This window comes from Arvicola amphibius, chromosome 1 (genome assembly GCF_903992535.2).
Source record: "Arvicola amphibius chromosome 1, mArvAmp1.2, whole genome shotgun sequence".
In the NCBI taxonomy this organism is placed as follows: Eukaryota; Metazoa; Chordata; class Mammalia; order Rodentia; family Cricetidae; genus Arvicola; species Arvicola amphibius.
In genome coordinates this window covers 93,679,596-93,815,908 of record NC_052047.1, presented here as the reverse complement: position 1 = coordinate 93,815,908, position 136,313 = coordinate 93,679,596, and the positions used below count along the sequence as shown (strand labels likewise).

Below are 136,313 nucleotides of genomic sequence, written 5' to 3'. Positions count from 1 at the left end.
GCCTACCAAGTGCTGGGATTTAAGGTGTGTGTCACCATGCAATGACGGGCTCTCTCCATCTTAGTTTTTGAGACAGGGTCTCTCACAAACCTGGAAGTCACTGATTTAGCTGGACTGGCTGCAGTGAGTTCTGTGTTCTGTCCAGTGTTGGGGTTACGGACAGGCACCAGGGTACCTGGGCTTTGCTGGGTGCTGAAGTTCCGACCTTAGGTCCTTCCCATGCTTGGGAGCAAGCCCTCTGCCCGTGGAGCCCTCCTGGTGCCCTCATAGTTTTCTTGGTTTTGTTTGTTTGTTTCAAGACAGGCTTTCTCTGAGCAGCCCTGGCTGTCCTGGAGCTCACTCTGTAGACCAGGCTGGCGTTGAACTCAGAAATCTGCCTGCTTCTGCCTCCCCAGTGCTGGGATTAAAGGCATGCACCACCACTGCTCGGCATCAGCTCATTTTTTTTAAAGATGCAAAACAAGAGATCTATGCTTGTGCCCATTGCTTGTGAAGTTTGAATTTTTACTGTTATGTGAGTTTACCATGTCTGAGGTCCACATACTTTCCGTGGCCCTTGGTGGTCTTGTTTTGTAAGTAAGGAAACTGAGGTTGAGAGAGGTGCTGCCCCCACCCAGAAGCACCTGGTTGCTGAGAGACACAGTCAGGCTTTGAACTCAGATGTGCAAGGGTAGAAGTCCTATAATGAATCTGTTTTCTCAAGATTTTACACATATGTCAGGGACTTTGGGGATAAAATAATAGAGGGTTTTAGGGCCTAAACTTTAGGCTTTCGTGGGAGGAATTCTGGTGGTATGACGTAACTGGGGGCTTAAAACTTAGAAAGTTAGTCATGTGTGGTAGCTTGCTCACATCACTCTGACACTCAGGAAACTGAGGCAGGAGGATCATGAGTTTGAACCCCACTTAGGCTATTTATTTATTTATTTTGGTGTTTTGAGACAGGTTTTGCTGTAGCTTTGGAGCCTTTCCTGGAACCAGCTCTTGTAGACTAGGCTGGCCTTGAACTCACAGAGATCTGCCTGCCTCAGCCTCGGGAGTGCTGAGATTAAAGGTGTGTGCCACCACTGCCCGGCTTCCCACTAATCAAGGACCTGTCTTTAAAAAAAAAAGGAAGGGAGGGAGGGAGGAAAGGAAAGAGAGAGAGAAAGTAAAAAGAAAAGAAAATTCAGCAGAGGGTTAGAGGCATCTACAGGCAAGTCTGACTACCTGAGTTCGATTCCTGGACTCACCTGAAGGTAGGCCTAACAGACTCCTTCACGTTGTCTCTGACCTCCACATGTACATTGTGATACACGTGCCCCCCTCCGTGATAAATAAATTTTAACATCAACAAAAAAGATCCCTCCTTTCCTTCCTCCACTCGCAGACTCAGGGGCCCTCACTTCTGGACCCTTGAACCTGATACACCCGCCCTCCCTGAAAGCTGAGAGGCCCACGGGCTCAGGGTGCGCAGGGCCGTGGCTTGACTCTCGAACATTTCTGTAGAGCCCCTTGGCTGTGTCAGCAGTGAGTCTTCGAAGCTGGAGGCCGAGCTCTGGAACCTTTCTCCATCTCCTAGTTCCCGGGCTGGCCGTTGGGGCGGGGTAAGGTTTGGTTTGCTCTGGGTTCCAGCCCTGTGCCCCGCAGAACACAGGCCCAGGGGCGGGGTCTCGGGAAGGGAGGAGGAAGGCGGGGGGAGGGACAACAGCGACGGGGCAAGGCTCCCCTTACATCGTGCCCATCCCTCACCCCACCCACCTGGACCAGAGCCAGGGAGGGGCTGACCAGACAATGAAAGCCTTTTAGACTCCCGGGCATCCCACTGTGCCCTCGCCCACAGGACCCACGTGCTTTTCTGGGTTCGAGGGGGTGCCTTTCTTCCTAATCTCACCTTCTGAATTTGAGGCTCCCCAGAGTGGATCCAAGACCCGGAGGCCCAGCTGGCATCCTTCTATTGCCTGTTCCCTCCATCTCCACCCGTGTCCCGTCCCACCTCTTCCCTATTTCTGTCTCCAAGCATCCCCATCCTCCCCTGCCTCCCCGACACTGTGCTGAATTTAGGGGATTCTTACTGCAAGTTGGGAGTGCAGCCAGCTCTCCCTGAGCCTGGCCCCCTGGGAGCCCCATGTAAGGCAGTCCCACAGCTCCCTACTGGGGCCTGGGATCAGAGAATGACCCGGGTCAACTTTTTACCCTCTTCAAGTCCCAGAGATGGAGGCTCAGACTGCCCCTTCTGTCTTCAGCAGTGCATGGTTGTGCCAAGGTCCAACTTGTGATCCTTCTGCCTCCACCTCTGAGTGCAGGAGCTGACCCCTGACCGAGGAGAACCTCCTCCCCCCTCCCCCCATTCCTCATTACACTTTCATTTGAAGTTCAGACTGAGGCTGGGGCTTGCTGTCAGTGCTGACCCAGCATGTACCAGGCCCTGTTCCCAGATCCACATAAAGGACGCATGGTGGTACACACCTGTCACCCCAGCATTGGGGAGGTGCAGGCAGATAGTCAAGATGAACTCTAGGCTAACCTGTACTACAGGAGACCCTGCTCCAAAATGAAGACGAGACTCCTAAAGCGTGTGTGAATGGGGAGGCACTACTGAGTCCTGGGACAGGAGCAGAGAGGAGCAGATGGCTCCAGCTGGGGAAGAGGAGGGAGAGTAGCTAGGCCCAGGCCATGTCCTGCAATTGTGTAACAAATGGTGTCTCTGGGGAGGGTTCCTGGAAAGGGAAGTGGCTTGCAACATCTTGTTCAAAATGTAACCCTCAGGATGTCCAGGCAACTAGTTAGCTATCCAGGAAGCTGAGTACGAATTACTTACGGAGGGACACAGCAACAATGGGGGATGCCCACGCACCAAACAATGGCTGTTTTTCCCAAGGAATCCAGTTACAACAGCTTCTGGGCAACGTGATTTTATACAAAAGCTCTTTAGGGACTGGAGGGAGTTCAGTTCCCAGCACCCACAGGGCTGTAACTCCAGGGGCTCCTTCACACTCTTCCGCCACAGGTGGCACAGACTCAGACAAAAAGTGAAACGGGGGTGTGGGGAGGTCTAGGTAGAGGCAGGAGGATCTCTGAGACTTCAAAGTCAGCCTGATGTATGTGAAGAGATTCAGTTCGGCCGGGGCTGGGTAGTGAGCTCCTATCTCAAAAATGAAGAGAAATAAGACAGAAATAAAAGCGTAAAGCTCAAAGCTGGGGATGCAGCTCAGGCAGAGTGCTTGCTTCCAGTGAGAGGCCTTGGGTTTCACACTCCACAGTTTGGAGCCCTGGGGATAAGCTACCCGTTGCTCCAAACTACAAAAGCCTTGGTGATATCTGTGATGGCATGTCCTTTGGAGTTATTTTGGAGCCAAGTCGATTAATTTTAGAATACTACTTTTAAGTAGGGCTTATTTTGACTACCTTTTGTGTTCATGTGGTAGCACCGGTGTGGAGGAGGTAGGAGTCTGTTCTTTCTTCCCATCATGGGGACCAACTAGGAGCTGAACAAAGGTAGTGAGGTTTAGGGGCAGTAGCTTTCATCACCTGAACCACCTTGCCCGTCCAAGCAAAATTAACCCAGTTTCCAACAGTCACAATTCTGGCTCCATACTTTTGTCCTCCTTCTCGTTTCTGTATTTTAGGGATTTTTATTTTAAGGGTCTTGTTTTTGAGACACGATCTCACTCCGCAGCTCAGTCTGGCCTGGAACTCCTGGCAGTCCTCCTGCTTCAGCTGCTTGAGCTAGCTTTGTGTAAGGTTTGTTTTGTTTAATGAAATTCTGAAAGTTGACGTTCAAGGAAACAAAAAAAGGTAAAGTTGAAAAGAAACGTCTTAACAGACGCGTTGGCCGGGTACCGGAAGAGGCCCAACTACTTGGCAGGCCGACGCCCGCCTCAGTTTCCCTTTCTCCTTCGGGGTCACGGCAGGGTCCGGGTGACCGACAGGAACCGGTTCCGCCCTGGGACGCCCCCCCCCCTCGAGCCTCGCGGATGTTGGTTCCTCCCTGACGTCTTCCAATCAGAAGCCGCCGCTCCTACAGCTCAACTTCCGGGTCAAAGGAGGCACAGCCGGCGGGTCCCCGGTGTCCGCCGCCTTCGCTGTCCCCCCGCGCCCTCCACTTCCGGGCCTTCGTCCGGGGCATGGAGCGTCGCGCGTGAGGCGCCGCCGGCCCCGGGGACCCCCTGCCCAGCTCGTCCTCCGCGCCGCGCCCCGGTGAGCAGCGCCTGGCCCCGGCTCGCCGCCTCCCGCCCCGGCCGGCGCTGTCCGCCAGCCTCGGCACCGCGCGCCCTGTCCTCGTCGTCCCCGCCGCCCCGATCGCCGCGCTTCGCCCGTTCCGGGCCGCGCCCAGGAGCTGCTGCCGCACCGCTGCTGAGACGCCGCCGCCAGCTTCATCGCAGCGCGCGGCTCAGCCCGGCGTCCGCGCAGCCTCCGCCAGCCTCTGCCAGCCTCGTCTCGCCAACCCCCCTCTCGGCCTCTTCTCCTCTCCCCCAGCCTGATCCCCTCAAGCCTCATCCTCTCGCATCTTGATCTCCCCAAGCCGGATACCCGCAAGCCTGATCCCTTTCAAACCTGATTCCCTTCTCAGCTTGATCTCTCCAGCCTGATCCCCAAAACTTGATCCCCGTAACTTGTTCCCTCAAGGCCTGATACTCCAGATTGACTCTCTTTTCAAGCCTGATTCCCCAAAGCTTGATATCCCCAGCATGAAGCTCTTCAAATGACCCTACCAGCCTGACTCCTCCAAGCCTGATAACCCCGCCCCTAGCTTGATTCTCCCCAAGCCTGATCCCTTACTCAGCCCTTATCTTCTGCCTCAGTTTCCACATTGTCCCATGCCGAGCTTGATACTCTCCCAGACTCAAGTTATATTCCCTGTCTCACCCCTTTCTCCCCCTGATTAGCTTGAACCCCCCAGTCCTCAGCTTCGGGTTTCAATCCCTGCATCTTCAGCTCCACCCTCAGGGTCCAGGCTTTAGGCCCGCCCCATCCCCTCCCCATCCACGCTATAGTCCAGCCTTCTATCCCAGTGGCCCTCTTGCTGCCTCCCATCCAGGCTCCCTTGGGAACCCCCTGGGCAGTCACCAACCTGCTTTCGAGGAGCTGGGACTGGTGCCCAGGAGGTGTGGACCACAGTCGCCAGTTCCCGGCTGGGTCCTGGGGAGACCAGGCACTGAGAGACACGTCTCTTCCAAGTGCAACCCAGGGCATGCTGGCAGCCCCGAGGGGCTGGGAGGCTCAGTTAGAGTCTAACCAGGTAGATAGGGTTAGACCGCACAGGCGGAGACTCCCTCCCGCATGGAAAGTGAGTGAGAAGCCAAGCACATCACTGGCCCCTCCATCCTCACTGGCCCCTCCATCCTCACCGGCCCCCCAATCCTCACTGGCCCTCCAATCCTCACCAACTGCTCCATCCTTGCCAGTCCCTCATCCTCACCAACCCCCATCTTCACCAATCCCTCCATCCTTGCCAGCCTTTCCCGTCTGCCCACCTTAACGCCACATTTGTTCTGTCAAGGTTCGTGCCCCGCGCCTGCAGCTGCCATGGAAGCTACTGGGACCCTTTAGAAGGTCAGTTACGTTGGGATTGGGCAGTGAGGCAGGCTCTGGGGTGGGCTGGGGCATTCAGGTCTGCTTGCTCTGGAATGCAGGGATTGAAAGGATGTGGCTTTGTGTCTGGCTCTGGGGTCAGTGGCCTGAGGCCATGGCTGCTGCTGCAGTGGTCCACACATCTGACTCTTCTCCGCATTCCTCTCTCCGGTTGCCCTCCAAGGGCTCCAGGGGGACAAAGGGAGGGTAGTGAGTAGGCTGGGTTTGGGAGAGGTGTGGCCACCCCTCCCCAGCTCATCTGACACAGTACCCAGCCCTTGCGCTTCAGTCACTCTGGTGGTTTTTTTTTTTTTTAAGTGGCTCATTCGTCTGACGGCTGTCATTATGAAAATGTCTTGTGTGTGCATTCCCATTAATCTTTACCATAGCCCCAGGTATAGGTATTATAGTTCCAGTTTATAACTTTAGGAGACTGAGACCCAGGGAGGTTTGTGGCTTCTTTAGGGTCACACGGCACAGATGTGGGTAGGCTAGGGTTTGAACCCTTTTTCCTCTGACATAGGACCCCTGCTTTTCAGCACTGGACAGGGAATACTGGCCAAACCTTCATTCTGTATCTAGGTGACTTCAAGCATCAGGAAGGCTGTCAGACTCTTCTGAGAAGAGTGGTGGCAGCTGGGTGGTGACTGGGACAGCAGTCCGGAGGGCAGCTGTCCGTCCCTTGAGGACACTAGCATGGGTTGCTCGCTGTAAGGCATCCTGTGCACTGCAATGGGCTGAACATTATTCAGCCCTCCATCCACTCCTGGGCAGTCACATGTGTCCCCAGACATCTGGGGTTGCCCACCTTCAGACTGTGATGTCCCTCCAAGTACGTTCTCCTAGGCAGCTGTCATACGGAACAAACAGCCGATAGGAGAGACCGTACCCACAGTTCCCTGGACTGGAAGCTGGGGGTTCCTGTCTTAGGGGAGTGGGTATAACAGAACCCACCTGTTCTGTGAGCTCAGCCCCCCCCCCCCAGAAGATGTGGAGACAAACAGGAAGAGGTGTATTTGGGCTTGGTTTGGGGTGAAGGTACAGAGTGCAGGTGATGGTGACCTTGGGTGCTGAAGTACCCCAGAGGCGGGAGCATTCTCGGACTTCTGAACTGCAGAAACCCAGCCCACAAAAGAGATAGGTTGCTGTTGCTCGGGACCCAGTGAGACACTTGGCATGGGGTGTCCCCGATACCCAGTGCTCTTCTGAAAGCAGAGGTGAACTCCTGACCTTGCAGTCCCCCACCATAGTCCCCACTGCCTGTCAGTGGGTCAGTGTCAAAGGTCAAGTTGCTTCAGGATTAGGAGGAAGGAGGAGAAGGTGGAAAAGGCCAGGGTGGGGTAGAGGTGGGGCCCTGACAGTTAGTTCAGCAACTCCCTGCACCTGCTCCCCCTCTGCTGGTACCCAAGGTGTCAGTAGGGATGGACCCTAGACTGGGTCATTCTGGGTTGTACATCCTCTCACTCTAAGGTTGTTGCACAATGACCGGGACTCGATTCTACTCGATTCTTCCTCTGCTTCCTTCATTTCCTCCATCTCTTCCTCCAGCTCCTCCATCCTGTCTGTCCTCTCCGTCCTTCATCTCCATCTCCTCCAGCTCTTCCTTCATTTCCTCCTTCCTCTCCTCTCTTGCTAACAGTATCTCCCACCCTAATTCATGCCAGTCACAGGTGTCCCCAGACCTGGGCACAAGTCTGCTGGGAGTCCCCAAAACGTGCCTTCCTTTCTGGGTGACGTGGCACAAACCATTTAGCTTCACTGCCTCGGTTTTCTCATCCCCATCATGAATGTGACCTTAGAAGTGGCTCTGAGTCACAGCACACATCAGATGTGTGCAGCAGGGACCTGGGTGGCAGGAGGAAGCAAGGAGGGGGTGTCTGGAGTGGGGCCTCCCAAGGTACAAGATCTGGGCATGGTGGTCCTTACATGTGTGGTTCCTGCACTTATGGTCCCCGTGGCTGGTTACTGAATATAAGCCCAGGCTCAAGATTGACCCTGTGAGCAACCTTGGATGCCAAAGCGCTGGGCGTCAGTTGGGACAGTTCAGGTGGGACACAGGTCCTGTATCTTTGGATTTCCTCCTCTCGTCTTCCACGGTGGAGCATCTGCAAGTCGCCCCCTTCTGTGTTGCTGTCTCCCCACCTAACTCCCCAGTACCACCAGCTTTGGTTTCTTCTGTGCCTTCTTCCCTCCCACAGGCTCTCTCTGAGGTCGAAAGGCAGAAAATCAGGCACGTAAGGGCTGCTGCTTCCTACCCCTGGGAAGTAAGCTATCAGAACCTCAGCCTCGACCATGGCCCCAAGCTTTAGACCTTGTTCTCTGGTGGCTTTACAGGCTGTGAAGGCAACATGCCGATGGGCAGGAAGAAAGCGTAGGTGTCTGGGTTAAGTGGCTTGGCATCGATTTGATCCCCAGCTGTGTAAACTGTTGAGCAGGAACTGTGGGCAGGCTGATGCAGGTGGAGGCCTTGCCTCCGTGTTTACTCCCCAGCCCCTCTCTGGGTCCCCATTTTGCATCTGGACAGCGCAGAAGGCAAGCAACACTGTCAGCCCCAGGCCTCAGCCCAGCTGGAGTGTACACTGAGAGGTTCTCGAGCACATCCGAAGCTCCTGGTGCCTCGTTTCATGTCACATCCCAGCAGGCAGATCTTTGCAGCCTGGGCCCTCTGCGGTGACTCAAGGCAAGAGGCCCTCCTAGGTCCTCTTCTGTACGGGTGTGACTGGTCTCTAATAGGGCCTGAAGGGTCCCCTTCTGGGAATCCAGAGATTTGCGTTTCCTGCTTGAACAAGGCTTGAACTGGGCTGGCCCAATCTAGAGGTACTTGAAGCAGTGAGTGGCATTCCCCTGGCTCAGGTTTCTGGCTTGCTGCCGGCAGCCTCTCGCTTGTCGCTGCCCTTGGCTCCCACTACCCTGGGGATGAACTCTGGGAATCCCTGGTTTTCTCTGGGATGCATGACCCAGGGCCTCGAGGACATCTGTGGTCACTGGTCTGCACTGTGAGAGTGTCTCATGAGCAGCTGCCACGGAGTGTCTTCGGGAGAGGGAGAGCACACGGTTCCTTGTGTCTCCCTGCCTAGAACACTAAGCCAGGTGGGGTGAGCCTCCTGCTTAGGAGGATCTGCCCCACCCCGAGACTTCCCACATCGTGGCAGAGGAGCCTGGGCTAGGGAGCCCCTGTCTCCTGGCTCTACCCTCTGTTCTCAGTTTCTCTACCTGTACAATGGGTTTCCATAGAGTGAAATGATGTTGGCAGGCTTGGCTCTCACAGTGATGTCTTTGCTTTCTTCTTGCACTTCTCAAAGCAGCCTGGGGCCTCACTCCTGTCCTCATGGGGGCCTTTTCGCTGGTTTGGTGTTTCAAGTTTTCTGCTGTCATTTATTATTGTCTGTGAATGGACGTGTGGGTTTGCATGTCCTGAGGAAGCTCTGGAGGTGGCTTTGTGAAGTCATTTCTCTCTCTCCACTTTTAAGTGGTTCTGGGGTAGAAGTCAGGTCGCAAATCCTCTCTGAGCCATCTTGCATGCTTTCTTCTGGTTTTGTTTTTGAGATATTGTCACCCTGTGACCTGGATGAACTTGCCATCTTCCTGCCTTGGCGTCCTGGGCACTGGGGTCACAGATGTGTGCCACCGCCACTGCACCAGGCTCTGTGGTGTTTTTGTTTGTTGGAGACAGGATCTCCCTGTGCAGCCTAGGCTGGCCTGCGACTCAGAGCTCTGCCTTCCTAGGCCCACCCAGCCACTGTGGTCTTGTGTTGATGAAGAGTTAGGAGACAGCTGTGAAGGTGCACCCCGACTGCGCATGGGCCCCTCCACCCTCCTATCCCACAGTCCTGACCCTTCAATTCCCGCTCCTGCTGGTGCTTGGAGGCTCCATTGCAGGAGCTTCTGGAGCCCACAGAGGGATCTCAGCCCCTGCAGCTTCCCCCAGCCACTCTGGCATGCCCAGAACTGGGTCACCGTGGCTGGCTGGGTGTTTAGATTTCTTTAAAGCAAATATTTGCCTGTTGGTCCAGGTTTGCTCAGACAGAGCTGAGCCCAGTGGCTGAGAGGAGGAGGGAGCTGCTGGGAGGTGGCCAGTCCCAGCATGGACCAGAGGGACAGCAGGGTGGTCTGGAGGATGCTCACTGGGATGATGTCAGTGTGACGGCCCCTGTGGGTGTCCCCTGTGCACAGTGACATCTGGAAGCCCCAAGTCTTTGTTATTGTCACTGATGTCCATAGGGTGCTGAGTTCCAGAGCCAAGGAGAGGTCCAAGTGGGACGGACACTCACCAAGTAACCATCGTGAGAAATGCCTAAGGGAAAGGACAGCCCTGTGGGAAGGGAAAACTGTTGCGACCATCTCAGGGTGGCGGCACGAGAAGCTTCCTAAAGACCTGTTTTATACTTAGTCAGTCTGCCGAGCGGTGGTGGCATACACCTTTAATCCCAGCACTCGGGCAGAGGCAGGCGGATCTCTGGGAGTTAGCTGTCAACCTGGGCTACAGAGCGAGTTCCAGGACAGCTGTGACTGTGACAGAGAAACCCTGTCTTGAAAAACAAAACAAAATAAGAGCTTAGTCAACATAAAAAAGAAAAAGAAGTGCATACCAGAAAGGATGACATGTACCCTGGGACAGATGCGAAAGAGTCGCCCTGTCTGAGTAAGGAATGGTTTCTCTAGGCAGGTTATGAAGAGGTGCTGCTCAAGAACCTGGAAGATATGGGTCCTTGCACCAGAAAATGCTGGATTTTTGTTGTGTGCTTAGAGTCCTGAGTTCCTGTTTTAGTCAAGCATCTACCACTGACCATGCTCCCAGCCCATCAAAGGGGGGGATTCTAGGCGGAGCTCCACCCTGAGCTACGCCTTACCTCTCATGGGGCGGGGTTCTAGGCGGGGCCCCCCCCCCGGGGGGGGGGGGGCGGGGGGAAGGGGGCGGTTCTAGCGCGGAGCTCTGCCCTCAGCCACACCCCCTCACTGGGGGATTCTAGGTGGGGTTCCATCCTGAGCCACACCCCCTCACTGGGGGATTCTAGGCGGAGCTCCACCCTGAGCCACACCCCCTCACTGGGGGATTCTAGGCGGGGCTCCACCCTGAGCCACACCCCCTCACTGGGGGATTCTAGGCGGGGCTCCACCCTGAGCCACGCCCAATTGAGCATGGAAGACCAGGAAGAGTTTCAGTTGAATGAGTGGTGTGGATCCAGGTGGAGTCCCGATTAACTCAGCAGAACCTTGGTTTTCCTGAGAATTGCTTGAAAAAGTTGTAATAACTTGATCTGGAAACATCCATGGTGAGGTCAGCTTGTCAGGAAGACACCCAATCTCACGCACGTGTCTCTCCACAGCTTCTCGCTGCCGTCACAGGAGTCCCCGAGGATGTCTGGCGGGGTCTCCCCAGCTGAGCAGGTGGGGGCAGGCGACATGGACGACGAGGCAGCGCGCTTCTGTGTGCAGAAGCACTCCTGGGACGGGCTGCGCAGCATCATCCACGGCAGCCGCAAGTCATCGGGCCTCATTATCAGCAAGGCCCCCCATGACTTCCAGTTCGTGCAGAAGCCTGATGAGTCCGGCCCCCACTCCCACCGCCTCTACTACCTGGGTAAGCTGACTGTCCTCTCGGCCCTTTGCCGGCAGGCCTGGGGTGCTAAGAGGTTTCAGAAGCAACCAGCCTGAGTCAGGCAGTGTTAGTCCACTTCCTGGGTCAGCCATGCAGGTGACAGTTCAGGGCTGGCCAGGTGGCCCTGAGTCTAGAAACTGCTCCTAGCTGGGCCACTTCCCAGGTGCTGGCTGGGCAGGGCTTTCTGGGTAAACAGGATGGAGCTCAGATCCCTGTGGGAAGGTCACATGCTGTTCCGTCCAGCAGGAGCTCACCCTGTGGTGCTGTGTTAGGACGAATTCTGAGGCTCAGAAATTGGCACTATCTCTGTGTAGTGTGCCATGGGCCAGCCGCGGAGCTTGGCTCACTGTCCTGCCACAGAACCCAGAGGCACCTACTCCCGGCCCAGCTGTTGGCAAGCTGTGCTCCCACTGGGCCAGCAGCGCCTGGGGTTTGACCCCTCAGACCCTTCAGACTTTCTGTAGCTTCTGTAGCCAAGCCTGCACCCAGCTCATAGACAGGAAGTGCCTGCACCCAGTCCCAGCTCACAGACAGGAAGTGTCCGTGAGACACAGACACTGCCCTACTAGGTAGGCCTAAAGGGCCTATAGTGCTAGAAGAAAGAACCCTCTGGAAATCAGCTGGACTTGTTTGCTTGCAAACAGCATGCCTCCTGGCTGTTGACCAGTGGCCAGCTGGACCACTAGTGGGCGTCCTAGGTTTCGCGCATGCCCACTCTGTGGTGGTCTCCCCCGTGTCACAGCCTCAGACATTGCCCAGCATTCCTGGGGGTTGGTGTCACCCCTAGTTGAGAAACACTTTTTAGGATAGGTGACTCTGGTCATCCTCCAGGCCGGTCCTGTTGCTGCTGGTCGTGGTTGCCTTGGTTCCCAAGACTGTGCCTGTATATGTCTGGGTCTCAGCATTTGAATGCACGAATGACTGGACATTGTCACCTGCCTACTGCCTACTGTACATGGATGACAGGAGCCAAGGTGGACCCAGGGTGGCCGTGCTCCTCCCACTGTCTCCATACTTCCCCTTCAGAGCCGTCCCAGGAGGGAGTCCCACGGACTCTCACAAATCACCACTGTCAGTGCAGTAATGGGAAACAAGCTGACTGAGGCTGCCAGACTGCCGAGTGACCCACAGCAGCCATGGCATGCGGCATGTTCCCATGGGGGAGAGAGTGTCTCCACCGCTGCTGGGCCGGGAGGACAGCAGGCAGGGCTTCCTCCTCTGAGGTCCCGCCCCTTTCAGTGCTGGCTCCTCCCACTTGTTGCGTAGCCTGTCTTTAGTGAGTTAGCTCCAGCCTGCATCTTCTGACGGGAAGATGGCAGCCAGACTGCTTTCCTACTGGAGCTCCAGGCAGGATCTTCCTGTCTCTTCCAGCTTGTGAAATATACAGCATCCATCAGCTTGTGGCCGCGTCTCTCCCACCGCTGCCTCCGTGATCACATGACTAACTTCTCTGCCTGAGGTTTCCCTTACCTCGGTCTTCTGCGGATGCAGTGCTGGAGAGTGTTACTGCAGCCAGCCGCAGGTGCAGAACCCTGGTTCAGTAAAGGCAGTGACTCGGGTTCAGGCCTAGAGCACAGCTCGCTCTCTCTCTGGGGATCTCTTGGCTTCCCAGGACCATGAGAAAGGACAGAACCCTCTGAGGTCTCAGCCACAAAGTGCACCTGGTACCAGGAGCCTGGGGATGGCCCAGAGAGCCAGTATACAAAGCCATCAGCCTCAGGATGGGGTGCTTGTACCCCAGAGCCTCAGGAGCCCATGACTATGGCTCCAGTCCACCTATGACAGGGCCCATGCTGGCACCTCGGGTCTCAGCAACAGAAATTGACCCTCTGGCTTCAGGGTCCTGGGAGAAGGACTCTGATTGGCTCAGCCCGGGTTCCATGAACCTTCACTGTGACTCCTGTGGTCTCTCCAGGAGGAGTTTGTGCCTTGTTGGCTTGGCTGGGTGGGCAGGGCCCAGAGCTTGTAGGGTGTCCGGAGAAGGAATCTGATTTGCTCAGCTAGCCTTCTCAGTCATCTTGTCTGGCCTGGGGGCGGGGCTCTGGGTTTCTGGGGAAAGGAATGGGATTGGCCCAGGTGGTGGTCATTCACGCATGGCCTCTTTGTGTGTGTGTCTGGACTGGGTGCAGTGTCCTCAGGGATCAGCTCAGGGTGCTGGGGGTCTTCATGGGGCTGGAAGGCCACAAATGAGTGCGTAGTGAAGGCAGAGCCCGGACACATGTAGAGGAGCCCAGAACTCTGTGAGCATAGCGGCTTCTCTCCAGCCAGCCCTGTCTCATCAGCTGCTACCTGACAGCGCTGGCCTCGGGTTACCTCCTGGTTCCTCTGAGTCCTTTATGCCATGTCTTTATGCTAGGTATCAGCCAGGATTAGATAGGTGCATGGTGGAGACCCTAGTTGAGGCTCCCCTGTTGCCCGAAGAATGTGGCCTGACCCAGCCATTCCCAAGCACCTCTGTCCTCATAGGCCCAGGTTTACTATGTGGGACATGACCTTTGTGCGGGATGGGCTGAACCCTGAGGGGATGCACTGGCCCTGGCTATCAGCCCATTCCGTTGCCAACAGCTCTTCTGTGTGGCAGTGAGGCCTCAGGGCCTAGAGCAACGTGGACTCTCGGCCTCTGTCTTGAGTTCAAGATGCACTGAGCACTCTAGTTCAGCTTGGTCCCTGCCAAGCTGGTCAAGGCCACACTCCTCGGTGACTAGAAACAGTGTGGGTGTGTGCCCAGGGTACCTGCCTGGGGCTAGGCAGGGTGTGTGTGTGTGTGTGTGTGTGTGTGTGTGTGTGAAGGCAGAGCCCATAGGTGAGGCAGCCACGGCAGAGCCAGGGTGTCCTTAGTCGGCCCTACCCTTGCTGTCAACGCTAGGCATCATGGGCTGTGGTGCCAGCACCGGAGGCCTGTCTAGGAATGTACTGGCTCGGGATGTTGGTGTAATTGCTTGTTAATCAGCTGTGGAAGGTGGCGGCTTTAATGTCCTTGGCACAGACTCGCCTTGGACTTCCTGTTGGGAAGCCTCAAGCACAGCAGACTACTTCTGGGGAGCAGCTGCCCGCAGGCAGGACTGAGGCACAGCTCACACCCCAGACGTCCCCCTCCCTACACTTCATCGTTGTTGGTGTGTGGAGGTCAGAGACACTGTGTGGGTTCCAGGGCTCAAACTTAGGTCGCCAGTCTTGGTGGCAAGTCCCGGAACTCACCAAGCCTCTCACTGGCCTGTGTCATATTCCCAATAGTGCACGCATTTAGTCCTAGCACTCAGGAGAGGCAGGTGCATCTCTGAGTTCAAGGCCAGTCTGAGCCACACAGCAAGTTCCAGAACAGCCGGGGCTGAACAGTGACCCTGTCTCAGGAAATCAGACAGTCTGGCAGCTGCAGAAGTGGAGCTAGGCAGAGGTCAAGTGTCCCACAAATCACCATAAGAGGCGCCATGTTCTGGGGCTACCAAGCACCCTGCATGCTGCTGGACTGCTCGGGACTCAGGAGCACCAGCCCTGGTCCCCAGGCTTCTTGACCAGAGAGGGGAAGTTGAAGCATTCTGAAACTGGTCACTCTGCTGACCGCGTACCTGATGCTGACAGTACTATTACTACTCGGCCAATCCCATGGGGTTGCCCTGCATTGTGACCTTAGCTTCCCCATCTCTGGAGGGCATACTGTCTCTCGTCATCGAAGTGGGGGGGCTGGAAGAACAAGAGGAATTCAGGGTTTATCCTTGGCTGCCTAGCAAGTCAAAGCCCAGCCTGGACAACCCAGACACACACACACACACACACACCACTTGGGCTCTGCTTGTTCTAGCCAGGGTTCACAGTCACACATTGCATCTTCCTAACCATTCTGCCAGGGGTCTCAGCTAACCCCATGTGATAGTGGTCAGTGGAGGCCAGTATGTCTAGCTTCCTGGAGAAACCATTGTCCTAAGTTCTCCCTTGATGCCATTACTCCAACTGAACCCATTCAACTGCTTTCAGGGATTCTCAGACTGTGACTGTCTTGCCCCAGAGCTCCTTTGGTGAGAGCACGCCCATGTGACTTCATGTGTCCACAGAGGGTCTGTGGTCACTTCAAGCCGGTAGATGTGAGCAGAGCACGTATGTAAGAGCCACTTGAGGTTCTACCCTCGAAGAACCCACAGGCCCAGGAGAGCTATCTGACACACGTTAGACCTTACCCAAGCTTGCAGGAAGTTGTCACTGTCTTTAGCCACTGAACCTGCTGAGGCGGGGGATTGATGGCCATGATGGCTGCCAGCCCCTTCTCCTCAGGCCTCTCTGTAGCCTACCTAGCTCATAGGGCCATCTAATGAGCTTCTCTGTTTCCAACCGGATCCCAGCAGTTTCTCCTCCACACAAATCTCCATGACCGCATGGCTGGGGAATCCGGCCCCTAGTTAGCGTTCTCAACACAGGGAGCTTTCTCCTCCCCTCCTTCATCCATTTGACCCTCAGACACCACATACGCCAGAACCACACAGCCTTTGCACTTTTTAGATAGCTGGAACGTTCTCTTCAATTACCACCTGCCTCTTCTTAAATCTGTCTTCCTCAGCGACACTTTCCCTGACCTGCCCATGTGGAACGGCACCTCTCCAAGCCTCTCGAGTCCTTCCCTCAAATTATTCCCCTTTTAGTACCAGTTATATCTGACAGCACCAGAGATGGTGGGTCTTTGCTTCTTGTCTCTCTTCTTATTTTAAAATTTAAGAGACTGCCAGACTGTGGAGGAAGAGGGGCTGGCGTGTGCTTAGGATGAAATACCCCTCCTGCTCCCCATGGTCCTCCGGATGTCGTGTGTTATCACAGCTGCAGAAACCCTAATTACAGCCCCTGACTTTAAACCTCCGTTCCCTATAAATTACCAGTCTCAGCTCTGTCACCCAGTGTTGTTTGCCAATGATATTTGAAATTATTACCGAAAGAAGTGTGTTAATTGTAGCCAAATTGTTGCTAATTTGGGGTGGTTTTTGTTGGTGTTCTCAGTGATATTTTATTTTGTATTCGTGCTATGTCTGCTAATCTTCATCCATTTTCAGCCTGAAATAATGATTCCTATATTTTATTTAGGTTTCGTTTGCTGAATATAATTTTTTAGACTCTTTAATCATGGAATTTCTTTCCTCCTTTAACTAAGGCAGGTATTTTTCTGGGTGTATTAGTCTAGGTTGGCTGTCATAGTCTTTTAATACTTGGGATGCACTGGGGAAATGGAAGGAATTCGTTGTGCGTTTCCCTTCAGCGATAAGTCATGTCTTTCAGTCAAGGCCCACATTCAGTTGTCCTGAGAGCTGATGCCAGGGCAGGGCCTGAGGAGGGTGCAGTTGGAGCTGTGGTCCAGGCTGGAGTGGGTGGAGCCATGGGTGCAGTAGGCAGGCACACTCCTCCCACCTCTCTCTAAGGCTTAGCCTTACTCTCCTCTGAGATTGGTTTAGGCCTTAGTCTTTGCCAACATCTCTCCATCAGAGGAACCTTCTAGAGCAGTGAGTTTCTAGAGCCTGTCCTGGAACTAGCTCTTGTAGACCAGGCTGGCCTCGAACTCAGAGATCCACCTGCCTCTGCCTCCCAAGTGCTGGGATTAAAGGCGTGCGCCACCACCGCCCAGCTAGAGCAGTGACTCTTAACTTGTGGGTAGTGACCCACTCAGGGGTCACATATGAGAGATCCTGCATACCAAATATTTATATTATTGCCAGGCAGTGGTGGCGCATACCTTTAGTCCCAGCACTCGGGAGGCAGAGGCAGGCGGATCTCTGTGAATCTGAAGACGGCCTGGTCTACAAAAGCTAGTTCCAGGACAGCTACGACTGTTACACAGAGAAACCCTGTCTTGAAACTGCTCACCCATTATGATTCATAGCAACAAAATTACAGTTATGAAGTTGGCAATGAAATAATTTGATGGTTGGGGGTCACTACAGCATGAGGAACTGTATTAAAGGGTTGCAGCATCAGAAAGGTTGAGAACCACTGTCCTAGAGCCACACATGACAGCAGGAGAGCTGAGCTCTCCTACTGCCCTCTCTGAGCTCCGCTGTGCTACAGCCACTGGGGCCCGAATCTCAGGGTGGGAAAAAGCCTGAAGAACCTGAACAGCAGGGGCCAGGCTAGCGGGTAAAGTGCTGGCTGCACAAGCTCGAGGAACCAAGTTCAAATCCCCAACACCCATGTCAGAGCACGTGTGCTGACTGCACCTGTCACCCTAGGGCTGGTGCCACAGAGTGGGACACGGGAGATCAGGGGTACGGTGACCAGTTAAGTTAGTTACAAGGGAGCCCATGTCTCCAAAAAGACAGGCCAGACATGGGGCTTATCCTGGCACTTGGGATGTGCAGGTGGATCTCTGTACGTCCAAGGCAGAGGGAGAGGGGAGACCTGATGTCCACTCTGGCTTTCACAGGCACATAGTGATGGACGTGGGGGCTCTTTCTACAAACAGAGGGAGCCATGACCTGATACGCTCTCAGGTGGGACCCCCACTCTTGAGGTTTGTGTGATCCTTCCCCAGGAATGCCGTATGGCAGCCGCGAGAACTCCCTCCTCTACTCCGAGATCCCCAAGAAGGTGCGGAAGGAGGCCCTCCTGCTGCTGTCTTGGAAGCAGATGCTGGACCACTTCCAGGTGAGCCATCCGTGCCACACCCGGTTTCCGGGAACAGAGTTCTGACTAGAGCACTTATCAGACCGTTTCTCCCTCCAGTCTGCATCTTCAAATGAGGGTTGACTCACAGGCCTGGCTAATGATTAATATCACTGCCCAGAGGTGCCCAGTGAAGGGGACACCCTGGCATGGCCGCGGTTTGTGCATGTTTGGAGGGAACAGTAGCACTATCACAGTGGCATGCCGGAGCCCCCCTTCCCACTCCCCATTTGGTCAGTCCTCTTAGTTCCCAGGTAGCCTTCTGCACGGCACAGTGCTGGGAACGGAACCCAGGCTTCCACACTTGCCCCGTCCATATCCCAGCTCTGAGCTGCACCCCCACCCAGTTCTGAGGCTCAATGCATAGAGCACTCAGCCAGCACACAGGAAGCCCCAGGTTCTCTCGTGTCACTATATAAACCAGGCGTGGTGGTGCACGCCTTTTGGGGTTATAGTCTACCAAGTAGCCCATCCCAGACTAGGCCAGGCCACAGGAGACCCTGGCTCAAACAGACTGACTCACTCTGTGTCCCTACATGTCTTTCCAGAAACCTTGGGTGTGTTCTGTAGGTAGAGCTGTGGGATTTATAGGGAATGTTCTCAGTAGGGAGGGCTGTGATAAGGTGGGGGAGGACCCCACAGGGACCACCAGAATTGAGGGTGTGAGCAAGGGCTGGGGCCAAATGTCATTATGGGACCATGGGCACTCAGGAGGGAGTTTCCAGTCAGCATGCCATGCTCTGTGTCCCCAGGCCACGCCCCACCATGGCGTCTACTCTCGAGAGGAGGAGCTGCTGCGGGAACGCAAGCGCCTGGGTGTCTTCGGCATCACCTCCTACGACTTCCACAGCGAGAGCGGCCTCTTCCTCTTCCAGGCCAGCAACAGCCTGTTCCACTGCAGGGACGGCGGCAAGAATGGCTTCATGGTGAGGCGCGTCCTGCATCCGGGGATGGGGACACGGTGCCAGCACGCTGACCCAACCTCCCTGTCCCCAGGTGTCCCCTATGAAGCCACTGGAGATCAAGACCCAGTGCTCCGGGCCGCGCATGGATCCCAAGATCTGTCCCGCCGACCCTGCCTTCTTCTCCTTCATCAACAACAATGACCTGTGGGTGGCTAACATCGAGACTGGAGAGGAACGGCGGCTCACCTTCTGCCACCAGGGTGAGGCTTGGGCGTGGGTGACGGTGGGTCCTCAGCCAGCCCCTTAACAGCCAGCCTCACAGTGCCTAGCCCGGGTGGCCTGTAGCTCTGAGGTCCTAACTCACAGTGGATGTCAGGAATCTGTGTATCACTCACAGTGTGCCCTCCCCCAGGCTCAGCCAATGTCCTGGATGACCCCAAGTCTGCAGGTGTGGCCACCTTCGTCATCCAGGAGGAGTTTGACCGCTTCACTGCATGCTGGTGGTGCCCCACGGCCTCTTGGGAAGGTAGGCAACCCACATCTTATGCCTCCACTGAATCAGCCCATGTGATCCCAGGACCTACACCTAGGGACCCGTTAAATACTTACGCCAGAGTCTGCACAGGACAGGGAGATGACAAAGGCCTTGCCTCACCTGGATGGGTCATTCCTATAAACCATGGGGGACCCTTAGATATCAGGGCCACGCCCCCAGCCCCTCACTGAGGGATTTTAGGCGGGGCTCCACCCTGACCACGCCCCCATCACCTCATTGGGGGATTCTAGGCGGGGCTCCACCGTGACCACGCCCCCAGCCCCTCACTGTGGTGTTTTGCCCTTCCAGGGCATGTGAGTGTGTGTTTAGGTTACATGACAAAATCGCCCTGACTGAGTGGCGTAGACAACAGAAATGTGTGGCCCCACATTGGGCTGTGTGGCTCCGGGTGCAGATGATAAGTTTGGCTTTTCCTAAGGCTCTGACGCACTCCCCTCATCCCCCATTGTCGTGGGTGTTTATAGCACGCCTGTCATACTGGTCCGGGTCCCCACCCCTTTCGCAGAAGCTGCACAAAGGTGAGGCCTTAGAGTAGAGCATGAGCCCATGATCTCAGGGCCCTGTTGACGCTACACCCCAAGCAGGCAGCTCTGTGCCACCTCCTGCTGGCTTCTGTCATTCCGCTAAGGCTCAGAGCCCCGTGTGGTGTGGGTGGGTGGTTGGGTGCCCTGAGTCCCTGCTCCTTGGCCCTGACCAGGCTCTGAAGGCCTCAAAACGCTGCGTATCCTGTATGAAGAGGTGGATGAGTCTGAGGTGGAGGTCATCCATGTGCCCTCCCCTGCCCTGGAGGAGAGGAAGACTGATTCCTACCGCTACCCCAGGACAGGTGAGTGCCAGCGTTCCATCCTCTGGGGTTCCTGCTGCCTGACTTTGTCGGGTCTCATGGTCACAGAAAGTGCGTGTGGCAGCGTCTTCCAAGTGCTCAGTGCCACATCTCAGGCCTCTCTACTCCTGGACGGCCACAGACAAGCAGACTGAGCCTCCTGGACAATGCTAACGCGTAGTGGCCTCTGAGACTGGAGGCAAGTTCAGGCCATCCTGGGCTACGTAGCGAACACCTGTCAAGAAAAATAACAAGACGGGCTCTCCTGGATGAGCTCCTATTCTCTACTATCTCAAGGTGTTAGAAACCTTAGCCAGCAGCAACCCTGGCCAGTCTCACATGTGGCTCCCATCTGTAACTCCAGTTCCAGGCAATGGCCTCCTGGGGCACTGCATCTTCAGGGTGCTCTTCCAGGCAGGCAACGTGATTTAAAAAAAAAAAAAAAAAAAGGAGGTGTCTGTCAATCATCATAGGAGGACAAAACAAGATATTACATGACAAATCTAGATTTCACCAATACCTAACTACAAACCCAGCCCTGTACAAAATACTAGAAGGAAAACTCCACCCCAAGGAAGATGGCTACACCAACAAAAACACAGCCTGGTTTAACCTCAGGCCTGCTGCCTGTGCCTCTGTGGGAGTCACTTGGACTGAGGCTCCATCCCCAGCACCACCGTGTGCGTGTGTGTGTGTGTGTGTGTGCCATTGGAGGCAGAAGGATCAGAAGCTCAAGGCCAGCCTCGCTTTATAGAAGATTCTGGGCTAGCCTGGACTTCATGAAGACCCTATCTCAAAAGTCAAATAAATAAAATATACTACCATTGCCGACACACAGTGAGCCCTCCTGGGTGCTGTGTGGGTGGGACCTAAACTTCCCGCAGGACATCTGTGCGGTGATGCACATTTATCCATGCTGGGCAGGTGTGGAAACTGAGGCGTTTGTCAGGTGTTCATGTTGCCCAGTACTGGGGCCTGAACCATCTTCCAGAAGAATCCCAAGATCTGTCCCCAGCACCCTAAGAAAACAGTCCCAGCCACATTCCACATCTCAGAAGTGTGGGTGACCAGCCGTGTTGTGTTCCCACTCCAGCTCCCAGAGGACAAAGGAATGCATCGTGCATCCCCTGTTTGTAATGCGGTTCAGGCCCTGGGTTAGGTCATCCCTGCCCTGGAGACTTTGTGTCATGCCTGGGAGGGGCCCTGCCACCTCCCCCCACAGGTGTGGTCACACAGTCCCTGGCCAGGGTGGCCACTGGCAGCCTGACAGCTGACCTTCCCCCTCCAGGCAGCAAGAATCCGAAGATCGCCCTGAAGCTGGCTGAGATCCAGACAGATGAGCAGGGCAAGGTAAGTGTTGGGCATGTTCTGGGGAGCTCCAGGGGAGGCTGGGGGCATGTGGACAGTCAGCCTGCTCTCTGAGATGTGTGGTCAGCTAAGTGGCCTCACCTGTACGCTGTGGTGACCACGGCCCAGAACACTGTGGGGCGGATTGCTGGGGTGCCCGTTCTCAGGTCTCATGCTGAGCATGGCCATATTCTGGGTCCTTCTCAGTCCCTTCCCCCTTGACATCGCTCACTTAGAGGTGCTGAGTAAGGCCTGGCAACCCGGAGTGTGTGACATGATCACTGGCATAGAGGCTGACAGGCCCATCTCTCCAGTCATTGTGCCGTGCCTTCTCCATCCAATGAGAGCTGCTGCTGGCTCTCCCGAAGTCCAAATCCCTCGGGTCACCAAGGGTGTGTGACATTGAAAGTTCCCCAGGCAACACCTGGGCCCGAGGGAAAGCAGGCAGGCAGGGCCTGTGCGGGTCCTTGCGTTGACTGTGTACAGAGCAGGAGAGGACAACTTGAGGGTCAGCTCTCTCCCTCCACCTCCACCGTGGGGGCTTCCACCAGTTTACCTCAGGTCATCAGCTTGGTCACAAAATGACCAAGTCCTTTTGCTGAGCTACCCTGCTGGCCCTCCAGCAAGCTTTCGCAAAAGCTTTCATAACATTCAGGGAACATGTAAGCTAGACTGCTGTCTTTGTTATTGTACGTCCTTTCTGCACATTAGATCCTCACCCACCAAGTCCCTTCCTGTGCAGTCTGTTCAGAACATTTCATCAGCATTACCTGCTGTCAGTCACACCCATCAGCCTTTTGTTTTTTGTTTTTGTTTTTTAAGTTTTGTTTTCTTTTTCTAACGTGTCGAGTACAGTGCCCATATAGGTCGGAAATGGGTGTCGGATCCTCTGGAGCTGGAGTTATAGGTGGATATGAGCTGCTCTTTGGGTCCTGGGAACCGAACTCAGACCTACAAGAGCAGTCAGGGCTCGGCCACAGCCAGGCCTCTGCCACAAACAGGCTCCCGAGCCCGGCGAGGACTGCAGCTGCTGAGCAGGCATGTCCTGGTGACCCCACCAGGGTTGCCACCTGCCTCCATTTCTCCCCTCATCCCCTTGCCCCCTTGCTCAGCTGGCCCAAGACCCCTCTAAGTCCAGGGATGACCCAGAGCAGTAGTAGGCGGTTCCAGAACCATCTGGACATGGCAGGGAGCACAATGTGCTGTTGTCATCCCATCTTCCTGTCAGTTGCCTGTCATCCCCTTCTCATCCCATACTCCCCCATCCCGCTTTGCCCCGTGGAAGATGTCACCACTGCAGAGAGACCTAAGTCTGTGGCTTTGGTGGCCGGGGTGCTCTCTCAGCAGCTGTATAGGCTGAGGATCCCAGGTTGGGCGTCCGTGGGTCAGAGGGAGCTCTGAGGGCTGGACTGGGTCTGTCCCTGCCTCTCTCCCTTGTATGATAGAACATGTTGGACTAGGGTCACACCCAGTGTGACTTCCACCTCACCTACATACCTCAGAGGTCTGTGCACCTGCCTGCTTGGCTGCCTGCCTGCCTTCCTTTCTTAAGATTTATTTTTATTTTTTTGAGATAAAGTCTCTCTTTGAAGTCCTGACTGTCCTGGAACTTGCTCTGTAGACCAGGCTGGCCTTGATCTCACAGAGATCTGCCTGCCTCTGCGTTGTGAGTGCTGGGACTAAAGGCGTGAAACACCATGCCTGACTTTATTTTTAGTGAGTGTTTGCCTGTATGGAGACCAGAGAGAGCCCCAGAGCTCCTGAAGCTGGGCTTAGCCTGTCAGTCACCATGCAGGTGCTGAGTGTCAAGCCACGAGGACTCTGGAAGTCAGGGGGCTCTGGCATTATTCATGACGTGCCCCTGTCTCCCCAGATCGTGTCGAACTGTGAGAAGGAGCTGGTGCAACCGTTCAGTTCCCTCTTCCCCAAGGTGGAGTACATCGCCCGGGCTGGCTGGACACGGGATGGCAGATAGTGAGTGTCCTGGGAATGGGCAGGTCCCTGGGGGCCACTTGGTGCCCTGCACCCATACCTTTTCCCTTGGGGTCTCTCTAAGCCTCATCTAGCAGGGGACTCTGGGCATCAGGTCAGTCTGACCAAAATCCCAAGGGTGGGACAATCCCAGGTGGTCCAGAGTAGAGGGAACACCAGATAGGACACAGTGCCCTCGAGTTCCATGGTTAGGACAGAATGCAGACGTACAGACTTGCTCGCCAGTTCCTCCTCATCTTCCTTTCCTCTTTCTGTGTAGCCCAGGCTGACCTAGAACTTTCTAGCCCAGGATAAGCCTGAACTCCTAATCCTTCTGCCCCTACCTCCTCACTGCTGGGATGGCAGGTGCATGGCCATGCCAGGCAAGACCATTTCAAAGACCTGGGTTGCAGCGTTGTCTGACGTGCACAAGGCCCCAGGTTGTACCCAACACCAGAGTAGAAAAATATCGGCCATTTAGTTAATGCTGGTCATGGTGCCACACACCTGCCATTCCAGCCCAGCTCTGACAGTGGAGGCAGGAGGAACAAGAGTTCAAGGTCATCCTCAGCCACTTGTCTGATTTGAGAATGCTATCCTCGGCCTCCGTTACGTGGAATCCGGAGATTGTATGCCAGGCTAGCCAGGGAATGGCCCTGCGTGACCCTGCCCCCTGCTGTCCCCTGCCAGCCACTGAGCCCTCCTGCTGCCTCCTCTCTCATCCTTCCAGTGCCTGGGCCATGTTCCTGGACCGTCCGCAGCAACGACTCCAGCTTGTCCTCCTACCGCCAGCCCTCTTCATCCCATCCCCTGAGACCGAGGCCCAGCGGAAGGCAGCTGCCAGAGCCATCCCCAAGAATGTGCAGCCCTTCGTCATTTATGAAGAAGTCACCAACGTCTGGATCAATGTAAGCAGAAGCGAGGGGCCCACTGTTCCCATGCCCTGGTCTCTAGTGGGGTGTGGGCTGGACTCGGGGTCTAACCGTCACAGAACCCTCTGACCTGGCTTCTCTCCCTGCAGGTCCATGACATCTTCCACCCGTTCCCGCAGGCCGAGGGCCAGCAGGATTTCTCCTTCCTCCGTGCCAACGAGTGTAAGACTGGCTTCTGCCACCTGTACAAGGTCACCGTGGACCTGAAAACCCGTGACTATGACTGGACAGAGCCCCTCAGCCCCACAGAAGGTGAGCAGAGGCAGGGGTGCGGATCAGAGTGGCCCCCTGCCCTACCCTGCCCTGCTGCAGTTGACAGCAGAGTGTTTATCGATTGACCAGGTGGGATTTCCTATGCACCTGTGCAGTGGGGCCTTGGATGCCACCAGGGCATTAGAGTGGCCAGTGTATCACTGTCAGCACTGTGTGACTGCATTTGTTTAATGCATCACTCCTGTGGGTGGTCACACCTCCTTGTTCCTCGTCACTCCTGCCGGTGGTCACACCTCCTTGTTCCTCGTCACTCCTGTGGGTGGTCACACCTCCTTGTTCCTAGTTTGCCTGCTGCTCTTGTTTGTGTCCCAGCTTCAGCCTTCAGATCCTCTGTGCCTGGACCAGAGTGGCTCCAGGGGCTCGGGGTGCCACTGTCTGAGAAGGGACATGGTATGTAGTGGGCACATCAGTGACCTCAGACCTGAGGCTGAGGCTGGAGGGGAAAGGCCTGTCTGAGCCAGCAAGCAAAGCATGTCCTCCCCAAAGACTCTAAGGGGCCATGCTGGAATGATTGGAGATGGAGTCTCTGCCTCAGGAGATGTAGAGAAGGTGGATTTGGCAGAGTCAGGAGGAGAATAAGGGACACTGTTGTACTGTGAGTTAGTGCCTGGGTGGCATGCTGCTGCAGGGATCTGACAGGGCCTGGGATGCATGTGGTGAGCTCGCAGTGAAGGCTTAAGGCAGAGAATGCAGCTGTGCAAAGGCCTGGCGCAGGGACGCGGCTGGAGAGAAAGGCTGTGTGTGCAGGACAGAGTTCGCAGTGTCGGAGACGCCTGGAGGAGGAGGTGGGGGCACCAGTGGGCTGTGACCCTAAGAGAGCAGGTAGCGGCTTTTTCTAACATCTAACATGACTGTGTTCCTGTGGGGCTCAGGGCCAGGGGTGAGGAGAGCAGCTTGAAAAAGGACGTATTCTTGACCGAGATGTGGTCCTTGGTGATGCTCTCTCCCAGTGGGATGGGCACATGGTGCCAAGCATGGCGTGGGGTCCAGTCAGGGCCAGAGAGACTCCAGGACCCATCAAGAGAGAGGAGCTCATGGTGTGCTTTGGAGCCAGTGACTTGAGGCACAAAGTCTGAATAGACAATGCTTCTAGAAGAAGCTCACGGCTCCTGGGGCAATGGCCGGTGAACCCCAGGGGCTGGGGGCACTTCCGGGCCATTATTGAGAGGGTGCCTTGGGCCATCAGGACAGGTCACAGTCTGTGCAGTGGAGCTGTGTCTTCTACCTCAGGGCCTTTGCACAGGCCATGGCCTCAGCTCAGGGCGCAGGCCCAGCCTCCACTGGCGACATTCAAGGGGTGGTATCCCCATTTTTACCTGCTCCGTGCCAGCAGCTCCCCCAGCTGTGACAGCTACATTCGTCTTCAGACGTCGCTCAAGTCTCCTGAAGACAGGTCATCTTCAGGGGTAGCGCCCGCAGCAGGCTGTGGCAGCCATGGCCTCAAGGGACAGAGAGCTAATGAGATGGCATCTCTGAGGGCCAGGAGCCACAGGGAGCCCAGGCCTCATGTCCCAGCTTCTGTCTGTGTCCCTCCTGGCAGTGACCTCTGTCACAGGAATGTCGTCAACTTGATCTGCCCCTGCTGGGACACCACCACTGCACTCAGGGGACTTCGCCTAGAAGGTTCCCTCCAGTTCATGGTTACCCAGCCCGAGATCCAGGTGCCAGAGTGCCGGGCCCCAGCGTGTACCTCTTGGCATTATGTGGTGGCTGCTGAGTGTCTGAGCAGGCGAGAGCTTCAGAAGGGCCAGCCTTCTGGTACAGTGTTGATACAGTGTCCACCTGACACACAGGAAGCCATGGGTTCCATCCCCAGCACCACAGAAACTGTGTGTGGTAGAATGTCAGGTGGAGGCAGAAGGATCAGGACTTCAGGGTCATCCTTGGCTACCTAGTGAGCTTGAAGCCAGCCTGGGCTGAGGCCCTGTCTAAAATGGGCGGGGAGCAGTGGCTCAGTGGTTAAAGCACTGGCTGCTCTTGCATAGGACCTGGGCTCGGTTCCTAGCACCCACACGGCTGAGAACTGCCTCTCTAGTTCCCCGGGTCCTGTGCCTTCACGGGCCTTCACGGGCTTTCACAGGCCGTCACGGGCCTTCACAGGTGGACACTGCACACACGTGGTGCTCAGGGGTAGACCTGCACACCTGGAGCAAAAGTCAAACATGAAGAAGGGCTGTGGAGGGGGAGGAGGCTGGCATGGGGAAGACGGTGGCTTTGGAGGACACCCCAGGAGGAGGGGATGTCTGAGTGACGTGGCCGATGAACCCTTTGGTGCTGAGATGTAGATGCACAGCCTCAAATCTGAGGCGCAGGCAGGGGTGGAACAGAGGGGCAGGGGTGGTGGCTCTGTGTATGGGCAGGGCATGTGAGGGCTAGCCTGGGCAATGGTAACTCTCCTGGAGGCCTTAGACTAGGAAGATAGAACAGGAAGCCAGCTGTCCCCCTGCAGCTGTCCCAGACCACATCTTCCTCTGAAGCGCTGGGATTAAAGGTGTGTGCCGCCATGCTTGGTTGCCCAATGGAAGCCTGGTTCTGGTTCTGGTTCTGGTTCTGGTGGTCCGGCATGATCTAGGAGGTCATGGCCACTGATCACATGCCACACATGCTGTAGATTAGGAAGGCTCCTTCCTGTTCTCTGGGATCACTGGTGCCTGGTCCTCTCTGACAGGTTCCCACACAGTTGCCCTTAGGCCATGCTGGGCACTGGCTGAGACTGTCCTTCCCTTGCAGAGCTGCCGGGTCCCATCCACGACCCTCGTCCCTTCACCTCTCTGCTCCCCTTCCCACAGATGAGTTCAAGTGCCCCATCAAGGACGAGGTCGCGCTGACCAGTGGCGAGTGGGAGGTTCTGTCAAGACATGGCTCCAAGGTACCTTTCTCCTGGCCCTCCTGTGGCTGGCTCTGCTCCTGCCCCATCCCCACCAGAGGCCCCAGGACACCAGTATTCTCAGCGGGAGTTCCGTGTAGGGAGACCTGGCCTATTGCAGGGCTGCCCAGGACAGCAGTTCTGGATCGGGTGCTAAGGGCCAGCCAGCCTCCTCCCACCCCTTACGGGGAGCTCCCTAGTTATGGTGGCTGCACATGTCCAGACAAGCTACCCAGGGTTCCCCAAGCACAGAACCAGATTTAAAGTTTTTAAATTTACTTCATGTATTTCTAATTTTTATTCATTCTTTAACTTGGCGGTGCTGTGCATAGCACCAGGGTCCTCATGAGTGTTAGGCAAGTTCCCATTGAGCTCTGCCTTAGCCACGTACACCTGGAAATACTCTGAGTGACCATCCTAGTGTGAACACGTCCCCACCTGTGTTGCCACAGACAGGACTTCTCCATGTGGCTTTGAACTTTTGACTCTGGAATTAAGGAAACCACAAGAGCAAAACATTTTCAGAGTACAAGCAAGAGTGTTATCGGTGGGCCTGTCATCCCGACACTCAGGACCCAAGGAGGGGAAAACCTTTATATTTTAGGCTAGCCTGGGCTATATAGCATTCCTCAGCCTCAAAATCAAACAAACACATCTTTTTATTTTTTGAGAAAAGGTCTCATGTAGCCCAGGCAGCAATTAACTCACTGTGTAGCTAAGGATGACCTTGAACTCCGATCCTCCCAAGTATTGGGTAGCGCCTGTTCCATCACATGCCCAGCTTACGTAGTGCAGCACGTGCAGTCGGGCAGTCGGGACCTGTGCGTTCTGGGGCGTTCTCAGCCCCACAGCAGCCTGTCTGTCCCTCACGCTCTGCCCTCAGTCGTGCCTGGCTGCTGCTGGCTGGGGCACCAGGGTGTCCCTGACTGTGGTCCCTGGCACTGAGTCTAGGGCAGGAAGTGTAGCCAGACACGGCTGCTCACAGAAGCCCCCATTGCCTGCAGATCTGGGTTAATGAACAGACGAAGTTGGTGTACTTCCAAGGCACCAAGGACACGCCCCTGGAGCACCACCTCTACGTGGTCAGCTACGAGTCCGCTGGTGAGATCGTGCGGCTCACCACGCCTGGCTTTTCCCACAGCTGTTCCATGAGTCAGGTAGGCACGCCACACCCCCTGCCCACCCGGGCCTCCCAGGGAAAAATGAGGAGGCTGCTCCCTCTAATCCAGCCCATAGCCCTTAGCCTCTCAGAACATTCTAGAAACCATCAAGGATGAGGCCTGAGTCCATGAACTGGGACAGTCCCTGACCGGCCGATTTCTCATCTGCAAAGGGTGGCGGCGGCGACCTGCGGGTGGGTGGGTGGGTGTGGGATTCTGGGGAAAGGAAAGGCCTGCTCCTGTGCACTGAGCAACACCCTGCCTCCAGCAGAACTTCGACATGTTTGTGAGTCACTATAGCAGCGTGAGCACGCCGCCCTGTGTGCATGTGTACAAGCTGAGCGGCCCTGACGACGACCCACTGCACAAGCAGCCGCGCTTCTGGGCCAGCATGATGGAGGCAGCCAGTGAGTAGTGCGGCCTCAGGGAATGGGTACAGAGATGGAGACAGTTCACTCTCATGGCAAGCGGGGTTCTCTGTGTCTCTGCCACCCTGGGGCAACCACTGTGACAGACGTTTGGAAGCTATAGCTTTGGCAGGGAGCTCAGGGTCAGCCAGCAGAGGGGCCTCAGAAAAAGATAATTCTGAGAGACCCGCCTTAGAGCCTGAGGTTCGCCATGACTCTGCCCACACGAGATTTGGAGTGCTTGTCAAGCCACTGTCCCAAGGTGTGCCTTGCAGAGACCTCCTGTAGTGGCTAGGGCTTGATTGCACCCCGGTTCCATCCCCAGAACCCAAGTGTGGTAGTGCACACTGTCATCCCAGCCCGCAGGAGGCAGAGGCAAGAGCACTGTGTCTGGGTCCAAGCCAGCCTGGGGCACATAGAGGTGGTGTCCCAGGAAAGCAAGGCCGACCCATGTGGCTGTATGCCAGTCCTCAGGAAACCCAGAGGTAGCCACGGTCAGGGGTGACTCTTTCCACAGTGGCTAGGCTGATGGAGGAACCCTGCGGGGTGGCCATGCCAAGGAGATTGCTTGTCCTCCATGGAGCTCCCCCCCCCCCGCTCCCCCAAGATCATCTTCCAGGCAGAAGCAGTGGGAGCAGATGAGGTCTACAGGCCTGGGCTTGGGGTGGGCACAGCCCTCCTGGCCACTGTCAGTACCTTTGTCACCGTAGACTGCCCCCCGGACTACGTACCCCCCGAAATCTTCCACTTCCACACCCGTGCCGATGTGCAGCTATATGGCATGATCTACAAGCCACACACCCTGCAGCCGGGAAGGAAGCACCCCACTGTGCTCTTCGTCTATGGGGGCCCACAGGTGGGTGCACCCTGGCCCAGGCCCCGCCCCCGCCCCCCCTGCAGCTCTCACCACCCACCTTCCCTGCAGGTGCAGCTGGTGAACAACTCCTTCAAGGGCATCAAGTACCTGCGGCTGAACACGCTGGCATCACTGGGCTACGCTGTGGTGGTGATCGATGGCCGGGGTTCCTGTCAACGGGGCCTGCGATTTGAGGGGGCCCTGAAAAACCAGATGGTGAGTCCTGCTCCTGCAGTGTGGCCCTTGGGAGCAACTGGGTCCCAGAAACACGCGTGCTCTCCACTCCTCTCAGGCCCAAGCATGCGGCTGGGAAGAGGATGGTGGCCCAGACACAGCTGGATGCTGTGGAGCTTCTTTGGTCCACAGGAACCCAAGAGTGGGTCTGATGGGCCTGGCAGAAGAAGGGAGCTTATAGGGTGGTGAGGACACTGAAGTTGAGGGCAGTGACTGTGGCAGTGACGGGGATGGTGCCGATGACGTTGGCAGTGACGGGGATGGTGCTGATGACGATGGCAGTGACGGGAATGGTGCTGATGGTGGTCATGATGATGGTGGGGGTGATGGGGATGGTGCTGCTGCTGCTGGTGGTGGTGATGGTGCCGTCCCTGCAAACATAAGAGAGCAGCTTCAGCAGGGCCTTCCTGGGCAGTAGTACTTCGAGTACTACTTTGAGTCTAAGAAGAGAGGCTTCTTGCTAGCAACAAGGTGACCAGGTGTGGGATCCTGGTCACGACCTGGTGGAAGTCACAGAGTGCTGGGTTTCCACAGGGCCAAGTGGAGATTGAGGACCAGGTGGAAGGCTTGCAGTATGTGGCCGAGAAGTACGGCTTCATAGACCTCAGTCGCGTCGCCATCCACGGCTGGTCCTACGGTGGCTTCCTCTCACTCATGGGGCTCATCCACAAACCACACGTGTTCAAGGTGGGTCTCACTCCTGTCTAGCCCCCTGTGGCCCAACGCCCATCTGCCCTTGATCCCATGTCCCCACTCAGGAGCCCCAGCCTGGAGCAAGCACTTTGGCAGGGGCCTTGCCACCTGGCTATCTCTCCCCGCAGCCACCCCACGAGGCCGAGTCCCCCTCCTCATTGCCTGCCACCACCGACCCCAGGATGGCATCCGCCAGCAGCTCTATGTGGGAGGCCAAGCCCGGGACCCCCGCCTCGGAGGGGCAGAGGTGGGGCATGCTGTGAGGAGCAGCAGGGGGGCATAGGCCCCGGGACTGGCAGGGCACTGCGGGGCGGCGGCCATGAGGAGGCGGAGGAGGCAGGAAGGTGGGACGGGCCCTCCCTCCACACCCTGCGTGGAGTGCAGCTCAAGGCCCATGGGAACACATCTGAGGGCCCCCTGCAAGCCACCACCCTCATGCATGAGCTGCCTACCCTCTGCTGAGGCCCGCAGCTCCGGCCAAGGCCAGGCCCCAGATCCGACACCTTTCTCCTTCTCTCTCCCTGCCCGATCCATCCCTTGTGTCTTCCAGGTAGCCATTGCGGGTGCTCCCGTCACTGTGTGGATGGCTTATGACACAGGGTACACGGAACGGTACATGGATGTCCCCGAGAACAACCAGCAAGGCTATGAGGCAGGGTCGGTGGCCCTGCATGTGGAGAAGCTGCCCAATGAGTAAGCCACCCACGCGCTTACCATCTGCTCCCCAGTACTATTCCCTGCAGCTTCCGGGCTCCCATCCTCACTGCCTGTGTCTCCTGGTACCTCCTTCCAGCTGGCCTGGAGGTGCTGGATGGTGGGGATGAGGGCCACACGGGCCGTGGCATCCTGCTTTCCTGAAGCGCTTGCCCACACAGTTCCAGTAGCCCTGTGAGCTCACGTCCAGCCTTGTACAGCCCATCTGGACCTGAGCTCCTCAGGCTGCATGGGCGTGGGTACTGTCCACACACAGTCACTTCGCAGGTGACAGTGGTCACAGCAAAGGGGCAGCCGCTGGTCACAGTGCAGTGTGGCGTTGGCATCTCCGCCTCGGGAATGCCCACCTTTGTCTGCACCACTGCAGGGCTCCTGCAGTCAGTTCCGCTCACTGCTCTGTGGAAGCCGAGACCTCACTGCTGCTGGGATGGCAGGACGGAATGTTCTAGAGCTAGAGGTCCGATGGGCGTACAACTTACAAAGCCACAACGACTCCAGACATTGCTCTGTCATTCATAGGAACCATTAGTGCCGCAAAAAGTTAGTGTATAGGGGCTGGAGAGTTGGCTCAGGGGTTAAGAGCACTGACTGCTCTTCCAGAGGTCCTGGGTTCAATTCCCAGCAACCACATGCTGGCTCACAACCATCTATAGTTTAAAAAAAGAAAACAGCTGAGCCTGGGCCCTGTGGTAGAGCCTGTGGCCTGCATGCAGGAGGTCCCGGGCCCAGCCCAGCACCACAGATCCCAGACATGGCAGCTCATGCCTGTCATCCCAGCACTCAGGAGGTGGAGGCAGGAGGATCAGAAGTTCAGTTTCATCCTTAGCTACATGGACAGTCCAGGGCCAGCCTATGCCTAAAATAAATAAATAAATCTGATATAAAAGAGAAAATTCGCCTTCTTGGTCATGCCCACCACTTTTGATATTCTGAGGAGGCACAGGTGGCTGCTGGCCAGGCATAATGTGATGGTAAGTGGGGGTGTGTGTGTAGTGGTAATATGCTTCCAGAACGTTCTACCACAGCAGAATGCCTGGGCATGGAGCTCTTTAGACAAGCCTTTCCTCCACTTCTGCCCTGCCTGCTGCATGGGGGCTGGGAAGAGACTCTGAGCCCAGGGGTACCACCCTCTGTCCCCCAGAGGCCTCACTCCCTCCCTCTCCTCCAGGCCTAACCGCCTGCTCATCCTACACGGCTTCCTGGATGAGAATGTCCACTTTTTCCACACAAACTTCCTCGTGTCCCAGCTGATCCGGGCAGGGAAGCCGTACCAGCTCCAGGTGAGTGGTTCTGGGGGCGACGTCCCAGGCTCCATCCTCCATTCTCAGGTCCTCTAGTCTGAGCTCCCAAGGGTCCTGTGTGTTCAGTCACGTATTTATTGGCTAGCCTGTGCCAACAACTGCCCTATCCCAGGTTCTGCTTTGATGAGTCTGTCTACAGGCTTGGGGGTGCCCCACAATGATTAGAAACCCCAGAGGACTTCCCTGAGGGAGGGACATCTAAAGGTGCAGGAGCTGGTGAGGACTGAGGCCCAGGGAGCCCTAGACCCTGGGTCAGTCAGCCTTGGAAGTGAGGGTGGTGGGTGGGTCCTGCTGGGCAGAGCCTTGGCCTGAGGGGTAGGGCAGAGGCGGTGCTTCAGCAGTGAGGGCAGAATGGACCTCAGTGGGCCCCCCCCCCCCCCGCCTGGAGGATATCCCATCAGACTGTGGGGCACAGGACAGTAGAGGGCAGCACTCTCTGAAGGAGGTGGGGGGGGAGGGCACCTCAGACTTGTGACTGTGATGGGGCATGGGTTATAGAAGGCACGGGAGAGGAGAGGAGGCCAGTGGCTTTCGTGCGTAGGTGGCAGCTGTGGTCTGGGGAAGGGACCCCCAGAGCCTGATTGAGGTACCTCTGCCCTGTGTGGTGAATAGCAGGGTCCCCAGGTGAGCCTGTCTGCAGCCCTGCCTCTTCCTCTTCCACAGATCTACCCCAACGAAAGACACAGCATCCGCTGCCCCGAGTCTGGGGAGCACTACGAGGTGACATTGCTGCACTTCCTGCAGGAGCATCTCTGACCTCTGACCTCCGACTTCTGCCCTGATGCCACCGCTGCTTTTCTTGCATTTTTTTAATCTTTTAGTTTTTGAAGCTTTCGATTTGTTTGCTTGCTGCTGCTTGGGGGCCAGGACAGAGGTGGTGGCCCCCATGCGGCCCTCCTTGGGCTGGTTAGGAGGAGACCATCACCAGGCCCACAGCCACAGGGGCTGCCAGGGTCCTAAACCTGCAGCACCATCCAGTGCAGAAGCATGTGCTGCCCTCCTTACCACCACCCCCCCCCCCCGCAGAGTTGTGTGTGTTTGGGGAGCATTTTAAATAATTATTTAAAAAGACAGGAAGCAAGCGGTACCGAAATAAAAAACTGGAGGTACGGCACTGGGCCGCTGGGACCCAACGCGCCCTCCCAATTCCCAGGCTATGTGGAGCTGCCAAGCCCTTGTTGGGGCACCTTTTGCCCTGCCTGTCTCTGCCCGACTTCTCCAGCACCACCCAGGGGTGCCAGGGTTAGGAGTAGGACCCATCCTGACCTCAGGGGTATAGCCCTTCCCAGTCCCCTCCCACCAGAGTTTGGGCAAAAAGTAAAAAAGTTAAAAAAAAAAACAAAAAAAAACAAAACAAAAAAAAAAACAAAACAGAAACCACCTCTACATATTATGGAAAGAAAATATTTTTGTCAATTCTTATTCTTTTATAATTATGTGGTATGTAGACTCATTAAACGATTCCAGATGGAAATTGTGCTGTGTGAGGCTCCTTCTCAAGCTGTGTTGTCTTCAGGGACTGAAGGATTGCAGGGGGCTCTGTGGGGTGTGGGTGCCGAACTGGGAGGGGGTACAGGTTGCTGGGGTGCATAGAACACCCCATCCCAGCCCTCGGGAGGTAGAGGCCATAGGATTAGGAGTTAGTACAAGGGCATCCTTGGATACTTGAGACCCTGTCTCAAAAACTTTTTAATTATTGAAATTATTCTTTAAAGATGTGTTATTTTTAATTATATGTGTATGTGCATGGGTATGCATGTGGGCATATGCACATGAATGTGGACGTCTCCAGAAGCCAGAGGAGTTGGGTGTGAGCCCATGATAAGGATGTGTGGGATTAAATCTGAGTCCTCCGGAAGAGCAGTGCCTGCTCCTAACTGCTGAGCCATCTCCAGCCTCCAAAATAATGAAATTATTAAAGGCTGGTAATGGTGGCTATCCCAGTGCTCGAAGGCACAGGCAGGTGGATCTCTGTGAGTTCTTAGTCAGCTGGTGGCTTCTGCCAGGTTCTGGCCCCACCCTGGAAGTACACATGTGGTCTGTGTACCTAGTGAAACAGCTTCCCTTTCATTTGAAAGGAGTGTGGGGAACTAAGGGACTCATGAGATGGCTCAGCAGATTAAGGCACTTGCTGCTAAGCCCCACTACCTGAGTGGGAGAGAGAACCGACCTGGGAGCTGCCCTCTGCCTTCAGACACCGAATCCATAAGTGTAAAGGGACAGCACAGCCAATAGTGAGAAAAGGAAGGGATAGGGAGTGATGGAGAGCAGGCGACTGAGAGTGGGGCGGGAGCAGGCAGCATCCTCAGAAGTACTGAAGGCTCATTTTGTATGCTACCTATTTATTTCCTGCTGCGCATGGCTGCTTGCCCAGCTCACATGCAGTCAGGACAATTTGCAGGAGTCACCTCTGTCACCATCTAGTTCCCCAGGGCTGAAGCACCAGTCAGCAGTCTTGGCAGCAAGCCCCTTCCCTGTTACTCATTCATCTCGCCAACCGACTTAAGTCTCATTTTTAACCATCAGAAAGCTGGGAATATTGCTCAGCAGCACAGGGCTGGCCAGGCTTGCTTAAGGCCCCATATTCTAGCCCCAGGACAGCTAAGCAACAACTGTGACAGAAACAGGAAACTGAAAGTGGAGGAGTCCTCTGTCCCCTGCACTGGGACAGACTCCTTCAGCACAGGACACTGTCTGGCGAGGGGGGAGTGGAGCAGAGCGGAGTCTGTCCTGATAACACCTGCAGGATCCTGTAAGTGAACAGCCACTTGAGGCCACAGAGCCTGCTCTTCAGCCATAGACCACATAACTGGTGCCGGGCGCAGGGGTCAGGGCAATCACCTAGCACACAAAAGCCCAGGTTTCCATCCCAGCACTGGAGAGATGCAGGCAGAAGAATCAGAGTTCAAGGCCATCCTGACATAAAATGAGCCATCGGAAAAATAGAATAAACACATTTATTTTACTCGTGTGTGTGTGTGTGTGTGTGTGTGTATGCTCCACCTGGTCTGTGCACCACATGCGTGCCTGGTGCCTCCAGAAGCCAGAAGATGACGTCGGATCCCCTGGATATGGAGTTAGAGAGATTGTAAGCTGATATGTGGGTTCTGGGACTCAGACCTGGGTCCTCTGCAAGCGCAGCCAGTGCCTTTAATTGTTGAGTCATCTTTCCAGATCCCACAATAAAACATTTTTAAGCTGGGTGGCGGTGGTGCATGCCTTTAATACTGGCACGGGAGGCAGAGGCAGGCGGATCTCTGAGTTCGAAACCACCCTGGTCTATATAGCGAATTCCAGGACAGGCTCCAAAGCTACAGAAAAACCCTGTCTTGAAGAAAAAGAAAATTAAATCAAACTTAAACTATAAACTGAAGTAAAATAAGTTACAAAACAAAAAATAATCAACAAGTTTAAAAATTAAAAATTGAAACTATTAAAGATAATCTAACAAAATAAAACACAGCCAACTCCCATGCTGCCTGAAAGGTGGAGACCTGGAATCCATTTAAATAAGATAAATGTAAAAATACCGGAATAGCTTTTTCACCCTAATTGCAATGACGTCAGGCATTTTTATACCGGGAACCCGAACTTGAGCACCAACACGAATTTTCTTCATTCATCCGAGGCCGCCAATCAGAGGCGCCGCCTGGCGTCACGTGCCGAATTGTGCCCCGCCCCTACATGGCGGTCAGAGCGGCGACATGTGCGTCATTGTATCGCGACGACGCGTCCCGCGCAGGCTGCTCCACGTGTCCCTCGCCGCGCCCCGTCGGCGGGCGCCTGCGCAGTGGCCCGGAACCAAGATGGCGGCGCCCAGCGGAGCCCTCTGTACCGCGCTGCTCCTGGTGACCGCGGCACTGGCGTTGGCGGGCGCCGTGTCCGAGCCCACCACCGTGCCGTTTGACGTGAGGCCCGGAGGCGTCGTCCATTCCTTCTCCCAGGACGTAGGACCCGGGGTAAGTGCCGACCTTCCCTCGGGGACATCGCCGACCGGACACTGCCGGGATTGGGCGGAGCCCGTCGGAACGGCACGGGCGGGGTTACTCGGAGACCGGCAATTCAAAGGGGCGTGGCTGCCTCCGCCGCCGCCTGTCAATCACTCCCTTCCTACACAGCACCCTCCCCTCGTCCAGCACCTCTGGAAAAAGGGATTTTGGGTGGTGAGAGCCGTGGGTCTCAGGAGATTTCACTTCGTTATGCAGGTCCCGAGAGGGTTGCTCATGAGTTCGGACCAGAAAGGAAACACCCCAGGCCTTACACGGGTCCGGCCACTCCAATTTCCCTGTGACAGCTATGTCCCTGGTGACCATTTCCTGAGAACATTCTTATTTTCTGTTTTTGTTTTTCGAGACAAGGTTTCTCTGTAGCTTTGGATCCTGTCCCGGAACTAGCTCTTGTAGACCAGGCTGCCCTCGAACTCACAGAGATCCGCCTGCCTCTGCCTCCCTAGTGCTGGCTACCACAGCCGGACTTGAGAACTTTCTTGTAGCCCAGAGCTTCCTGGTAGGACTGTGTTGCAGGAAGGAAGTAACAAAGTCTCGTGTGTGTCAGGCACTCCCAGGTACTGAATCCAAAAAACGGTATTCTAAAGGATGACTGCTGAACGCCACGTGACCTTCCCAGGAAACCCCCCCCCCACCAGGGATTATGCAGAGTTCCCTGCTGGGGAGGAAAGGAGTCGAGGGCTTTGTAGAGCCTTTCTTTTTCTTTTCTATGAGACTGAGATGGAACCTAGGGTCTCACACAGGCCTGCGTTCTACCCCAGCTCCAGCCCCTCGCTTGGGGATTCTAGGTCAGAGCGCTACTGCAGATGTTCGTCCAAGGCCTCTTTCTACTGCTTTACCTTCAGTCACCAAGCTCGGCCTTCATCTTGCGGTTCTCCTGCCTTGGCTTCCTTGGCTGCTATTAAACCCGGAGAGGGAGCATTCTGACAGCCATCTGATTAAAGCAAGCTATATTTAAAAGTGCCCAAGGGACTGACTGGCCAGACAACTGCCTCCCCCTCACTAGCTTTTGAGGTCCTTTTTTTTTTTTTTTTTTTTTTTTAATAGAGAAGCATTAGGATTTATAGAAAACAGCTGTTGAGATAATTGGGGCACTGGGGACCAAGGTAGACCAATGCGAGAACACACTGTGTGGAAAGAGAGTTGTCACAGGCGTTCAGGAGTTCAGCATAGGTTGAAAAGTGTGTTTCTGCTTAGGAAGCAGAGATTTATGCCTGTAAGGCATGGAGACTTAATAACAGTGCAGTCAACGTGACTCCTGTTTGGTTTCACCTGTCGCTGAGGTGATGGGCATGCAGCCCCACGCCCAGCATGCTGGGGTCTTGATTGTGCACGGTGAGACATAGACTCTTCAGCCTCCTTCCCTTTCTCTTTTCCAGGGCAAGTTTACATGTACATTCACATATGCTTCCCAAGGAGGGACCAACGAGGTGAGTCACTCAGGGTCTCAGGAAGCTGGTGTCGGGGGCGTGGCCTCTTTCACGTGTGGCCGTGTTCTTGGCAGTCAGCACAGAGACGGTGCAGTGCATTTTCTTTCTTTTTGAATTTTTCTTTTCCCCAAAACAGGGTTTCTCTGTAGCTTTGGGGCCCTGTCCTAGAACTCTCTCTCTGTAGACCAGGCTGGCCTTGAACTCAGAGATTCGCCTGCCTCTGCCCTCTGAGTGCTGGGATTAAAGGCGTGCACCACCACTGCCCAGCATTCTTTTTGAATTTTGGAAAAGATTTATTATTTTTTTAGTATGTATGGGTATTGTGCCTGCATGGTGTCTATGTACCACATATGTGCTTGGTGCCCGTGGAGACCGGAAGAGGGAGATATGGCTCCTGGACCTGAAGGTACAAACAACTCTTTGCCGCCATGGTGTGTTGGCAGAGCAGCCAGTCCTCTTAGCCTCAGAACCACCTCCCAGCCCTGTGTTGTACATAGGCAGGGTCACACTGCAGCCCAGAATGAGCCAGCCTTCCACGTTGTCCAGGCTGACCTCAGTCTTTGGGCACTCCCCTGCCTCCCATCTCTCAGGAGTTGACTGACAGCCTTGAGCTGCCATTCCTGTGATACTCTTCCTCACTCCAGAAAAGAGGTAGCTTGTCAGTCCATCATTCGTGGTTCAGAATTCGGGATGACCCCTCTTGTGCTACGTGAAGGAGCAAGCCGTCAGGGCAGTCCCCACTGCATCCACTCACTGGGCAGGACTCTGCGGGTAAGTCCAGTTACCACAGCAGGAGGGTGGGGAAGCCTGTGGTGCTCATGGCTGGACTGGAGCTGCCTCCCTCTGCCCTCCAGCAATGACAGCAGTAGCTCAGTGTTGTAGCCGAAAGCACTGGATTCTCAGTCACAAGAGCCTGAAAGGACCCCAGGCTGCCTTGGCTTTTGACTCATGGAGCCAGTGACCTACAGTGCCAATCCCTGACTGTTGATCCCTGTGTGATCAGTGAGCACTATGGTTCTATTGATCCCTGTGTGATCTGTGAGCACTATGGTTCTATTGATCCCTGTGTGATCTGTGAGCACTATGGTTCTATTGATCCCTGTGTGATCAGTGAACACTGTGGCTTTTATTTGTCAATTTGTTTTTGTCAAATTTGTTGGTGCTTTTTGACAGAATCTTATGTGTCCCTGCTCCACCTGCCTCAGCGTCCTGAGTGCTAGATGGCAGTGTCACTAACCGTGGGCAGTGGGATCTTTGTTATTTCAAGATGGTCTGTGCCTTAGGAGGCTTGCCTGAGCAGTCAGCCTGGGACAGTCCTCAGGGCAGCCCGTGAGCTGGCAAGGGGGCAAACTCCCAGCAAGACCATCCCCCTTAGAATGCAGAATGGTACAGCAGCATAGGGAGCATTAAGGTCGATTGCCGTGCAGTTAGATGCCTGTGCACCATGGGAGCCAGAGCCAGTCATTTAGGGGACATAGTGGTTGCTACGGTACCTTGCACATGAGTGTTCTGCGCAGAGCTTTCCATGGGGCCGGCCAGTGAGTGGATGTGGCTGAATGCCCATGGACGGACGGGCATGCACAGCCCAGCACCTGTGAGCAGTGTTGCGCACGGACAGGGATAGCAGCCCTGCTTGTGGCGTGGAGTGAGTTGAGTATGGATACAGCAAGTGAAGGTAAAGGAGAGAGAGGCTGCAGAGGCCAGAAGGGAGTGTCGACTCCCAGGACCAGGTATAGAGGGTTGTGCACTGCCATGTGGGTGCTGGAAATTGAACCCAGGTCCTCTACAAAAGCAGCCAGTACTCTAACCACTGAGCTATCTCTAGACCTTCAGTCAGTAACAAACTAGCAGTGGGTGCAAGACGGCCGTCAGCTGGCGTCTGCTAGCCACCCCTTGACAAGCATCCGGCCTCTTTCCCGCTGTAGACATGATTTTAAAACACATAGTTTTTAACATGTATGTATAGTAAGGTGTGTGAATGTGTACACGTGGGTGTGTTGCCCACTGAGATTTCCTAGAGCTGGAGTTACGAGTGGTTGTGGGCCACGCTGTGGGTGCTGGGGACTGAACTTGGGTGTCCTAGTCAGGGTTTCTATTGCTGTGACAAAACACCACAGCCAAAGCAAGTTGGGGACAAAAGGGTTTATTCGGTTTACACTGCCACACTGCTGCTCATCATTAAAGGAAGTCACACAGGGCAGGAACCCAGCACGGAGCAGGCGCAGAGGCCATGGAGGGTGCTGCTTACTGGCTTGTTCCCCATGGCTTGTTAAGCCTGCTTTCTTATAGAACCCAGCACCACCAGCCCGGGGATGGTACCACCACAGTGGGCTGGACCCTCCCCATCAGTCACTAAGAAAACTCCCTATAGGCTGGCTGCAGCAAGATCTTCTGGAAGCGTTTTGTCAGTCGAGGCTCCTTTCTCTCTGGTAGCTCCAGCTTGTGTCAAGTTGACATGAAACGAACCAGGACAGCAGGTCCTCAGGACAGCGTCTGTGTGGCTAGCTGCTCAGCAGGCTTCAGTCAGCTCGGCTGTTCTGCTGTAGCCATTGCTGCCTGTTACAGGCTGGGACCAGCACTCCCCCACCTTGGAAACAAATGCAGATCCCACTTCAGAGCCAGCTTCTCAGGGAGCTCAAGGGACAAATGACAGTGACAATTTCCATTACACGGAGTGGAGCGTGGCCCAATACCTGCCATAGCCAGACAGAGCCTCAGAAGCACTGTGCTCAGTGAGGAAGTGGATGTTCTGGGACCCGGAGGGATTCAGAGGAAGCTGAGCGCCAGGCTTCCCTTTTCGCTTATGGAGTAGAGGGTCTGGATGCACGGTGGTGAGGGCTGCACTGTGGGCCTGGCCTCACTGATTGCATTTTAACGTGAATGGTCCTGGGAAAGGAAAATTCCCGCTTTATTTTGTCAGCAGGTTTAGGGGTTGGCTCTGTGCCTAAGATTAAACAAATATAAGAGGGGCCAGTAGCAGGCAGGTGACATCACTCTGCGCTGAGGCAGGAGGATCAGGAATTCAGAGTCACCATCAAGAATAGCCTGGGCTACAGGAGACCCTGTTCTAATGGAAAAGCAAGGCATGGACCTCTTGGTGGCATTTCTCGGATGGGCTGTTTTCCGGGCACAGAGGCCCTGGAGTAGCCTGCCAGTTCGGGATTAGTGTGTCTGTGAACCGACCCAGAACCAGCAGTTTGACCCTGCGTGAGTGCAGTTGGGGCTCACGGATTACCTTTCAGGCAAAATATAGCCAAGCAGCCACAGGGTCCCCTTGTAATTGATGTAAACACGGCCTGCCCTAGCATTGGAAAATCTCTTCTTTGAAGCAATGGAGAGCAGTAATGGGAGCCCCTGGGTGAGGACCTGCCGCCAGGGCTGGGGATACTTGCTGTGAGAACTAGTTGCTTAGGGTTTTTGTTGTTGTGTCTTAATTTTAGTTGTTCTATGTATATGGTGTTTTGCTTGCATGAATGCCTTGCACCAGCTGCATATCCTGGTGCATGTGGAGAACAAAAGACGGCATCAGGTCCCCTGTAACGGGTTACGGGTAGCTGTGAGCCACTGTGTGGTCCTGCAACAAAACCTGTGTCCTCTGCAAGAGCGGCCTGCGCTCTTAGGTGCAGAGCTGTCTCAGCCCTGGCTGCTGTGGGTCGTTGTTTGAAACAGGCTTTCATAGTGTAGCCCAGGCTGGCCTTGAACTCACAGAGCTATCTGCCTCTGCCTCCTGAGTACACCACTGTGCCTGTATTGCTTTTGGTTTTTTGAAACGGGGTGTCTTGTGTAGCCCAGGCTAGCTTCCTATGTAGCCCAGGCTAACTCCTGATTGTCTCTAGTGCTGGGGTGACAGACATGCTCCACTGTGCTCTGTTCCTGGGGAATGGAGCCATGGCCCTGTGCTAGACACTGACCCACAGGCCCCAACCCTTATCTAGTTTTTAGACAGGATCTCACTGTTGCTAAGCTGGGAGCCATTTTCAGGATGTCGTCCTTTATGGGAAGAAAGTGACATAGGCAGTGTCTTGATCCACTGTAGACAGCGTGTGTGGCAGGCCTTGAAGAGAGGTCTACCTGTCCTTGCTCAACAAGCCTGTCTGTCCTCTCTCCCCAGCAATGGCAGATGAGCCTGGGGACGAGCGAAGATAGTCAGCACTTTACTTGTACCATCTGGAGGTGAGCCGCAGCTACTGCGCATGTGCGGGTGGATGGGGGTGTCCTGCAGACACTGTATGCACGGGGCTGGGGGAGCGGTGTCCTGTAGACACTGTGCATGTGCACATTTGATTCAGGACAAGTAGGGAACAGACTGGACAGTGGCCCTGTGACCTTGGGGAAGCTGCCAGTGTGTGTATTAACTCCACAGCACCAGGAAGGGGATGGGAGGAGGGCAGGCAGCTGGGAGTTAGGTCACAGGGCAGGAAATCACCAAAGTGCTTTTTGGCAAATTTTAAAAAAATTGAGATAGAGCCCTACCTTCTGTGACGTAGTCAGCTGCTGTTTCTCATAATTACCAGCTCTGGGGAGGCAGAAGCAAGGGGATCAGGAGCTCAAGGCTAGCCTTGGCCAGCTTGGGCTATCAGACACCCCATTTCCCCTATCCCCAGGAGCTGTCCCCCTCCCCTTCATCCCTGGCACACACAGAGCTCCTTCCCATCTCTGACTTCACCTTCCTGGAGATTCCTACCATGGAGTCCCACCAGCGTTGACTCTCTCCCCACAGGCCTCAGGGGAAGTCCTACCTCTACTTCACACAGTTCAAGGCCGAAGTCCGGGGTGCCGAAATCGAGTATGCCATGGCCTACGTGAGTGCCAGTCTCAGGGACCTGAGGACAGAAGGGGTCTCCAGATACCATTCACTGCAAGGGACTCAGCCATCCCACTGACCCTAGGTCTCCCACATGAGTTGGGGCCCTCAGCAGAAGGCCTACAATGTGGGCTTCTGGCCCCTCCCTCTACATAGACCTGCTTTGCCCCAGGAGGCCAGAAAAATGGGGAGGTTGGCAGAGAGGCACCCTGTGGAATTATGTGAGGAGCCAGGGTGGAGCAGGGAAGGCTCGGTCTTCTCCTGTCCCTCAAGTCAGCCATTAACAGGCTCAGAGTACCAGAGCTGTGTAGCAGCCTCCTCAGGAGTGTTACTGAGAGCCCAGGTGACACTGAGGCTGTTACCTGTGAGCTGACTCCCGGGATCCCTGCTGGGAATGCCTGGCTTTAGACCACAGAGCTCAGGAGACAAACCGAGGGGACTCGAGGGGCTTCCCTCTATGTGTGTCTACTGAAGTGTCCTGTTCTCTTTCAGTCCAAAGCTGCATTTGAGAGAGAGAGTGATGTCCCCCTTAAAAACGAGGAATTTGAAGTGACCAAGACAGCAGGTAGGTGAAGATGGGACCCAGCAAGCGGAAGGCATGCAGCACCTGGCAAGGGGTGTTTGCAGAGCGGTGGCCGAGGGCCTTACGACGACGCTGTGGATGGGCAGTGGGCTAAAGAGAAGCCACTTGCAGAATGGACCGTGTGCTGCAGCTGTGCCAGTCAGTTTAGCTGGTGACATCCTAGATACTCCCCTGTACTGGTCCACCTTCTGCAGCAACGGATCCAAGGCGGCTGCTGTAGAAAGCAGAGCACCCCAATCTGGAGTGTCAGGCGCTAGACTTTGAGGATCTGGTGAGGGAGACACTGGCAGAGCCCAGGGAAGTGGTCCATGTCCTCAAAAAAACCTATTCCAGGCTTCACTGGAGGACTTATGGGGGGGGTCCTCCTTGCCACGCCCCTAGCTCCCAACTGGGGGATTCTAGGTGGGGCTCCCCCGTGACCACGCCCCCAGCCCTCTGTAGTTTCCAGAGTAGCTACATTGACAAGCCTGTCACTGCCTGGCTCTGCAGTTTCCACTTTCATTCACCTCCCACCCTGCCGTGCTCCCTCTACTGGCACTGCCCGAGTTCCAGCATTTCATGTGACATCTTGTCAGGGCCCAAATGTGCTTGTGTCTTGCAGTGTCTCACAGGCCTGGGGCCTTCAAGTCTGAGCTATCCAAGCTGGTGATCGTAGCCAAGGCAGCACGCTCGGAGCTGTGAACCCCGCTGCCTGGGCACACTGCCCACTACTTGTCTGGGACGCTGGTGTTGCCCTGTCTGCAGCTCATGCTGCAGCACTGCTGAACTCTGAGCCTGTCACCCATCTCCCCAGGTGCAGGGCATGCTGGGGACCGGGGGAGGGGGCCTGGCTTTGCACAAGTCAGGCGTGGTTCCCCCTCTGAGCTGCAGGTGAGCGCCCCATCCCCAGGACTGTTTCTTACCCACCAAGGCACCTCCATTCAAAAGGAGGGGAAGAGACGGAGCAAATAAACCAATAAACACCACCCCAGCTGGGGCTTTCTGGGCTCAGGACTCAGACCTGGATTCCCACTGCCTTCCACGGTAGCAACAGCAGGCATAGGCATGTGTCTCCCCCAAGAATGACTATCACACACCCCCAGTCCTTCATGGGGGAGTTTGTATCTGTGTCTGTGAGTCTGTGTCATTTCTGTGCCCATGGAGGCCAGAATAGGGTTTCGGGTCCCCTGGATCTGGAATCACAGGTAATAGTGAGCCGCCTGTGGGTGCTGGGAATCGAACCTGGATCCTCTGCAAGAGCAGCCAGTGCTCTGTTGAGCCACCTTCACAGCCACAGTAAGAAATCATTAGAAACAAAAATAACCTGCAGCCAAAGAAACCTACGTAAGCCTGAAAGGTTTTCAGAGGGGTCCCATGGCCCCTTAGCTTTGACCTTGGTCCTGACCTCTGGCCAAACACGATGTGAGAGTCTGGGGCTGCCAGGCAGGCCTGTACCTGACACAGGCCTGTAGGGTGCTGTCGTCCCCCATTGTTTAGGGATGGCGTCCCATAGCGTGGTCTAAGCACCCTCCTGCTGTCCTCAGCTTCAAGGAGGGGATCCTCTGTGAATGGGAGGCTAGCCTAGGCTATGTAGTGAGTTCTAGGATAGCTCAGACTGTACAGTGGAACCCTGCCTCAATAAAGGGGAGCTGACCTTTAGGACACTGAGTGGAAACTGAAGACTTCTCATGCTGCATGTGCCCCGGAAGGACATAGCCATCAGCATTGTCTTAGGGGCCCGAGGCTCGAGGCTCCAATACCTGGGTGTAGGTGACATAGTCTTATCCTCATGCCCCTAGGTATGAAAGGACCCAGGATGAAGTGAGGTCACTGACTGCCTGGCTCACCCCATGTACCTTTGAGGGTCCCCAGCTGTCAGCAAGAATACAGAGCAGTTAGAACTGGGTGCTGGCACACAATGGCCCTTTAATATTTAATCTTAAATTTCTGAGGAAAAATTCTGTGGTGCTCAGCATGAACCTAGTGCCTCAAACACAGGAGGCCAGTGAGGCCTCAGAGCCGCCGCGTCCAGACCCACAGCCACCAGCCTGTGCCGAGCCAAGGGAGCACGGTGGAACCTGGTGGGAGAGGGGCATCTAACCCCATCTTGTCCTCCCTGGGCTGGCAGGGGAGGAGCTGCCTCCTCAGGGCCCCTGACATATAGACTCTCTGGGTGGTGGGTGTGGCAGCAAGCACCTCTACCCATGTCACCAGCCACACGGCGGCACCTTTAAATATTTTTCTACCATAGGCCTGTGATCCCAAGCATTCAGGCAGTTGAGGCAGGAGGATTGTGAAGTCCAGGTCACCCTGAGAATCTAAACCTACAAAGGAATAAGGTTAGCTTGATGGCCGAGCCTCCCTATGGTATACACAACAAGCCCAGTGACACAAAATAATAAAGGAATATGTCCCTCGTGCGCTCTGGTTTTCCTTTTCATCTCACCGTTAGGAACACAGCCCCGCAAACCTCAGTCCGTTCCCCTCATTGGTCCATCTGGCCAGCATGAGGGTTTCATCTGGGGACAGCGGCATGCGTGTTGGTGTCCCAGTTTCAAGATCTGGCCCAGGGCCTAAAGTGAGACGCATTCCCCTGTGGAGCTGGTGTGGTGAGAGGGGGAGGCTTCAAGGACCTGACCCCTTCCTGCCCAGTGGGCTGGGGCGCCAGAGCTGGCAGGAGCTGGGACGCCAGCCCTAGGGACACTGAGGCTAGTCCGGGCTATAGGGTAAGATACTGTTTTAAAAACAACAAATATTAACAATCTATAGTTGATAGAATCTCTGTGTTGGCCACGTTTGAAACACTAATAAAGCCTCTGTGACCCCCCAGCCAGGCCCCACAGGCTACAGGTTGTAAACTTTGTCCTAAATATTCACAGCTGTGGATGTTATGTGTCCTCCCCATCTCCCAGATCACCTTAACACCTGCAGCATTGCACAACCACCGTGCCAGCCAGCAAGTGCAGACATACTGTCCTCACTGGTCTTGGATCTCCCACCTTGGGCAGGCTACTCCTGGCCACATCCCACCCCTCACAGGGAGATTCTAGGCGGGGTTCCATCCTGACTACGCCCCCAGCCCCCTCACTGGGGATTCTTGGTGGGGCTCCATCCTCACCATGCCCCCAAACCCTTACTTGGGGATTCTAGAGAACTAACCCACACCTCAGCTGTGCACACACGTAGCTGAAGCCTGCCCGCACCTTTCCAAGGATAAAAGTCTGTCTCATAGTGATCATAGGGTTAAACCAGGTATTACGTCATGCTCCCACATGTGTGGTCAGTGTTGGTTACAAGTCCTGGCTGTCATACAAAGAGAAAAGATGGGTTTGTTTCCCAAGTACGGCATTATAATTTAACACAGACACGTATCTCCAGTAGCCCTGCCCTGCTGAAGCTGGGGACAGCTTCTGAGGTCCCCAGGCTCCTCCCTCCCAGTGAGGACTCCAGCTTTCCCACCAGCTCAGACACTCCTTGCTGACTGGTTCTCTGCTTCCACTGTGTGGTTTTGGGGATTGAGCTCCCATCACGACTCACTGAGCCACCTCAGCTCTTAGATGCTTGGTGCAGTCTCCAGATGGGGTCTCCTTTAGATCCCAACACGGAAGTGTGCTCATCCCCAGCCCACATGGCAGGCTGGGATCCCTTCGACCCTAGACTGGTGCCAGGGCTTGAACTCGATTTCCTAAAGCGAGTCACATCGGGAGGCCCTGAGAGTTAGGAAAAGAACATAAACATTTGGCCAGGGGCAAGGAGCAGGGCTTGGGGAGTACAATTTTACTCCTGATTCTCCATGACCTTATCTGAAAGAATGACAGTGACCCCAGCACTCAGGAGGCAGCAGGAGCAGCATCAGTTCAAGGTCAGCCTCGAGGTCAGGCTGGGCTACAAGATAGCTTCTCAGAAGTAGGAAGGAGCAAATCTGGGACGAGCAGTGATGTTCTGGAAAGGTCTCCAGGCCAGGTCAGATGCCGCCCTCGTCCAACATCCTTCCAAGGCCGTCACAGATGCGGCGCAGGTGGCTCCGATAGGGCTCCGCCGGGCCGTACAGCGCGGCCAGGAAGTCGCCATTGGCAAAGTGGCCAAAGACGTGGTTGATGCGGCCGTGGGACTTGGCGGTGAGGTGAGGGCCGGTGGCCTGGTGCAGCAGGTCCCGGCACTCCAGCAGCCCCGCGGCCAGCACGCGCCGGTCGAAGGTGAAGTCCACCTGGTGGAAGCTGAGGGCGGTCATGGCCAGGCTGCGCACGCGGCCCTGGAACCTTCGCAGCTGGGCCAGTTCGTTGCCGTCCAGCTGACCCGCCCGCAGCAACACGGCCAGCTTCACGGCCACCTTCACCAGGTTCTTCACCACCCTCTGTGCCTCCTTCCGGCTGCGGGTGAACTCCTTGGTGGCCTGGTACAGTTCGTCCAGGATCTCGCTGCTGGTGTCGTCCGCGAACACGGCCACCATGGCCTTAGAGGCCATCTTGCTGAGCACTTTCTTCTGGGCCTGCAGGGCAAGGCTCTTCGTGCTGAAGGTGTCCATGGGCCCTGTGGGATGACAGACACAGAGTTCAGGTCCCAGGAATGCTTGTAGCTCGGCACCATCCCTTCTCGCCAACTCACCAGACGAGACTGTTCCCTCGCTGGACTTGGAAGACATTTGAGCCGACAAGGGGACAAGCAGGTGCAAGCAGTTCTAGAATTTTCCCCAATAGAAGTATTCAACACAACTGAGACTTCTCATGCCTCTTACTTAATAAACTCCTACACACCTCCTAGAGCCCAGAGCCCCTGGCTCCTGTTGGGTACTCCCTCTGAGCCACACAGGGCTGGACAGCTGCAACCCCCCTCCACCACCGAAACACAGAAAGAAGTCAGGGCCTGACCCCTCTTCTGTGTTCCCAGGGGACCCTTGGCCCCTCCAGAAGTGCCAAGGGACACACAGAGGCTGTATAGAGACGAGGCCCTGGTGAGCCATGCTTCATGGCCAGGCTAGCAGTGCCCACCCTCCAGCCTCCAGCCCACTCACCCGATTCCTCTACAAAGCCGGCTTTTGTGTGAACCCAGACTCCAGGCAGCCCCCCCCCCTCGCCATCCTCTCCTTGGCCTTAGCGGTCAGGGGCACAAGGATGGCTCAGCAGCTTCCCTGCCCCCAGCGTTCAATACCCCCACGGTGTACTGGCCAGGGCCCGGACAGGGCTGTTGACACAGGGCACCCGCCATGTGAACCCATTTCATCACTTCAGCCAACATCATTCTGCAAAGAGCACAGCCCTCCTGAGTGGCCCGGGCAGAGAAGAAGGCACAATGGTGGAATCTGTCCCATCAAAGTCTACTCACACATCAGGAGAGGATGGTCAGTCCCCACCGTGGCCCCACACCCGATTTCTCCTGTCTCCTCCTTGGTGTCTGAGGACACCACACACACCAGACACGGCACACCTGCCTCCCCAGCACTTGGAGATGGAGGCAGGAGGATCAGAAGTTCAAGGTCAGCTTCAGTCAGCAGACCAGGACTGGAGGCCCAGGGGCTGCTTCCTAATTGACACTAGACAAAGGGGAACTCTCAGTAACAAAGTCTGGAGTCTCTGTTTGGTTTGGGGGCTGTGTGACTCCAGAAGATTGCTGACCCTCTCTGGGCCTTGTTTTCCCCATGGACAAAGCCAAATTGAACTCCTTGGTTCAGGAGTGAAGCTGAGAGCGTGGACGGACTTCCGCAAGACTGGCGGGGGCACAGCTGTGGCCTATCCTGCCCATCCTGATTCCTATTGAGCCACCACCTGGGGCAGCCAGCTGCTGGCCTCCACTTCCTGTTCTGAAACCCATTGTCCTGACCGACCAGGATGTCCCTGTCTTCCTGCATAAGGGGCCTGAGTGTGGCCATGTGAGGCCTTCATGGCAGGGACTTTCCCAGGGATGAGGTGCTGTGGCCTTGGTCCCTGCCCCCACAGACAGTGCCACAGCACCCGGTCAAAGTCTGGAGTTAAACAGCCCAGGCTACCCTCCAGAACTGGCCCCACACTCATGTAGTCATTCAACTGCCTGGTGGATATTTATGGAGCTCCAGTTGTATACCCAACACCAGGGCAAAGAAGTGATGCAAAGAGACCTTGCCTCTGCCTCCCCAGTGCCCCGATTCTGCCCTCTTCTAGTTATACATGACTTGGGGACCCTCTTGTGCCTGGAGTTGACCCCTCCATCCCTTAATTTATTTCTTATATATTTTCACTTTTTTTTCCTTTTTCCAGGCAGGGTCTCATATCACAGCCTGACCTTTGACTCCGTCATAATCCTCCTGCCTCAGCCTCTCCACTGTGAGATGGCAGGCGTGTCACCTGTGTCTAGCTGGAACCCCAAAAATCATCCTGAAGAGGCCTTGTGAACCAGGGCAAGGACAGAAATGCAAGAAACCAATAAACATGGAGAAAAAAAGCAAAAATTAGGCCTGGGGATGGGAAAAGCTTGGAGCAAGGGCCACAGAAAGGCCAGTTGTTGTCAGCCTTTGGAGCCTCAGGACAGGAGGGACAGGTTGGAGGAGGGGACAGTAGTGGGAGGTGCATGTGCAAAGGACCCAGGGCAGGGCCACCAGGCTCACCACAGGTCACCAGAGCTCCTCGCCCTGCCCTGCGGGACAAGAGCCTAAGTCCAAAACAGAGCCCAGGTCCTCTCCTGGGCTCTGGACCGCATCTTAGACTTGATGGTTTTTTAAAGTGTTTGTGATGTTTGAGACAAGGTCTCACTACGCGTGGCCCAGGCTATCCAGGAACGCACCTGGGTCCTCCTGCCTCTGCCTCCTGAGTGCTGGGGTTAAAGCTAGACGCCGCCACTGTCTGGCCTTAGACTTGTCATCTGCTGCCAAGCCTTACTTGAGTTTTGTGCTCTGAACCCCATCAGTTCCTGCAGCTCCTGGCACCCCACAACAGCTCCCAATATTCCTCCGAGTGCCAGGCTCCCTGCTGGGGACCTTCCCTTTCGGTGGGGAGAGACATAGCATAGTGTCCGGCTCTGAACTCAGAGATCAACCCAGCCCCTGTGACGAGGCCAAGCCACGGGGCCTTTGCGTGGCTGCAGTGACTTCTGGAAGCCGGAGGCCTTTCTGAGCATAAAGGTCCAGGCTCAGGAGTACCTCCTTGACTTCCTGCTAGTTCTTTTCCCCCAGTTTTTTGGTTGCTTGTCTTCGGGTTTTGTTTTTTGAATCAGGCTGACCTGATCCTGCCTCCACCTCCTGAGTGCTGGGATGACAGGCGTGTGCTGCCATGCCTGGTGTACATGGTGCTGGGGGTGGCACAGCTCTGATCTGTGGGTACAGGAGGAGAGAGGGGATGGGAGGCAGGTCTTGGCAGGGAACATGGGGCATACAGCTGGTGCTCAGTTAATGTGTCTGCAATGAATAATCTATTCCTGAATGCTAAGTGGGCTGTGGAGAACTCTGGAGAGGGAGGAGTGGAAAGACAGGCGGACCCCAGTGACTGGAGGTTCAAACCGGGGTGACCCACATGTGTCCCCCATCCCCATTTCCCCCCCTTGGCCCACCCAAGCACAGTCTAGGGAGCCCAAGGTTGGCCTAGAGCACCCACATCACTTCCCAGATATCTTGGTAGCCTTGGGACATCGCTACACCCGGTCAAGTGTCCTCAGAGACTGCTGAGCGTGTCAAGTCTTGCTGTAAACATGTGGACCTGAGTTCAAGTCCTGACAGAAAAACCAGTGGGGACAGCTGGGCAGTGGTGACACACACCTTCAATCCTGGCACTCTGGAGGCAGAGGAAGACGGATCTCTATGAATTTGAGGCCAGCCTGAGCTATAGAGTGAGTTCCAGGACAGCTAGAGAAACCATGTCTCGCAAAACCAAACAAATACAAAACAAAAACAAAAACAAAAAATTCAGAAAACAAAACCCAGGTGGGATGACCCTGCTGTAAACCCGCAATGGGGATCCCTGGTTCACTGACCCTCAGGGAGCCTCAGAGGACAAGCCAGCAACAGCTGGGGGCACCTGAACTCCACTCTCCACAGAGGCACACTGGCAACCTTGCCAGGATGACCCCTGGAACCAGAGTGTGCACCATGGAGCCCGCTGGGCCTCACAAAATAGTTCCTGTCACATCAAGTTTTAATGAACAAGCAAATGTGATCTGTGCTACCTTTTGTGACATTCACCCGCAGGTGCCACACACACCCCAACCTCAGAACCTCCTTGAATGACCTCTGGCTCCCAGGATGGCAGCTCTGAGGCCAAGCAGTTGGAAAGCAAGTGAGCATGGTCCCTCCCACTCCAGCAGGAGGATGTCTGTGGAGGCCAGCCTGGGCTACAGAGTGAGTTCCAGGACACCCTGGGCTACACAGTAACACTCCCAAGTCCAAAATAAAAGGTCTTCATTGCTTTCTGAAGTCATTGCAAATGCTGAGATGCCCCCTCCTCAGGCCTCACTCCTTTCTCACGCCCCAACTTTCTTGTGGCTCCTGACGTTCCTCACTGCGCCCCCACCCCTTGTTTTGTTTTGAGATGGAATCTCTCTATGTACACCAGGCAGGCTGACCTCAAACTTACAGAAATTCCCCTGCCTCTGTCTCCTGAGCGCTGGGATCAAAGGCGTGCACCATCACACCCAACATAACCTTTGAATCTTTTTGTTTTCTGTTTTTTTTTTTTTCTGTGTGTTTTTATTGGGGTTTATCATGGGTGGGAACTGTCACCATCATAACCCTTGAATCTTAATAGCTTCATTGAAACTGAAAAGTTTCTGCACCCCATGAGCCTCTCCACCAAAGCAGCAATCCAATCAGACCAAATCAAACCGAAATATAGATACAACGCTCTCGGATGATTTTCCAGCCTCCCAGGGAGGAGACAGAAAGAGAGACTGGAAAACCACGTGTCTATTTGGGGGGGGGCAGTTTAAATACCCTGTGGGAGTGACCTTGAGAATCTCTGAGGGAGGGGTCATCATTTGGCAGGCTTTCTGAGATGTAGTAGGTTTGGAGAGAGATGGGAGAGGGGGCTTGGGGTGGAGCTTCCACCAGAATGTTCCAGACTCTTTAGATATGGATGCCAGGGGCTGGGGTGCAGCTTCTCCAGAGCAGAAATAGCATCCGCATTCCATAAAGTGCACTTATATTTTTATTTTATATTTAGCCCAGGCTGTCCCCTCACTATATAAAGCTGACCTTGAACTCCTGGTCCTCCTGCCTCTGCGTCTCTAGCTCGGCTGACAGATGGGTGCCACCCACCTGACAACATTACTTATGATCCGGTTTGCATTCTGTCAACATGGCAGTGGACAAGGGTGCTTGCCACCAAGTCCGACCACCTGAGTTCGGTCTCTGAGACCTACGCGGTGGTAAGAGAATCCACTCCCATGAGTTATCATCTGACCTCCAACCCCTGCGCCCTGGCTTACACACGCACAGTAAATAAATGTAATAAATAATAAATACAATACGATTTACTTAGCTGGAAGCACTCACTCCTTGACTTTTAATCTGGGTTTAACAACCAGATGGCAGAATTCCCAAAACCCAGCAGCAGCTCTTGTAAGACCGACGCTGCCTCCCGCCCCTGGGCAGCCCCCGTCTCATGAATTCTTTATGTCCCCACACGCAGCTCATCAATAATTGATGTCACCAAGCCCGCCATTCTCTTTCTCCGCCCTCACTGACTGCCCCAGGGAGGCTGGGACAAGGCCCCATGTCACCCAGGCCCCCCAAAGTCTCTATCCCGAAGCATTGTCACCCGTTGGGGACTCCACCTGCAAACAGCACCCTTAGCATCAGGACTGGGAGGAGGAAGCTTCCCTGGTGGGGAAAACACTGGGAGTTCTCAAACAGGGTCACCACAATGATGCCACCCCAAGAATGGGTAGGGGAGGCCTGGGAGGCAAGACATGTCCTGAAGAAATGGGGGTTGAGGGCCAGCGACGTGGCTCAGCAGGTAAAGGTGCTTTCTGTCAAGTCGGACAACCTGAGTTCGAGTCCAGGACCCACTCAGTGAAGGAAAGCCAGTTGTCTGCTCCACATGCACAAAAAAGAATAAATTAATATATTTTCAAGAGACTGTCACAGAGCCACAGGGGCATGGACCCCTGCTTCAGCTTCCACACCGGGACAGGGCTTTTTTAGGGTCAGAGTTTGAGATAAGGACTCACTCTGTAGGCCAAGCTAGCTTCAGATTTACTGTGATCCTCACACCTCGGCCCCCAGACACTTTCCACCCCTCCCAGCATCCACTCAGGGTGTTAATCAGGGAAATATGACGGTGTGTGCATTCAGCCCCAGAGTGTACCAGTTCCCTCCATTTGCCAAGGCTCCCCAGCTTCCACGCAGCTTCCTCTCACCCTCGCCAGGATTCCCGAAATGCCAGAGGCTCCCACCTCCCTCATTGCTGGAGCCCAAGTCCTGAGAGTCCTGCCTCCCTTCTCCCTCTGCTCCAGCCACGGGCCTCTTCCATGCACCTTCCGCGGGCGCGCACAGCACACCAGATTCTGTCCTGCTCCAGGGCCTTGCACATGCTGAGCCACCACTTACAATACTCCTCCCCAAGGTTGTTATGTGACTGCTCCCTCCTCTCCTCTCCTCTCCTCTCCTCTCCTCTCCTCTCCTCTCCTCTCCTCTCCTCTCCTCTCCTCTCCTCTCCTCTCCTCTCCTCTCCTCTCCTCTCCTCTCCTCTCCTCTCCTCTCTTCTCCTCTCCTCCCCTCCCCTCTCTTCTCCCCTCCTCTCTCCTCCCCCCTCTCCTCTCCTCTCCCCTCCCCTCCCCTCCCCTCCCCTCCTCTCCCCTCATCTCCATGAGCACCCAGTTCCCCCACCATTCCTCATCTGTGGTTACAGTTGTAACTCAGGACAGGGTCCAGCTCCAACTGTGAGGCAGAGGAGGGTGGGCACTGGACCAGCTTGGATACTCTGCTGTGTTCTGGTGCCACGAGGCTCCATACTTAACCTCCCCCTCCGTCTTCAGGAACTGTTTGTCAAATGACTAAGTAACCTCTCATGGTCATGACAAAAGGAGAAACTGAGGCAGGGTCCTGGGAGCTGACAGATATTCGCAGAGCAACACCGAGTCAGGAGTGGGCTATGAATCCAGCCCCTAACTGGGAGCTCATCTCACACAGGCTCACTCTAAAATTGGAGGGGCCTACTGACCCAGTCTGAGAATCTTCCAGAAGCCGTGTGCCCCATCAGCCTTTGGTGAGGACTGTGGAAGCCCCCAGCCTGCAGAGCACCCTCTCGAGGGTCCCAGATGGGGAAACAGAGGCTTGGGAACTCAAAGCAACCACCTGGTGGGACAATGCAGGATTTCTGGAGAGTGAACTCACCGGATCCCTAGATTAAGGGTCATCCTCCTCAAGTCTCCAGTGAGTCCTGGGTGGCCTTGGACTCAGCAGGCGGTATGCACCCCTGTGGCCATGACAATTTGGCCTTGAAGTAGGCTGATTCCGCTCATACTGAATCAGTATACTAAATCATTAAATCGGTAATCATTTCGTGGGCTGGGTCCTCGCTTGCCCAGTGCTCCGAGGGTAAACTGAGGACAAGTGTCTCGTGTCCCTGTCCCCTCAGGATCCAGCCCTGGCCCAGCACAGGTGTTCAGTGCCAATGCTCTTTGTTCTGTCATGTTATATACCCCGGCCCCGCCCCATCCCTAGTCACCCACGTCCTAGGTGCGGTCTAGACCATGAACTTGTTATGTTTCAAAATTGGCGCCTGTGTTGCTCGGCGGTGGCTGTAGCAGGTATGAGCAAAGGTCCCGAGACTGGACGGTCCATGTGAAGAAGGGGCAGCCACTCTCAAGTCCCAGGATGGGGAAACAGGAAGTTTGGCACACAAAGCCCACATTCCTGTTTTTCTGTTTTTTTTGCTGGTTGTTATCACGGGTCTCACTTCACAGTCATCACTAGCCTGGAACTCACTGTGCAGGCCTGGCCTCAAACTCACAGACACCTGCCTCCGTTCTGAGAGCTAGGATGAAAGCCACGCACCCCAAACCCTGGTTCATGTGGCTGTGGGGCTGGAACCCCGCTCGGTAGGAGAATGCTCCACCCACCAGGCCACATGCCAGTCTCCACTTGGTTTTAGACACAGCCTCCCTGTGTAGCCCACCCTGGCTCTGCCTCGGGGGTTTTGTCTTTGCTTTAATCCTCCCAGAAGCCTTTAGCCCCAGGGAGTCATGAAACAATCATCTCAAGTCACAGACAGGGAAACTGAGGTTTATAATTAAGTTACTTGTTCAAGGAAGTCAGGTTTGTGTGAGCCATGTTCTGACCCCCAAGACAGGCTTCCAGAGGCTCCCCAGCCTGGAGCTGGGGAAGTGTCCCAGGAGCCTGCGTACAGTTTGGTCCTCACCCTGTCCTGCTCCAGACTGGCCACTCACAAAGATAAGAAGCCACATTCGGGTTCCCTCTGTCTACACATCCCTGGTCAACCACAGGCTACTTTCTGGGCCTCAGTTTACCCTCCAGGCCACCATTGGAAGAGCCAGGAGGTCACAGACCTGGGTCAAGTCACCTGCCAATTATATGACAGGAATTGCTCCAGTTCCCTGCTGGTAAAACAGAGTCCAAGTGCTCAGGGCGAGGGGAAGCTCCTAGTCTGGATGACAGGGGCTCAGGTGGGGTCCCTGTACCAGCCAGAGCCACAGTGAGATCTGGCCGGCCACCGCCGGGAATACCCAGGCCGTTTTGGAGTTGGGCTGCACACCTGTACAGGCCAGGTCCATCATGTCCCCTAGAAGGGATACTAGGACCATTACAGTAACCCACAGCCGACTGCTCACACAGCCAGGCACAGGTATAGAGGGAACCTGAGGCCGGGATGCACACAGAACAGTGTGGGGATGAGAGGGGACAGCAAGGACCCAGGATGAACGGGTGCGGGGACCCGGATCGCTCACCTGCTCCTCAGGATCCGTCTGGCTGTCACTTTTGTGCAGGCGCCTCTGTGGGGCGGGAGCCGCTGGTCGACCGACTCGAGCTGGCTGCTGGGCAGGGGCCACGCCCCCTGTATAGACACGCCCCCGCACAGAACAAGCCACGCCCCTGCAGACGCTAAATGGCTCAGCGAATAGGAACTCACGGGCGGTGTTCGAAGGGGCCAGTGGCAGCAGAGCAGGCCTGTGCCGCGGGGGGTGGGGGCGTGTCGGGGGCGTGGCCTGTGGCTGGGGGATTCCTCCGGAATAGCGCAGCAGCAGCACCGGACGCCGTGGCTAGGGAGGCACAGGAGGTTTCCGTGGAGGGAACGGGGCGGGGGGGGTGGTGAGAGGAAGGAGACTCAGCAGAGAAAAATGGGGTACGTGTGCACCCCGCCAGAGATCCGACCGGACACAGCAAAGAGACGCGCTCCCGCGAGGCACCAAGAGACACATGGACCCTTTCGGGATGGTCTCAGTTTACCCACTGAGTAGTTAGGATGTCACCTATGACCCCCGTGATAAATGAACCCCGACATTTATCTTGGGACATCTTTGGGGTTCACGAGTCTTGTGAAGTACCCCCTTCGGTGGGTGTCGCTGGGGTAAGGGGGACACTCCAATAGTCTCGCTCCTGGTAGCCTCCCTGGAGGATGCAGCTGTGAGTCCTGGGAACTCAACCTGGGAGTGGCTCCCACACCCCCATCACCTCCCACCCTCCCCCCAAATCCGCATCCCCGGTCTGCACTTCCTGTGCCTGGACGGCCCAGTCAGCACTGGAAAGGTCTCAGCGCCATCGCCCTCTCCAGGAAGCCTTGTAGATGCTTGCTGTCTGCATCCTGACCTCCCCTGGCAAGGGCCTTAAAACCCAAAAATAAATCCAGTCTTTATATTATGAGAGATAGAAACTGAGGCCCAGAGAGGGCAAGAGACTTGCCTGGAGCGGCACTGACCCAAGTGGCCCCCCTGAATTCACATTGTTTGTGCTCTCCAACGTGTGGGGCCAAGAACTTGTTTTCAGTAGCTATCCGGGCTCTGCAGGGGGCTCTACAGGGATGTCAAGCATCGTTCACCGGCCTTCACTCACTCTCTGTAGGGAGCTCCCGCTGTGTGACAGCCACAGACAACCCCAAACACGCTCAGTGTACCCAGTAGAGACCACTGCTCTAGATTTTCTTTTCTTTCTTTCCTTTTACTTTTTATTTCTTTTGTTTGTTTGTTTGTTTGTTTGTTTGTTTGTTTATAGAGACATGATTTCTCTGTAGCTTTGGAGCCTGTCCTGGAACTTGCTCTGTAAACCAGGCTGGCCTCGAACTCACAGAGATCCGCCTGTCTCTGCCTTCTGGGTGCTGGGATTAAAGGTGTGCTCCACTACAGCCCAGCTTGCTCTAGATTTTCATAGCCCAGGCCTCCAAGTACGAACCAGGGCAGCTAGTGCGGGGGTGGTCACTGAAGCAGTTTTTGGCACCTGGTTGCCGGAGAGCCGTGATTTAGCAAGTCTCAGTCTGGAAAACCCACAGTCTGGGTGTGACGAAATCGGGCTCAAACCCGATTGGCTGGGGGTGTGGCTCAAGTGGAGCAAATGAGGCGCTGGGGCATGGTCAGAGGTGGAGCCCTACCTTGAATCCCCAAGTGAAGGGCGGAGGGTATCGGCGGCTCAGGGGTGTAGTGTCTGCCTAGTGTGCAGGAAGCCACAGGTCCATATCCAGTTTAGTAACCATCATCACCATCATCATCATCATCTTACAAATCGTCCATGAGGATGAGGACGCCTCTGGGGGGAGATGTAAAATGACGACAGCCTTCAGAAAACAGTTTGAAATTTCTTAAGTTTACGGAAGATCACCATGGTCCCCAGGCATTCCCCACCTGGGTACTTTCAGGTAGGAAACACAGGTTCTGATGTGTGTGTACGGCAGTTTTAATTAAATTATTCACAGGAGCCAAAGGATGGAGGCAACCTTAGTGTCCGTCAGTGGAGAGATAGATGAGCTGTGTTCCACGTGTATAAAGAACTATTGCTCAGCCTGGCAGAGGGACGTTATTCAGACACCTGCTCCACCATGGGTGATACTCACCGACTTGAGCCAGACACAGAAGGACACTCCCCGCAGGGTCCCACTCCCAGGAGTTCGGAGTTCCTTGAAGTAATCAGAGCCACATAGCCAGGAAATAGAGTGGTGGGCGCAGGTGACTGGGGAGAGGATGGAATTAGTGTTGAATGGGGTCGGAGCTTCAGAGCGCAGAGATGAAAAGTTGGGAATTCAGAAGGGATCCGGGCTCAGCTTGGAATGGGGAGCATATAGATGAAAATATTAGCTCAAAAGAGGGGTCCGCCATAGTTCGGAGCTGCACTCCAGGACATCTCTGTGGTTTGGGAGGTCTCTCCTGGGTCCTGGTCCCGGGTCAGGGCTGCAGAGATTCCAGCCGCCCGGCAGGAGGCGCGCTCTGCACACGTCCCGGAGCTCCCGGCACCAGAGTGGGCGGGGCCTGCACGGGGAGGAAGGGTCGCGAGCCAAGTCTTTGCAGACTCCACACCACCAGCTCCCCAGCATTCCGACAGGCCGCCTTGCACCCCCCCCTGGCTGTGTGACCCCGATCGAGCGACCCCTTTCACTGAACCTCTCCTGGGGCTTGAGAGATGAGCCAGAGCGGGGACGAGGTTGGGACAGCATGTGAGGCAGGGGCTCGGTCGGCACTGCCCCTAAGGTTCCCCCCCACGTTGGGATGCTACACTGGGGTGTAGTCCCTGGTTCTCAGAGCTCCCTCACTCCTCAGCCTGTCTGGCTCTGCGAGTGACACCCACACACCAGGATCCATCTGTCTCCAGGCACTAGGGACGACCTACAAAGGAGGGGTGGGGAGCAGGAGGAGAACCTTGCTGGGGTCTCCTACTGTGGGCATGGTCAGCGGGTTCCTGGCACACTGCACGGGGCTCCTGTTCCCTCCCTAGTGTCTCGGGTGAGGGTGTCTGCTCAGCTGGCCGCACCACCAGCCTGCAGGTGTCAGTCGCCAGTCCGCAGGCTGCGTGTGGGAGGAGACGGTTGACAGTAAAATGACAGGTGTGAGCAGAAAGTGGGGTGTGCGTGTCTGGGGGTGCTATCCAGGCTTCTGTCTCTGAGGGTGCTGACTTCCTACCACCTTGGACTGGGCAAGATCAAGGGCCGCGATTCCTGAGACTTTTCAAACAGGGCAGGAATGGGCTCAGTGGACACAGCCAGGGCAGGGCATGAGTTCCAGCCCCAGCGCCTGTCATCAGGCTCTGGGGAGGTGGAGGCAGGAGTTCAACGTCTTCAATATATAGCGAAGTGGTATCTAATCTGGGCTACATGAGATCCTATCTCAAAAATAAAATAAAATAAAAACAAACAAAAAATGAATAGAATAAAACAATCAAAATTGTCACCTTTGTGTGTATCTTCCTCCCACCCTCCCTCCCTCCTTCCTTTTTTGACAGGGTCTCTGTAGTCCAGGCTGGCCCCACACTTGCTGTGTAGCTGAGGATGACCTTGAACTCCTGCTTCAATTCTCCAGTGCTTAGATGGGCGTTATCACACCACCTCACCCGCTATACCCCATTCATCCTGTGACTTCAACCCCATATAGTATCAAATTCATCATCCCCCCGTCTCAGCTTCTGGAATCAGTCTGTAGGGGACACAGCTGGTTTGACCACTCTCCTATGTCCCTGTTGGTTTGGCACACAGTAGACGCTCACTAAATTCTCCTCAGCCAGTCAAATGGGCTGCAGGCGGGACCACAGCACCCACCACATCCCTCACTCCTGCATCCTCCCGTCCTCTCCTAACCTGGGTACCAGGGTCACTGTCACTGTGTCCTCAAAGGTCCTGAGTGTCACTGGATTCCCAGGGGAGCTGGAGGGTCTGGCACCTGAAGGGGGCTGCATGTGAGGACCCGGATGAAGCCTGGGTCCTGTGTTTACTCCTGGATCTCAGCAGGCATAAAGAAAGGAACCTGTGTGCACAATGCCCTCATAGATGACATCTCCAGGGCTGCTGCTGGCCTCATCTTCTCACCTCAGCGATGTGTGTGTAAACAACAGGGCAAGTTGATAAAGGGGTCATCCAGCGGCCCCCACACTGCTCAGAATCTGGGGCAGTAAACATTAGCTAATGCTTGGCCTTGGTGCCTGTGCGGCCTGAGGAGTCTCGCTGTGACGGTATCCACCCAGCCAGTATGGAAAATGAGCCCAAAGATGGCATTTGCCTCCTCTGAGATGCACCCAGGCAGGGCTGGGTCTACCCTGTGCACACCTACATCTCAGCTCATCCACTGCAGGCTCACCTCCTCCTCGCTCAGGCAAACCAAATCCTCCCAGCACAATACTGCGGGGCGAGGGCAGGAGGGTGCTGCTGTGAGTTCAAGGCCAGCCCCTTCTACTTAGCAAGTTCCCCAGAACAACCAGAGCGATATAGAGCCCGTCCCAAAACAAAACCCAAGTCTTCCTTGCAGCCCACCAGCCCCTTGCCCTCCCGCCTGCCTCTCCCGCTTCCCCAGCACCAGGCTTTGTCCTGCTCCAGGACTGTCCTGTGGGCTGTGCCCTCTGTCTGCCCCAGGACCTTTATACATGCCTGCTGTTCCTGCACCTGCAACACTGGTCCCTCATTGAGGAAGGAGCAGGAAACTACTGCCCAAGCTGTGGAGGGTGTGGGGGGAGGGGGACACTGTCTTCTCAGTGGTTTGCCTGGAAGAAAACCTTGTCTAAGCTCCTTGGTTTAAGTCATACAGAACTCTTTCTTTGCCAGGCCTCAGTTTCCCCCTCTGCAAAGAAGATAACCTTTCTCAAATGCCTGTCACCGTTTCAAAGGTCAAATCAGTGAATACTTTGGGGGTTAGGCTGGGCTTCTTAGACCACAATAGGCCCTGGGTGCCATTCCCAGCACCAGATAAACCAGGTGTAGAAGTGTACACCTGTCACCCCAGCACCCGGGAGTCAGAGGCAAGAGGGTTTAAGGACATCCAGGGCTACATAGTGAGTACCAGGTCAGCCTTGGCTAGGCTGTGTATCAAACCAGAAAAGCACAGCCACTAGGGTGGGTGCCCATGACAGCCAGTGGAACAGCACCTAGAGATGGCGCAGCTACACTTCTAAGGACTCTGTTCAAGTGACCACACCCCAGCCCCTCACTGGGGGATTCTAGGGGGAGGGATCCACCCCTGACCACGCCCCAGCCCCTCACTGGGGGATTCTAGGCGGAGCTCTACTCTGACCACGCCCCCAGTTTATCTCTGGGAGATTCTAGGCAGGGCTCCACCCTGACCACGCCCCCATCCCCTCACTGGGGATTCTAGGCAGGGCTCCACTCCTGACCACGCCCCCAGCTCATCTCTGGGAATTCTATGCCGGGCTCCACCCTGGACCAGCCTCAGCCCCTCACCGTGGGATTCTAGGAGGGGCTCCATCATGACCAAGTCCCAGCCCCTTGGGCCATTATCAGGGTGGGATCAGGGAGGTCTTTCTGTAGGAGGTGTTTTGGTTTCTGAGGAAGAGTTCTTTTTTTTTTTTTTTTTTTTGATTTTTCGAGACAGGGTTTCTCTGTGGTTTTGGAGCCTGTCCTGGAACTAGCTCTTGTAGACCAGGCTGGTCTCGAACTCACAGAGATCCACCTGCCTCTGCCTCCCGAGTGCTAGGATTAAAGGCGTGCGCCACCACCGCCCGGCCAGGAAGAGTTCTTTATAGTCTGTGTAGGTCTTAAATTCCCAGTTCTCCTGGCTCAGTTTCTTCAGTTCTCTGTTTCCAGGCCTGTTCCACGGCACCCCATCTGGAGAAGGGCTCAGTTCTGAGGTTCTAAAGGGCTTGGCTCTGACCATGTGTCCAACTGTTCGCCAGGCATGGGAGCAAAAACGCCCTCAGGAGGTGACGATCTGGTACATAGACGTTCCTAACCCCGGTGACCAGGCCCTGGAAGTCCACTGAGACTAACTCCATGCTGAGTGGCGCACCTGCCAGGTCAGGCAGCAAGGACAATGTTAGTGATGTCAGCGGCTATTTCACCGAATCACGTAGTCAATGGTTCCAGCCACTCACGCCCCGCCCCCAGCTTTCCTGTGACAAGGGACAGGCTTTGGGAGCTGCTGAGAGTCTACAGGTGAACGATGTGCCCCAGGTCCTGTCACCTCTGAGCCTTAATGCCACCCTCTGGCCTCCCGGAGGGAAGAGATACCTGGTTTTCCCCCCTATTTCACCAAGGGTGCGGCTGTGAGCCTCAGCAGCTCTCCGCTGCTCTCTGTTTTTTAAATATAACTCTGCACATGGAGTCGGCACTGGGGGAAGAGAAGTTATAAAAACACAATTCTATTCTGCATCGCTGGCAGTGGGGAGAGGAGCTGGGAAGGCGGCTGCAACGATGGGGGTGGGAGGGGAGACGGGATGGGGGTGGGGATGAGCCCAGGACCACCCCGGCACTCTGTCTTCCTGCCCTGCCTCTGATAGCTCTGCCCCACGCAGCTGGCACCAGGGTGGGCCTTCATCCTGAGTCGGGGTCCCTCCCAGTCTTTGCCAATCCCGCTTGAGGAAAGAGTCCCTAGAATTGGACGGGATGTGTCGCCCTACACCCAGACACTGAACACATGCTCCTTCCCATTCTCCTCTCCAGGGTCCTCAGCCTCCTAGACTCCTGTCTCAGTTGCAGGGTTTTTTGCAGAGACCCCAGGAGGTGGGGACTCTTGGAGCCTTCTAGCCTCTGCCTGCATCCTTGCCTAGAAGCTGCCACTTTCGAGGATGTATGACCCTCTGTGGAGTGAGGAGCTGAGGCTACAGACAGCCTGACTGCCCAGGGACAGAAGATGTGTGGAGAACCCGGCTCTGTGGAATACTATGCTGCCATTACATATGAAAGAGGGATTTAGGTAAAATTGTGTCTTGGTAAAGATGTAATGTAAAGAATCTGATAATTCTGTCCATTTGTCATGGCTCCTCCGTCAATCAGGGGCTCCCCTGAAGCCCGACATCTGTACGTTTGACCCTCAATACCCACAGCTGCCCGGCAAGCCACTCAAGTGGGTCTGTAAGTCTCTCTCTAGCTGATCACTTCTCCCTCAAAGCACCCATTTTCCCTCACTCAGTTGACTCATCCCATTTCAACCTGCACCCAGATTCCCACGGCTCCCCCAAGTGCCCCGTGCCCCGTGCTTCGGAAGGCAGCTGAAGTGCCCTGCTAGCTGGCTTTGCAGCCTTAGGAGGCTCCATCTCTCGCCAGCTCCCTGTTCCACCTCCAGCCACTCCAGCCTCTGCCTCCTAGGGCAAGATGGAGCCTGGCCTGTGGGAGAAGCAGGCAGGCTGACCTGTGGATGGTGTAGAAAGAGGAGGGCAGGAAGGGGCAGGGGCAGGGGCAGGGTCTGATCCCTGCGGTGGCGGGGGGGAGTTTGCCTTTGACCTTTTTGTTTTGCTTTGTTTGTTTGTTTGTTTTTTTTTTGAGTTTTTGAGACAGGGTTTCTTCCTGTAGTAGTCCTGGCTGTGCTAGATCTCACTCTGTGGACCAGGCTGGCCTTGAACTCAGAGATCCACCTGCCTTTGCCTCTCTTTGGCCAGACCCAGCTTCCCTGCTCTGGCCCCCACATACCACCTCTTGGGAGGGGGCGGTGAAGGATTTTGCAGCTTCTGACTTTCAACCTCCCAGGCAGAGACCTGTGTCTCTCAGAGCTCATCAGCTCCGACTTCGGTTCCCGAAGACTGATTCCATAAATCCCTTTGGTGACCAGGCCCCATGTGCAATCCCTGTATGAAATCACCACTCACATCTGATGGCCTGTGGCCTACCCAGGTCCCCCGTGGCTGCCTTTCCTGTACACCTAGTGGCCTTACAAGTTCTATGTCTTAGATGTGGCCACAGAGAAACAGGCTGGCAGCAAGTTCAGGTCTGATATTCTCTAGCAGTTGGCTCTCCACCCTGGGGAATCAGACACTGGAGGAGTGCTATTTCAGGGTGCAGGGATCATGTACCCTACATCCAAGAGAAACAGTGTGCCCTGGGTTTTAACATCTGAATGCAGCTTGCCCGTCTCAGCTCAGGCGTGTGTGGAGGTCTCACTCCTGTCTGGGATGATCCAGCTTGGACCAACTAGATGGTGATGATGCCAGTTTTCAAAAGACCTCACAGTACAGCCTAGAATCTGTACCCTCCTGGCGCCCTCTGAGGATCCTGGGTGACACTGGCTATCTTTGTGACAGATGAATGGCCCGTCATTTTGTGATATCTGCGAGTGTCATTTACAGGGAAAGAGATGGTCATAGATTCGTGTGGTCCCAAGATTGAACCAAGTGAGCATGGCCACCAAGTGAGTCATGTGTCTGGTCCCTTCTCCAGAGGGCCCACCCCTACACTTCTTCCCCATCCCATTGCTGCCCAGATATCAAACCACAGCCCTGGTCAGTCACAGAGGAAATGTGGAACGCTTCTGTCCCCGCCATCCATCACTGGAAGCCTGGAGGGACAGATCTGGATAAGACTGGCCAGGGCTGCTATACTGCATGCAGTTAGTGCTCAGTACATGCACATAGCTTCTGAGCCCTGATGCTGCAGAGGGCAGGCAGCTCTGGCCTGGCCGCACAAGCAGTCGAAGGCGCTGTGCCCCAGGCGCTGCCCTCAACTCTTCCCGGCAGCTTTTTCCTCAGACACCAGGACCAGCACTAATTGATTGCCCAGTCCCCAGGAGACTCTATGCCCGAGGTCAGTAGCTGGCCTCTGGCCAGCACAAGTGTGGGAGGGGAGCAGGCTTTAGGAATGGAAACCTGGCTCAGAGATGATTGCCAGGCAGCCTTACCACCCCATCCACTGTAGGGACTGGGGTCTCCCTAGAAGCCTCCTTGTAAATCAAGACTACCTGCCTGGCTGGCCACACACTCGCACGCATGCACGCACACACACACATGCATGTATGCACATGCGCTCAAAGAGCCCACAGGTCCATGTGGACAGGCCAAGACTCAGGTACTCAAATGCCACCAGGTATGGAACTGCTGTGTGTCTCAGTTTCCTCATCTGTAAAATTCCTGGGATCATAAGACAGGCAACAGATCTGTTGTCAACAGATCACATATGAGGCGGGGCTCCACCCTGACCACGCCCCCATCCCTTCACTGAGGGATTCTGGGCGGGGCTCCACCCTGACCATGCCCCATCCCATCCTTTGGGATGGGGGGGGGCGCTCACCATGACCACTTACTTTTTCTGATTCTGTAGCTCTGGGAGCTCTAAGTTCATGAGAGTCCCTGCCTCCCAAAAGAAAATGGAATAACAAAAATAATGATTCTTTTCCATACTAGGTTTTAGTATGTAGACCAGGCTGACAAGAAACATACTGAGCTCCACCTGCCCCTGCATCTTGAGTGCTGGAACTTAAATTTTTCTTTTTTTTTCTTTTTTTTGGGGGTCTTTTTTGAGACAGGCTTTGGAGCCTGTCCTAGAACTAGCTCTTGTAGACCAGGCTGGTCTTGAACTCACAGAGATCCGCCTACCTCTGCCTCCCAAATTCTTTTTTAAAAAGAGAAATGGCGCCGGGCTGTGGTGGTGCACGCCTTTAATTCTAAGCACTCAGAGGCAGAGGCAGGCGGATCTCTGAGTTCCAGGCTAGCCTGGTCTACAGAGTGAGTTCCAGGACAGCTAGGGCCACACAGAGAAACCCTGTTTCGAAAAACTTAAAAAAGAAAAATAAAAAGAGGAATGGCTGAAGAGACGGCTCAATGGTTAAGAGCGGTGGCTGCTCCTGCAGGGGACCTGACTTCAGTTCCTGCACCCACAACAGGTAGTTCACGATGGCTGTAACTCCAGCTCCGGGCCTCTGTGTGTACCTGTACACATGTGTGCTCACATGCATGTATGCAGGCACACACACATACAAGCACACGCACACATAAAAATAAATCTGAAGAGTGAAGGTGGTTATATGTTGAGGAGCATACCTGGTAAGGGTGTCTGGATGCCACCTACACGTGTACACACACGTGCAAACATATACGTGCACACACATGCGCAAACACACACGTGTACACACAAATGCAAACATACACATGCACACACACGTGCAACCATACACATGTACACACATGCGCAAATATACATGCGTACACATGCACAAGCATACACATGTACGCATAGGCAAACATACATGCATACACACATGTGCAAACATGCACGAGTACACACATGTGCAAACATACACACACGCAAACATACATGTGTACACATGCGCAAACACACACGTGTACACATGCGCAAACATACACACGTACACATAGGCACAAACATACACATGTACACACACGCACAAACATGCACACCTACACACATATGCAAACAGACACGTGTACGTGCATGCTCAAACACACATGTGTACACACATGTGCGAATATACATTTATACACACATGCGCAAACACACACAGAACCAAATTATTCCCTTCTGTTACCTGGGCCTGAGCAGACCTTGGGCGGTGAGCTCTCCACCGCCTGCTTTCCCATTAGAGCTGCCAGGCTCTGCAGCCACTTGGGCTTTGCCCCAAACCATCAGGAGCTGACAATAACCGTCATTAGGATAACGATCTTAATTATTATCTAATAAAAGTACATTTATTAGCCTAAATCTCAGGAGCGAGCACGGTATTCAGGGACTTTCTTCTTTCTTTAAAAGTCTTCTATCAGTCCCAGATCATCCGCAGTGGCCACACCCAGGGATCGACTTCATGTGTAAAGCTAAGTTATGTGTCCACACTGGCTATCTACACTTCTGATCTAAACGGCTTTCTGTTGACGTAGTAAACATCATGACTAAAAGCAATGTGAGCAGGAAAGGGTTTATTTCCTCTTACAACTCTGCAGTCACACCATCACTGAGGGAAGTCAGGACAAGAACTCACAGGACAAGAACCTGGAGGAGGGAGCTGGTAAAACGCTGGCTTGCTCCCTTGGCTTGTTCAGCCTGCTTTCTTTTAGAACCCAGGACCACCAGCCCAGGGATGGCACCACCCACAATAGCTAGACCCTGCCTGTCAATCATCAATCAAGAAATTGCTACACAAGCCAACCTGCTGGAAGCATTTACTTCATTGATGTCCCCCATTTCCCACACGACTTTGACTTGTAGCAGGTTGAACAAATAAACAAACAACTACCAAGCATGGGCTCTCCCATCTCCTGTTTCTAGAATCCACTTGAATGTGGTTTATATCCTGATCCAGGGAAATGGCCCTTACCACCTGAGTCCATTGCAGTAGTCACTTGGGATTGTCTCTGACACAGTAACTACACCTTAGCAGCATCCACCGCAAGCCAGTGCACACTGATCCCCACCATGTCCTAGAGGCCCTGACTCACAAGCTTCAGCCAAGCGGAGAGAGTTTGCAACTCCTGTGAACTCAGTCAGGCCCCTGAGCCAGGGTGGCACTGGGGAAACAGATTTAAGATGAGCACTCGCTGAAAGAGAAGCTACTGGGGGCTGTGGGAGACTCTGCTCAAGGCCCAATCCAGACAACCTTGTCTGGAAGAAACCATCACCATGAGGACAGTATGTGGGGGCTGTTCCACCTTCAGGGAACCTCCTGAGACACTGCACCAAATTAAATGCACCCTACACGGAATGGAAACCAAAACGTGAAATACCCTTATATGAAAACACACAAAGATATCCACAACCACCCATTCACCCATCTATCAACCCATGCACTCATCCACCCACCCTCCCTACCATCCATCCAGCCATCCACCCGTACATCTGCTCACCTACCCATCATTCCACCCACGCATCCAGCCACTGGGCCATCCATTCACCCACCCATCCATCCACCCACCTTCCATCCTCCCACCCACCCATCCATCCTCCCTCCCATCCATCCATCCACCCATCCATCCATCTATTCATCCATCCATCCATCCATACACCCACCCACCCACCCACCCTTTTGTCCACCCACCTACAGCTCTTCTTACACCCTTGTCTTTTCCCTCAGAAGCAGATGACCCCATGCCCATCATTTCCTTCTTGCTTGCTGTGTGACCTTGACCCTGCCCAGTCTGACGGCCCTCAATTCCTGGCCTCGAGGAGCTGAGCCCAGCTCAGCCTCCTGTTAACCATTTGCTGTTTCTAAGGTGGGAAGAGTAGCCACTGGAGTCCAACCTGTGTGTGAAACCTGCTCTTACTCCCAGTGTGAGTTGGGAGAGGGGACAGACTCTTTGGGGGTCAGTTGTATAGATTGTTTATTGGTATTTGACCGATGGGTCTGGAGTGGTCCATATAGTGAGAACTCAAGAGATGGGATGGGTAAGGGGCCCACTGTGCCATTCTCAGGAAGGAGGTGGTCAAGCAGATGTCATTACACTGAGTCCTTACTGAGTCTCGAGGTATGGGGTCCTCAGAGCCTCTGGGTGCCCAGTGAGCAGGGCCCCTTTGACAGGAGTGGAACAAACAGGTGCTTTGGGAAGGAGAGCGGCTGGAGGCATTGCTCCTCTGTCGCCACCATGGCCTGTCCAAACAGGGACAGTTCTAGCATGCATTTTAACTACAGGGAAACTGAGGCAGAGAATCCATCCAGCCTGGCCAGCTGTCAGCTGAGCCACCACCGGAGTCTTCGCCCTAGTGTCCTCTACAGCTTTCTCATACAGGATCTCACGAAGTTCAGGGTGGCCTTACCTCACTCTGCAGCTAGGGGTGACCTTGAACTCCCGATTCTCCTGCCTTTGCCTCCAGAGTGCTGGGATGATAGGCATGGGTCACCATGCCTGTCCATGAAGCTGGGAATGGAACCCAGGGTTTTGTGGGCACAGAGTGTAGACGCCCTACTCAGAGTCTGCCCCAGCTAACCTGACTTTCTTGACTGCACCTCCTGTGGGAACCACAGATCCTGTTATACCAGAGGAAACCTGGGCTCAGGGGCGATTGGATAACCCCATGAGATAGCAGCAGAGGTCAGGGTCTGGCCGGAGTCCCCAAAATGTGAGCTCTTACTCCTTCAATACGTATGCAACCCAGCCCAGGGTGACTTCTGACTCAATGCTCTTGCCCCGTCCCTTTTAAGCTGGGATGATGGGTGTGTGCCACCATTCCTAGGCCTTGGTTTTCAGATCCATGGAGTGGGTTGAGATACAGACTGCTTGGCAGTGGTGCAGAGACAAAGCTGGCCTGGAGGACAGGAAGTTGTCAAAGCTAGGGACTCAATGGGGACAGCTGGGCATGGGGGAGAATTCCTATGGCCTCATCACCAACCTATCCACAACCTGGAGCACTCAGACCCTACTCTGGCACTCCTGCATGAGATACCCCTCCCAGGCTGTCACCCCGTCACCTCCAGCTTTCTGTCCCCTCCCCGGGAACAGCGCAGTCTCTGTGTGCTGGCTCGTTGCGAGCCAGCGTTGCCCAGAGACCGCAGCAGCAGGCAGCCCCCACCACAGGCTGCAGCCCCCATCCCGCCCAGACTCCGGGACCCCAGGATGGGGACAATGTGTTAGGTCCGGAAGGGGGGGAACTGGCGACACTAGGGGGCCTCGGGGGGCCTGGGAAAAGTCCCAGGGCTGGTGAGCGAGGGAGGAGGGGCAGGAGGAACCCGCCGTTCCTCCCCCAACCCCGCGTGCTGGGACAGGTGCGGTGGGTCCCCGGTGATCGGAAGGGACACACACTATAAATACGGCCGCAGCTGACCTGCACGGTACGGAGAGGCACGGGCTGTGGAGACCCTGAGGCCTGGGACGTGGTTATTGCGCGAGGTGATGTGGTCCGCTATAGTATCCTATTCCTCCAGCGGTCTCTGAGGAGCTCCCCCACCCCACAGCCACCCCCTCCTCAGAACCCAGTCCCGGGCAGGCCTCCAAGAAGTTCCTCCTTGTGCCCGTCACGACTACGCCTCTTTTAACGGACCCGTCTCTTGCGGAGGCCCCTCCCACATCACCATTCCGCAGGTGACTGCTTTGGGGAGCCCCTACAACGTTGCTTCTGCGGAGTGGGGCATGACCCAGACAACCTCTTCAGGGACCCCTTGTCCTCATCCTCGGGTCCCGAGTGGCCTCCAAGCTCCTTACGGTTACTTGGGAGGTTACTTCGGGGGATCTGTGCCTCTTGATGGGGATGGAAAAAATGGGACCTGGGAGAACAGGAGCACAATGAGTGGGGCTGGTGGGCCCCACAAATCTTCCTACCTAACCTGAGGGCTCAAAGCATCAGGGACCTGCAAAGAACGGAAGAGCGAAGGCCCTGGGGCAGGAGCCCAGCTCGGTTCTGAGTTTGCTGTTTGTTGTTCTCTAGGCCTTAGCTCCACGTGCATGCAAATGGGGGTTCAGCACAGCAGAAGTGTTCACGGGGAGCTAGGGAGGTGGCTCTGCTGGTAAAGGGCGGTGCAAGATGAGGACCCCAGTCCTAGCCCCGGAACACATCCTGAGTGCAGTGGAGCCTGGAATCCCAGTGCTGGGGGTGGGGGTGGGGGATAGAGGCAGACAGGTCGGGCTCCAACCCAGCCTGGCCTACATGGTGGGTCCCAAGCCAAGGAGTGTCGCTCCTGATGACACGGAGGCTGTCCTCATACAGGCATACACAGACTCTCACCCATGATGCGTTAGAAAAGGGGGGAGGGGCTCTGCTGGGTACCAGGCATACATTAGGCACTCCATAAACTCTCCCCAAATGTTGACACCAGAACTGATTTCCAGGGGTGACTAGGGACAAGGAGTCTGTGGGCAGGTGTTCGAGGGGGCTTGTGGCCTGGTTTTCTGGCCAGCGTTTCGCCTGCAGAGCCCCCTCCCTGGGGCCGCCCTCCCCAGCAGCTGTCCCTCCGCGTGTGCGGCGGCCTGTCAAGCCTGAGAGACTGTTCCGGAACACCTGGTGCTGCACTTCCAGGGATTTGGGAGTTACAAGTCCACGGAAGTTCAGCTGCCACAGGGGTTTAACCCTGGAGCCTGGCGCCAGCCAGGTCCTCAGAGGCCCGACGCCGGCCACTTGACCCCACAGAGTGCCCAACTTCATTCCTGCGTGCTCGCGGAACCTGGCTTGAGCTCCTAGCCTTTAGGCCTTCCCGGCTGTGTGGCCCCGAGAAATGGACTCGACCTCTCTGGGCGCCTATGGTATACTAGCAAACTTGTGTCGTCAGTGACAGGCAAGGATGGGGTGAGACGTTCCCTGATTCCCCTATAAACTCCCATATAAACTCCCTCTGCCTCCACCTCCCCCATGCTGGGAACCCAAGGCCTGAATCGTGGAATTCCCTACTGAAAGCCAAGTGAGGTCAAGGGATATAGAAGACCCTTTTTATCAGAAAATCATAGCCTCATAGCCGGAGGAAATCAGGGCCCAGAAATGTTGAAGGATTGACCCAAGGTCACACAGCACTTCAGGGACTGCTGGGGGCAACAAAAGCTTCCTGGTGGTGATGTGGTCTTTTCTGATGATGTCAAAGGCTGATGTCACAGCCCTAAGATCTAGGTGAAGATGCGAAGCTAAGGGTGGAAGTGGGGCACAGTAGGCAGAGCCAGTGTGTACAAGGCTCTGGGTCCCCTCCCATGCCATGGGAAGGCAGAGTCCAGCCTGGGGTTAATCCTGTTAGAATCTGTATCCGGGCTGGTGAGGGCACTTTCCGAGAAGCCCCAGACCAGAGTTCAGCCCACTGGGAAGGAGGCAACTGACTCCTGGACAGACACGTCTCCTGATGGCCACTCACGGCAGCACATGCACAAGAACCTCATTAAAATCATGACTGTAGCACAGGCCTTTAACCCAACTCTCAGGAGGCAGAGGCAGGAGGATCTCTGAGTACAAGGCCAGTGCGGTCTACACTGTGAATTCCAGGACATCCCTTGCTGGTCTACAGAGAGAAACCCTGTCTCGAAGAACCAAACAAAGAAAAAATTGTGTGCGGAAATCATACTGCTCAGGGGGAAACTGAGGCTGGTTTCACGCCCCTCCCTTGGGTGCTCCCGGCCTCCTTCCCTGTCTTGTCTCCTCCTCTCCTCTGAGCAGTAGCTTCCAGAACCTTCCTCCTTCCCTCCTTCCCGCAGCTGCCGAGAACCAGGTCAGCCCTGAACGGTGGGGACATCAAACGGAATCTATAAATACAACGCTGAGGAGGAGATGACTCCCCCCTCCAGGCTCCTGGGCTCCCAGCTCCGCACCCCTGCCCCAGGGATCCCTGCTGCAAAGCAGGCAATAAACTAGACAGTGGCTCAGTTTCCCCTAAGAGTGCATCCCCACCCCTCTGTTTTTCCTCCTCCTGCTGGCCACCTAGAAGGACAAAAAAATCTTCAGTTCTCTGGAATCTTCCCTCACCTTTACACAGCTGTGTCCCCTGCCCCGGGGCCTTCGCACAGCCTCCTTCCCTGACCCCAGGCCTTTGTGACTCAGTCTGCCTGGAATGACCTCCCCCTCCCTCCCTTCCCGGGGATTTCTTTGGGCATTTATTCTCAAATGTCACCTCCTCAGAGATGCACAGAGACTGCACTCCTCTCCAGAAGGAATGATCCTTACCAGTCTTTCTCATATGTCCTATGTCTTTCTCCCTATCTTGAGCCTCAGTTTTCCCGTCTGCAGACTCAGGTTGGCGTGTAGGCTCCTCCCCCTCCTGTGGACACATGTAATAAATATGCGAATTATTCCAGTTTAATGCAAATTAGCCATATGTGTTTGGGGGGCACACTCATGTGCCTAGGGGATCCAGGCCTCCCAGGCCTCATTCTGCCGCAAGCCGAGGGCCCTGGGGACCTACCTGATGGTGGTGGTGACTGAGGGCGTGTTGAGGATTCCAACTTCTCCCCCTTATTCCTACAAGTCCAGGATCTGCCACAATTGGGGTGACTCTCCAGGCTCCAGCAGCCCAGGGCAGAGGGGTACCCCACCTGTTCCTAGTGTGTGCTAAATCCCTCTCGACCTGGACCAGGCCGGCCCAGGGCTATGAGACTGCAGTGTGGGGTCAGGTCTTTCCTGAGGTTCTGGATGGTGAGGATGGGAGGGATGAGAGAGTAGCGCCTCCTGTGAGCCAGTCACAGGCTCCTCATGCCCCGGGCCTTTGTACGGTTGCACCCCGTCTCAGCCACTTTAAGTTCTTACTGGTCTCTGCTTATTTATTCTCTCAGTGTGACCTGCTGGGACCATGTAAAGTCTGTCCACCCTGCCCATCCCTCTTCCTCCTCCTTCCCACTCTGCCACACAGCCCAGGATGGACCTCTTGGTTCCTGTGTCTGTCTCCCTGGAATGTCAGGACCTTGAAGCTAGAGATCTTCACCCTGTGTCCTCTGCTGCATCCAGAAGGTGCTCAATAAATGTGCACGGAACAGCATGTTCCCAGCACACAGTAGGTGCACACTCAAGTTAGCTGGTAACTTGTGTCGGGCCACCAGCGCCCGACACATGCTGATGTCAGTGTGACCCACGCGGGCCTGGTGGCAGGTGCCAAACGGTGAGGTCATTAGCACCTGCACCCTGTTCGAAACAGCCCCCCCATCCATCACACACATCTTACCCGGTTACTAACTTCCCAGCGCCTAGCTCATCCACACCTGTGTGGCTGTCCCTACCACCATCTCCAGAATGTTCCGTTTCCCCACATCTTGCCTTCTTCAGCCTGCTGCTAGCCCCTCCCGCTGTCTCCCCGGGAGCAGGATCCTGCCAGGCCATCCGCGTCAGGGCCACGTCAACATCCCGTGTTTTTCCTGACTATGTAATATTTCTGCGGTTGAGCTCCTCCCCGAGCCCCAGAAAAATACAGAGGTGGAAAACTGAATCTCAAATTGAGCACCTACTGTGTGCTGGGTATCTTCAGCAATGACTTCTTGTCAATCAGCCCCCCTGGAGGCAAAGGCTGAGTCTCTGCCTTGCTTGCTCCTAACCACTCCGTCTCCGAACCACGTGTGCCAAGGCCTTGAGGCAGGATGCAGTCACACGAATGACGGTGATTGTCCCTCCCAGAGCAGAGTGAAGATGGGTCCAGGAGCGTTTGGGGGTGGCTTTATCAGGATGTCTCTATTCAGAACTGGAGACCAGAACGCCTCTGGCCTCATTTGCATATGCAAATGACGGCCTGGAAGGTGAGGACCACCCAGGGCAGTACTAAGCCTTTCTGAGGACTTTGCTGGTTAGATAGAGTAGGAATTGCAGTGATCACTTTCTTCCGGAGAGCTCTGCTGAGGTGCTGGGGGTGGGGGGAACTGGTGGGATGAAGAGATATGGGGGAAGAGGAAGAGGGTCTTGGGGCTCTGGCAGGGCAGTTCTGGCTCCACACAGCCCAGCCTCACACACATCCTCCCTCCGAACCAGGGGAAGACTCAGACCAACCAGGGCCTCTGTCCGGGGTTCGAATCCTGCCGTTACAACTGTGCAAAGCACCCAGGGTTTTTTTTTTTTTTTTTGGTTTTTCGAGACAGGGTTTCTCTGCAGCTTTTTTTGAGCCTGTCCTGGAGCTAGCTCTTGTAGACCAGGCTGGCCTCGAACTCACAGAGATCCGCCTGCCTCTGCCTCCCGAGTGCTGGGATTAAAGGCGTGCGCCACCACCGCCCGGCAGCACCCAGGGTTTTGTGCCACGTATACAGCAGGGGCTCCAGAATCAATCTCCCCAGTGTGCAAAAGCCTGAGTTGTGTTGCCACAGTAGCTGTTCAAGAGGTGCACACAAGGCTATCCAAATCCACAAAGTAGCTGGGTTACCGTGCACACTGGGGACATTCAGTCCGTGTCCTGGGGTTATCAGAGGGAACAAAGCACCTGGGCTTTGGTGTACACCGTAGGTGCTCAGTAAGATGCAGCTCAGCGTTATTCACACGTGTACACAGTAGGCGCTCAGTAAGTGCTCCTGAAATCCTGAAATCGTTGTCTCACTGAATGCCTCTCCCCGGTTTTTGGCAAGAAAGTCCCCTTAGTTGCTTTGCTTTAATGGTGGGGAAAGTCAGAAGTTTGGAGTTCACTCCAGAGCCAGCTGGGCCTCAGTTTCCCCCTCAATGCAAGGAGGCAGGTCTTGACAGCATTCATAACTCACCTGTTTACCAGGACACATGACAGACCCCGGGGCTCAGCAAGGGGCAGGGTAGACCTGGGCCTCACCCTTGGCCCAGCAGAGGGCAGAGGAGAGGGGGGCAGGAGCTGGGTCTGTAGGGAAGAAGTTGTACAGAGGGGGCCAGCCCATGTGCCAAACAGAGCTCCCAAAACACTACTCTCAACAGACAGGGTTCGAATCCGCACCCCAGGGTCCGGGCCTCAATTTCCTCACTAAGGGTGTAGCAATAGCTGCAATGGGGGTTCCTGGAGCTGCATGCAGCAGGTGCCTAATACAGACCTCTGTCTTCATCAAGACTTCATACACCCCAGGGGATTGCCTTGTTATTTGTTGGCCGCGGTTTGTGCCTTTCCTGAGGTTGCTGGTGGCTTCGCATGCCCCCACCCCAGCCGGTCACCCAATACTGAAAGAAGCCCAGGGGGAGCCTGGAGTTTAAGGGAGGGTCCCCGAGAGGACCCCCGTTCCAGGGGTCAAAGGACAGGGGCAAGGAAGGGTCAGAACCCGCAGCAACCCTCCCCCACCCGGGCCGCGTGAGTTCTGGGACCAGCTGGGAAGACTGAGCGGTGCATCTGTCGCCCGAGCAGCTGCAGCCCCGGGTGGGGGGGCCGAGGGGACTGAAGGACTCGCACACTCGCGTCTGCGCCTCTCAGCTGCTACCTCAGGCTGGGGGGGGGAACACCCCAATCTGCCTGACCCAAGCCCCTCCCCCGCGGCCGTCGCCCCCCACGTGCTTTCTGGGGGGAGAGGGCGTCAGGGAGGGCCTGACGTCACGAGAAACCTCAGCCAATCGCAGCTGCCCTTTGAACAGCCCCGGGGGGATTCCCTGGTCACAGCCCGGATCCAGGGTGACACCGAGTGCGGTGGAGCAACTATGACCCTCCCACCACCCCAAGCATGGGCTCCAAGTGTGCCTCTCATAGAGGGGGAAACTGAGGCAGGGGACTGACTGGATAGGGACCCAGGTGGTCCGCTGCAAGTTGGTTGTCCAGCTCCAAATGGACCCAGAGAGGGTCAGGGAGCTGCCTGGCGTCACACAGCAAACTGGGGAGGAGAGGAGTGAGCGGGGGCGCGCGGAGTTCGGAGCAGGTCCTCGTTGTCCCTGGACCCAGCCTTCCGATTCAGTGTCTCCGAGGCCGACTGTCCCTCTTAGGGTCTCTCCGGACCCCCTCGCACCCCTGGGCCGCAACCAGGAAAGCTGGAAAGAAGGTGTCGGCAGTCTCGGGCGTCCCCAAAATCCGCACTGGAATCTTCGAGCCCGGAGTAGGGCGGGAGCGCAGCGCTGCCTAGGCTGGGGAAACTGAGGCCCCGGGGGCGGGGTCTGCCCCACAGCTGAGGGAAGGTTGCTGTTGCTGGCTCTGGAGGCTTCAGGCGAGGTCCCTCCTCCCTGACTCCCCATGGCCATCAGGTCAGCGCCCAGACCGGCCGGAGCCGGTGGGGGAGGGCCACTTGACCTCCCTGTCCTGTCTGTGAAAGAGGCGGCATTCATGACCAGGGGCCTTTGTTCAGACAGGTCTCCCTGGGGACAGGCCTTCCCCGCACTGCACCGGGCCCTGACAACTTCCCCGCGCCCCCCGCCCCCGCCCCAGGCGGTCACAGAGCCCTTGGGTTTCTGCAGCCATTGGTCACCTTGGTAGGCCTCCGGGACCAAGGACACAGACAGTTGGTGCTCAGTGTTTGTCGGAAGAACGGATTATAGGTCAAGGAGTAGACCCGGGTCTGTCCCTGTCCCCTGCCTCGCAGGCCTCAGTTTCTCCACAGAAACTGTAGTCTTGGCTGATTTGCGGGGACAGCAAAGAGGGTGCAAAGGTCACGGTGAGGTCTCAGCGTGGGGACCATAAGGAGCCTTCCCAACCCCTCAGGAAGTCTATGTAACCTCGGGTCAGAGTTCAAATCCTCACCCGGGCTGTACCTCGGGTTGGGGTCCTCAGCTGGGTGGGACGGGGGTGCCCAGCTGCGGTGTGTGCAGGATTTACTCCATACAACAGCGAAAGCAGTCGCGGAGTGTTCTATATCCTGGATGCCCCGGGGGTAAAGTGGCCCCTAGCTCCGTGGGAAAGAGGCTTGCATTCAGGATTAGGTCACATCTGGGATGAGGATGGCTTTCAACAGAGGGGAACTGAAGCATGGGAAGAGATGTCTTGCCGTCTAATGTCCCTCAGACAGTGAGTGTTGCGGGCGGGCGTGATGGCGCAGGCCTTTAGTCTGCACTCTGGGTTCCGGGCTAGCCTGGGCTCCATAGGCCAGCCCGCCTTAGTCAGTCAAACAATATAAATAAGTAAAAGAGATCCTGCTGGTTTGACTCAATGATGTCATGAGCCACAGGGGCTGTGGGAGCTAACCCAGTGGACGGGGTGGGGGGGAAGAACTGAGGGAAGGGTCATAATAATTGTAAATCAACCAATAGCAAACCGTCTATGTATACTGTATACTGGAGATACTCCGCTCAGTGCGGGACTCCGTGGCCTTCAGCGTCACTCCCGTGGTGAAAGGTGAGAAGCACAGAGGGAAACTGAGGCCGGGGAAGGCCGAGGCACCCCCCCCTCCCGACCGCGTTCCGCTCCGCGTCGATCCGCGCCGGGTTTTGCGGGGCTCCGTGCTCGGGCGCTGGGGGCGGAGGTGGCGGAGCCGGGAGTCGCAGCGGCGGCGGCGGAGATGCGGCCCCGGCCCGGACACCGCGCTGCGCCCCCGCGGGAGCCGCCCGCGCGTGGGAGCCCGGGCTGAGGCGCTACGGGGCCGGGGCCGAACCGGGCAAGTGCTCGGCCTGCGCTGCGAGGTGAGAGCGGGAACGGACGCGGGGACAGACGCGGCGACCGACGCGGGGACGCACCTTGGACAGATGCTGCGGGGACAGATGCAGCGGGGACAGATGAGGGGACGGACACGGGGACGGACGCGGGGACAGATGCGGGGACAGATGCACTGGGGACTCACGCACCGGGCACGCACAGGCCGCGGGCGCCTCGTGCAGCGACACTGGCCCGGGCCCCCGCGTGCGGTCGCGGCTCCAGCGCCCTGGGCGGGGCTAACGGGCTGCGCAGCGGGCGGGGATTGCAGCCAAGGCCGGGGCTCGTCGCGTCGGGGCAGGGACGGTGGCTTTGAATTGTTGAGGCGACGGCCTGCGGGTGGGGGTGGGGGAGGGGGCGGGACACACAGCCGCGACCTCCCGTGGGTCCCCACGCGGCCCGGTGCACCGGCTGCTCCCTGAGCTCTCGGGAACCTGCCGGTCCCCTCCGGCCACGCAGCTGGAGTGGGGGGGGGAACACAGACCACGGCCAACGCCTCCGCTGCAGCGGGGCCCTGAGGGGGGCGGCCAAGGCCCCCCAAAGCCCGACAATGGGACAAAGGAGCATCTCTAGCAGCCGCACAGGGTGGGTGCCACCGTGGCCCCCCGGCCGACCGCGGCGCTGATTGGTCCCTGGGGCGGGGGTCACGTGCCCCATCCTGCTCTCCACCGCCGACTTTGGGGCGCCTCCCCAGAGCTGCTGCCAGGCCGAACCCCCACCTCGGCCTCAGATGGCGAATTCTAGGCCTGCGACAGCTCTGAGGTCAGGAGGGACTCACGGATTCCGGTTTCTCTCGGCTAGGGGTCTGTCACCCCCACCTGAGGTCTGTGTCACCCCCGCCTGAGGTCTGTTCTGTGTCACCAACGCTTGAGGTCTCTGTGTGTCCCCATGAGGTCCGTGTGCCTGTTCCCCCAGGTCTGTGTCACTGAGCTTCCCAGGTCGCTATCACTCTGCCTGAGGTCTGTGTGTGTTTCATCCCCACCTGAGATCTGTGTCGTCCCCCCACCCAGGTCTCTGTGCCCCCCCACCCCCGGCGCCTGAGCTCTGTGTCGTTCCCTCCCCCCAGGTTCTGTCACCTGCCTGAGGTCTGTGTCACCCCCAGATTCTTTTAGCCTCTAGACACCCCCACCCCAAGCTGAGTGTAATCGAGTTGGGAACCCCAATATTGCAGCCCAGCAAGCTCTGGGCTGGAGGATGCTCTGAGGACAGATAACTGGAGGGCCTGGCCAGGCGGCTTCTGCCTGGTTCCCTTTCTCGGCCCCTGGACTCGAGTTTTCTGGCAGGTTTTTAGGGTGCACGATTGCTTTTAGGTTATTGAGAGGTTAGAGGTGGGGCGGTCTGGGGTTCAAGGCCTGGACCTGGGAGGGCCTGATGCCACCTGGCCTACTGGCTGGCAGAGTGGAGGTCACTGCTCTCTGCTAGGGAGCCTCAGACTGAGTAGCTGGCAGCCTGGGGGCCAAAAGGAAGTGGGGAAATTGAGGCCCTGAACACCCACTGGGACTGCCTTGTTCTGTGGGGCCCTGGGTTTCTCAGGCAGCAAGTGAGGGAGCCCGCTCTCTCTATCCTGTGGAAATCGAGCGCTCTCAAGTTCCTCTCTTCCCGGGTGGCCCTGGATGTCTTGGGCCCTGGAGGGAAGTCATTTGAACTTTTAGCTTCGCTGTGTGTCCTGGGCTAGGAGATCAGTCTCTGTGCGCCCTCCCATGCGACCAGCTCTGCCCGCTTCTTCCCCCCACTGCGTTTCCCGGGGCCTCAGATCCTCTGGGGCTTCCAGTCCTCCCCCCCCCCCCCCCCCCCCCGTCCATCTGTCTGTCTGTGGCAGAAGGCAGGCAGGTGGCTGCCCTGGAAGAGGTGACGTCAAACTGCGGACAGGTGAGCCAGACAGAAAGGTGACCGGCGCCTCCAGGGAAGGCTGGTGTCCCGAGCTGACCCTGGGTGTGGCCCTGGAGGGGCAGCTGGGAGGACTGGGCTGAGGAGTGGGAGAACTTCCAGGGTGCCTGAACTTTGTGAAGTGGGAAGTGGGAGCGTCATTCCCGGGGCCACGCGAGATTGTTAAGAAACGGGGGATATGGCGAGATCTCAGGGTCGCTGGGAGCAGAGGGGCTGACACAGGGCTGTTCCTTCTCGGGGTCTTGGTGAGTGGGTGACTCTTAACTCAGGTGAGCGGCAGGCTGGGCGGGCTGAAGACCTCATTTCCCAGGATGCACTTGGCTCAGCCCCAAGGAACTTCCTTCTAGAGGTACCTTGAGTGATTAGGGAAGTCAGTCAACAAACATTCCCAGTGGCCCCAGCTTTTCTGTTTGTTCCTTAGAACTCTTCCAGACCATGAGAGGGGAAACCGAGGCAGATACTGGCTCACTCTACTGTGTGCAGTTGGGGCTGGAGTGGAGGGAGCAGCTGAAGCTAGGGAAAGTTGAATTCTGCATTGTGGATCAGGGAAGGTGCATGGAGAAGGGCCTTGCAGCTGGAGCTGTGCCGGCTGTTGTGGAAGTCCGGCTTGGGGGGGGTGGTGGTGGTCATGTATTTTCTGAGAGTCACACTAGAGGCAGCAGAGATCCCTTCCCAGGTGGTGGCCCCCTCTGGCTAAGGCCCAGGGCAGGAAACACAGCTGTGGACAGGCCCCAGGGCAGGGGACAGAGGGCCATGCTAAGTCCCAGGGCAGGGGTCGCTGTGGTAGAAGGGAACCAGTGGAATGATGCAGTCTGCTGTGATGGAGGAGGGCCTCTGTGACTGGGGCGGAGGGAGGAGGGAGCAGGATAGAGGGCGCAGGCTGCGGGGAGTATGGACAGATACTGGGGATCCCAGAAACTGGGGACATCTTCACCCCTAGGTAGGTCCTCCTGGGCAGTAGTCGTGTCTGTTCAATCTCGGGCTCCTTCTGCCCACTCTGGGCTTTAGTCTTCTCCCAGGTGAAAAGTCCAGGCAATCCCTACTCTTAGAACTGAGGTAGACATTCTCTGACTCACCACCACAGGGCTCTGAACACAGTAGGTCTCCACATGTGAGCTGGGAACACAGTGGGTGCTCCATCATGTGAGTTCTGAACACAGTGGGTCTCCAGATGTGAGCTGGGAACACAGTGGGTGCTCCATCATGTGAGTTCTGAACACAGTGGGTCTCCAGATGTGAGCTGGGAACACAGTGGGTGCTCCATCATGTGAGTTCTGAACACAGTGGGTCTCCAGATGTGAGCTGGGAACACAGTGGGTCTCCATCATGTGATCCCTGAACACAGTAGGTCTCCATCATGTGAGTTCTGAACACAGTGGGTCTCCAGATGTGAGCTGGGAACACAGTGGGTGCTCCATCATGTGAGTTTTGAACACAGTAGGTCTCTACATGTGAGCTGGGACCACAATGGGTCTCCATCATGTGATCCTGAACACAGTAGGTCTCCATCATGTGATCCCTAAACACATAGGTCTTCAGATGTGAGCTGGGAACACAGTGGGTGCTCCATAAGTGTTTGTGTGGACTCCTTCAGAGGATCTGGCTCCCAGGTGCTGGGAAGACGCAAAGCTGGGACTGGGGTGCCGGGTCCCTGGCTTTGACTCCCACCATGGGTGGTCACTTGGGTCTTCCCCTGGGACCCATTTCTGCCTGTTTTCCTCACTTTCTGTTCCCAGCAGTCCTTGCGAGGCCGTGGAGCCTGTCCCGCGCTTATCTCAGGTGTCCATTGGGAGTGGACTCACGGGTTCCCTCACTCTGCCCCACTGTCCACTGGGATGTGCTGTGTGAGCTAGGCCGCGTGACCTAGGCTATTGACCCGCCATAGTGCCAAGGCCTGGGCATGCGTGGTTGGGATCACGGCTGGATCCTTGACCGTGCTGGTATAGAGTCCGTGCTCAGAAAGTCCGGAGTGAGCTTGCCTTTGCCAGAATGCTCTTCTCAGGGCACTGATTCACCTGATATTTATTGAGCAACTACTGTATGCTGGCTTCGTGTTGTGGGGACACAGCAGTGGCTGCCAGGCCAGACCTCACTTCCCAGAGGGAGGACACAGCAAGCTCAGACATCCTTACAGTTAAGCAACCATTGTGCACCACTCACTTACACTTGGATAACTTACTGGGGACGGTGCAGGGCCGTCAGCTTGTCACTCGCCTTATGGGTGAGGAAACCGAGGAGTCAGGAAGCGGGTTCAAATTGAGGGGACGAGGTTGAGTCCCCTCCTCCGCCTTTGCTAAGTGGGGCACAAAGCAGCTGGGGGTAGCTGTAAGGGGAGCCAGTAACCAGACCAGGCCAGCTCTGGCTGCTGCCAGTCACCTGATCCCCCGGGGAAGCCAGTGCCACTGGGGAAGCAGGAGGCAGGAGAAGGCAGGGGATTGCCATCAGTTGAGGGTCTGTCAGAGTCACAGCCTGGTGAGGGACAGAGTCTGGAGAGCCCAGCTGTTACTTGCTTGGTGGTCATGAGGAATGGGGGGGGCAGGAAGGTGGGGGGACCCTTCCACAGCATCCCCGTCCCCCTGAAATCAAGAGGGACTGAATTTAGAACTTGCTTATGGAGATGAGGGGGTGAGGAGTTTGGGGTGGTGGGTGAGGAGGTGTAAGGTGAACTGAGGGAGGGGGATGGGGTTGGGTGAGGGTGGGGATGAGGAGTTTGGGTTAGGGGTCAGCCAAGACCCCTGGGCAGCCAGAGACTACCACCAGCTGGAGGAGTTCTGCCCCCAGGCTCACTTGTGACATCTGGGACATTTGCAGTTGTGTCTCTGAAGGCAGAGTCCGGAAGTGATGGTCCTTGACCTCTGGTTGGGCCTGCCCATCCCACGTGCCGGGCCTCAGTTTCCCCACACAGCCAGTGAGATTGGACTGTCACATGAACCAGAGTCCCTGGAAGCCATGTGGGGGAGGCACGCAGGCAGGTGCCGGGGGTGGGGGTGCACCCAGGGACACATTTAAAACGTGTGGGTGGTCACTCACACTAGGACAGGTTCCGTGATGGGGTGACCGTGGGTGTATGTCAGGGGACTGGGGACACTGAGGCAGCAGGGCACAGCTCTCGGTGGTGATCATGTATTCACATATGGTGACTATTAAGTGCCAAAGGTATACCTGACCGTAGGGGAGTCGTGTGGGCACCTAGCACAGTTGGAGGAGCAGTGGGGAGGGGCACAGAAAGGGAGGAGGGGTGATGGGGCGGGGGACAGTGGGCTGAGGTCTGAGGGAGGTGCTGGGAGCCTGGAGGAAAGAGACCCAGAGTGTCCTTCTCTCCCGTTTGCTGAAGAACTTCATGGATGAGTGGAAAATGTGGCACAAGTATGGGTGACCCTGAGCTGAGTGGAGCCGGGAGGGGAGGCATCCTGGATGGTGTGGAGGGGCCTTGGGGTGCAAGGAGGCTGCGGCGTATCATGCAGCGTGTCAGAGAATGGTTGGAACCCCAATTCAATAGCGTTGCCTTGAAGACCCAGATTCAGGGTTGTGGGGTGGATCTCAAGGAGGGTCAGGCCAGCCTGGTCTACATAGTAAGAACCAATCTCAAAAAAAATTAAGTTTAATAGTCCATCTTATTTTGGGGGACAGGGACTTTTGTTGAAAACAGAGCTCCCCATTGCGACTCCTGTGATTGTGTTCCCTGAACTCTGAGTCCAGAGCTATAGAATCAGACCTAGAATTCCCCAGTGAGGGGCTGGGGGCGTGGTCATAGTGGAGCCCCGCCTAGAATCCCCCAGTGGGGGATGGGGGCGTGGTCAGGGTGAAGCCCCGCCTAGAATCCCCCAGAGAGAGGGCTGGGGGCGTGGTCAGGGTGGAGCCCCCTACTAGATTTCCCCTAGTGAGGGGTTGGGGGTGTTGAGAGACTGGGGCGTGGCCAGGGTGGGGCTCCCACCTAGCATCCCCAGTGAGGGTAGCCAGGGGGTCAGGGCGGCCACAGTGCTGAGAGGAGCCTCCTACAGTCTGGGGTCATGGGGTGTGTAGACAGGGGCAGCGCAGGGAGGAGCCCTGTAGGAAGCTCTTGAGGAAGTAGGCTCGTGTCCGAGGACATGCGTCCTCTGATTCACAAATCCTGGAAGCCAGGGTCAGGGAGAGGAAGCCACGCAAGGTCTTCCTGTTTTTTGGCCCTGAACGTTAGAGCACTGTGTTCTGGGACTGATGTTCCCTCCATCGCCCCCACCTACTGGGGCTCCAGATCCCCACGACACAAGATCGCGGGGGGAGGGAAGCCTGGGAGAAATCTCTGCTGCCTGGATGAGGAAACTGAGGCCCAGAGCTGGTTGAAGATTGATGAAGCTGCTTAGAGCCCCATGAGGGGTGCCTGGGACCTGGACTGCACCCCTTTCCGGTAGGGCGGTGCCGCCATGCCCCAGGATCCTCAGTTTTGGAGGGCTGGGGTCCCTTGTGTGAACTCACATACCTCAGGATTCCTCAGTTATGGATGAGAGCAGGAGGAATTGGCCCAAGGGAATAGAAAGTCAAGTTCACCAGGGACACCAGGCCCTGTCTCGTGGGATATTCCGGGACCCCATCGCTTATGCTGTGGTTTATAAAGCAACATGGGCTTTTAATTCTCTTATGTTTTGTTCAGCCTTTGCATTTAAAATCATGTCCCTCTTTGTTTTAATTTTGTGGCGATTTGGTTTTATCATGGGGTTTTTCTGTTAAGCTCAGGCTCGCCAACACCTAATGATGCTCCTGCCTCAGCCTCTCCGGGGTTGATATGACAGGCCTGCGCAACGACGCCAGGCTCACAGCCTTTTCGTGTTTTAATTTAAATGATATTTTAAAATGCTTTTTGAAATTGGATTCTAAAGCGCATGTTTTAAGATAATATCCATTATTGTAATTCTCGTGATTAATTTTTAATTACCTAATGCATTTTCGTTTGCAGCTATTTCCTGAGATTTTTACTCACATGTGGTCGTAAAGTCGCTTGTTAATTAAACAACGTCTGAGCGTCGTTATTACTATCAATGTTTTTACTTTTAGTCTGAGAGGAAGGGGCTCGCGCGCCCCCTGCCGGCTGCTGCTGGAACTGCAGACCGCGCCACTCACCCCAGTCCTGACTTGCAGGTGTCACCTGTGGCCACCCGGTCCTCGCCATGCGGACCCCGCGAGCGCCCCCTCCCAGCCCAGCCCTGCTGCTGCCCCTGCTGCTGCTCCTGGGGGTCGCCCACGGTCTCTTCCCGGAAGAACCACCTCCACTCAGCGTGGCCCCCAGGGACTGTGAGTCTAGGAAATCGACGGGTGGGGAGGGTCGGGGTGCCAGGTGGGCGGGATCTTGTTTCCAAGTGCGTCCTCCTTTCACGCCCTCCCCTAGACCTGAGCCACTACCCCGTGTTCGTGGGCAGCGGGCCTGGTCGTCTGACCCCTGCGGAGGGTGCCGAAGACCTCAACATCCAGCGGGTGCTACGCGTTAACAGGACACTGTTCATCGGAGACAGGTACGCAAGTGTTTGGGCGACAACGACAGCACAGTTGAGGGGGTGCCTGATGGGCTCGTTACCTGACTGGAATGCGCGACCTCTGGTGCTGAATGCTGAGTTTCAAGGGTGCTGAACTGAGTTGTAAGACTATTGAGCACTGAGTTTAAGGGTGCTGAATGCTGGGCGGTTTTGGTTGTTTGAGACGGGGTTTCTCTGGGTAGCCCTGGCTGTCCTGGAACTCACAGAGATCCGCCTGCCTCTGCCTCTTGAGTGCTGGGATAAAAGGCCTGCACCACCATCACCGGGCTTACGTTTTACTTCGTGCTTGTGTCTGTGTGGTGACATACGTAATGTGTGACATTCGTGATGTGTTTATTTATGTAAAGGTGCATGCACGGGTGCCGAGGACGACTGTGGGGGTGGGTCTCTTCCGCTCAGGACCTCGGATTGGCTTTGCAGCCGGTGACTTTACCCCTGAGCCATCTCACCCGAGCAAACGCCAGGGTTCAGAGTACCAAGTGCTGTTTGAGGGAGCCTGAACCTGAGATTTTTGTTTGGTTTTATTGTTGCTGTCATTTTTTAAGACAGGGTTTCTCTGTGTACTCCTGTCTGTTCTGGAACTCGTTCTGTAGGCTGGCCTCGAACTCACAGAGATCACTTGCCTTAAGTCCGAGTTCTTTTTTTTTTTAATTAATTATTAATTTTGGTTTTTCAAGACAAGATTTTTCTGTAGCTTTGGAACCTGTCCTGGAACTAGCTCTTGTAGAATAGGCTGACCTCGAACTCACAGAGATCTGTCTGCCTCTGCCTCCCAAGTGCTGGAATTAAAGGCGTGTGCTACCACCACCCAGCTACCTATTTTTATTTTATGTGCATTGGTGTTTTGCCTGAATGTGAGGGTGTCAGGTCCCCTGGAACTGGAGCTACAGACAGTTGTGAGCTGTCATGTGGGTGCTGGGAATTGAACTCAGGTCCTCTGGAAGAGCAGCCAGTGCTCTTAACCACTGAGGCATCTTAAGTCTGAGTTTTAAGGGCATTGAATTCTGCACTAGAGCCTACAGTTGACTTGGGTATGACAGTTGGGGACAATGTCTGGGCACAATTTACTGGGTGCCTAGAGAGAGTGATAGAGGGGAACTTGGGGCTTGGCAGAGGGCTTAGAACTTGGGGCTTGGCTAGGGGCTTAGGAGTGGACTCGGGTCTCACAGGCGCCTCCTGGTGGCAGGTTGGCATAGAGCCCTGGATGTGACCAAGCTGTCAAGATTAGGAGCAGGAGGAGGTTGGCAGTGTGCTGGGAGTGAGAAAGAGGTGGATATGGAATAGATTTCAAAGGCAGAAACCGCAAATCGGGCCAGGGATGGCGTGGGTGCCGGATGGGCACCAAGTGTATTGTGGTAGGACTGACGGTGATGAGGTCCCCCAATCTCACAGACCATGCTCTTCCTATAGAGACAACCTGTACCAGGTAGAGCTGGAACCGTCCACATCCACAGAGCTGCGGTACCAGAGGGTGAGGAAGGCGCCAGTACCGGGGCTCCAAGAGGGGAGGTGGAACTCGGCTGAGGAGGGATCTGAGGGGTGCTGAGGACCACACTCACCTCACCCCACTTTCTTTGTGTCGGCAGAAGCTGACCTGGCGCTCCAATCCCAGTGACATCAATGTGTGTCGGATGAAGGGCAAGCAAGAGGTTAGAGGGACCTGGACTGGCTGTGGCCTAGCCCACCCTGCCCTCCCGGGCCCCATCCTTTCCTCGCCAGGCTCAGGGAAGTTCTTCCCACCTCGTGATGGTTTCCCTGAAGGCAGGATGCTTCAGTTGCCTCTCCCCATCCACCCAGGACATGCCCAACCTTCATCCCATCACGTAACCCCAAACCTTAGGTCAGCCTCGGCTGACTTCCCAGCCCAAGCCATATTCACAATGACCGGATGACACCCTTCATGCCTCCTTCCTCCCTCTCCATCCCAGGGCGAGTGTCGGAACTTCGTCAAGGTGCTCCTGCTTCGTGACGAGTCCACGCTTTTCGTGTGCGGCTCCAACGCCTTTAACCCCATCTGCGCCAATTACAGTGTGAGTCTCAGGCATTCCAAGCCCCTAAGGGGTCTGCTTTGCCTCCATCTGCCCAATGCTTCCTCCCAGCCACACGTACCCTTACGCTAGGCCTGCCGGGATTTTACCCCTTTTCCTGCAAGACAATAGGCTTGGGCCATTCACATACCAGGAAACTAAGGCCCAGAGAGGTTAATTGACTGGCCAGTGTCACACAGTAATCCAGGATAAAGCGAGAGTTTTTCTGGCGTGGGGGAGTGGGGAAGCCAGGAGCTGCCAGGCAGGGTGAGAGCCATTGCTCAGACTCCATCCTTCATGCAGATGGACACGCTGCAGCCTCTCGGGGACAACATCAGCGGCATGGCCCGCTGCCCCTACGATCCCAAGCATGCCAATGTTGCCCTCTTCTCAGGTGAGCAATTCCTGCATTGGCCCATCCAGCCCGAAGAAAGGCATTTTCCTTTCCTAGAGTCTTGGTCACTGGGAGGCAGCTGGGAAATGGACAGAAAGACACTAGACAGAAAGGACTAGACACAGAGTCAAGGTCCGGATGGTGGCTAGGCTGAGCATAAAGGAAGAAACTTAACCTGGGACCAAGACTCAACCTAGCATCATGATGGGTTCCAGGCTCAGTCTGGTGACAGGCTACATTAGGCTGAAGTGGCTGAGGTTCCAGTTTTTGCCCCACCCTTCCTCCTCCTCCTCCTCCTCCTCCTCCTCCTCCTCCTCCTCCTCCTCTTCTTCTTCTTCTTCTTCTTCTTCTTCTTCTTCTTCTTCTTCTTCTTCTTCTTCTTCTTCTTCTTCTTCTTCTTCTTCTTCTTCTTCTTCTTGCTTCTTCTTCTTCTTCTTCTTGCTTCTTCTTCTTCTTCTTCTTGCTTCTTCTTCTTCTTCTTCTTCTTCTTCTTCTTCCTTCTTTGTCTTCTTCTTCTTCTTCTTCTTCTTCTTCTTCTTCTTCTTCTTCTTCTTTCTCCTCCTCCTCCTCCTCCTCTTCTTCCTTATCCTCATCCTTTTCCTTCTCCTCCTTATTGTTTTTTGAGACAGGGGCTCACCGCGTAGCCCTGGCTGGCCTGGAACTCACAGATTCACCCACCACTGGCTCCCGTGTGCTGGGATTCAGGGGTGTGCCACCATGCCTGGCTTCTCTCTGGTCCTTCTCAGTCTAACCCCAATCTGCTCCTCTCGCACTCTGGTCCCCTATATCCAGATGGAATGCTCTTCACAGCCACGGTGACTGACTTCTTAGCCATCGATGCTGTTATCTACCGCAGCCTCGGGGACCGGCCCACCCTGCGCACAGTAAAGCATGACTCCAAGTGGTTCAAAGGTGAGACCCTTAAGAACAGAGTGTAAGCCTTGTAGAGGTGACATTTACCTGACATTCCCTAACAAGGAAAAGCCCCGGAGGAGATCAGGAGCGGAGGGACTGGGATCTCTGTTTTAGAGTCTGTTGATCTTTTTAAAGATGAAACTAGATGAAGATTTTGATGTAAAGCAGAACATACTAGAAGTGTGTGGCTGAGGATCCTCAAGGAAGGACTGGAGAGCAGACCCTGGGGCCTAGTTCTCCACCAAATAGGGAGGACATAGGTCATAAAACAGCACAGTTAGCTTAGGGAGCCTAGACACAGTGATTTTTTTTTTTTTGAGTTATGACCCCACTCACCCTAAAAGAGTTAAAGTGAAGTCATTTTGACTAAGTGACAACTCTAAGCCCACTCTTCATAATAAAAGGCACAGCTCATAGTGTGTGCTGGTAACATTCTGAGCCCCAGAGCCCCTTCCTGACGACTCAGGCTGGACCCCGATTTTTCTCCACAGAGCCCTACTTTGTGCATGCTGTGGAGTGGGGAAGTCATGTCTATTTCTTCTTCCGGGAAATCGCCATGGAGTTTAACTACCTGGAAAAGGTGACAAAACTACCCTTGGGGTACCTGGGCAGGGGACACTGAGCTGAGAAGCTCACATCAGGGAAGGTGGACAGGAGATCTAACCATGGAATCCACCTGGGTCAGAGGGCCCAGTCTTTATAATGTCCCCTCCAGCAAGGCCCAGGCCTCTGAGACTGGAAGACATTTAGCGAGTAACTGTAGAGTTTGAAATCTTTGTAGAGAGGAGTGTTGGAGACACTGGTGTCATGTGACCCCATAGCTTCGGCTGCCATCCATCCCTCAAAACTCTCTGTCTGTCTCACTGACACAAGACCACAAACCATACTATCTATTCTTCAGTCCTTCAAGGAAGCAGTAACTTGAGTCAGCTACAATCCACCCACCCATCCATGCATCCATCCATCCACCCATCAATTTATCTCGTGCTTTGTCACCTGTGCCATCAGTATCCCCGGTGTCTGGCATCCCATGTGGCAGGTCCTCTCTAGTTCTTATAACGGAGGTTCCCTCTGTCCTGCATGGCTAGCAGCAGCTATTTCTACATCACGCTGATGCACGTTCCTGATGCTTGTCCAGGTGGTGGTATCCCGCGTGGCCCGTGTGTGCAAGAATGATGTGGGTGGCTCCCCGCGGGTGCTGGAGAAGCAGTGGACTTCTTTCCTGAAGGCCCGGCTCAACTGCTCCGTGCCTGGGGACTCACACTTCTACTTCAACGTACTGCAGGCTGTGACAGGGGTAGTGAGCCTGGGCGGCCGGCCGGTGATCCTCGCTGTCTTCTCAACCCCCAGCAACAGGTCAGCCAATGCCACAGGGCGCCCACTAGGGGTGTTTGGTGAGCAGAATCCCCCGGGTTTGCACATTCATCCAGTAAACATTCTGAGTCCTGTGTTGGGTGGCATTGGTTCCAGGAGACCTCCATGCCAAGCTGGGGCCAAGGAAAAAAAAGAGACACCCAGAGTCCTGTGGTCCCACGGGACATGGCGGGAAGGGCTCCTGAAGAAGGGACACAGGCATGGAAGAGGGAACAGGCATAAATGAAGATTCAGAGGCTATGTGCTGGTCTGCGAAGGAGGCTCATGTGTCAGGTGTCTCAGGAGCCAGAATGATCAAGAAATATGCTGGAATGATGGAGGATCACACATGGAGCAAGGCTCATACTTGGGTCTCAGAGCACAAGGGAGCCATAGGCAAATGATGATCCATAGAGAGAGGTCAGCAGGCATGGCTGGAACACTAGACAGTCAAGCAAGCCCTGGTGGAAACTGAACAGATGCAAAGGCCCTGGGGGTGTTCGGGAGGTAGAGTGGCTTGTGTTGCTCCATCCCCACCTGGCTCAGCAGTGTCTCTCCCCTCCTCGGCAGCATCCCTGGCTCAGCCGTCTGCGCCTTCGACATGAACCAAGTGGCTGCTGTATTTGAAGGCCGCTTCCGAGAGCAGAAGTCCCCGGAGTCCATCTGGACGCCAGTACCTGAAGACCAAGTGCCACGGCCCAGGTGACAGTGATGGCCAGCTTGGGAGAGGAGATGATGGAGGAGAATGAGAGAAGCTGGTGGAGGAAGCAACATGTCAGTGACCTTCATTTGTCGAGGGAGAAGCCAGGCAAAGGCCCTGGGGAGGAGGGCATGGCCTGTGTGAGGCCTCAGGGCAAATCAGATCAGAATGCAGAGGTCCTGAAGCTCCAAAGAGTTTAGAGGGTTGAAGTCAGAGTGGGGAGCCATTCAAGCTGGACCCCAGGTACTCTGAACCCTCCTTGACTCCCCTTCTTCTGTCCTCCTACAGGCCCGGGTGCTGTGCAGCTCCCGGTATGCAGTACAACGCCTCCAGTGCCCTGCCCGATGAGATCCTCAACTTCGTGAAGACCCACCCACTGATGGACGAAGCGGTACCTTCTCTGGGCCATGCTCCCTGGATCGTGAGGACTCTGATGCGGTGAGTGCTGGGGAAGGGGTAGTTTGGGATGGCACTGGGGAGGAGGCACGGGGCTCCATCAAGGGCCTTCATTGATTGAAGGATATGCTGGGCAAGGGCAGCTCACGCAAATGCCCAGGGGTAGGGAGCAAGGGGCACAGCCTATGCCGAGGGCCCAAGGCAGTACTGAGCATGGCTTCTTAGTGTCGTGTGCATCATTGTGTGACTGTCGGTGTGTATCTGTGTAACTACTCCTACACCCCACAATTTAGGAGATGCCTGATACCTGACTTGCGAGGCCTGCAGGGCTTCGGGGCCAACCTGACCTCCAACTCCATCTTGTCTTCCAGGCACCAGCTGACCCGAGTGGCTGTGGACGTGGGTGCGGGCCCATGGGGCAATCAGACAATAGTCTTCCTTGGCTCTGAGGTGGGCACCGTCCTCAAATTCCTCGTGAGGCCCAATGCCAGTGTCTCAGGGACCACCGGGCCCAGTGTCTTCCTGGAGGAGTTTGAAACCTACCGACCTGACAGGTCTGGGGATAACCAGGGAGGTGGGAGCGGCCGGCTGGATGCCAGGGTGGGCACACCAGCCTCATTCACCACCCTGTGTGCCCAGGTGTGGACGATCCAGCAGCGGTGGTGAGTGGGAGCAGCGACTGCTGAGCCTGGAGCTGGACACAGCCTCAGGTGGCCTGCTGGCGGCCTTCCCCCGCTGCGTGGTCCGTGTGCCTGTCGCCCGCTGCCAGCTCCACTCGGGGTGCATGAAGTGAGTGCCCCCCCCAAGGCTGGCACAGGGTGGGAGGCGAAGGCAGAGAAGACAGCCAGATGTCATTGAAAACTCTGGTTTATGGAGAGGTGAACTGGGCAGCACACACAGCTGTGCAAAGGCCCTGAGGCAGGATGGAGCCTATGTTGGAGGAGCAGTGGGCCGACTGTGTGGCTGTTGCAAGGGGGACCAACTGTGTGGGTTCAGATGCCAGTCCAGCCTTGTGCCATACTTCACACCTGAGCCTCTGATTTCTTGTGTGAAAAAGGGAGAGGAAGTAGCCCCGGCCTCCAAGACTCACTCTGAGTCAACCACAGCTGTGGTGACCAGGAGGCCACATGGCCCAGGTCCCCTGAGCAGCTGTTACATGCTCTATCATAGGAACTGTATTGGCAGCCAGGATCCATACTGTGGGTGGGCCCCCGATGGCTCCTGCATTTTCCTCAGACCAGGAACCAGGTATGGGGAAGGATGACATGTGGGGGGCACATCTGAGGGTCCACGGTCCACGTTCGCCCTCCCTGTGCCGTGCTGGGTGCAAAGGGTTCTCTGCTAAGTCTACTTCTGTCCCCTTCCCCCACCTCAGTGCCACGTTTGAGCAAGATGTGTCCGGGGCCAGCACCTCAGGTTTAGGGGACTGCTCAGGTAAGCTGGGAAAGGGACTCCCCTGTGTGTTTTGACACAAGCCCAGGACACTCATTCCTGGGGGTGAGGGAGGTAGGAGCCCTTGGAAGGCTTTGGGCAGAGACAGTGACTCTGTGCTCCTGGGCGCCCTCTGGTGGCGACTGCAGGGAGGGATGAAAATGAGACCCGCCTGGTTGGGAGATGAGGAAATGATACGGACTCCAGAAAAAAAACACGGACAAGGGGCGTGGCTCAGACATAAAGCTCATGCCTGGGGGTGTGGTCGGGGTAGAGCCCGGGTCTAGAACCCCCAGCGCTTGGTCAGGGTGGAACACCCCCTCCCAAAAAATGGGCGTGTGACTCAGTGCCTATCTAGGGCAGACAGACTGGCTTTCAGGCTGGGACCCCACTGCCACCTTCTGTCCCCAGGACTCTTGCGCGCCAGCCTCTCAGATGAGCGCGCAGGACTGGTGTCAGTGAACCTGCTGGTGACGTCCTCGGTGGCGGCGTTCGTGGTGGGCGCCGTGGTGTCTGGCTTCAGTGTGGGCTGGTTCGTGGGTCTCCGTGAGCGGCGGGAGCTGGCCCGGCGCAAGGACAAAGAGGCCATCCTGGCGCACGGCGGCGGCGAGGCAGTGCTGAGCGTGAGTCGGCTGGGCGAGCGTAGGGGGACGGGGCCTGGGGGCCGCGGAGGTGCCGGCGGCGGACCCGGGGGTCCCCCGGAGGCCCTGCTCGCCCCGCTCATGCAGAACGGCTGGACGAAGGCAGCACTGCTGCATGGTGGCCCTCACGACCTGGACTCGGGGCTACTGCCCACCCCAGAGCAGACGCCTCTGCCCCAGAAGCGCTTGCCCACGCCGCACCCGCACGCCCACGCCCTGGGTCCGCGAGCCTGGGACCACAGCCACGCTCTGCTGTCGGCCTCGGCCTCCACCTCCTTGCTGTTGCTGGCGCCCTCCCGCGCTCCTGAGCAGCCCCCAGTGCCGGCGGAGCCGGGCCCCGACGGTCGCCTCTGCGCCCCTAGACCTGGCCGGGCCTCGCACCCCGGCGACTTCCCGCTCACGCCGCACCCGAGTCCGGACCGCCGGCGGGTGGTGTCCGCACCCACGGGCCCCTTGGACCCATTGGCGGGCGACGGCCTGCCCGGGCCCTGGAGCCCACCCGCGACCAGCAGCCTGCGGAGGCCGGGTCCCCACGGGCCCCCCGCAGCAGCCCTGAGGCGCACGCACACGTTTAACAGCGGCGAGGCCCGGCCCGGAGGTCACCGTCCCCGCCGCCACCCACACGCGGACTCGACGCACCTTCTGCCCTGCGGGGCAGGTGAGCGGACTGCACCCCCTGTGCCCTAGGCCAGGTGGACGCCTCGACGGTGCCAACCACAGCGACCGGGGCAGGGGGGGGGCGGCGCGAGCTCAGGTCACCGGGCCCCACCGGCTCCGAGTGGGGTGCGTCCGTCCCCCACCCACATGTGTGGGGGTCCCCTCGCCACAGGGAAGCACAAGAGCCCCCTCCATCTCGGAGGATTCAGGACACGAAGCCCCGGGGTGGGCGGGAGGAGGCCGACCTTTGACCTTCTGCGCATAGACTTTGATTTTTTTGTTTATTTTGAGTTTTTTTTCTAAGAAATTGCACAGCCCCGTTCTTGGGGTGGCAGCCGGGGTCGGGGGTGAGGACGTGGGGTGAGGGGAGGCAGAGCTGCAGATATGAGCCTTCCCGCCTCAACTCATCCTCCGCAGAAGGGACCCCCTCCCCGGTCCCGGGTCCTTGCGTGTGTGGGTGTGTGTCTGTGTGCATGGTCTGTTCGTGTGCAAGGGCCCGGGACAGAAGTGTGTGTGTGTGCGTGTGTGTGAGACAGGGCCGCCGTGGGTGTGCGTGTGTGCGACTCAGAATGTGGGTGGTGGCGCCCTCAGAGACCCTGGCGTTGGCTGAGCCAATGCTGGGACTTCTGGAGAAAATCCCGGGGGAGGGGGCCTCCGAGGTGCCGGTTTGGAGTTCAAATCCTGCTTCTGCAGAGGGGACCTGCGGTCCAGGCTGGGAGATGGGGGAACCTACTTCTAAAGGGCTTGTGGGGGTCTTAAGGGGGTGGAGGTGGGCAGACCCCCCTGTAAATACAGCCCTGGGGTGGTCAGAGAGGCCCATGCCACCCGCCCCCCCTTGTGACGTCCCCTCTTTGACCGCCAGCTGACCGTGCATGCCACGTGGCCAGCTGAGACCAGAATCCTTCCCAGCCCTATCCCCGTCAATAAAACTCTGTTTACATCCACCGGCCCCCTCGACTCTGGGTCAGCTCTGTTTTCTGGGGTGACTGGGAACACCTGGGGGGCAGTCTGCTCCTAGTGGCTCAGAGCCCAGGCTGGGAGGAGAGGTCAGGGAGACCTGTGAAGACCTGGGAACCTCTAATAACACTGAGGAACTTGCTAAGCGCTGGAGAGGTGGCTGCGTGGGTAAAACACGCCCTCCCCCCCATGGCAGCTTGAGGACCTGAGTTTGAATCCCTCAGAAAAACCCGGCTGTGGTGGTGTGCACACCCAGTAATTGTAATTGCAGTGCTGGGGATCAGTGCGAGCCTTGCTCAGTGAGAGCTGAGAGAGAGGCAACATTGACCTGTGGCCTCTGCGAGTGTGTCTGTGTGCCTGTCACACAGCCAGGGTTGTCCTCAAAGGCAAATTCATAGCCTCGAAATGGATTTGGCTGTTGTTGTCTGACGCAGTCTTCACAGCAGACACCTGCACACGCTGAGCTTCGGATACATGCAGTCATCAGAGGCTCTCTTGACTGTCAGCTGTGCAGGTGGGGAAACTGAGTCCTGGGACCCTCACCACCTGCTTTAGGACGTTGTGTAGGAACTCGAATTCAGAACCAGGCCCTGCTCCTTGCTCAGTGCCTTAAAGAAGCGTAGAAAGAAAACACAGCGTGCCAGGCATTCGACCAGAGAGTTTTCCCACCACTCTTCCTGCTGTTCCCTGTTCCCTGCTCAAAGAGCAGCCAGCCCTCCCCCCCCTCACGCAGCAACCTCCCTCCCCAAATCGTGTGGTGGAAGAGATGGGGACTCAGCCCTGGAGACACTGGGTGGGACCAGTCCCTAGACCAGGAAGTTAAAGCTGGAGAAAGGCCTTCCAGGAAGGGGCAGGAAGCAGCGGCCACTGCCAGGAAGGGATGTAGCAATGCTGACCTGTCCCCAGGCTCTTTCCTGCTGTGCACTGAGGTGGGATGGGGACTGTATAAAGCCACCTGCCTGGGGCCACAGGAACAGACGAGGAGGGAACACAGAAGAGCGGCCATGGCCTCTTGGCAAGGAGGGAGGTAGGTCTCCCCTGGCCTGTGCTGGACAGACCTGGCACCAGGCCAGGCAGAGCCATGGGGACATTGCCAGGGACAGCAGGCTTGCAGGCTGTTATTGAAGACACAGACACCCAGAGGCCCCGTGAGCAGGCAAAGGGGAGGTGCCTGGCAGGGCCCGAGGCCCCGGTCACCTCCACTCCACTGCAGTAGGGAAGACCCCAGAGCTCCAGGGCTGTAGGACTTAGCCAGGCCTGACTACAGATGGACTCTGTTCACCTGGACCCTGAGTTCTCCTGGAGTACCCAGTGATGGCCACAACCCAAACCGGGGCTGGACAGAAAAGAGGAGCCCAAGCAGGGAGGTGGTGGCACACGCCTTTAATCCCAGCACTCGGGAGGCAGAGGCAGGCGGATCTCTGTGAGTTCGAGACCAGCCTGGTCTACAAGAGCTAGTTCCAGGACAGGCTCCAAAGCTACAGAGAAACCCTGTCTCGAAAAACAAAAAAACAAAAAAACAAAAAAAAAAAAAAAAAAGAGCACAGCTTTCCCACGGAGGCAGAAGCAGGTGGATCTCTGTGAGTTCGAGACCAGCCTGGTCTACAAGAGCTAGATCCAGGACAGGCTCCAAAGCCACAGAGAAACCCTGTCTCGAAAAACCAAAAAAAAAAAAAAAAAAAAAAAAAAAAAAAAAAAAAGAGGAGCCCAATCTGGGAGCTTCTGCCTTCTTGAGAATGACAGAGAAGGGTTAATGAAAGCCGGACATTGCGGCTAAGGCTTTGCAGGATGAGCAGAAGTCCACTGACTCTCCCTTCCAAACACATAATGAGGGAGATAGGAATAGACCTAGGATACATACCAGATTAGAATTAACAAGCTAGTTGGGCTGGGAATAATTAATAACTGATCATCTGTTAGGGCTGGGGTGTGGGTTGAAAGTGTGTAGGGGTCAGACCCAGGAACTCAAGCAACTTAAGCGTAGTAGAGGTGAGATTTGCTGTTGGACAAGGGCTGCTTCTGGAAGCAGAGGGGAGGCAGTAGGTGAGAATGAAAACAGCGTGACCGAGGCTTTGCCGGGTGAATAGGAGTTCACTGGCTCTGCCAATAAACTCAACCTAGCTAAAGAACAAAAATAGGCGCGGGAAACAAAGCGTGAGGCCTTTATTGTCCCAGTCTAGCATGGTGGCTACGGGGGAGAAGGGGATGTATTTTCACCATGGTTCCCTGACAGCAGCCCCCAGGATCTCAATACCGGCCTACCCAGAATCGTGCTCCTCCTGGCCCTCTTGGTGACTTCAGCCCAGGGCATTGAGTCCAGCCTCAAGGAATGCGTGGTACTGCCGTCGGCTGAGGGCACCACCGTCACGTGCCACGGTGCCACCGAGTTCCCGAGTCCCCTCCCGGCTGATACTGTCCATCTGTCTGTGGAATTCTCCAACCTGACGCAGCTGCCCGCCGCCGCCCTGCGAGCGTGTCGACGCCTGCGGGAGCTGCACCTCTCCAGCAACCGCCTCCAGGCCCTGTCCCCGGGGCTGCTGGCGCCCGTGCCCGGTCTGCGCGTCCTGGACCTGACCCGCAACGAGCTCCGCCGACTGCCCCTGGGGCTCTTCCTCTCCTCGGTGGCCCTGCGCACCCTGGTCTTGCGGGACAACCGGCTGCGGGACGCGAGCGCGCGGTGGCTGTGGGGCCTGCGCGCCCTGAGCCACCTGGACCTGGCGGGGAACCAGCTGCGCGCGCTGCCCCCCGGGTTCCTCACTGGCCTGCGCGCCCTGAGCACCCTGGACCTGGGCCACAACCTGCTGGAGACTCTGCCCGCCGGCCTCCTGCGGGGCCCGAAGCGGCTGCAGCGCCTGCACTTGGAAGGGAACCGGCTGCGGAGGCTGGGGGACGACCCGCTCGCGCCCCAGCCCTTTCTGCGCGTCCTGTTCCTGAGCGACAACCGGCTGGCCTCGGTGGCGGCCGGCGCCTTCAGGGGCCTCCTGCAACTGGACATGTTGGATCTGTCCAACAACTCTCTATCCAGTACGCCTCCCGGCCTGTTGGCGTCGCTGGGGAGGCCGGCCCGCGACATGCAGGACGGCTTCGACGTGTCGCACAACCCCTGGGTCTGCGATGAGGACCTGCGGGACCTGTGTCGCTGGCTGCACGCCAACAGACATAAGATGTTCTCGCAGAACGACACGCGCTGCGCGGGGCCCGAGGCCCTGAGGGGACGGCGGTTGCTGGATGTGGAGGAGCTGGGGTCCCCGTAGGCTGGTGACTGGGGCGCGGGCTCCCCATTATCTCAGGGATTGAGGTTCCCTGACCCCCTCCGAGCTCTCCGCTGTCTGCACTTTCCTTCTGCCGCACCCCAGGCCACCCTGTCAGGGGTCACCAGTCACCAAAGCAGTTAGTAAAACCGGCTCAACGGTTCCCTGTGGTTTTAGATTTATTTTATGCGCGTGCACGGCAGCGAGTTTGTGGAGGTCAGAGGGCAACTTGCAGGAGCCGGTTCCGTCTGCCCACAATGTGTCTGCTGGGTATTCTGACTCAGGTCTTCGGGCTTCCGTGGCAAGCACTTTACTGACTGAGGCTGCTCTCCAGATCCTTTTCACTGTGTAGCCCAGGCTTGACCGGAACTCGCCCTGTAGACCAGGCTGGCCTCGAACTCAAGAGATCCTCCTGCCTTTGCCTCCTGGCGCAAGGTGCCTCTGCTGGGATTAAAGGCGTGCGCCACCACCGCCCATCTTTTTTTTCTTTTAAGACAAGGTCTCATGTTGCCCAGGCTGGCCTCAAACTTGTTATGTAGCTTAGGATGCTCTGAGCTCATGATTCTCCTGCTTCTGCCGCCTGGCGCGGGGGTGACAGTCCTGCAGAGGAAGCTGAAGAGAGTGGGTTAAGCCTTGAGCCTCTGTTCGCTTATCTGTAAACCAGGGGTCAGAACTGACAGGATCTGCTGCTCTCAGTATTAAACAGCAGAGACCGTAGAGTGGCGAAGGGCTCCAGCCAAGGTTCAAGTGCCATCGAGCACACGATGGCTCAGTCACCTGTCACTGCAGTCACAGGCGGCCGTAGCCCTCTCTGGCCTCCTCAGGAACCCGCGATGCACAATGACAGACCAACATACAGACAAACACCCATACACATAAATGTAATAATAATAATAATAATAATAATAATAATGAAGCAGGTCTGGGGAGCCTCAGGGAGCGGAGCTCCCTAGCACTAAGGCTCTGGGTCCCTGCCCAGCACTGCCTAACCAGGGCGGTGGGCACATCTGTTGCTTCAGCCACTGTGTGATGAGTTCAAGGTCGTCTTTGACTAGGTAGTTAGTTCCAGGCTATCCTGGGCTACAGAGTGAGACTCTGACTCAGAAAAAGCAAGCGTACATACGAAAATCAAGAGTAAGAAAGACCTCGGTCCTAGTCGGAGGTCAGATATGGTGACCGACAGGAACACCAGCGTTCATGGTCGCTATGGCCACGGGGGAGCTGGGGAGGGAGGACGGAGAACGGGACACACCCCTGCGCCTCATTGGCCCGCTCCAGGAGGCCCCGCCCAGAGCTGCTATAAGGGCGCGACGGACTGGGGGCTTCGGGGACACCAGCGGGGTCTGCTGTGTACCCAGGTGAGGGCGCACTAGGCACTGACCCCAACACCCGGACCTTGCCGGCGGAGCCCGAGGGGGTGGGGCGCGCATGCGCAGAGCCACAGCGTGGCAGGTGGCGGGACCCTTGGCCCAGTGGGCCCCGGCCCAGGACCCAGTTGGGCGGGGCCCAGGCGCAGAGGACAGTGGGACGGCCATGGTGGGGAGGCGCAGGGCGCATGAAAGCCCTAATGTCAGCGTCCCTGTCACCCTGGACAGCTGAGGGTGACCTCGGAGCTCCACGTGCAGCCTGTGCCTCAATTTACCTGCCAGTCAAAGGCACCTGATTCTGCGGCCGCTGCCTCCACTTCAGTAAGTGGAGTTGGTGTGTAGGTCTGGAAATGGACCAGAGAGGTAAAGGCTCCAGTCCATCGCCACACCGCAGGTAATGATGGAATCTGAACTCATCCTCGTCTCCTCCGGGCCCACGCCCCGTCCCCCACAAAGCCATAGAGTTTTATTATATACCTACTCTGTGCAGGGCCCCTGTGCATGCCTTACTTATGCACCTCAGGACATCCCACAGAGCTAAATCTCAGGGGTCCTCTCTCTCTGTGTCCTGTCTTCCCAGGATGTCCAATGAGACAGTTCAGGAGGAGACGGACCAGCAGGTGAGGGGCTGGGAGAGGGGGAGCGCCTCTGAGGGGGGATTCAGGGCTGGGTCCCCTCACATCCCTTGTGGGAGGCACTAGCAGTGAGACACCAGGTCCAGCTCTCTTCTCGTAGCTGGTGTGGCCAAACTCAGGGTACACACCACCCACAATTACAACCTATGGGGAAACTGAGGCCCCGATGGTCAGGTTTCTGTCCTGGAGGTCATCACCCAACTGATCCCAGGAGCACTGGGAGGTGCCCAGCTGCACAGCACAGGGGGCGGGGGGAGGCAGCAACCTGCCTTCTGCCTTGGTGGGACCCAGCCCTGATGTCACTGATTCCTGCAGAACGTGGTGAAGCGTGTGGTGGCCTTACCCCTCGTCAGGGCCACGTGCACGGCCGTGTCCGGTGCTTACAACGCGGCCAAGGACAAGCACCCGCTGCTGGGATCAGCCTGTCGCCTTGCTGAACATTGTGTGTGCAGTGTGACTACCTGCGCCCTGGACCACGCGCAGCCGCTGCTTGAGCACCTGCAGCCTCAGCGTGAGTCTGAGTCGTGCCCCCGAGTCCCTACACTGATCTCTCTTTACCACCCCAGAACCAGGTGTCCCTCCATGTACGCCACCTCCCCCCGCTTTTTTTCATTTTTCTGACTCAGAGTTTTGCTCTGTGGCCCAGGTTGGTCTAGAATGCTCAGCAATCCTCCTGCCTCAGTCTCCTGAGTGATGGGATGATAGGCATGCCAGATTTTGCAAGGGCTGGAATCAAATCCACATGTAGTCAGTCTAGACTCCCTCTTGGGTCCCCTCTTGGTCCCTAACTCTGTCCCCTCTGTTCGTTCCCACCTTCCTACACCTTTCTTGTCTCCAAAGGCTGGGTCACTGGCTCGGGGCTCCCACCTGACCAAGGGGGTCAAGAGCCCCTTGGCTGACTGTGTGACTGAAGAGGGTCCCCAACTCCTCTGTTGTTCCCAAGACTCTGAGCCCAGCTCGCCTAGGGACCCAGCAGGGGACTAGGAGACAGGGCTCAATAGCTTGAATGCCTCAGGTCCTCTTCCCTGCGTCTGCCATGTCCCCCTAGCCAGGGCTCCTCTGTGGCTTCTCTTGTACCTATGCGGGAGGGGGGGTGGGGGGGCGGCACTTCCGCCACAATCCTTCAGTCCTCCATAGCTCCCCTCTCTCTTCAGTGGCCACTGTGAACAATCTTGCCTGCAGGGGACTGGACAAATTGGAAGAGAAGCTACCATTTCTGCAGCAACCGTCGGACACGGTACTAGAAATGACCAGGCCTAGGGTACCCTCCCCTGAGGGTCAAGAAGGGGAAAGGAGAGAGAGACATTGGGGGAGCAGATGCATAGGAGGTATACCCTACTTCAGGGCCACCTAACTAAGGTACAGAACTAGGAAGATCTCCACTCCCAGGACTAAGTGGGGGTAAATGGAGCCACAAGCCCACAGTGCCCAGAGTGACACCCCCCTCCCCACAGGTGGTGAGCTCAGCCAAGGACGCAGTGGCCCACAGCGTCACAGGTGTGGTGGGCCTGGCCCAGCGGGGCCGGCGCTGGAGCGGGGAGCTGAGGCGTTCCATGAGCCAGGCCATGGACATGGTGCTGGGCAAGTCGGAAGAACTGGTGGATCACTTCTTGCCCATGACTGAGGACGAGCTAGGTACTGACCAGAGAGGGCCGGGGCTTGACCGAGGTTGCAACGCTCCACACAGGGAAACCTGGAACTCGAGCCCAGGTTGTATCGCTCCCTCCACTCTGCACCCAGAAAACCAGACACCTGGACACCCCAAGGACACACAGAGCTTTTGCATGTGGTGGCCCTGGAAACGGCTTTATCTGGCTTGCAGATGTATGGGTTTATTTCATGTCGTCTGTTGCTGTTGTTTTGAGACAGGGTTTCGCTCTGTAGCCGAGGCTGGCCCTGAACTCATGGCTACCCTGCCTGCCTCTGCATTCCAAGTACTGGAATGATAGGCGTACACCACTGGACCTGGCTGTTTGGTAGAAGACCTGGGTTCGAGTCTTGGGTCTGCCTCAGGCCTGCTAAAATACTTTAGCTTAAAAGTGTATTGTGCTGGGTGGTGGTGGCACATACCTTTAATCCCAGCACTCAAGAGGCAGAGGCAGGTGGATCTCTGTGAGTTCAAGGTCAGCCTGGACTACAGAGCGAGTTCCAGGACAGGCTCCAAAGTAAAACAGAGAAACCCTGTCTTGAAAAACCAAAACCACAAACAATAACAACAACAAAACCAGTGTGTGTGCACGTGTGAGTAAGCAAGTGTGCCACAGCAGGCACGGGAGGTCGGAGGATACCTCCAGGAATCCTTCCACCAGGAAACCATCACTGAGCCACCCCACTGACCTACCTCAGTTTCCTCAAATGTACAGCGCAGGTGCCAGGGCTGGGATACAAAGCCCAGCTCAGCTCCTATCCCCAGCCCCCCATGAACCACCATGGCAGCACTTGCCTGTCACCCCAGCTCTCAAGGTCAGCCTCGGCTACGTAGTGAGTTGAAAGCTAGCCTGGGCTACATGTTCACTCTGTAGGGTTTGGGCACAGTTAGGGGGGCAATGGTGACACGGGGATGCTGTACAGCTGGGGACCTGGGCACTCTGGACAGTGGGTGAGCAGAGTCCCCGGTGTCCCCATCCCCAGCGGCCCTGGCAGCCGAGGCCGAGGGCCCAGAAGTGGGCTCTTTGGAGGAGCAGAGGCGACAACAGGGCTACTTTGTGCGACTGGGATCCCTGTCAGCACGCCTCCGCCATCTGGCCTATGAACACTCTTTGGGGAAACTGAGGCAGAGCAAACACCGCACGCAGGACACACTGGCCCAGCTGCAGGAGACCCTGGAGTTGGTGAGCAAGCAGGGATGGTAATTGGAGGCATGGGACTTCCCGCTGGGGTGTGGCAGAGTTCCTGCTGGCGGGGGGGGGGGGGGCTACCAGGGATCTGAGTCTACTAGGCTCAGGAAGAGACCCCATCCTGACACATAACCCTAGGTCCCAAATCACACCTCAGCCTTCACCCCAAACTGTCTCCCTCTGCATTTTCTGCCCCCAACCCCCTCCTGTACTCCTCAAGGCTAATAGGGCCTCTGCCTCCAAAACTCTTGCCCATTTCACTCACCCACTTCTTACACACACATACACACACGCACACCACACACACGCACAACACACACACACACACACACACACACACACACACACACACACACACCAGAGGGCACCTGTGAGCACAGTCTTTGTCCTCCTGTTCCTGCCCCCTCCCCCCTGCCTCCTACAGCTTCACAGTAGGCTCCACCCTGCCCCAGGGCCCTTGACCTCCTGGGAATGCGACCCCAAAGTTTGTGCTTTTGCATTAATGTGGGAGCGGGTGTTAGTCTCCATCCTCTTCCTGCCTGAATAGTATTCCACAACACATTTAGATTGCCCTGCCTTTGCAGTGGGTCCTATGCTTCTAAAATCGCGCCCTGTGCCCGTGTGGTCCTTACTTCCTGTGCTCCAGATTCTTCCCCATTGCCAGTGCTGGGATGGGACGGGTACTTCACACACGCTGGGAGGGTGCTCAGCACTGAGCCATGGCCAGTTCTCCCCTGTATGGCTGCCTGTGCACAGGCTGACTCTGCCCACAGGGGCAGGTGGGGCGGTTTGGACATCATCAGGTTACTAAATGCTTATTGAGAAAGCTCACTGTGAAACCTGGCGTGTTTCACCAGCTGTGTGGGGCCGCAGGACCTTGCATTATCACCTCGCTTTCAAACACCCGCTGTATGGTACCACCGGGGTGTGGTGGCTCAGGCCTTGTTGTCTCCTGCAGCTGTCCCCGCAGTGAAGCTCTGGCCCTGTCAATACTGACTCCATGTCCACCCATCGCCCCCTTCCCACCCTCCTATTCCTGTCTGTGGGTGTGAGACTGGAGAATCCTGGGAAGGGATCCGTGCTGTGTGCCCTGCCTTGTCCGCACCGAGTCCCATCTCAAGGACCACCCATAGTGGAGCAGTCATCAGCTCCCCTCTTCCTGGCTGCACAATGAACACTGACATCCCACACGTGTGTCCGTTCACCCTCGGCAGGAGAGGGAGGGAGACTATGCTGGGCAAAGCAGGAACCCCTGTGGACCGGGCTGTGACACTGGGCAGACAAGAGGAGCAGAGCGGGGAGGGACCTGCACGGCTGGCTGTGTGTGTTCAGTGCTCACTAAGGGCTGCTGCAGGCTAGGGTGGGCCCACTCACCCCAGACCTCCAGCCTGACTCTGACTCCCGGTGCCCCTGTCCCCGCAGATCCACCATATGCAGAGTGGGGCGAGCCCCATCCCTACTCCCCATCCCCCAAAGGTGCAGGAGCTGTCGGGGGACTGGACTCCATGGCCGGAGAATGGGCGCAGACACAGCCAGGTGAGGAGCCACGGGAAGGTGGGGCCCACTCTGGGCACCAGACAGAGACCCGGACTCAAGTGCTCTCAGGTTGGGTGTACTTGAGGGAAACTGAGGTAAAGCACATACTCTTGTATCCAATGAGGTACGGTAGAGCTGCAGCCTCCATTGTTGTTCATAGGGGAAACTGAGGCAAGCAAGACCCTCACATTAGATTTCATGGGGAAGCAGGTCAAAGCTTCCATTAAGTCAGTGGTTCTCAGCCTTCCTAATGCAGCAACTGTTTGATACATGTTGTGGTGACCCCCACCGTAAAATTATTTCACTGCTACTTCATAGCTGTAATTTTGCTACTGCTATGAATCACAATGTAAATATCTGATACGGGACTCTTGTGAAAGGTCCTTCAACAGCCAAGGGATTGCGACCTACAGGTTGAGAACCCTGCTTTAGATGCATGCGAAAACTAAGGCGGGGCTCTTGCAGGTGGAGCTGGAGACGCTGGCCCTGTCTCGCAGCCTGACCCTGGAGCTTCAGAGCGCAGTGGACGCGCTGGCGGGCTGCGTGCGGGGCCTGCCACCCGGTGCCCGGGCCAAGGTGGCCGAGGTGCAGCGAAGCGTGGATGCCCTGCAGGCCGCCTTTGCCGACGCGCGCTGCTTGCGGGACGTGGCGCCCGCCGCTCTGGCCGAGGGTCGTGGCCGCGTGGCACGGGCGCACGCCTGCGTGGACGAGTTGCTGGACTTGGTCCTGCGAGCCGTGCCCCTGCCCTGGCTTGTGGGGCCCTTTGCACCGATCCTGGTGGAGCGGCCCGAGCCTCTGGCCGACCTGGCCGCCTGCGTGGACGAGGTGGTGGGCGGCCCCGACCCGCGCTGGGCGCACATGGACTGGCCAGCCCAGCAGAGGGCCTGGGAGGCCGAGCACGCAGACTCGCCGGAACAGGCCGAACCCCCGAGTGGCCAGCCCAGGCACAGGCTGATGCCAGAGCTGGACTTCTGACCAACGAGGCCCCTGCTGCCCCCTGGTGGTTATGTGACCGCATTTACTCTGACGGGCGGTGGACTCCACGGAAGCCACTCCTTCAAAGTTGGCACAGAGCTATCACACCAACACTCGAGAAGCTGAGACAAAAGGATTGAGATTTGAGGCAAGCTTGAGCTGTCTCCTTAGCAAGACTGTTAGAAAAATGCAGCCTTGGCCTCCGAGGAACACGTGGTGTCCTGGGATATCAGTGTGTGTGTTGGGGTGGGGGGAGGAGATGTGTCCAGATGTCCTCAAATCAAATGCTTTTGGCTGGTGTCCCTCCAAGATGTCCATCCAGGCCTGCTGGGCCAGAGACCCACTTGCTTTGCTGTTCATGGTCCAGAATAAACATGTTTGTTGTGATCTGAGGTGGGTCTTGTAACTCAGATGCTGGAGTTTTTCAAGGTGTGACTTTTCGGGGCGTGGGGATGGAATTTCCAGCCAGTGATCAGGGTCAACGCTTTTCTTAGTGAGCCGCATGGAGGAGCTTAGGTTAACTGTCGCCCCCTCAGTACACCTAAGTGGAAGCCACTCATACTATAGTATAAATCAGTTTTTGGACCCTCTTGGCAGCCGGAGAGGAAGCGGGGGAGGGGAGGAAAATTGCCAAGAGATGGCCTCTCTTCCCCCTCCTCCCTCGACCTGGCAGGCTACACTGGGGTAGGGTTGCGGGAAACAGAAGCAGGGCGGAGGCCGAGATGGTCCCACAGGGCCCTCCTGGCTTCTCACCACATTCTTGCCTGCCCCTCTGGCTCCCGGGTCAGGGCAGCCCCCGGCCTTCCTGAAACCCAGTCTGGATTGTGTTTCTGGACTTCACTTGCAGAAACCCCAGAGCTCCCTCGTGCTCTCGGAACAGCACCCCCTCTCTGCCTACCTGCCAGTGCCCATTTTGTCCAAAAGGAACACCCTCCTCCCCCCCCCCCTCCCGTGCCCAAGGCTGCCTTCTCCAGGGAGCCTTGGGGAAGGGGCAGGCGCTAGCTGGAGACACAAGAGGGAGCTGGCTGCAACGCCCCCACCCATGCCCTCAGGAGCAATATCTGGAGGCACCCATTTCTATTCCAGAACTGTCGCCCAACACAACCAAGGCTCCAAGGAAATGACCCAGGGGTGCCAGCCCCTCATCCCACCCCGCCTGAAACCCTTCCCCTCATTCAGTGCCAGAGTTAGTTGCCTCATTGCTGAGGTCAGGATCTTTGTTCCTAGGGTACAAGTCTGGGACAGGGCCCAGGGTGGGAGTGGTGGTCACTCTGCCCACTTGGCAGACATGAAGTTCAGGATCTGTCTGAGTCCTGCCCATAGGGCACACGCTGGTTAGGTTGGGCCCACCATGGTTGGGTTCTTACCCCCAGCGTGCCTCCTGCTCTACATTTCAGCCATGTCCCTTCAGTAGGGGGACAGGTCACTGCCCTCCTTAGGACACTCTTCCCTTGGAGACCCTGTTTCTGCCTGGTAATGTAAGGTAGTGTTTGTTGACTACTAATCATGTATGATCTCATTTTAAATGTGTATGTACCTTTAATAGTCCCCATTTATAGACCAATGTTTCTTAAGGGTCTGATGTATGCCAGGCACTGTCCTGGGTACAGGAGATAAACAGGGTGATAGGTGAAGCTGTGTGGGAATCTAGAGGAAGGTGTAGCAGGCAGGGGCATGGCCTGTGCAAAGGCCCTGGGGCAAGAAAGGGTCTTCCTGTGTTAAAGGAGAAGCCAGGAGCACAGTGTGAGGACAGAGGCAAGGAAGTCCACTGATGACTCTGGAAGGGGGAACTCAGTCCCAAAGGTGGTGCCTGATCAGGCGTTCCATCTCAGAAAAGTAGAGGCAGAGAGCATGCGGTCCCTCAGGGAGCCCAGCTGGGCTGTTAGTCACTGGGCCTACAGGCGGGCACCGTGGGCAGAGGTGACTAGGGCCGAGGTGGAGAGCAGGGAAAAGGTGCTGGGCCGGGTCCATATTGGCCCAGGAGAGCAGGCACGTGACTGCCCCCTCTCCCCGCCTGGTTCTCTGGCTGCCTGCCTGGGCCGGCAAAGCCTGCACCCTCCCAGACCCTATAAGGCCTGGGAACTAGGAGCTGAGGCACTGCCAGCAGCGGCCCTGCTCTGACGGGTCTTGCATGGTCCAGGTGAGTCCAGCTGCGTCACTCAGCGACTGCTGCCTCCAGGTGGGTGAAGGGGGGTGCTTATGGGCCCAGAGTGGGAACAGGGCAGGAGGGATCCCCACCATGGAACACTTTGTGCCCACTTCTAGCCCCACAGGCCGCCATCATGTCAGCTTCAGGAGATGGGACCAGGGGTCCCCCCAAATCCAAAGGCAAGGTAAGAGAACAGAGAGGGGGCCCACCAGGGACCCAAGGAAGGCGACCCCAGTGTCCACTCACGCTTCCTCCACCCACCCCATACAGACCCTGAGCAGTTTCTTCGGGTCTCTGCCCGGATTCAGCTCTGCCCGGAACCTGGTGTCCCACACTCACAGCTCCACAAAGGATGTGGGACCAGTCACAGACCCTACAGGGACTCCTGTCCCTCCATCGCCAGGTGAGGGGCACAAGGGAGGTGGTAGAAACAGAGCAGCCATGCAGACTGCCCAGGGGGGACCTGCGGCAATCCTGCTGACCTTGTGTCTGCATTATCTCATTTGATGAGGAAACTGAGGCACAGATACTGGGCAACATATGCCTCAGCTCCTCTGCTCTTTGCACTGGATACCTGGCTGGGTGTTGTGCTTGTCTGAGAGTGTCAATGATAGACCCAGAGAGAGCCAGCAGCTGCCCTGGAGTCACACAGCATCCTAGAACTCAGCTGGGGTGCTTGCAGCAGGCCACTAGCTGCCTTGAAGGCCACACAGCTGTGACAGGCTGCTGGGGGCCATGGTGCAGACAGGAAGGCACCACTCACCAAATGCAGGCTCCATGGGCCCCAAGGGTGCAGGGTGGGTGTCCAGCACAGAAAGTCCTCCCACAGCCCTGTGTCACAGCGGCCAGAGCCATCCTTGGCAGGGAGGGGGAAAGTAGGCTAGGCCTGGCTCCTGCCTGTGGATCCCACCTCCGGCTGTCCCTGGCCTGAGGCTGGGACATTCCTGTCCTTTGGGGCCATGCCTGGAATTGCACAACAGCAACAGGCTCCAGCTGGAGGCCCGCCCCTCACTCCCGAACCGGTTCTATTTCTGCAGTGGCCACTGACTTCCAGCAGACAGCAAGGGGTGCAGCGGGGCTGCTCCAGTCTCAACAGGTGAGCAGGATTGGTAGGCCTTGGACAGGGAAGGTCTAGGAGGCTCTAGCTCCTTCCGTGGAATGGGGATTCAAAAGACAAAGAGAAGGTGGTACCCCTAGCACATTCTCTACCCCAGGCCTCAGTTTCTACATCTGGAAAATGAGCACAAGATCTCAACAGTCCTGCGGCTCAATGCTTAGCACTTAAATGTTAGTCCTCCCCTACCCCCTCAAGGAGACAGGGGCTGTGCCCCACAAAACCACAAGGCAGGTACAGAGAAACCCCACCCCTATTCCCATGACTGCCTTAAAGCACCACCTGGGCCAGAAATGGTGGGACTGAACCCTGTAGATCCAATCAAAATACGTCCCTGGTAGCTTCCTGCCAGTCCCTCTAAATCTTTCTTTCATCCACTATCTTGACCTTGAAGGAAGTGGATTTTTTTGTATCTGAAACAGGGTCTCATGTAGCCCAGGCTAGCTGGTACCTCATTCTACAGCTGAGGCTGACTTTGAGCACTCGACCTCCCACCCTCAGCCTTCCAAAGGTTGGATTAAGGGTGTGTCCTCCACCATGATGAGCTGCAGCATCAGCCCCAGCAGGCAGCAGTGTATTTTCTAGGGGACTGCAGGCTAGTGGGGAGGTAAGACACCATTTGTGCCTTCCATCACACAAACGCAGGAAGCACTGGGGACTCAAGCCCAGGCCACTACAAAAGGCTAGGTGAGCAATGGACTAACTGGGCCATACTGTGGGTTGCATGCTGGGCTGGGCTCCACCCTCTCCTGTTGGGACAGCTACAGTGTCTCCAGGTAGGCTGCTCAGTAGCAGTGTATTGCTGACATACCAGCAAGTCCTCCTACATAGTTAATTTTGGGTTTACATGAGACTGGTATCACACAGCAGCAAAGTGATGACAGAGTGGCCTCTGAGCCGTGGGCCCATGGAGATGGTGTCCAGAGGACACTGATAGCGTCTCTGCCAACTTGCATTTTGTTGTTTCAGACAAGGTCTCATAGTGTAGCCAGGCAGCCCTTGACTTGAGTCCTCTGGCCTCAGCTTCTTTTTTTTTTTTTAAATATTTATTTATTTATTTATTCATTCATTATGTATACAATATTCTGTCTGTGTGTATGCCTGCACGCCAGAAGAGGGCACCAGACCCCATTAGAGATGGTTGTGAGCCACCATGTGGTTGCTGGGAATTGAACTCAGGACCTTTGGAAGAGCAGGCAGTGCTCTTAACCTCTGAGCCATCTCTCCAGCCCCTGGCCTCAGCTTCTTACGTGGCAGGATTACCTGCCCAACTGAAAAGTATCTTTATAGCAAGTCCCCAGACATTACTTTGCAGCTGGATGACAGTGGGATGTTTGGCTAAGGAAGGTGGGAAGTCCCAGGAACCTGCACAGAGGGTGTGGACAGCAGTCACCCTAAAGGGTCTTTTATGAAGTGTTGACCTGTTTCCTTTCTCATTAGACCACGGCTGGGAACAAGGATGTGGGAAGCTCCAGTGTGAGTGGTGGGAAAGACGCCTTCTCCTCTGGGGTGGCCGGCATCATAGACATGGCAAAAGGAATGGTCCAGGGTGGCCTGGGCGCCACCCAGTCAGCCCTTGTGGGCACTAAGGAGGCAGTGTCCGGAGGCGTGACAGAAGCAGTAGGGATGGCCAAAGGTCTTGTCCAGGGAGGTCTGGACACCTCAAAGACTGTCCTTAGCACCACCAGGGACACAGTGACCACAGGACTTACAGGGACTGCAAACATGGCCAAGGGAACAGTGCAGACTGGCCTGGACACCAGCAAGAGTGTGCTGATGGGCACCAAGGACACTGTTTGTGCTGGGGTCACAGGTGCCATCAATGTGGCCAAAGGGACAGTGCAGACTGGTCTGGACACCACCAAATCTGTGGTCATGGGCACCAAGGACACAGTGACCACGGGACTCACAGGGGCCGTGAACGTGGCCAAAGGGACAGTACAGACGGGTCTGGACACCAGCAAGAGTGTGCTGACAGGCACCAAGGACATGGTGACCACAGGACTCACAGGTGCCATTAATGTGGCCAAAGGGGCTGCCCAGGGAGGCCTGGACACCACCAAGTCTGTGGTCATGGGCACCAAGGACACTGTGACCACAGGACTCACAGGGGCCGTGAACGTGGCCAAAGGGACAGTGAAGACTGGTCTGGACACCACCAAATCTGTGGTCATGGGCACCAAGGACACAGTGACCATGGGACTCACTGGGGCCGTGAACATGGCCAAAGTTGCAGCCCAGGGAGGCCTGGACACCACCAAGTCTGTGGTCATGGGCACCAAGGACACAGTGACCACGGGACTCACAGGGGCTGTGAACGTGGCCAAAGGGACAGTGAAGACTGGTCTGGACACCACCAAATCTGTGGTCATGGGCACCAAGGACACGGTGACCACAGGTCTCACAGGGGCCATGAACGTGGCGAAAGGGGCTGCCCAGGGAGGCCTGGACACCACCAAGTCTGTGGTCATGGGCACCAAGGACACTGTGACCACAGGACTCACAGGGGCCGTGAACGTGGCCAAAGGGACAGTGAAGACTGGTCTGGACACCACCAAATCTGTGGTCATGGGCACCAAGGACACAGTGACCACGGGACTCACTGGGGCCGTGAACATGGCCAAAGTTGCAGCCCAGGGAGGCCTGGACACCACCAAGTCTGTGGTCATGGGCACCAAGGACACGGTGACCACGGGACTCACAGGGGCTGTGAACGTGGCCAAAGGGACAGTACAGACGGGTCTGGACACCACCAAATCTGTGGTCATGGGCACCAAGGACACGGTGACCACAGGTCTCACAGGGGCCATGAACGTGGCGAAAGGGGCTGCCCAGGGAGGCCTGGACACCACCAAGTCTGTGGTCATGGGCACCAAGGACACGGTGACCACAGGACTCACAGGTGCCATTAATGTGGCCAAAGGGGCTGCCCAGGGAGGACTGGACACAGCCAAGTGTGTAGTCATGGGCACCATGGACACAGTGACCACAGGACTCACAGGGGCCGTGAACGTGGCCAAAGGGACAGTGCAGACTGGTCTGGACACCACCAAATCTGTGGTCATGGGCACCAAGGACACAGTGACCACGGGACTCACAGGGGCCATGAATGTGGCCAAAGGGGCTGCCCAGGGAGGCCTGGACACCACCAAGTCTGTGGTCATGGGCACCAAGGACACGGTGACCACTGGACTCACAGGGGCCGTGAACGTGGCCAAAGGGACAGTACAGACGGGTCTGGACACCAGCAAGAGTGTGCTGACAGGCACCAAGGACATGGTGACCACAGGACTCACAGGTGCCATTAATGTGGCCAAAGGGGCTGCCCAGGGAGGCCTGGACACCACCAAGTCTGTGGTCATGGGCACTAAGGACACCATGACCACAGGACTCACAGGGGCCGTGAACGTGGCCAAAGGAACAGTGAAGACTGGTCTGGACACCACCAAATCTGTGGTCATGGGCACCAAGGACACAGTGACCACGGGACTCACAGGGGCTGTGAACGTGGCCAAAGGGACAGTACAGACGGGTCTGGACACCACCAAATCTGTGGTCATGGGCACCAAGGACACGGTGACCACAGGTCTCACAGGGGCCATGAACGTGGCGAAAGGGGCTGCCCAGGGAGGCCTGGACACCACCAAGTCTGTGGTCATGGGCACCAAGGACACGGTGACCACGGGACTCACAGGGGCTGTGAACGTGGCCAAAGGGACAGTACAGACGGGTCTGGACACCACCAAATCTGTGGTCATGGGCACCAAGGACACGGTGACCACAGGTCTCACAGGGGCCATGAACGTGGCGAAAGGGGCTGCCCAGGGAGGCCTGGACACCACCAAGTCTGTGGTCATGGGCACCAAGGACACGGTGACCACAGGACTCACAGGTGCCATTAATGTGGCCAAAGGGGCTGCCCAGGGAGGACTGGACACAGCCAAGTGTGTAGTCATGGGCACCATGGACACAGTGACCACAGGACTCACAGGGGCCGTGAACGTGGCCAAAGGGACAGTGCAGACTGGTCTGGACACCACCAAATCTGTGGTCATGGGCACCAAGGACACGGTGACCACGGGACTCACAGGGGCCGTGAACGTGGCCAAAGGGACAGTACAAACGGGTCTGGACACCAGCAAGAATGTGCTGACGGGCACGAAGGACACAGTTTGTGCTGGGATCACAGGTTCCATTAATGTGGCCAAAGGAGCTGCCCAGGGGGGCCTAGACACTTCTAAAGCAGCCCTTACAGGCACCAAGACTACAATGTTGGCTGGCCTCTCAAGCACCATGAATATGGCCACTGAGACAATGAAGACAGGCCTGGACACCAGCAAGAGCATGCTCACAGGTACAAAGGATACTGTCTGTGCTGGGATCACTGGGGCCATGAACATGGCCAAAGGTGTCTTTCAGAAGGGCCTGCACACCCCCAAGGACACATGGTCAGCCATGCGGTCTCAGGCAGATGTGGCCATCGCCACCCACACAGGTGTCAACACAGTCCCATGTTCACTCCCTGGCTCTCACGCCACCACCCATGGGGTGGAACATGTTACCCTGACTTCTGCAGAATCCCTGTGCTCTGAGACCAGCAGCCTTGCAGACACCTGTGGCCTGGGGCTTGTCACAGAACCCATAGCTGACACCAAAGGCCTTGTGTCTAGTGTGGCTTCACCTGTCCATGCAGCTACCACGTCTGAGGAGGAGTGTGGTCAGCTGGCTGCGACAAATTTTGCTGCACTTCATGATGAGTTGGAAGGGCTCGGGGACATCTTCCAGCCCATGACAGCTGAGGAACAAGGTGAGTGCTTGTCCGTCCCCATCGCAGGTTCCCAGCCCCAGCTCTCAGACCTCTCAGACTAAGCTTCACTGTTTTCCTTCCAGCCCAGTTGGCAGCCTCAGAGTCAGGGCCTCGGGTGCTCTCTGCTGACCAGGGAAGCTACTTTGTCCGCCTAGGTGACCTGGCCCCCAGCTTCCGCCAGCGGGCTTTTGAACATGCCCTGAGTCATATACAGCACAAGCAGTTCCAAGCCAGAGCTACACTGGCCCAACTCCAGGAGGCCTTCCAGGTGGTAAGAGCATCTGTGTACCTCCAACTGTTCACGGGTCAAGTGCCTAATGGGCTGAGCCACTGCATGCAGAGGGAGCTGGGGCGTGCTTGTACTAGCCTTATCTAGTGAGCTGGGTGTGTGGCTGTGAACCCAAGAGAGAGAGAGGGTGGTAAGGGTGACAGGGCCCTAGCAAGGGTTCTTCACCCATAGTCCTGTCTCCAGGCTTCTGCTGGGCATTATGGACACACAGGCCTGGTATTCTGGGTGCTGGGTGACATTCCTGTCATCTGCCCACTCCTCCCTGATCATGAAGCCCCTGTCTCCTAAGTGGACACTAGAAATATGGGAGGAACAGATCAGGCACGGTGAGGCATACAGTGGTAGATCCCGGGGAACGGAAGGGAACAAGGGAACCTGTGTGGACGTGCAAAGGGAACAGTGGGGCAGGAGATGAGTGGATAGAGAGGGACCAGCACCTGGCCTTCCTGATGCCCTCAGGCGGAATCTGTGTTTTGGCCGTACTATGTATGAAGAGGTTTAGACTCAAGATCTAGGGACAGCACTGAGTGTTCCTACCTCCACTAGAGCCACCACCTCTCCTGTGGCTCTTTCCAGACGGACATGACCTTGGAGGCTCCAGGTGGGCAGCTGTGCGGGAAGCAGAACTTGAGCTCCACGGAGGAGGCTACTGGTACCCATGAGGTATGTGTGGCATAAGCCCCTCCCCAGCACCCAGCACATGTCCCACCCCGGCTTACCTTGTTCTTCCTCTGCAGGTGTGTGCTTCCAGGGCTCAGGAAAGGCTGTGTACGCTAGCCTGCCAGCTCCATGCAGCTTACAGCGGCCTGGCAGCCAGTCTGCAGGGCCTGCCAGAGGTGCAGCAGCAGGCAGGGCTGGCACGGCACAGCCTCTGCAAACTGTATGGTCTTGTATCCTCTGAGAGCAGCGGCGGGCTGCAGGCAGAGCAGCTGGCCCAGAGCAGTGCTGGTGTGGTACAGGCATGGCAGGGTCTGGAGGTGCTGCTGGACAGGCTGCAGCAGAGCCCCCCACTCAGCTGGCTGGTAGGACCATTTGCTCTGATGCCCGCTGACCAGCTATAGACACCTGAGGGCTGCACGACCCCAAAGTTCTGGATTAAGGGAGAGCAGAGGATCCTCGGAAAGTCTATTTGAAACCAGTCATGGCTCCTGCTATTTCCAGTAACTGATAGCTCCTCTTCCAAACTAGCCACCAAGTCTGTTCAGAGAGCAGCACACAGGTCCCGACGACAGAGCAAAGCGGAAGCAGAGTCAAACCTAGGAGGTCCTTCAGCTATCCTCACTGACAAGCCTTCTAGCCTCCGGGCTCTGGTCCTACCTTCAGGGGCCCACGGCTCTCTGCTATGGGTGGTGCCACTTAACCCCAGGACCCACCTTGAGCAGTGTATCCAGAGGTCTTAGCTAACATATTAGGCAACTTGTTCCCCAGCACTAGAATGTACTAGAATGCACAGCCACCCTAAGGCAAGCTCTCACAGCCCCTTCTGATACATAGTGGGGTGTAGAGCCACTCAAAGCCACACTTATATCCCAGCATGCTGTGGGCCTGAGTCTGACCGGCTCTATTGGGAAAGGAGGGTCACACATGTATCAATGCACAGAGACAGGTACCACTTGACAGGGCCGCCACTGCTGAAACTGTGGTCTGCATGAGGATATGACTGCCTAGGGTTGAAGTACTGACCGGAGACACAGGCAGGTAGGTGATGGCCCTTCTCCCTCGTCCTATGCATCCAAGACAAAAAGCACAGAAGATGATAGGGTACAAGGCAATCCCCTGTGGACCGGCCATCCAAGGCCACATCCAGCTCTACCTGAACCCCAGCAGTGCTAGCAACCCCCAATCTTCCAGTTCCCTTTTTTGTGCACTCTTAGAAAGTAACAATGTCCTTGAGTTCTAAAGTTGGGCTAGCTGTGGCCTAGGAGAGGACACGGCGGAGAGGCCGTGATGGAGCGGACAGGAGCCTTCCTGAGCCTTTCCCTTTCTCTCTCAGCATCAGGATGCAATGAGACTTAGCCAGTGACCAACACTGGGCCCAGGGCCTGCAGCTATGCCCTCTAGATGAGCCTCACTACATCATGCTCAGTTCTCGGTGGAACATGTACCTTACCTGAGCCCACAGGGAACACAAGCAGAGCAGAAAAGCCACATAGCAAGAGCAGACTGGGATGGTATGGACTGCAACCCTCCAGCCCAAGTGCTGAGCTGCCCTAGAGGCACTATGCTGGGGTCCCTGCATAGCTGGGGAATGAAATGGTGGTCAGGTCAGGGCAGTCTCCTGTTAGCCTGTCCTTAGTATCTGTTACTCTCATGCTGGTGGAACAGGCTACTCAATGTACTCAATGCAGGAAGAGCTCTGCTGCTCTGTAAGTGTGAACCCTGCCCTGTACCAGGCCTGGCTCCCCATGCTGCTCATGGTGGTTGGAACCTCAGCCTTGTGTCAGGCATAGTGCTCTGGCCTTAGCCCAGCTACATTTCATATCAGAACACCAAGCCAATAAAAGCTGTTTCTTTTTCATTACAAAACCCTTTATAACCATTTCATGTCAATCGAAATCACAGAACTAGGCAGAAAGGCCCAGGCCACAAATACAAACAGCGCAGCACTTCCCTGGGAGGCTGGGGACGGACATGACGCCATGGCCATGGCAGCTGGAGCTCAGCTGTCATCATCATCATCGGCAGACTCGGAGGCCAGCTGCACCCTCTCATGCTCCTGATGCTCACTCCCAGGCCTGACGGGGTCAGAGCTCTCCCGTGGGCTGCTGGGGGCACAGTAAAGGTTGATCAGGATGCAGTTACCTGGTGTTACCACAGAGCCATTGGATGAGTGGGCAGCCAAAGAAGGGTAATGCCCTTGCTGTTGGCACAAGTGCCTGGTGTGGCCTTCCTGACCTTCCTCAGGTCAACTGTAGCTCAGTCCAGTGGCTGGTGCTCATGGTGGCTACCTGCACCACCCCTGGACAGTCATCAGGAAGCCCTTCCCACAGAACCACAGAAGCCTGGGGTGGTGTGATGTGGGCCACAATCGGTGTGTTGGCCAGCCCAGCATATGGTAGGGGTGGGGAGAGGGCTCCAGCATGCAGGGAATGTGCCTGATGCCCCAAGGACACTCACTCATGCAGCTCTTCTGAGGAGCCACCCCGCGGGCCGTCCTCTGAGTCCTGCCCGTCTTCCTGTGCTCTGTCTTCTGTGCTTTCCCCTTTCTGGGATGCGGCCTCCCCGTTCACAGGCGCTGAGAGATCTAGGGTAACAGGGTTGTCATGAGCACACTGCTTGCCTCTCATCAGGACCCTCCTTGCCCAGTTGCAGTCAGGCTAACAAGCAGTGCAGGTACATGTAGGTGCTGTGGCCTACAAAGCACTGCCAACATCCAACTGTTGGCACCCAGTGGAGCTGGCATACCTTATGCCAACTATCGCAGAGTATGGTTGGGTCTAGTAAGCTTACTGGGGGGCGAACATGGCACAGTTCCTGCCTATCCCTCTGGCCGAGTGCAGGCAGCCCTCACCGGCATTGGGCTCATCCTCCACCAGCTCTCTGGGAGCCTGCTCCCCAGGCTGCTCTTCCACCTTCTCGCCGTCAGCCCGTTCCTTCTCGGCTCCAGCCTTGTTCACCTTCTGGAGCGCCTCAATCTTTGGCCCCAGGACCCGAGACTTGAGCCGGGTGTAGACCTCTGCTGCCTTCGCCATCACATCCTTGTTGGCTTTGTACCGGCGAATCTGGCCACCAGGAGGTCAATCTTAGCTGGGCCGCTGGCTGTGCCCCTAAGTCCTCCCACTGGACACCAATACCTTTCCAGGTGCTCTGTCCTGGTGCCCCGTGCCATACCTTCTTCAGTGTGGCTACCACATCTGTGTTCTTCTGAAGGATCTGCGAGGTCACCTGCAGGGTCCCCAGCTCTTCCAGTGCACTCAGACACCTCCTCACATCCTGCAGAGCAGGAAAAGTGGGGAGGCATCTCTGGCTGTCTCCTACGGTGCTGCCTGCTGTCCCCAGGGGATATTGCAGGGTATGGGAGTGGGGGTGGGGTCTCCTGGGCCACTATGAATCACTCCCCTGCCTGGGGGACCCTGCCTCAGTTTCCCAAGACTTCCAAGAAGCCTGAAAGGAGGTGGCTAAGGCACCCATCCCAGGACAGCGTGGGGTTGTGACTCTGTGGCTGCGCAGCAGGCATCTTACTGGGTTGTCGACCTTCAGTGCAAATTTGATCTCGCTGTGAAGCTTCTGCAGTCTCTCCTCTACGGAAGGTTCTGGGCAGGAGAGATGCTGGCTTGCACAGGGTGCTCTGGCCCTGGCTACAAGGTGGCCCAGCACCTCCCACCACCACAGGCCCACACTAGAGCCATGGAATCCTGCACCACGCTAGTGCTCACCTTTCTTCTTCTCCCCCTTCCTGTCCAGTGAAAGGCCCTCTGACCGCTTCCGCGTCCGCTCCACCTTCACAGGCCTATGGAGAGGCTCCTGTCAGATAGGCCACCTCGGGAGGCCCAAGGTGAGGACAGACAGCCAGGCCAGGGGCCTGGGACCCTTCTCTGATTCTGTGAACCAGGCTAACCATGAGAAGCCCAGTGAGCATATCACATCTTGTGCTGTGTGGCCACCACGCCACACTGCTGATCCCCATGGGCAGCTCTGATCAGCAATAGTTGGGACACTTAGAAAGCAGAGAGGAGCTGCACCTCTCAGAGTTAAAGCCACTGTGCTGGGCATGGTGTCCCCTAGGTGCTGTGGACGCTGGTTGGATGATTCTTTAGGTCCTCGGCCCTGCAGGGTGCTGGGCAGTGTTGCTGGCCTCTATAGGCCTGCAGCTCCTTGTCAGACAGCCACACATGGCCCCAGGGGAGACGTGTACCCAAGATGACCCTCGGATGAACGTGGCTTCAAGGTTGAACTCAACAGCCAGGCTGAGGGGAGAGGGACTAAGTCCAGGGCTCAGGATAGGTGCTAACCTGGCTCGTGGCTTCTCATCTGGCCGCCCTCTCTTCTCCTTCTGCCCAGACTTCCTTGCAGATTCTGAGCTTGGCAGTTGGGACTTCTTGGCCAACTTCTTCCCCTACAGCAGCCAGAGGACAGGGTTGCTGCTTCAGGAGCAGCCTGTCCCACCTCCACCCAGCACATGTGGGCTATGGCTTCCCTGGTCTTATACAGATGTGTGGAATCCAGTGTTCCATTTGACAAGCAAGCCTTATACTCGAATGGCTATCTCTATCTTCTATGGCTAGGGCCCTGGGCTGTGTTACTGCCATATCTCCAAGACCCAGGATGAGCCCTAATACCCAATAGGTGCTCAGTAAAGGAGTGGAGTTCAGGACCGGTGCCTGGGGCCTCACGTCAAGAGGGGGCACCACATACCTCTTTCCCAATCTCCCCCTCGGGTTCTGAGTCAGAGGAGGATGGTGTGGCCCGACCCCGGGCCTTGCGGCTACGTTTCTTCATAGGCTCGTCATCTTCCAGCTCTTCCCCACTGCTGCCCCCACGCTCTGCCCGCTCCTTGCGGCGCTCCTTTTCCTCCCTTTCCTGTTCTCGAAGTCGCCGGAGTTCCTCCTCCTGCTCCCGTCGCCTCCTCGCCTCCAGCTCGCGCCTCCGTTCCTCATCTCGCCGCTTCCACTCGCTGATGCGGTCCACCTCAGCACTGTCACTGTCACTAGGGTGGAAAGTCCATCAGCAGGGACCCCAGAATACCCTATAGCCCCCACATCGCCAGCAGATACCCACCTGTCACTGCTGGACGTGGAAGGTGGCCGTTCTGGCTTTGGTCTCCGCCCTCGAGGCTTGGGGGGTGGCTTCTCGGCTGCGAAAAATGAGGGGTGACCTTCTCTCCATGGCCTCACAGGGCTGCATCGAGGCTGGCTCAGGCCTTACCTGGCTTTCTGCCTCGAGGGGGTTTTTTGACAGATACATCTGAGTCGGAGGAGGAAGATGAAGAGGACGAGGAGGATGGGGATGGCCGTGCTGCAGCCACAGGCTCCTCCTTGGCCCCATCTGAGTCAGCTTTGGAGTCTGAATCCGAGGCTGAAGGCACCTTCTGGGGACAGGCAGAGCCAGAGGGGAATCGCATAGGGCGAGAGTAAGGGGGCAGAGGCAGCTCCAGTCCTCAAGGGACACAGTCTGTGCCTCACCCACAGCAGGAACATGGGTCCTGGACACCCTGGATAGCTCCTGGGAACAGGATCAGGGCCAAGCCCAGGGGCTTTCAACTGCAGGCGTGCACCGAAAACCTGCATAGGCCAGCCCTGCCACCTACTGTCCAGTTGTCCTTCCACAGCATGCATGCCACAGTACAACATGCAACGTCCACATCACACACATGGCCACAGACACATGAACACACCTGTACATGCATGAGCAACCTTGTGAACCCAAGTCCTCACACCCCCACAGGCACACAGCACGTATGAACTTTGAGACCACAACATTCTGGCACACAGGACCTGATTTTTCAATTCTGGTAGTAGGATCCCGAGAGGGGCAGCAATGGCCTGCAGGCCCCAGGGGCATCACTGCATACCTGGGTCCCAGGAGCCCCTGCCTCAGGCTGCTAGTGACTTCTCAGGACCTAGGCACAGCACCCTTACCTTCTTCTTGCGTCCTCCTGGAGGACCCCGCCGTGGTGCCCGGGCCACTGTCTTCTTCTCTGGGGTGAAGTCCTGGGTGAAGAGACTGAAACATCAGGGGTACTGGTCGGCACGCCAGGCTGTCCTAGGGGCTACTGTCCACTCACCTGGTCGCTGGTCTTCTCTGACTCAGAGGGGCTCTCAGAATCCTCTTCCGATGGGGACATGCTGGCCTGATCCAGGTCACTGGAGGCTTTCCGAGCTCGTTTAGAGACTGACATCTGGAAGGCAGGGCCAGGCTGGGTCAGCAGCTGGACAGTCCTGGTTCCAGATGGGACCCTCCTATGTGCCTTGGTGCTCCTGAATTCTGGGATAGTGATGCGAGCCACATACAGGGACACACTTATTGCAGTACTGCAGGTCCCACTCCTAGGAGCTCATCCCTTCAGTTATCAGAACCAGAGAGAGGAGGTGTGTGTGTGTGTGTGTGTGTGTGTGTGTGTGTAAAACGGTAGGTTCCAGAAGCTTGGGGAGGACAGTGTCTGATGAGGCTGGATAGACACAAGTTCTTTTTTTTTTTAAATATTTATTTATTATGCATATAATATTCTGTCTGTATTTGTCTGTAGGCCAGAAGAGGGCAGCAGACCTCATTTACAGATGGTTGTGAGCCACCATGTGGTTGCCAGGAATTGAACTCAGGACCTTTGGAAGAGCAGGCAATGCTCTTAACCACTGAGCCATCTCTCCAGCTCCTAGACACAAGTTCTGTATCAAAAGGAAAATCACACACACACACACACACACACACACACACACACACACGGTGGTGGAGAGGCAGACCCTCGGTAGGAACTGTGAGGGAGGCAGTGCAGCTCACTGTGGCTGAGAGAAGTACACCAACACATACAAACAGTATGTAAAGAACAGGGGTGGCAGTTCAGCAGCGACAACGCCTACTGTGCAATCCCTTGCACCCACACAAAAATGTCCCATCTCTGGCTGGAGCACGAGCTCCATGGATAGAGCACCAGCTGCTCTTACAGAGGCCCCAAGCTTGGTCACCAGCACCCACATGGAGGCTCACAACCATCTGTAATCCAGTCCTAGGGGATTAGACACCGCTAGACTCCACAGGCACCTGCATGCATGTGCACCCTCCCCCAAGGCACAAATCACAGACATTTATGATGAAAAATAGACTTTAAAAAGAGGTTGTGGCTTGAGCGATGGCTCAGCACTTAAGATCACTAGTTGCTCTCCCGAGGATCCAGGCTTGGTTCTCAGCATGCACAAGGCTGCTCACAACCATCAGTAACCACAAAGCTAGGAGTGGTAATGCCCACCTCTAATTCAGCACTCTAATCCCCAGCACTCAGGGCAGGCAAGGGAATCTCAGCCTAGTCTACACAGTGAGTTTCAGGGAAGTCAGAGCTACATAGTGAGACCTTGTCTCGAAGAAACAAAACATTTACAACTCTTTCCTAGGAGATCCAACAGTATCTCTAGTTTCAGGCATCAAACACAAATGAGGTGTGCAGACATACGTGCAGGTAAAAGATCCATATGCAGAAAATAAGAAAAACAAAAAGGCAAACCCACATCTGTAATCCAGACCTGGGAGGGAGAGACAAGGTCCCCAGGCTCACTGGCTGCCTAGTGGAAATGATGAGCTCCCAAGTGCAGGGAGAGACTGTCTCAAAATACAAGACAGAAAAACTGAGGAAGGTACCTGATGCCAACCTCTGGCCTCTCTACACACAAGGACAGAAATGTGTACCACACACACACAGATCCAGAACATCACTGAGAGCCATATCCTGCCTCCCTGGGGATTAATTTCAAGGTATCTGAAATCTGAATTTCATCTCGGTTCTTGTCAAAAATGAGTACTGAGGCAGAAGGATTACAAGTTTCAGGCCCAACTGGGCTATTACACAGGGAGACCTTGCCACAAAACAAAACAAAACAAAACAAAACAAAAACAATGCCTATGATGAGGGGCAGAAGATGAAGAGTCACAAGAGGTCAGGCCCCAAGTGGCCGCCCACCTCACACTACCTTCAGGACTGGCGTCTTCCGCTTCAGGCCACTGTGGTCACTGCTCTTATCAGAGTCAGAGTCGCTCTCCATCCTGTCACTGGTGGCTGTGGTGGTCACAGCTGTCACGGTCATGACTCCCCGGGCCTCTTCATCCTTGTCCCCGTCGCTGCCACCACCCAGGTCAGCTTCGGGGGCCTCACTGTCAGAGGAGCTCACTGGCTGTGATTGGGGTGACAGACATGTATCAAGGGGCCTGGTAGACGTCCTAGCCCCCTGGTAACTAGGCAGACAGCATCTAATGTAGGGAATCCAGGTTCAGGGTATGGCCACCTCACTCATGAGTTGGGGAACTGAGGCAGGAGAGCCAAGATGTAGACATCTATGGTGCACATGACAGTCAGGTGGTAGGATGCAGTGTAAGTGCTTTAGCTCTGGGCCTCAGTTTCCATCTGAGAAAGGGAGATCACAGCTTTGACCCCATAAGGCTGCTGAAGGTAGCACAGAGCCATCACATGAAGTCAGGGTAGTGTGTAAACCACAGCAAGAGATCATACAAATTGTGGGATTTTTGTGTGTGTGTGCTGCTGGGGACACAACACAGGTCTTCATGTATGCTAGGCACTATCCCATTGAGCTACAACCCTGGCACTATTTTTACTTTCCATGTTAGAGAGGGGACTATGAAGCCCAGGCTGTGTCCTGGGACACGCTCTGTTCATCCTGGGCTGGCCTTGACGTTACGCTTGGGATGACAGACCTGCCCAAACAGGCCTGGTCTGGCTCTCCTTCAAGCTACCCTAGTACTGAGAGAAGAAAGCTAGCCTGGGGGCACTACTGAACTCATCACCCTTACAATGCCTGCTCAGGCAGCAGCCACAGGCCAACCACACCAAGGCTCTGTATAGAACAATGACTGCAGCTTGGTCTCCTGTCCCACCAAGGAACTGAGGGCCTAGGGACAAGCGGACCACACAAGGCTCCTAAACAGTGACTAGGAAACAGAAACACTGTGTAGCTGTGAGTACCAAGAAGTGAAGGATTTGCACTGGGTGCTCAGGAAGGGCCATCAAGAGATAGAGCAGTATGGGCAAGATGCAGCTCACAGTGGCATGATGGAGTGAGGGTCCTCTCAGCAAAAGGAAGAGGCCGGGATGTCAGGGTACAGACAGAAGGCACCGATGGCAAAGAGATTGAGGATGAGGCTGTGGTCAGCTCGTGCATGGATTTACTGAGGCTCTGAAACCATTGGTCGGTGGTACAAGAACTCTCAGGGTACAGGGAGAATGTGTGAGCCCCAGTTGTGTTTAGCCCACACTCATTCATCCAATATACACTACGGGGCACCTACTATGTGCCAGAGGTCAGACTTGGTCCGGACCTCAGGGAGTTCAATCTAGGGAGACAGCAGGTAAAAGCAGTAGCAGCACTGGACCTCCCCGCATAGCCACCTGAGCCCCTCACTGTCATTTCACATAGCTGCTGCCTGAGGGTAGGGTGGGGGCAGGTGTTCATTTTTCTAGAACCATGTCTGGAAAAAACTCAAACTTGCATCAAGTAAGGAATGAGAAAGATGTGGTACAGCCAGAGATAGTGAGTATGGCCAGCAAGCCATTGGTGTACATCGCAGGCCTAAAATCCCAATTACATTGTAGTTCCAGGTCAGTCTGGGCCACCCAGGATGACGGTGTTGCAGTGTGGGTCTCTGTCTACAGTGGGTGAATCTGGGTGGAAAAACAAAGTGCCAAGGGCCGGGTAAGTGCCACAGTGCTGCAGTCATACTGTGGTGAAAGCCTTACCGGCTGCAAATACACCAACACTGTTAAAGAGGAACTGAGGAGGATACAGTTTACCTGATGCTTTAGGGGTGCTAAATGGTGTGCCCTTGCTACCCTCGGGTGAGACTGCAGGAGTGGGCCTCATGGACAACCCTGACCATCCTTTTTTGTTTGTTTTTTTGAGACAGGGTCTCACTATGTAGCCCTGGCTGTCTTGGAATTCACTATCAATACCAGGCTGGCCTTGAACTCAGAGAACTACCTGCCTTTGCTTCCAGGGTGCTTATACACCCAAGAATCTAGGGTTTAGGGTTAGGGAGAAACTCAGCTGGTAATGGCACTTGTTATGATCTGAGTTTGAGCCTCAGGATGCATATGGTGGAAGGAGAGAACCTATTCCAAAAGCTGTCACCTGACCTTCATAAGTGTTGTAGCACTGCAGTGGGCCTGAAGAACAGGGGATGGCAGATAGAGTCCTGCAGAGGCTGAGAGAAAAAGCTATGGAGAAGATTCCAGTAGCCATGATGGGCACACACAGATGAGAACAGAAATGAGCTGCAGCTGGAGACAGGTGACCAGAATGGGAGATAAAGTAGTTCGGGTCTCCCAGGTGCTTTAGCATGAGCCCAGATGTGAAAACTCACACCATAGCATGGAAACCCAGGTCAGACTCATCACCTAGTACGTGGGAGGCAAAGAAAGGAGGATGAACAGTCTAAAGTCACCTTCAGCCACAAAGGGAGTTAAAGCAAAGGAAGGAGGGAGACGGCGGTGAGGGTGGGGGTTGCAATGGCTCTCCAGCCGTCTTCATAAAGTCCTGCATCTTTCCCAGCTGAGAGCAGAGGTTGAGTCTTCAGCACAGACCCTAGCCCAGGCTAATGCTGGCCTGACTGAGCTGTTCCATGCAAAGAGCACTCACCTTCCCAGGGCCAAAGTGCTGCGACACAGCCCTGCCTGAACCATTTTGAACTGTGTGATGCTTAAGTAGGGTGAACCCTAACCCAAACATATGGAGAGGGAAAATGAGGGCCTGTGTGGACTGCGAGACACACCTTCCCCATGGAGGGCATGGAACTGACTCTATCTTCTCCCTTCCTCTCATTCCCAAGAAATGACAATGCTGAGTGACTCTCATGGAAGAATAGGGCAGTATCATACCATGGAGAGCCACTGCTGTTCATGGATGACAAGGAGTGTGGGGTGTCCTGATCTTGCAGGACAAGGGCACAGAGAGGCTGTGCATCAGTTGTACAACTCAAGGTGAGTATGAGACCTGCAGCACAGGCCCACTGTGGCCTTGAAACCCTGGGCAATGGATAGATGCCACAGGTGGGGGAGAAAAGTGTTTGCTGTACAAGCGTGAGGACTGGAGTTCAAACCCCCAGAGCACACATGAAAGCTGGATGTGCTGTGCAGCTGTAATCAAGGCCTTCCTACCGTGATGAAGACAGGAGAGTCCCTGGGACCTGGCAGGCAGCCTGGTCACTGCAGAACAAGAGCCCCTACCTCAAGTAAGGCAGAGAGGACTGACACAGAGGCTGTCTTCTCACCTCACACTTGCACAACAGCTGCAGGCATCACATGACCCTGTCTCCAAAACATTGCACCTCAAAGCTGAGCATCACGGCACATAAGTGTCTTCCTGGTACTCAAGAGACTGGCAGCAGAATCATGAGTTCCAGGCCAGCTTGGGCTACATAAGACCTTGTTTCAAAATTTCAAAAGTAAAAATAGACGGTGTTCAGTGTCTGCCGGGATGAATTAAGAAGTGACCACAGAGGGCAGCCCAGCCCAGCTGTGTGCCTGGAGGATGGTGTGATAGCTAGTTTGTTTTGTTTTGGTGTTTGAGACAGGGTTTCTCTGCGTAACAGATCTAGCTGTTCTGGAACTCACTCTGTAGACCAGGCTGCCCTCAAAGTCACAGAGATCCACCTGCCTCCAGGTTCCTGCTCTGTTTGAGTTCCTGTCTTGACCTCTTTCAAGAGGAACAGTGATATAAGTGTAAGCCAAATAAACCCTCTGTCTCTAAGTTGCTTTTTGTCATGGTGTCTCATCACAGCAAAAGAAACCCTAAGATAGTAGCTATGCCCAATGTTCACTGAGTGCTGCCCTCACACTGTCCCTAACCCTGGGGGGTCAGGTAGGACATAGAGGCAAACAGCATGCAGGTGTGATACAGAGACCCAGGGCTTGAGTGCCTCTGGACTTGGGCTCTACACCAACTGTCCCCTTTCAGCAGCCTGTGGGCACAGGCGCTAGCTGACAGGAAAAAAACATGCCTAGCATCAGGAGCCCGCACTGTGCACCCAGCCCACTGTGTTGCTAACTAGCTTGAGAGCCCAGGATAGAAGCCAGGTCTGGGGCTTCTATTCCTCATCCCATCATCGAGAGATGCTGAGCAGAGGTCCTGATTGAATTCAGCCTGGGTTACATGGTAAAAAAACCCAAAAATATTACAGGGCTGGTGATATGGCTCAGTGTGTAAAGCTGCTTGCCACGAAGTCTAATGCCCTGAAGTTGATCGTCAGGACCCACATGGTAGAAAGAGAGAACCAACTACTGCAAGTTGTCCTCTGACCTCAACGCGTGTGCGTGTTTACATAAATCATAGCCAAAACATAACAAACAAGAACGATGAAAAATAGGTGTGCCTAGAATGGGCCAAGCTTGTCTGCTGCTACGTAGGAGCTGCCTGTTTTGCTTTCTGAGGCAAGGCTGAACTGGCCTGGAACTTACTGAGGTGGTGAGGTTGGCTGGTGGGAGCTCAAAGGCTCCCCCCTGCCTTTTTTTTTTTTTTTAAAGATTTTATTTATTTATTTATTTATTTATTTATGCAGTGCCCTGCCTGTAGGCCAGAAGAGGGCACCAGATCTCATTATAGGTGGTTGTGAGCCACCATGTGGTTGCTGGGAATTGAACTCAGGACCTCTGGAAGAGCATTAAGTGCTCTTAACCGCTGAGCAATCTCTCCAGCCCCTCCCCCCTGCTTTTGTCTCCCCAGTGCGGAGACCAAACATGCCCTACACCTGCCTGGGATTCAGGTCCTCTTGACTTCATGACAACTACTTTAACAAATGAGCTGTCTTGCCAACTCAGTGGGACCCCTTTAAGGTAACTGGCTTACAGCCACGAAAGACAATGAGTCCCATACCTGTAATCTTGTACTTGCAAGGCTGATGTAGGACAGGCACACACTCAAGCTCAAGCCAGGCCAGGGTGCTGCTTGGGCCCTTCTGATGTACAAAGTCTACTCTACCAGAGAGCCAGACTGCCCCACCTGAAAAACTGTATCAGGACCAGTCAAAGGGCTCAGTGGATAAAGGTGCTTGGTGCAAGCCTGGCAACCCGAGTTTGATCACCAGAACCCATATGTGGAAGAAGAACATAAACTATCACAAGCTGTTTCTGACCTTCAAAAGTGCAATGAGGCAAACATGCACATAACTAAAAACTAAAAGGAAGCCAGGCAGTGGTGGCGCAGGCCTTTAACCCCAGCACTAGGGAGGCAGAGGCAGGCGGATCTCTGTGAGTTCAAGGCCAGCTTAGTCTACAAGACAGGACAAGCACCAAAGCTACAGAGAAACCTTGTCTCGATAAAAAACAAAACAAAACAAAAAAACACCAAAAAAACAAACAAACAACAACAACAAAAATCTAAAAGGAGAAAAAAAGAAAAAAGAACAACAACAAAAAAAAGAAACAAAAATCTAAAAGGAAAAAATGCGCTGTGGTTGAATAGTTTTGTTTAAGTCTGAGTGGCCTTAGAACCCAGCTGGACCCCTCTTGGTGCCCAAGAAAACTGTCTGGGTATCTAGCATAAAATAAAGGATTCCCCACTTGAGGACCACAGCAGGGCTGAAAGGCATTGTGGTCCTAAGTGTGCTGCTACCATCTGGCATCCTGGCCAGAAAAGAGGAGAGACCAAGATTAATGTTGAGGGTGAGATGGTGACGCAAGCCTGTCATTTCAGCCCTTAGGAGGTGGAGACAGGAGGATCAGGAGTTCAAGGCCATCCTCTTTAGTGAGTCTGAAATAAGGCTGGGCTACATGGTAAGACCTTATCTCAACAACAAGCCCCCCCCCCAAAAAAAATAAACACAACAAAAAACCCAAGATGGTTTGAAACAGAGGGCTCTATGGATAAAAGGCTTTCCTTTAGTAATCATGAGGACCTGTGTCCACATAAGAAGCCACAGCTGTGAGGGTCTGTGGCTAAGACAGGGGTCTCCTAGCTCACCAAGCAGCCAACCCAGTAGAGACTGCAAGCCTCCAGTGCAGAAAGCCTCTGTCTCAGAGCAATATAGCAGAGAGTCACATAGAATGATTTCCCCACATTCTTGCCCTGGCCTCCATACGTGCATATATCACATACAAACAACTACCCCAAAAGCTGGAGGCTGGTCTGTCAGCATGGACCAACTGCCAGGATCCCTGCTGAGCATGCAAAGCTTGGAACCAACACTTAAGAAAGCTGGGGCTGGGGCTGGAGAGATGGCTCAGAGGTTAAGAACACTGGCTGCTCTTCCAGAGGTCCTGATTTCCATTTCCAGCAACCACATGGTGGCTTACAACCATCTATAGTAAGATCTGGTGCCATCTTCTGGCATGCAGGTATACATGGAGGCAGAATGTTGTACACATAATAAATCTTAAAAAAAAGAAAAAGAAAGAAAGAAAGAGAGAGAGAGAGAGAGAGAGAGAGAGAGAGAGAGAGAGAGAAAGCAAGCAAGCTGGGGCTTAAGAAATGGTTATGAGCACTGGCTCTTGCAGAGGGCCTGGGTTCAGTCCCCAGCACCTGGCCCAGTACTGTTGCCAGGGGATGAGCCATTTCCATTTTGTGCTTTCGCTGGATCTGGAAGGGCACTTGAGACCTCAACATTCAGAACAATGTTAGTGAGTTCGTAGACCTGTACATTCCATGGAAACGCTCCTCAAGCAAACACATCATTGGTGCCAAGGACCACACATGCATCCAGATGAATGTGCTCAAGGCTGACAAGGTCACAGGAAGCTTTAACAGCCAGTTTAAAACTTATGCTATCTGCGGGGCTAATCACAGGACGGCTGAGTCAGGTCCGTCTACTCTCTGATTGACTAAGGCTGATGGAATGTTCTCAAAGAACTTTGACCAGAAGAAATTGGGGAATGGGGAATATGTGTCATAAAGAAAAGTGAGGGAAAAAGAAAGGAACAAAATAAACCTCTAGCGCTCATAAGCTGTCTGTTCACTCCAGTGCCAGGGATCCGGCAGCCTTTTTTGGCCTCAGGGACCAGGCACACACACAGTGTACTTGTATACTTGCAGGCAAAACACCCATACACATAAAATAAAAAATAAATACATCTTAAGAAGAGAAAAGAAAGCTTTGTATGACTTTCTGTGAAGTAGGAAGGCGCTGCGGCAGGGCTATCTGGGAAAGAAAACAACACAAAGTAACCGGAGGTGAGGAGGCAGAACGGCTCCTCAGAGAACAGTGTTCTTTTTGAATGTCAAGTTTGAATTCCTGTCTGACTAATTTAGGGAAAAGAGACAGCTCAGTTTCCCATAAAATCATGCCGCGTGATGGTGGCACACACCTTTAATTACAGCACTTGGGAGGCAGAGACAGGCAAATCTCTGTGAGTTCGAGGCCAGCTTGGTCTACAGAGCTAGTTCCAGGGCAGCGAGGGGATGTTACACAGAGATAGTCTGTCTCAAAAACAAAACAACAACAAAAAAACCCCACCCCACCCCCCAAAAAACAAACAAAAAAATGACGCTTCTGTTTGAAGGCCTGCATACACACTGTCATGCCAAAAGTATCTCAACAATGTCTGGAAGGGCCACTCCAAGGGTGGCTCAAGAACTCTTTTTTTCTTTTCTTTTTGTTTAATTCAAGGTATCACTGTGTATAGTCCAGGCTGGCCCTTTACTCACCCTGTAACTCAAACAAACCTTAAGCTTGTGATTCTTCTGCCTCAGCATCTCTGAATGCTGGGATGACAGGCCTATAGGCACCTACATTCCACACTCATGTCCTCCTTGAGGGCATACCTGGGTCACGGAACCACAGGGCAGCCAGGGTTCTCAAGTTCCAGCTACTCTGCTTTGGGGGCATGTGAAAAACTGGATGGTCCTAGCACTTGATGTTCAAGTTTCGTTTCCTCGAGGACTGGCATCTGTCTGCATGGTGCCCCCAAGTCGTGGGTGTCCAATAAATATTAAATATGGTGATGATTCACCAGCAGGCAACGGGCTCAGGATGTGTAACTAGAGCACGCTCAAACCAGTGCCAGGAGAGATCATGACAGGATCGACTTCAAGATCCCCTGCCTAAGTACAGCCTAGGAGGGACACACTCTCCATACACAAGAGAAGTAAAATGTCCCCAGCCCCTCGACAAAGGCAGTCAAGGCAGTTCTTAGGAGACACCTACAGTGAGAATCCCACAATTTTGATTACACGCTCCTTGAAGCCAGGACTTGGTCCAACTTAGTGCGTGATCCTGGTCTTGGCAGGTATCAAGACAACCACGTCCAGTACTCCTTGGGGAGAATCCCTCCAGCATGAGCCAGTTAGAGAAGGAGGGGCACCCCGAGCACCTCAAGATCTCAAGGTCCAACCACAACAAACTCTATGGGTTTCTACCAACAAATGCAAGGCCGGGATTGACCCTCATCAAGTCCTGCTTTGCATGCTATCAGCAAACCCAGATGGTCCTTCTTCACCAACAGGGAGTTTTGGCTTGAGTGATCACTCCCTTTGGCCACCTCCCAAGTGGACAACCAGCCTCCTCAAGCTGACACTACCCTGCTACTTCTCATGGAAACCTCCAGAGCAGGGGCTCAGTCAACAAAGCAACTACTGTACAAGCAAAAGCACTGGAATTCAGGTTCTCGGTATCCCCAGAGATGTTAGGCAGCCCAATTGTATGCCCAGATGCATAGGACACAATCAGGGGATCCCTGGAACTTATTCAGCCAACTGAGTGAGCTAGGTACTCATGAGAAACTGTGGCTCAATATGTAAATTGGAGAATGATCAGGAAGACACTGATGTCAATCTCTGGCCTCAGATATGCACACACGTGCTCAGGTACACACCACACACATGCATAGAAACAACATCAACAACCCAAAGCAGCAGTAACAGACAGCAGTGTGAAGGACCCCAGGTAGCGCAACACCCTCTCCCCTTATTTCACTCTAGAACGCCCACATGGGCACCCCCTCCAGTCTTCCACAGTGGCTTTCTATTGTTTTTAACTTCTAAGTTTCAATTTTAGAGAAATTCTGTTTGTTTAGGAGGCCAGGGGGTAACACGCAGGAACCATCCCCTCTCCCCACAGTCAGGTCAGTGGCGAGCAGGTGCCGAGAGACGCTGTCTCTGTGACTCTTGGCGCTACCTCTCCTCCCTGACCAGGAGCTCTCACGTTCACAAACTACTGCTTATCTGACTCAATTCACAAAGGGAGTCCAGGGACAGAGGAGAGTGCTAGCCAAAGGAAGCAGTTCACGTCAGAGAAGTGTCTATCAGACCTGTAACACCCTGCTCTGAATTCCAGGCTCATCCCAAGATGGTGGTCTCCACCAAGCATGCACCCAGGTCCCACCCAGGGAACACTGGGTAGTATTTAGACACACCTGTGGTAATGACCTGGGAGCTCTTGGAGTGGAGTAAGCAGAGACCCAGGATGCTGATCCACACCCTGGAGAGCCCAGCACACCCACCCCAAAGAAAGACCTGATCCACAGCACCCACAGTACTGCAGGGTATGAGAAAGCAGTCCGGAAGCTTCTGAGGAAGCCCACCCACAGGAGCCCTCAAATACTCTACTGCCCACTGGCGCCAGGCACTCACCGGTGGTGCACTGTAGCTGGCGTGGGGGTTGTTCTGGATCTCCCAGAGTCCCTCATTAAAACCTTTCCTCTTGTTGGGCTTCCCGTACTTGTCTTTGCACTTGTCATAGGGGAACAGGTCCTTGGGTCCCAGGAAGGCCCTGGAGGAATGAACCACAGGCCAGTTCCAGGTGAGCCAGGGCACCCTGGGAAAGAAGCCAGTCTGTGTGATAGACACTTACGTTTCATGTGTTCCAAAGAAGAAGATGGGGTACTTGTTGGGTGGGGGCTTCACAGCACCGTCAGCAATGTCATCGATCTGTAGTGAGAGGTGGGTGGTTAGGGGCTCCAGGTGAGGGCTGGTTACTCTGGGGAAAAGCACACTCTGGAGATACATAGTACCTTCCAAACACAAGTCTGGAGGGCCCAACTCAAGTCCACCTAGCCTGCTCCTTAGCCCCTTAATTTGGCTTTTTTTTTCTTTTGGAGACAGTCTCACTATGTAGCCCTTGCTGCCCTGGAACTATAGAGACCAAGCTGGCCTCAGACTTGTCTCTGCCTCCCAAGCAGAGGGCAGTGGGATTAAAGGTTCATACCCACTGCTAGCCTCTCTTTCACCCACAGTGATTCTCTCTACACCAAGACGAAAGCTGAGATCCCATACAGGTACTTAACCTGAGCCAGGCCCAATATGGCCACTTGGAATCCCCACGGGGTGCGCCTAGGCTCAGCTTCTCCCACTCTCCCACACCCCCACGACCGACACTCCTGCACAAAGGTCAGGTTTGCTCTCGCCCCAGAGGTGGAGCTGGCAGCTCCAGGGATGCTGAGGATGGGGGGTGGGCTGCAGTAGCCAGATCCAGAGCATCCCGGAAGTCCCACCCTCTTCATGCAAGCCATGGGCTCCGGCAGCTGCCAGTCACCTTCCGGAGGCTAGCAGCCCCTTCCCTTCCAATCAGGTGCTTGGAAATGTTCTCTCTGTGCTGGAGAAGGCTGGGGAGGGGGAGGGCACAAGAGCTTCGCAAAGAGCTAAGCTAGAGAGGGCAGTGGCCACTGCAAAGTTTTGTCCCCCTCCCCCAGTCTCCCCACACAGTGGGATTCCCAGGGCTGGGTGATGCTTTACCCACCCACCCAGCCAACACCTAGGGGACTGCTGGGTCCTCCCTCCCTGGCCAGCATCCTGTATCATCCCTCACTTCTCTTTGGTCCTACTAGTTCATTTTCTGGTCCCTGGCGGCTGGATGCAGGACCGTATTCACAAGCATTCAGGCTGGCTAGGATGCCTATCCCACTGGTCCCACACCTCAGAAAGTCAACAACAGCCCTATGGTCAGGGGGCCACCTCCTGAGCTGGTTCCCATCCAGCTTGATCTTGGGGCATCCCCATGGCAACTCCCTGATGTCCAGCCTTTCACCGCCATGAAGTCCCCCCCCCCACCCCCACGCAGACACAGCCAACACTGGCTTCTGCACTAGAAGAACTGAAGGCAACAAAACTCTGTCTTTACGCAACTGGACTTGTGCATCAGGGCCTGGAACACCAGCCAACATCTACACAACTCAAAATTCTTTCAGTCCTGCCACCTGGACGCCAACTGCAGCCTTGGAGTGGTCCCTGCCCTAAGTTCTGGGGGCAACAGAAGCCGCTGGGTCCCTGTGTATGTGCCCTCCCTTGCCAAGGACAGAATTCTATCACCCGTGCACCCCAAACACTTACACTCCAGGGCCCCAGCTTCCTCCAATAGGAAACCCTAAAGCCCCTGTCCCCAGCCTGAAGCTGTCTGTTCCCAGGTGAGCCACTCCACTAAATCCCTAAAAGGGCCTGGCTCCAGGTCCCCAGAGAAGACTTCTAACCTCTGCCCCCATTCCCCTCACCATGACCTAAATGGAGATGAGGTCCCCTCCTCTGGGGCTGCACCTTGCTCTCCAACCATCATACGGAGCCTCTTCAACTCCTGGGAGACAGGCTCTTCCCATCATTTGACCCTTCCACTCCAATCCCATGCACCCTTTGGGCTTCACTACACCTTCAGGCCCCAGAAGCCCGACTACACACCTCAGGCTCCACGATCTTGGGATCCCTAAAAGCACATTTAGACCCTAGTACATTATTGGTCTCTCAGGTCTTGGACCCCAGACTAGGGACACAGGTTCCTGAGGTCAAAGATAGCGGCCACAGCAGAAACGTTGCCTGCGGGACCGTGCGTCTCTGAGGCTCAGGACCTAACCATGCAGGTCACTAAGACCAAACAAACACTGCCATAACCCAGCCCTGAGGGACCGCCCCGAAGACCCTCCAGAAACCAGGCGCTGTGGTCCCTGAGCAAGGCGGTCCTCAGCTCCCAGAGAGCCACAGTGCATCCGCCTCAACCCGCATTCCCAACCCCTCCACCTCCATTCCAGCCACCCCGCGCGCGCCCGCCGCCCCTCTTCTAGGGGCGGCCAACTCCGTCGGGCCCGTCCACGCGCGGCCTCACCCGGGCAGGCCAGTGCGGGTAGCCCTTCATCTTGGCGAACACCAAGTCCCCGGGCTTGAAGGCGTGCGGCATGCTGACTGCGGAGGCCCAGGCCGCGGGAAGCAGCAACGGCGGCTGGAAGACGAAGCCGGAGGCGGGAGTCGGACGCCTGAGGGGCGGAGGCGTCCGCACGGGTCGCCGGCCGGCGCCTACTTATTGGGTTCAGTGTGGCCGGAAGTCCCACCCTTTCTCCGCCATGGGCCGCCGACGCTGTCGCTCATTCCCACAGAGAAGCGCGGGGACCAATAAAAGGAGGGGTTGGAACAGAATTAGCTAACGGGATTGGATAACGGAGCAGAAGCTAAGGGCGTGGCCTAAGGACCAGTGGGCGGGGTGGAGGCTGTCGGACCAGAGGCCTAAGGGGCTACAGGGCGGAGCCTAACGAGGAATGATGGGGCGGGGCTTAGGGTGGGACGCGTTCAGCGTGTGGGGTGGGGCGAAAGGGATTAGATGAATTAGGCGGAGGCGGGGCGGGGCTTCGGTGGGAGCGGGGGCGGGGCCTCCGGGTCACTGGGCGGGCTGGAGGCTGAAGGAAGACGGAAACCAGTAACCAGAAGCGATGGGGCGGGGCCTATGGTGGGCGGGACGTGCACAACCGTACTGGACAGGCCATTGGAGGCCACCAGATGAAATGTACGCAGTAAGCGTAGAAGGTGGACTAGTGACAACCTTCCAGAATGAAGCCCATTGGCTACGGCTTGACCAATGGTTGACAAGAGAACAGGTTCAAAGGTGCCCAGCAAATTCCCGCCGATAGTTGGTGGGATAAGGGGCGGAGCGCGAGAGGGCGGAGCTGACAAATGGGCGGGCAGATGCTAGCTTTATTTTTAAATTGTATGTTTATTTCTTGTTTGTAATACGCAACATATTTCTATTTTATATTTATAGCACCTTTATACTTGGAACCTTTATAACTTTTTTTGTTTTTGATTTTTGAGACAGAATGTTTCTGTGTAACAGCCCTTGTTCTGGAACTCACTTTGTAGACCAGGCTGCTTCCAAACTCACAGAGATCCACCTGCTTCTGCTTCCCAAGTGCTGGGATTAAAACCGTGTACCACCACCGCCCGGCTTATTTTTATTTCTTAGATTAAAAAAAAAACTGTGATATGTGTGGGCTTGCAAACACATGCCACAAAACATGTATAGAAGTCCAAAGATAACTGTGAGGAGCCAGCAGCCTGTCCTGGAACTCGCTATATAGACCAGGCTGACCTCAAACTCATAGGGATCCACCTGCCCCTGCCTCCTGAGTGCTGGCCACCACCACCTGGTTTCCATTTTCTTTTATACTGTACCTTTTTAAAAGAATTTTTTCTTATGGTTTATTTAACTTTATTTTACGTGTATTGGTATGAAGGTGTCAGATCCTCTGGAGCTGGATCTTCAGACAGCTGTGAGCTGCCGTGCGGGTACTGGGAATTGAACCCGGGTCCTCTGGAAGAGCAGTCAGTGCTCATAATCGCTGAGCCATCTCTCCACCTACCTTTTTTTATTTTTTTTATTTTTTGGTTT

The 136,313-nt window shown here is 55.7% G+C and overlaps 8 protein-coding genes and 1 pseudogene across 22 annotated transcripts; 7 read left to right on the top strand and 2 right to left on the bottom strand.

The window, feature by feature from the left end:
- Positions 1–4,033: 4,033 nt before the first annotated feature.
- Positions 4,034–34,297, top strand: Dpp9 (dipeptidyl peptidase 9). 3 transcript variants are annotated; one of them, XM_038339446.2, is made up of 21 exons: positions 4,034–4,179; positions 5,483–5,535; positions 10,881–11,134; positions 17,655–17,767; positions 18,538–18,711; positions 18,782–18,950; positions 19,103–19,216; positions 19,944–20,072; positions 21,358–21,419; positions 23,290–23,390; positions 24,118–24,295; positions 24,409–24,571; positions 27,382–27,461; positions 28,463–28,615; positions 28,890–29,025; positions 29,736–29,881; positions 29,951–30,097; positions 30,650–30,802; positions 31,359–31,501; positions 32,691–32,802; positions 33,487–34,297. In XM_038339446.2, exons 3-21 carry the CDS (start codon positions 10,912–10,914, stop codon positions 33,577–33,579), a joined length of 2,589 nt encoding a protein of 862 aa, XP_038195374.1. In that variant the 5' UTR covers positions 4,034–4,179; positions 5,483–5,535; positions 10,881–10,911; the 3' UTR covers positions 33,580–34,297. The 3 variants fall into 3 exon arrangements, with proteins under 3 accessions (XP_038195374.1, XP_038195383.1, XP_038195390.1); XM_038339462.2 differs by lacking the exon at positions 4,034–4,179 and adding an exon at positions 4,312–5,269; XM_038339455.2 differs by lacking the exons at positions 32,691–32,802; positions 33,487–34,297 and adding an exon at positions 30,937–31,055 and having other exon boundaries at positions 31,359–31,496.
- A 2,296-nt stretch (positions 34,298–36,593) lies between these two features.
- Mydgf (myeloid derived growth factor) lies at positions 36,594–44,644 on the top strand. Its single transcript, XM_038330730.2, has 6 exons — positions 36,594–36,782; positions 38,210–38,260; positions 42,372–42,433; positions 42,981–43,062; positions 43,557–43,629; positions 44,249–44,644. Exons 1-6 carry the CDS (start codon positions 36,630–36,632, stop codon positions 44,326–44,328), a joined length of 501 nt encoding a protein of 166 aa, XP_038186658.1. The 5' UTR covers positions 36,594–36,629; the 3' UTR covers positions 44,329–44,644.
- A 2,217-nt stretch (positions 44,645–46,861) lies between these two features.
- Positions 46,862–56,631, bottom strand: Tnfaip8l1 (TNF alpha induced protein 8 like 1). 2 transcript variants are annotated; one of them, XM_038330717.2, is made up of 2 exons: positions 56,494–56,631; positions 46,862–48,156 (listed from the first exon to the last, which is right to left on the bottom strand). In XM_038330717.2, the coding sequence occupies exon 2, from the start codon at positions 48,149–48,151 to the stop codon at positions 47,591–47,593; it is 561 nt and encodes a 186-aa protein (XP_038186645.1). In that variant the 5' UTR covers positions 48,152–48,156; positions 56,494–56,631; the 3' UTR covers positions 46,862–47,590. The 2 variants fall into 2 exon arrangements, with proteins under 2 accessions (XP_038186645.1, XP_038186638.1); XM_038330710.2 differs by lacking the exon at positions 56,494–56,631 and adding an exon at positions 49,444–49,569.
- A 21,495-nt stretch (positions 56,632–78,126) lies between these two features.
- Sema6b (semaphorin 6B) lies at positions 78,127–95,121 on the top strand. 5 transcript variants are annotated; one of them, XM_038326089.1, is made up of 17 exons: positions 78,127–78,254; positions 85,267–85,419; positions 85,514–85,637; positions 87,069–87,129; positions 87,245–87,307; positions 87,587–87,688; positions 87,989–88,079; positions 88,872–88,991; positions 89,486–89,574; positions 90,133–90,350; positions 90,918–91,049; positions 91,336–91,485; positions 91,815–91,997; positions 92,083–92,232; positions 92,614–92,691; positions 92,819–92,877; positions 93,286–95,121. In XM_038326089.1, exons 2-17 carry the CDS (start codon positions 85,296–85,298, stop codon positions 94,200–94,202), a joined length of 2,661 nt encoding a protein of 886 aa, XP_038182017.1. In that variant the 5' UTR covers positions 78,127–78,254; positions 85,267–85,295; the 3' UTR covers positions 94,203–95,121. The 5 variants fall into 5 exon arrangements, with proteins under 5 accessions (XP_038182017.1, XP_038182048.1, XP_038182026.1 ...); XM_038326120.1 differs by lacking the exon at positions 78,127–78,254 and adding an exon at positions 78,640–78,849; XM_038326098.1 differs by lacking the exon at positions 78,127–78,254 and adding an exon at positions 78,640–79,087.
- Positions 95,122–96,003: 882 nt separating this feature from the next.
- On the top strand, positions 96,004–98,543 carry Lrg1 (leucine rich alpha-2-glycoprotein 1). Of its 2 annotated transcripts, none has more exons than XM_038326132.1 (2): positions 96,004–96,156; positions 97,363–98,543. In XM_038326132.1, the coding sequence occupies exons 1-2, from the start codon at positions 96,134–96,136 to the stop codon at positions 98,381–98,383; spliced, it is 1,044 nt and encodes a 347-aa protein (XP_038182060.1). In that variant the 5' UTR covers positions 96,004–96,133; the 3' UTR covers positions 98,384–98,543. The 2 variants fall into 2 exon arrangements, with proteins under 2 accessions (XP_038182060.1, XP_038182067.1); XM_038326139.1 differs by having other exon boundaries at positions 96,013–96,156; positions 97,366–98,543.
- Positions 98,544–99,664: 1,121 nt separating this feature from the next.
- On the top strand, positions 99,665–106,122 carry Plin5 (perilipin 5). The gene is made up of 9 exons (XM_038314437.1): positions 99,665–99,738; positions 99,976–100,141; positions 100,328–100,367; positions 100,698–100,893; positions 101,537–101,619; positions 101,837–102,017; positions 103,014–103,213; positions 104,642–104,755; positions 105,221–106,122. The coding sequence occupies exons 2-9, from the start codon at positions 100,098–100,100 to the stop codon at positions 105,728–105,730; spliced, it is 1,368 nt and encodes a 455-aa protein (XP_038170365.1). The 5' UTR covers positions 99,665–99,738; positions 99,976–100,097; the 3' UTR covers positions 105,731–106,122.
- Positions 106,123–107,787: 1,665 nt separating this feature from the next.
- On the top strand, positions 107,788–116,179 carry Plin4 (perilipin 4). 4 transcript variants are annotated; one of them, XM_038333418.1, is made up of 9 exons: positions 107,790–107,909; positions 107,996–108,063; positions 108,150–108,282; positions 108,917–108,975; positions 110,434–111,535; positions 111,635–113,800; positions 113,884–114,071; positions 114,636–114,752; positions 114,827–116,179. In XM_038333418.1, the coding sequence occupies exons 2-9, from the start codon at positions 108,013–108,015 to the stop codon at positions 115,148–115,150; spliced, it is 4,140 nt and encodes a 1,379-aa protein (XP_038189346.1). In that variant the 5' UTR covers positions 107,790–107,909; positions 107,996–108,012; the 3' UTR covers positions 115,151–116,179. The 4 variants fall into 4 exon arrangements, with proteins under 4 accessions (XP_038189329.1, XP_038189346.1, XP_038189337.1 ...); XM_038333401.1 differs by having other exon boundaries at positions 107,788–107,870; positions 110,434–113,800; XM_038333409.1 differs by having other exon boundaries at positions 110,434–113,800; positions 114,666–114,752.
- Positions 116,180–116,596: 417 nt separating this feature from the next.
- Hdgfl2 (HDGF like 2) lies at positions 116,597–134,934 on the bottom strand. Of its 4 annotated transcripts, none has more exons than XM_038333356.2 (16): positions 134,760–134,934; positions 132,525–132,601; positions 132,305–132,443; positions 122,708–122,908; positions 120,814–120,927; positions 120,668–120,739; positions 119,955–120,117; positions 119,808–119,883; positions 119,445–119,736; positions 119,042–119,145; positions 118,466–118,539; positions 118,272–118,342; positions 117,921–118,022; positions 117,601–117,811; positions 117,207–117,333; positions 116,597–116,854 (listed from the first exon to the last, which is right to left on the bottom strand). In XM_038333356.2, the coding sequence occupies exons 1-16, from the start codon at positions 134,829–134,831 to the stop codon at positions 116,749–116,751; spliced, it is 2,001 nt and encodes a 666-aa protein (XP_038189284.1). In that variant the 5' UTR covers positions 134,832–134,934; the 3' UTR covers positions 116,597–116,748. The 4 variants fall into 4 exon arrangements, with proteins under 4 accessions (XP_038189284.1, XP_038189290.1, XP_038189298.1 ...); XM_038333362.2 differs by having other exon boundaries at positions 116,597–116,851; XM_038333370.2 differs by having other exon boundaries at positions 119,955–120,145; positions 120,669–120,739.
- Positions 124,214–129,629, top strand: LOC119819182 (annotated as a pseudogene).
- Positions 134,935–136,313: the final 1,379 nt, after the last annotated feature.

Bases quoted from the DNA above. Each gene is read 5' to 3' on its own strand.
- Tnfaip8l1 (XM_038330710.2), bottom strand. From the start codon at position 49,492: ATGGCCACACTCAGGCCCCTTATGCAGGAAGACAGGGACATCCTGGTC. The intron at 48,157-49,443 runs GTCAGGACAATG...GTCATCCCACAG, and splicing joins AGACAGGGACATCCTGGTCG to GGCCCATGGACACCTTCAGC.
- Hdgfl2 (XM_038333370.2), bottom strand. From the start codon at position 134,831: ATGCCGCACGCCTTCAAGCCCGGGGACTTGGTGTTCGCCAAGATGAAG. The intron at 132,444-132,524 runs GTAAGTGTCTAT...TCATTCCTCCAG, and splicing joins TTCTTTGGAACACATGAAAC to GGCCTTCCTGGGACCCAAGG. The intron at 120,146-120,668 runs GGTAAGGGTGCT...TCGCCCTATGCG, and splicing joins CCAGGAGGACGCAAGAAGAA to ATTCCCCTCTGGCTCTGCCT.
- Dpp9 (XM_038339462.2), top strand. From the start codon at position 5,174: ATGCTGGCAGCCCCGAGGGGCTGGGAGGCTCAGTTAGAGTCTAACCAG. The intron at 19,217-19,943 runs GTAGGCAACCCA...GGCCCTGACCAG, and splicing joins CCCCACGGCCTCTTGGGAAG to GCTCTGAAGGCCTCAAAACG. The intron at 21,420-23,289 runs GTAAGTGTTGGG...CTGTCTCCCCAG, and splicing joins AGACAGATGAGCAGGGCAAG to ATCGTGTCGAACTGTGAGAA.
- Sema6b (XM_038326081.1), top strand. From the start codon at position 79,965: ATGCGACCAGCTCTGCCCGCTTCTTCCCCCCACTGCGTTTCCCGGGGC. The intron at 85,638-87,068 runs GTACGCAAGTGT...CTCTTCCTATAG, and splicing joins ACACTGTTCATCGGAGACAG to AGACAACCTGTACCAGGTAG. The intron at 87,689-87,988 runs GTGAGTCTCAGG...TCCTTCATGCAG, and splicing joins CCATCTGCGCCAATTACAGT to ATGGACACGCTGCAGCCTCT.
- Lrg1 (XM_038326132.1), top strand. From the start codon at position 96,134: ATGGCCTCTTGGCAAGGAGGGAG. The intron at 96,157-97,362 runs GTAGGTCTCCCC...GTTCCCTGACAG, and splicing joins GCCTCTTGGCAAGGAGGGAG to CAGCCCCCAGGATCTCAATA.
- Plin5 (XM_038314437.1), top strand. From the start codon at position 100,098: ATGGACCAGAGAGGTAAAGGCTCCAGTCCATCGCCACACCGCAG. The intron at 100,368-100,697 runs GTGAGGGGCTGG...TGATTCCTGCAG, and splicing joins AGGAGGAGACGGACCAGCAG to AACGTGGTGAAGCGTGTGGT. The intron at 104,756-105,220 runs GTGAGGAGCCAC...GGGCTCTTGCAG, and splicing joins ATGGGCGCAGACACAGCCAG to GTGGAGCTGGAGACGCTGGC.
- Mydgf (XM_038330730.2), top strand. From the start codon at position 36,630: ATGGCGGCGCCCAGCGGAGCCCTCTGTACCGCGCTGCTCCTGGTGACC. The intron at 36,783-38,209 runs GTAAGTGCCGAC...TCTCTTTTCCAG, and splicing joins CCCAGGACGTAGGACCCGGG to GGCAAGTTTACATGTACATT. The intron at 38,261-42,371 runs GTGAGTCACTCA...CTCTCTCCCCAG, and splicing joins CCCAAGGAGGGACCAACGAG to CAATGGCAGATGAGCCTGGG.
- Plin4 (XM_038333401.1), top strand. From the start codon at position 108,013: ATGTCAGCTTCAGGAGATGGGACCAGGGGTCCCCCCAAATCCAAAGGC. The intron at 108,283-108,916 runs GTGAGGGGCACA...CTATTTCTGCAG, and splicing joins TCCTGTCCCTCCATCGCCAG to TGGCCACTGACTTCCAGCAG. The intron at 114,753-114,826 runs GTATGTGTGGCA...CTTCCTCTGCAG, and splicing joins AGGCTACTGGTACCCATGAG to GTGTGTGCTTCCAGGGCTCA.